Here is a 144179-nt window from a genome sequence, read left to right as displayed (position 1 = left end):
TCTGTGTATCATGATGTCTCTGGTGCTCCCTCTCGTGTTTACTCAGTCCTAGTGTATCTACATTAACCCCTTTTGTATCTACAGCGATGCATATCACCACAACACCTAGGATATTTTATGTTTTAATAACTTCACTCGTAACCTATCCTGCCAGCCACCTTCAATGGCTGATCCACAAATACACCCAGGTCCCTCTACTTCTGCACCCCCTCTGGAATTGTACCCTTTATTCTACATTGTTGCTCCATGGTCTTCCTACCAAAATGAATCACATTTCGTGGCAGTGAACTTCATCTGCCATCTGTCCATCCTTTCCACCAACTTATCTATCCTTTAGTAGTTTGACTCCATTTTCACAGTTCACAATGCTTCCAAGTCTTGTATCATCCACAAATTTTGAAAGGCAAACAGAATTTTGAGTTTTACAAATTGTAGGATAAATGACAAGAATAAGGAAGTAACAATAAATTTGTGCAAAATATTGGTTAAGCCAAGTGGCTGTCAATGGACCTCCCCCATGGTGGAGCTGAAAAAATCTGGTCAGTTTATATTTCGTTTTGAGTATCCTGTTAAAGAAGATTAAAGCCATGGAGAGAGTACAGTGTTGATGATGCTAGGGATGGAAAACAAAAGTTACGAGAAGAGACTTGAGATATTGCATTAGAGTATAGAAAACTGAGAGAAGATTTAATATAGGTTTTGAAATTATAAAGAGTTCTGACAGAGTGAATGGGGCAAAGTTAATTCCTCTGGTTGGAGGATCATTGATGAATAGTCATTAATTTTAAAGTGTTACGAAGAGGAAGAGATGTGTTAGTAGAAATGATTTGCAAAGTCCAATCATCCTTTAAGAAAAAATTGGATAGAAAGTTAAATCAAAGAGACCTTTGGTGAGAGAGGAGGGTAGGTGGATTGGTTTTGGATTCCAACAGCAAGGGCTTGCACAGATACAATGGGCTGAATTCCCTTTCTCTGTAATGTAAACGTATATTCTTCTTTGTTGGACCCTCTGCTATTCCTCTAAAGATAATGGTCCTTTAAAACATTTTGTTGTACAGAGTCTTACAGCGTTACTTATTTAAAATGACTTTGTCTATGTTTTTTCATAAATGTTGCAAGAACATGTTTAAAATACATGAAATTTTATTAATATGGAAAGAAAAATATATGAATGTATTCTCCAGGAATTTTATGCCAGGCACATAACATTTTTCATTCCTGTAGATGTCTGTAATATTTAAGAGCTTCTGTTCCCACAAACACTGGTGTGAATACCAAGTAAATTTAATTCAATTCATTTTGAATGTAGTGATTAAAAGCTTGCATTGTGGAAAGGGTGATGGGATTTAGTTGATTCCATTCCTCAATTCAAACTCATTCAGCTAATTTTATTTACTTTCATTATCAGACATTAATGACTTGCAAATAAAAAAAAGCCTGTTTCACATAAAAAGAAAAGAATGCAATTTCTGGAAATCTGAAATAAAAACAAAATTGTTGGAACTGCACAGCATTTGTAAGGAGAATAAAATTAGTAAGCAAATCAGGTTAGACCCTTTGTCAGACTCCTGTGGTGAATGGTTCACTTTGAGCTGGTTCTCTTCGATGATGTACTGTAGTTTTGATTGTCACAATTTTACACTCCACAGGGAAATTCAAGATCAGCCTGGAAACGGCCAAAGATTCAATGCAACCTGAAGGTATTAAGACAACACTTGTGGCCTATGGTTCGAAGGGGAAAAGTGATGAAATAGTTCTGTCTTCAGACAAGCCAGAAGTTCCCCATTTCCTTCCAGGAGCCATTGATGATTTTTTTGTAAGATATGAAATACGTTTTGAATTTTTAAAATTTGAGTACGACGTAGAAGTGTATATATGACACGCAAATAGCTGATTGAATGTAACAATCTGGTATACTCATAAATGGAATATTTGCAATTAACCTTTTGCAACTATGATTGAAGGATTTAATATTTAATCTGTCTTCAGTTATTGTGCTCAAAATCACACTAAGTAATTGACATCAACTTTACGCTCGATATTCTCCGAGGATCTTTCCATGATCCCCACCTTGCCTGGATGAGTGCAGCTTCAACAACACTCAAGAAGCTTGAAACCAAAGGACAAAGCAGACTGCTTGATTGGCACCCCACCCACAACCATTCACTCCCTCCACCACCACCAACACACAGGACAGCCGTGTGTACCATCTTCCTGTACAATCCCTGCAGGAACTCAGCAAGGCTGCTTCGGCAGCATCTTCCAAACCCACGGTCACTACCATCTAGGACAGCAAATATATGGCAACTTGACCATCTGGAAGTTCCTGTCCAAGCCACTCACCATCCTGACTTGGAAATATATCACTGTTCTTTCTCTGTCACTGAGTCAAAATCCTGGAACTCCATTCCTAACAGCACAGTGGGTGTACCTGCACCACATGGACTGCAGTGACTCAAAAAGGCAGCTCGCCACCACCTTCTCAAAGACAATTAGGTGTGGGAAATAAATGCTGGCCTAGCCTGCGAAGGCCACATGCTTGAATGAATGAATCAATCAATAAATAAAAACATGTGCAGAACTGCAAATGTGTGCTTACAAATACATTTTGGGAAGGAAATGTTTTTGTGCCACTTCTAATGGCATTACACAGACATGCATTGATTACCCAGGGTAGGAAAGTGCCACACGTTTTTCCATTTATCTAATTGGAGAATGCCGCACAATGCACAGCATTGCCTGCTCCAGGGAATTGACCGAGATAAGCCTTGCACAGTGATACTGCATAAACTAATTTCTTCACTTTGTCTGGACTAACATGTTTTTTTGTTTAGATTTTTATTGAAGATGTGGGAGATATCTATAAGATTCGAGTCAACGGTGAAGAGCTGAGACAGTACATGGGCTGGCATTTAGGGTCAATCATTTTGGAAGATTTGCAAACAAAACGGGTCTACGTTTTTAATTGCAACACCTGGTTGTCTGCTACCAAAGAAGACAAGGAGCTAGTGAAAGAATTTTCTGTAACAAAAGAAGGAATAAACATGTTACCTGGTAGGAATAATAATCTCTATTAAAATTAAATAGAACAACTTTAAAAGTCGTAAAATATTAAGAAATATTGAAAAAAAACTGAATCAATATTTTATTTCATTTAACTGCATTATTTTGAAACAGTTGTAGGACCACAGCCATTTGAAGTACAAATGTGATGAGTCAGATACAAATTTTATAGCTCTATGCCAAATATCTGTTCTAATGTTTAGGAACATCAAAACAAAAATAGACCATTTGACCGTTCCAGCTGGCTCCACCACTCAATTCGATCATGGCGGATCTTCTAGCTCAGCATCACTTTCCCGCAATATCTTCATTTCCTTTAATGGAATTAATACACAGAAGTTTAACAATTTCTGTCTTGACACGCTCATGACTGTATTTCTAAATCCCAAAGATTCACCACCCTCTGAGTGAAGAAAATAACCTTCATCTCAAACTTAAATAGCCTAGCCCTTATTCTGAGACAGTGTCCCCTGGTTCTTGACTTACCAACCAGGTGAAACATCCTTCCTGCATCAACTCTGTCACACCCTGTGAGAATTTTGTATGTTCATATAAGATCACCTCTCATTCTTTGAAACTCTAGAGAGCCCAGGCCCAGTTTCCTCAATCGTTCCTCGTAAGACAATCCCACCGTCCCAGAGTTAGAGTTAAAAGAGTCATAGGGTGAAATTCTGAGCCCACATTAGCTATCAATCAGCGAGAACAGCAACTCGAGTGGAAAATACGGCGAGAAATGGGAACACTCAGGTCGCCACAACACTCCAGGATGGCAGTCGCAGAGGGGGCAGAGGCAAGGTTGTGGGGGACCCAGATAAATTCAAGCTGGGATGAGGGGGTTGGGTAGGGTTCGGTATTGGCATAGCAGGGATGGGGTCACTCACAGGCCTTAGCGGCCCTTCATGGCTGGAAGTCTCTAGGTTTAAAGGGGTCTGGCAGTTGGTATGCAGGCAGTCCATCCAGTGTCCGTCTTGCTGAGCTTGTGGCAATATCACTGGTGAAGGGTTTCCATTCTGGAGTGGCAGCTGGAAAGTGGGTGTGAGCAGATGAATCGATAGGGTCAGCACTGGAGTGTGACTGTGCGGTTCACAGGTGGGGTTCCATGAGATGCTAGGCTGCAGAGTGGGGGACTCAGACAAGGGTGTTTTCCAGCCTTATAAGGCCTGAAGAACCTCAAACATGGGGGAGGATGACTGTAGGGAGAGTGAACCCTCACACTCAGGCAGCACTGTGAAGATAGGAGTATGAGATGTCTGGAAGTTCAAGGCTCCAGGTTATGGTGGCCTGACAGTCAGGGATTAGTGCCTGGATGGCTAGCAGTTCAAGTTTGAAGGCTGATTTGATCTGCCGCTCTTGAGAGCTGTGGGAATGAGGGTGCCCTCTAAGGATGAAGTTGACATACTAATTTCAGTCTGCACATGCATCAGGTGTACCTCGCTTGCCACAAGGGGATGTCTGTTGCCTATTGAGGTTCCTGCCCCTTCCTTGATGACTCAATTGCATGCCAATGTTGTCAGAATGGCAATACTTGAGTGTGCCAATGATTGGTGCCTAATGTTTACCTCTTTGAAAGCATAGCCTCCAAGCAGTGAACTCCAAAGTTCATACTCATGCCCGAGTAACAGAGAGGTGCCACAGCTGTGGCCTCCAATACAAGGCATTATGTTGAAGTCGCTCATCAGTCAGCCCATTCAGGGGGTGGGAGGCAGCGTCTTGTTCCCTCATTTGGTTAGAGCTCAGGCCCATTGAATACACTTAACTGCCCCCACTCTTCACCCGTGGGGGTGTGGGGTCACATGGACCACTGAGGCTCTTAAGGGCTGAAGCACATCATTCAGGTGGAGTTGAGGGGGTCGACAGTGGGGAAGTGGCTATTATGTGACAGGGAAAGGAGTGAGGCTCAATGGAAAGACGCTCACATAGGGTGATGCGCATTGGTGGATGTCGCAGATCCTGAGAGGGCTGAGGGTCAGGGCTGTGTCAAGACTCTTCATCGCTCACTTTGATGTTCACTTCCTTTCAGTTTTTGATTCTGAGAATCATAGAGCAGCTGGCAATTCTTTTAATTGCAATTGACCAGCGGCAGTGACATCGACGTGCCGCTGCACACGGTCAGGAATGGCGTCCTGAAGAGGAGAGGGAGGCAGGGCCTATTAATCTTCTGGGATTAGGGAAACAGATAACGGACCCTCAGAGGAGACAATACCAGCCACGGGTGTTCCAACGTAGAACTTCCTAACTCCAAATGTCAGAGGTCCAGTGTCAGAGAAGAATGCGTCTATCCTGGGGGACTGTTGACCACTTGTGCCAGGTGATGCAAGAGTTGGCATCACATGGACTTGGAGGTCACCCATTGCCTGTGGCCCTGAAAGTTACGACCGGCCTAAACCTGTATGTCAATGGCTCATTTAAAGGCAGCATGGGTGACCTGTGCAGCATTTCCCAGTCAGCAGCGCACGTGCAGAAGGGAGGTCACAGATGTGCTATTTGTACATCAACTTGGAGCATGTCCAGATGAGCCGCAACGCCAGGGTCATAGGCTTCTCCTGCATAGCAAGCATGCCCCAGGTGCCTTCCCCTGCACCCACATGCCTCTGCATTCCCCATAGCAGCATAGCGTGCCATTTTTGAAACGTAAGGTATACCACTCCCTCAATATCCAGCTCATCTGTGACCATGCGATGCACATCATGCAGGTGTGTACCAATTTTCCCGAGACTGTCCATGGTAGTTACATCTTTGGGTGTTCGCAGATCTCAGCTGTTTCTGTGGGAGAGCAGTGGCTGGAGGGATGGTTCCTTGGGGACAAGGGGTCTGACACGGGAGGTAACTGCTGACATAAGTGCAGTTACAATGTGGCTCATGGGTCAACACAAGATGCATTTCCGATGCCTAGGTTGGTAGGGGGAGTCCTCCAATACAGGCCCAAGAAGGTGTCCAGCATCATCGTGGCCTGCTGCATTCTGCACAACCTCGCACTGCAGCGCGGAGAGCAGATGGACCAGGAGGAGCACCACATCTTCTCAGATGAGGAGAAAGTCAAAGAGGGTGGTGATGGGCAACAGGTGTGGGAGCAGCAGGAGGAAGAACCTCATGTGCTAGCTAGGGCTCGCATGACACACAATGCTAGGGACACCTTCATAGCCTCTTGGGCAAACAGATTAGGATGTGCAGACCTCTTCCAGCATGGGGTCTTGTTTCTTCTCATTACTGTGGGCCTGCGGGAGGTAATCAACATGGTAGCTCCATTCATGGGCAGGGCACTAACGCAACAGTCTGGATGCTCCAGGAGAATGATGATGACTTGCAGTATTGACAGAGCTATGCTCCTCTTATCCTCAGACTTGAGCCTGGAGCAACACGGCATTACTGCATCGTCAGTGTGGGAGGTGGGAGAGACAATGGTCTACCATTCTCACACAGCACAGGGTGAAAGCACTGAGTTTATCTGGGGGGGGGGGGGTGGTTTACGGAGTGTGACACAATGATATAACAGCATGGAGGCTCTTCATGGGTGATTAAAGTAATTTTTACTGCTAGATAATTATTACAATGGTGTCTTTTCTCTAATAGCGCCTAGGTTTATCTGTGCCTATTGTTTCTTAGTCTTCCTCACCCTCCCGCCACATTTCGGTGTATTTCCAGGATTCACACCTGAGGTTGAGGTGGTCTGCCTTTGACTGTCATAGAGGGCTCTGGCCAAGTCTAATGGAAAGGGACTGGTTGCAGTGAATTAAACTAAATTGGCTGGAAATCTTCAAAGTCGCAAACAGCAATTTACATCCTATGGAGATACGAGGAAGTGTTCCCTAATGCGTTAGGTCAGACCAAGGGTGTGAAGGCCAAAATTATATAAATCCAGACTATGCTATGAAACAGCAATCAGACCAGTCATTACACCATTGGCTGGCCAATTTCTTATTGTCCTACAACACAGCTCCTACACTACCACAGAGGTCATGCCGGAACAATTGCTCACAGGCCATCGCCTTAGAATTCATCTGGACCTGATATTTCCTAATTTGGCGGGGAGAATAGAGGCATGTCAGGCTTCCCAGAAAAGTCAACATACTCCACAAAGAGGTGACAAATCATTCCAGGTGGGACCTGGTTCTAGTTCAGAATTTCACCTTGAGCCCACTCAGTTTAGCTGATCGAATCATGTCCCAATCGGAACCTGTGGTTAATATCAATGGCAGGATGGTTTGAAAGCACATTGACCATGTGAGGGGCCAGGGGCAGTAACCCCCATTCCAGATCAGATGGGTCCAACTATTACCGCCAGCGATCCTGTGTCCGTTTGAGAGCAGAGGGAGCTAGGAATTTCCGAGTCAGCTCGCCAGCAGTCCAGGTGGGAGCTGGCAAGGCGAGCGGCCCTACAGAAGAGAAGGAGTCACCTGAACCATTGCAGACAACGAGAGTACCTCAGAGACGGTGGAGCCGACTGGGGAACTAAGATGGTCCCGGACAGACTGACTCTTTTCCCTCATGTCTATTAGCATTGAATATAGCACTTGTATATAACTTGCTCTGTAAAATGTTATGAGAGACTTGAGGAGGAGGGATGCATCTTAAATGTTGTGAGGGTTCCCGCCTCTACCACTCTTTAAGGAAGAGAGTTCCAGATTCCCACCACCCTCTGGATGAAAACGTTTTCCCTCAAATCCCCTCTAAATCCTCTGCTCCCTGGTTATTGCTCTTTCTATTAAGGGTAAAAACTTCTTTCGCATCATAATTTTTTACACCTCAATTAGATTCCCCCCTCAACCTTTTCCGCTGTAAGAAAAAGAAACCTCCAGCCCAGGCAACATCCTGGAGAATCTAGTCTGCATCCTTTCTGATGCACTCATATCCTTCCTATAGTGTGTCGACCAGAACTGCATTCTTGCTGTGGCCTAACCAGCATTTTATACAGTCCCCACCATAACCTCCCTGCTATTATGTACTATGCCTCGGCTAATAAAGGCAAGTATCCCATATGCCCTTTCATGTCACCTGCAAACTTACTGATCGTATCTCCTACTTTCACATCCAGATCATTAATGTACACTACAAACAGTAAGGGACCCACCACCGATCCCTGCAGTACACCACTGGACACAGTCTTCCAGTCACAAAAATAACTTTCGACCATAACCCTTTACCTCCTGCCATGAAGCCGATTTTGGATCCAATTCGCCAAATTGCCCTCAATCCCATGGGCTTATATGGACTCTTGAACATTCTCCCATGCAGGAGCTTGTTAAAAGCCTTACTGAAGTCCATGTAGATTAATTTGGTGAACAGCCGCTGCACTCCCGCTATGGCAAGTATATCCCTCCTTAGATAAGGAAACCAAATCTGTACCAATGCTCCAAGTGTTATCTCACCAGGGCTCTATACAAATGCAGAAATACTTCTTTATTCCAGTTCTCAAATTCCCTTGTGATGAAGGCAACACACCACTTGCCTTCCTAATTGCTTGCTGCACCTGCCGGCTAGCTTTTAGTGACTCCTGAACAAAAATACCCAGGTCCCTTTGGACAAAAACACTTCTGGATCTCTCACCATTTAAGAAGCACTCTGAATTTTTGTTTTTCTATCAAATTGGACAGCTTCACACTGATTCACATTATATTCCATCTGCCATGTTCTCGCCCATAAACGTAGCCTGTCCAAATCCCCACGAAACCTTCTTGCATCTGCCTCACAACTTACATTCCAACCTACTTTTGTGTCATCAATGAATTTGGAAATATTGCATTGAGTCCCCACATCCAAATCATTTATCTAGATTGTGAACACCGGTGGTCCTAGCCCAAATTCTTGCAGTACCCCACAAGCAGCAGCCTTCCATCTTGTGAATTAACCATTTATTCCTATTCTGTTTTCTGTCTGCTAGCCAATTATCAGTCCATACCAATATATTACCCCCAATCCCATGGACTCTAATTTTGTTTACTAATTTCCAGCATGGGACCTAATCAAAGACTGTCTGAAAATCCAAGCACACTGCATTCACTGGTTCTCCTTTATCTATGCTACAAGAAACATCTTCAAAAATCCTCAGCAGGTTTATCAAACATGATTTTCCTTTCATGAATCCATGTTGACTCTGCCCAAACATGTCATTATTTTCTAATGTTAGGAAATCGGACCAGACCACAACTTTTGTTCGGACACCAGACAAGAATCCCAAACAACTTTTGTAATTTGTAAAATTCTGAGGAAAGGATACTTCACCCGAGGAGTGTTGATTCTGACAAATAGATATTTTTTATGTTAAAACAAACTTAAATTTAAAGACAGAATTAACCACATCAGCACCAAAGGAAATGGCTTTACAATTATGAGTCAAACAGCTCTAAAACACAAGTTATACATGCTACTAATTCCAGTTGCAATCCAATACAGTTAAAATTCCATTTATAAATAAAGTTAACAAAACAAGTTTACTTGCTCAGCTGTAGAGACCTTTGGAGAGAATTATTTTCAGGCGCAGAATCAGTACACCTCTGTTCAACCTTGCAGCAATTGGCAAAACTGCTGTTCAACTGAAAATCCTTCTGTCTCGTCAGACTCAAATTACATGGCAAACTCCAAAACTACAGTCAGACCTGGCTTCTCCCATTAATTATTTATGTATTCACTAAGACGTCACATGGCCTGCTAGGACTAAATATTTACTCTCCAGGGTATCTCCAACAATCATAACAATATCCAATAATCTTTTTGTCTGCAACAAAGTAAGTGATTGGAATCAATCACGACCTCACCTTTTAAAACTACTTAATTACAGCTTAAGCAGGCACTTAGTCTGGGTACCTTAACCTAGGTTCTTTAATAATATCACTGCAACAAAAGATACCTTAACCCAGGTTTTAAAAACATTTCTACAACAGATATAAAATAGATATTTTTTTTAAATTTAGAGTACCCAATTATTTTTTTCTCCAATTAACGGACAATTTAGCATGACCAATCCACCTAACCTGCACATCTTTGGATTATGGGGGTGAAACCCACGCAGACATAGGGAGAATGTGCAAACTCCACACGGACAGTGACCCAGGGCCGTGATTCAAACCCAGGTCATCAGTGCCGCAGTCCCAGTGCTAACCACTGCGCCACATGCCACCCTGGTATAAAATATTATATATAATAATTTTTACATTCATCACACTAAGTGTCCAGTTCTCACATCCTTCATAATAGATTCAAACATTTTCCCTACTACTGATGCCAAAGTAATAGGGCTGTACTTTAGCTATGAGGAGAGGTTGAATAAACTTGGTTAGTTCTCACTGGAACGAAGAAGGTTGAGGGGTGACCTGATGGAGGTCTACAAAATTATGAGGGGCATAGACAGAGTGGATAGTCAGAGACTTTTTCCCAGGGTAGAGGGGTCAATTACTAGGGGGTATAGGTTTAAGGTGCGAGGGGCAAGATTTAGAGGAGATGGGCGGGACAAGTTTTTTACACAGAGGGTAGTGGGTGCCTGGAACTCGCTGCCGGAGGAGGTGGTGGAAGCAGGGACGATAGTGATGTTTAAGGGGCATCTTGACAAATACATGAATAGGATGGGAATAGAGGGATATGGACCCCAGAAGTGTAGAAGATTTTAGTTTAGACGGGCAGCATGGTCGGCGCAGGCTTGGAGGGCCGAAGGGCCTGTTCCTATGCTGTACTTTTCTTTGTTCTTTGTACTTCTCAGTTTTCTCACTCCCTTCCTTATTAAATAGTTGCATTACATTTGCTACTTTCCAGGCTGCAGTAACCTTTCCAGAATCTATAGAAGGTTGATAGATAATTAGCAATGCATCCACTATCTCTGCAGCCATTTCCTTCAACACTCTGGGATGTAGTTCATCTGGTCCGGGGATTTATCAACCTTCAATCCAATTAATACTTCAAGTAATACCTTTGTATAAATACTAATTTAGTTCAGTTCCTCATTTTCACAAGTTGTCTAGCATCCCTGGGAGATTTTCTCTTACCTTCCTCGATGAAGACATATGCAAAGTATTTGTTTAGTCTCTCTGTCATTTTCCTATTCCCAATTTAAATTCTCCTGTCACTGCCTGCAATGGACCCACATTTTTCTTGCTAATCTTTTCCCTTTTACGTAGCTAAAGGAGCCTTTATGTTTCTCGCTCGCTTTCATTCATATTATCTTTTCCTTTCCTTTATCAGCTTCTTGGTCCTCCTTTTACTGTATGCTAAATTTCTCCCATACTCCGGCTTACCACTTTTTCTGGCAAACTTATTCTTCCTTTGATCAAAAGTTATCTTCATCTTCTTTTGTTAGCCACGGTTGACTCACCTTTCCTGTTGGATTTTTGTATCTTTGAGAAATATATATATTTCATAGAACCCCGACAGTGCAGAAGAAGGCTATTCGGCCCATCAAGCCTGCACCGACCCTGCGAAAGACCACCTAAGCCCAATCTACCGTAACCCCACCTAACCTTTTGGACACTTTGGGGTAATTTATCACGGCCAATCCACCTAACCTGCACATCTTTGGATCGTGGGAGGAAACCAGAGCACCTAGAGGAAACCCATGCAGATACGGTGAGAATGTGCAAACTCCCCACAGACAGTTACCCGAGGTCGGAATCAAACCTGGGTTCCTGGCGCTGTGAGACAGCAGTGCTAACTACTGTGCCACCGTGTCATGTTGTACACCATGTAATAGTTCTTTAAATTCTAGCCTTTGCCTCTCTACCATCAATAATTTTAATGTATTTTCCCAACCCAGAATATCCAACCTTCCCCCAATACGCTCATAATTTCCTTTGTTTGGATTTAAGACCCTGGTTTCTGAATGAACTAAATCACTTGCAAATTTAATATAAAATTCCAACATTCTGTTTGCTATTACCAAAATGCTCCTTTACAGCCAGGATATTAATTAACCCTTTCTTGCGCGATAATACTAAATCTAAAATGGCTCATTCCTAGTTGGTTCTTCAACGTACTGCTCCAGAAGCCCACCTCGTACTCATCCTGGGAATTCATCCTCCATGGCATTATTACTATTTAGGTTTACCCCGTCTACATGCAAATTGATGTCACCCCTTATGACTATATTCCCCATGTTGCATGTAGCTCTAACTTCCTCATTTATATCATGCCTGACATTACCATTAACGTTTGGTGGTCAATAAACAACTCCCACTAATATTTGCTGATCCTTGCTCTTTCTTAGCTTTACCCAATCTGATTCTCCATCTTGATCCTTTGATTTAAGATCCCCCTCACTAATACACTTGTCCCTTATTAACAGTGCTCTCCCACCTCTTTTCCTTTTTGTCTATCCTTCCTAAATTATGAATATTCTTAAATGTCCATTTCCCAGTCTCGGTCACTCTGGATTCTCCGCTCCCCAATGCCGAAATCGTGTTCAGCGACAAGTATCCACCGCCTCAGGCCATTGCCTGAGGCCCGGCTGCGGACTCAGTCCAGGGCCGCCACAGTCGGGGAGGACCGATCGGCGGACGGGGGGGGGCTTCATTCGGGGTTGGGGGCAATGTGTGCGGGCGGTCCGGGGCGCATGACCGACCGATGTGAGGCACTATTTCACCAGTCCAGATCACAGGCTGAGTCCGCCATGGCGCACAGCGTGGCCATTGCAGGCCGCCGCCTTGCGCATGCACGGCCTCCGACCCGGACGTGCTGGGGCCCGTATCGGCAGCTAGAGGTGCGAGCTGTATGATGGCTCCCTGCTAGCCCCCAGCAAAACGGGGAATCTGTGGCCTTTTGACACCATTTTTCCTGGCCTAAAAGACCACAGTTTTCGCGACCGTGTGGGGTCTTAGTCCCAGAAACGGAGAATCCAGCCCCATGTCTCCACAATGCCGATTAAATCATACATTGTATTTGAAACTTCAAATCGTCTACATTGTTGCGAATGCTGAATGCATTTAGATAGTGGGCCTTAACTTTGTCTTTTTAACACATTCTGTATTCTGATCCTATTTGCTGCTTGCCTTTGCTTCTTTGCCTTCTAATTTCTAATTTATTACTTCCTGATACCAGCTTTGCTTTCTTCCAATCTGAGCTGCCTCTTCAACTTCCATCTCCGTGTCAATCTAGTTTTAAACCTCGCAATAGCACTGGTGAATCTCACTGCAAAGATAAAGAGAAAATGCTGGAAAATCTCAGCATGTCTGGCAGCATCTGTAGGGAGAGAAATTAGCTGGCATTTTGAGTCCAGATGACCCTTTGTCAAAGCTTGCTGCAAAGATATTAGCCTCAGTCTGGCTGAGGGGCAACCTGTCCATCTTGTACAGGTTAAACCTGCCCCGGTGCCTGTGCCAATGCATTAGAAATATGAATCATCCATCCTACACTAATTCTCCAGCCGCGTGTTCAGTCACTCAATCCTCCTCATGCAATGCTCACTAGCTCGTGGCACTGGAAGGAATCCTGAAAGTACTGCTTTTGAAAGCCTGATTTTTAATTTCTTCCTTGACTTCTTAAAATCTGCTTTTAGGACCTCGGGCAAAATTCTCCCCCAACGGCGTGATGTCCGCCGACTGGCGCCAAAAACGGCGCCAATCAGACGGGCATCGCGCCGGCCCAAAGGTGCGGAATGCTCCGCATCTTTGGGGGCCGAGCCCCAACATTGAGGGGCTAGGCCGACGCCGGAGGGATTTCCGCCCGGCCAGCTGGCGGAAATGGCGTTTGTTGCCCCGCCAGCTGGCGCGGAAATGCGGCGCATGCGCGGGAGCGTCAGCGGCCGCCGACAGTTTCCCGCGCATGCGCAGTGGGGAGAGTCACTTCCTCCTCCACCATGGTGGAGACCGTGGCGGAGGCGGAAGGGAAAGAGTGCCCCCACGGCACAGGCCCGCCAGCGGATCGGTGGGCCCCGATCGCGGGCCAGGCCACCGTGGGGGCACCCCCCCGGGGTCAGATCGCCCCGAGCCCCCCCCCCCAGGACCCTGGAGCCCGCCCACGACGCCTGGTCCCGCCGGTAAATACCAGCTTTGATTTACGCCGGCGGGACAGGCAATTTCTGGGCGGGACTTCGGCCCATCCGGGCCGGAGAATTGAGCGGGGGGTCCCGCCAACCGGCGCGGCCCGATTCTCGCCCCCGCCCAATCTCCGGTACCAGAGACTTCGGCGGGGCGGGGCGGGATTCACGGCGGCCAATGGCCATTCTCCGACCCGGCGGGAGGTCAGAGAATGACGCCCCTCATCCCAATTCCTACCTATACCATTGATACCAGTGTGGACTATGACCTTTAGTTGTTCACCCTGCCCCCGATGAATCTCATGAAGCTGCTTTGTGACATCCGTGAAACTGGCACCAGGGAATCAACACATTATCCGGGAGCCATGTCTATGGCCACATGAACTCTTGTCTTTTTCCCTAACTAATTAATACCTGGGGCGAAATTCTCCGGAAACGGCGCGATGTCCGCCGACTGGCGCCCAAAACGGCGCAAATCAGTCGGGCATCGCGCCGTCCCAAAGGTGCGGAATGCTCCGCATCTTTGGGGGCCGAGCCCCAACCTTAAGGGGCTAGGTCGGCGCCGGACGAATTTCCGCCCCGCCAGCTGGCGGAAAAGGCCTTTGGTGCCCCACCAGCTGGCGCGGAAATGACATCTCCAGGCGGCGCATGCGCGGGAGCGTTAGCGGCCGCTGACGGCATTCCCGCGCGTGCGCATTGGAGGGAGTCTCTTCTGCCTCCGCCATGGTGGAGACCGTGGCGGAGGCGGAAGGGAAAGAGTGCCCCCACGGCACAGGCCCGCCCGCGGATCGGTGGGCCCCGATCGCGGGCCAGGCCACCGTGGGGGCACCCCCCGGGGCCAGATCGGCCCGCGCCCCCCCCCAGGACCCCGGAGCCCGCCCACGCCACCTTGTCCCGTCGGTAAGGTAGGTGGTTTAATCTACGCCGGCAGGACAGGCATTTTAGCGGCGGGACTTCGGCCCATCCGGGCCGGAGAATCGCGCGGGGGGGCCCGCCAACCGGCGCGGCGCGATTCCCGCCCCCGCCGAATATCCGGTGCCAGAGACTTCGGCAACCGGTGGGGGCGGGATTCACGCCAGCCCCCGGCGATTCTCCGACCCGGCGGCGGGTCGGAGAATCTCGTTCCTGATCACTATTGCTTTTCCACTCTCTTTACTGTCTTCCTGTGCAGCTAAGCCACCTGTGTTGCCACTCCTTTGATGGACCATCACCTTCACCAGTATTCAAATGGAAAACCAGTTAGCGTGCAAACTCGACTCATGGAACACTTGCACTGGTTCGCTTAGCTTGCCTGGTGGTCACCCAATTCATAATATGCACCCATGCAAATCATGAGGTAAAAACAGGCAGTGACAGACACCCAGGTTAGCCAATCAACATACAGGAAAGAACACACCAACCACCAGACAGAACACCAGAGGGGGATTTCCCACTATAAAACATACTCCGCATCAGCCTCTTTCCACTGGTGACAATTGTAGTGATAGGGTGTATATATCAGTCAGCACCTTCTACACGTGGATCAGAGCTAGCCTGGTCTAGTAAGTTAGAGTTAGTACATTTAGAGTAGTAGAGTGTCAACCCACAGCCAGCTGTGTGCATTGTTACAGAAGTTCAATAAATCGTATTGAACCAACGCCTATGTTTGGTGTATGCTTTACCGTTCATCTGCATCCTTTGCAGTCCGTGTTACCCCAGGATGAATAACACAACATGATACCAGGAGTCTACTTCATCTAAATAATTTACCTTGAATAATTCAGTGACAACCAGCAAGTGCCTTCCAGCGGCATGGAGAAGATCCAGGCCCCTCCACAGCTCCTGATCTCCGGAAATCTCGGTGCCAACTGGCGGGTCTTCAAGCAGAAATTCAGTCTATACATTGAGGCCTCGGGTCTCGAGGATGCGTCAGATGCCAGAAAAATTGCGCTGCTCCTATCGACTGCGGGGGACCAGGCCATCCAAATCTTCAATTCGCTCACTTTTGCCGATGGCGAGGACAAGACCAAGTTCCAGACCATGTTAGCCAAATTCGACAGTCACTATGAAGTTGAAACAAACGAGAGCTTTGAGCACTATGTCATCCAGCAACGCCTTCAGGGCAAGGATAAGCCTTTCCAATCCTTTCTAACTCATCTCTGCATAGTAGCGCAATCCTGCAACTACGGTGACACTGCTGATTCCCTCATCAGGGATCAGATCGTGTTTGGGGTCCACTCCAACGCCTTGCGGGAGCAGCTCCTAAAAATAAAATACATGACCCTGCCATTGAAATGTGTAAAGTGCATGAACAGGTGAAAAGTCACTACTCCCGCCTTAAATCGGCAGAACAGGACCAACTTGCTGAAAGCGGCAATGCCCTGCAAGAGGCAGGCGATGTTTAAATTGTTGGAAGCCTGCCCATTATGCAGCCTTGTGCAGGTCTGCACCTCCGATCGTGGGCCAGCGATCCCAGTTCCAAAGCAAACGAGTTTGAAGTGTGCAGCAAGAGCTGCTGGATTCGGAACTTGGTAATACCACGGATCCAGAGGACGACTGCCTGGAGTCCCAATATCGTGTGGGCATCATTACCATGTATGACAAGGCCTCCTCAAATTCAGCAACACGTCTACCCATTCTCAACGTGGATTCTGCGGACGAATGGCGTGCTGTCGTACAAGTCAACCAATGCAGCATCCAGTTCAAGCTGGACAGTGGTGCTTCAGCCAATCTCATATCTCAAGCAGATCTTGCTCGCATCCAAAGGCAGCCAAAAATTCTTCCGCCGGCCTGCCAGCTGCTTGATTATAATGGCAATGCCATTACTGCGTTAGCGTCTTGTCACCTGCATGTCTCCAACAAGGCCATCAAAGCCACACTGCGATTCGAAATCGTCAAGCCTGACAAGGCTTTCCTGCTTGGTGCCCATGCATGCAAGCTACTCAATCTCGTCCAGCGCGTACATGCCATGTCCTCTGCCAATATGAATCTTCAGGTTGATATTAAAAAAACCCTGTCACAATACCTGGAAGTGTTCAGTGGGATGGGCATGCTGCCGTACCGCTACAAAATATTACTCGGGCCTGATGCCACGACTGTGATGCATGCACCACGCCGGATGCCGCCTCCTCTTAAGGACCGTTTAAAGGCGCAGCTGCAGGAGCTCTAAGACCATGGTATAATCTCTAAAGTGACAGAACCGACTGACCGGGTCAGCTCGATGGTCTGTGTGAAGAAGCCCCCTGGAGAACTGCGCATATGTATAGATCCCAAGGATCTTAACCGAAACATAATGCGGGATCACTACCTGATCCCGAAGCGGGAGGAGCTAACCAGTGAGATGGCACATGTCAAATTCTTCACGAAGCTAGATGCATCGCGTGGCTTCTGGCAGCTACAACTGGACGAGTCCAGCAGGAAGCTCTGCACGTTTCATACCCCTTTCAGAAGGTACTGTTACAACCACATGTATTGTTTCTGAAATCTTTCACAGGGTCATGGAACAGATGCTGGAGGGCATTGAGCGTGTGCGAGTTTATGTTGATGACGTCATTATATGGTCCACGACCCCAGAGGAACACATATCTCGTCTTTAGACGCATACATGCCAACGGCCTCAAGTTGAACAAGGCCAAATGCTCCTTTGGCATGTCATCAATCAAGTATTTGGGTTATCAAATATCCCAGCAGGGTGTGCAACTGGACTCGGACAAAGTCAAGGCCATCAACACCCCTGAAGACCCCGGAAGACAAAAAGGCTGTACTCCGCTTCCTGGGTATGGTTAACTTATTGGGAAAGTTCATTCCCAACCTCGCATCACACACCACGGCTCTCAGGCAACTGGTGAAGTAGTACACTGCCTTTCAGTGGCTACCCACACATCAAGCAGAGTGGCTCGAGTTAAAGGCAAAGCTCATCACTGCACCAGTACTAGCGTTTTTTGACCCAGAGCGGGAGACAAAAATCTCCACAGACGCCAGCCAGGACGGCATTGGTGCCGTGCTCCTCCAGAAGGATGACTCCTCGTCCTGGGCTCCTGTGGCCTATGCATCCATGGCCTAGACTCCCACTGAGCAGAGGTATGCTCAGATAAAGAAAGAGTGCCTGGGCCTCCTCACCGGTATTGTAAAGTTCCATGATTACGTCTACGGACTACCACCTTTCACAGTAGAGACTGACCACAGACCCCTAGTCCATATCATTCACAAGGACTTGAATGACATGACGTCCAGGCTCCAGCGCATTCTCCTTCAACTCCGCAGGTATGATTTCGAATTGGTTTACACAACGGGCAAGGAGCTAATCATTGCGGATGCCCTGTCTCGCGCCATCACCTCGCCCTGTGAACAGGTCGACTTCATCCGCCAAATTGAGGCACAAGTGCAACTGTGTGCCAACAACCTCCCGGCCTCAGACGAATGAGTCATCAACATTCGAGACGAGACTGCCAAGGACCCTCTTACACAGCGGGTCATACATCACCTTGCAAATGGTTGGCAGAAAGGACAATGCCCCCAGTTCTTTAATGTCAAGGGTAACCTAACAGTTGTCGAGGGGATCCTCCTCAAGCTGGATCGTATCGTTATTCCTCGCAGCCTCCAGAGCTTAGTGCTCAAACAGATCCACGAGGGACACCTCGGTATCGAGAAATGCAGGCGCAGGGCCCGGCAGGCTGTCTATTGGCCTGGCATCAACGAGGACATATCCAACATGGTCCTCAATTGTGCGACTTGCCAGCGTTTCCAGCCTGCTCAGCCCAAAGAAACATTCCAGCAACACAAGATCATGACCTCTCCGTGGTCTAAGGTAGGAATCAACATTTTTCACGCCAATGGGCGTGACTACGTGCTTATAATTGACTGTTTCTCGAGTTACCCCGAAGTGGTGAAACTATCCAACCTCACATCAAGGACTGTCATCAAGGCCTGCAAGGAGACATTTGCCAGGCATGGTATTCTGCTCACGGTCATGAGCGACAACGGTCCCTGCTTCTACAGCCAAGAGTGGTCCAACTTCGCGAAGCTATACCAGTTCAAGCACATTACCTTGAGCCCACATTACCAGCAATCTAACGGGAAGGTCTAAAATGGGGTCCATATCATGAAGCAACTACTCTGCAAGGCTGCGGACTCAGCTTCTGACTTTAACCTTGCGCTCCTGGTGTACAGGGCAACCCCTCTGAGCAGCGGTATGTCTCCGGCACAACTCTTTTTGATCGTGACCTGTGGACGACTGTTCCAGCCATTCATTTACCTGACCTGGATCACCTCCCAGTGCTGCAAAATGTGCAGCAACTCAGAAACCGGCAAAAGCTGACATACGATGTTCATGCTACTGATTTGCCTGTGCTCTCTCCGGAAGATGCTGTTTGCATCAAGTTGGAGGCTGGTCAGCTCCAGCTGTTGTTGTTCGACAGGCTTCTCCCAGGTCGCTCGTGGTTCGCATGGCTGATGGATCCATTGTCAGGCGCAACAGAAAGGCACTACGCAAACTTGCCTGCCCACCACCGGATCTCACATTCCCAGCTGTCATTATGCCTTTTCCGGACACCTCGCTCCACGAGGCCACCAATCTAGCTGCAATCCCGCCTGTCAAGGCACCGTCGTCCCCACCTCCACCTCTCAGGCGGTCGACAAGGATCCGATGCCAGCCACAGAGCTTGGAGTTATAAATATTTCCTTTGTACATATTGTTCTGTATCTGCACGCTAGACACCTTACATTTACATATGCCTTCATTCGCCATTTGGTGTAAATTATATCTGTAAATATGTCGTATATGCTCTTAGCAACCGACACATTTTTTTTAAAAAGGGGGGATGTCATAATATGCACCCATGCACATTATGAGGTAAAATCTGCATTTGGTGTATGCTTTACCGTTCATCTGCATCCTGTTGCAGTCCGTGTTACCCCAGAGTGAATAACATGACAACCCATTCTCTCTCTGCCTGCAAGTTCCTAACCTGTGGTGTGACCACCATCCTAAACATGCTATACATAGCTCTCTACCTCACACCATAGTGACTCCAGCCATCATTAGAGTTCCAAAACCCAGAGCTGAATCCTTTGCAGCCAATGACACTTCCTACAAATGTGTTTGTTTAGGACACATGGGGCTGGATTCTCCGTTTCAGCGGCTAAGCAGCAGCTCAAAGGGAGAACTCACGGGCGTTTTACGACCCGAAAATCGGCGCCGAACCTTCATCGATTCTGGGACCGGTGAGGGGCTAGCAGTGGCGCCGGGTGAAACTCCCAGCTCCCACGCTGAAAATGGCCGGAAAATGGCTGGTTCCGTGGCCACGCATGTGAGCGGCGACTCCTGCAGCAGTCGAGCCGTACAACATGGCGCCGGCCGCACGTGAACCCGACCCACCTTGGGGAGGAAGGTGGCGGCGCAGGAAAGAACGATCCTGGTCCTGGAAAAGGCATAATCGGATCAGAGCGCCAGGATTGTGGCTCTGGAGGCAGAATTGAAGAGGTTGGTGGCGGCCCAGGTGAACTTGAAGGGGAAGGTCGAGGACCAAGAAAACAGATCCCGATGGCAAAATGTCCATATCGTGGGCTTGCCAGAGGGCATCGAGGGAAGGGACCCAACGGACTACATCGCCCAAATGCTGGGCAACCTAATCGGGAGGGACAGCTTCCCCAGCCCCCCAGAACTTGACAGGGCACACAGGTCGCTCCAACCAAAACCCAAAACAGGGGAGCAGCCGAGAGCGATCATCACGAAGTACCAGGACTGGGAAAAGATCCTGAGGTCGATCCGACAAACAAAGTTGTGCTCATGGGAAGGACACAGAATCAGGGTCTACCAAGATATTGGGGTGGACCTTGCAAAAAAGAGGGCCGAGTTCAATTGGGCAAAATTGGCGCTTTATAAGAACGTGGTGAGGTTCGGCATGCTGACCCTGCCCAGACTCTGGGTTACGTACCAGGGGAGGAATACTACTTTGGCATCCCCGCGGAGGCTGACAAGTTTCCCAGAGCGAACAATCTGGAGAGGGAAAGTGAGGTCACGTCGGAAAAAAGGATTGCAATGGGAAGACAGAATGGGACCAGAAACAACTGTGTGGACTCTGTGTTTGCGCGGGACTGTGCTGCCTCATTCTCAGTTTAAAGGTGGAAGACAGAGAGGAGGGATCGATGACAGGGGAAGAAGGTGAGGGGACGAGGAAGGGAATGGAGGCAGGCAGACAGAACAGATACTGGGCTGAACCAGACCGGGGAGGGGAGCCACTGTACTAGCAGGGAGGGCTAGCACGGGAAGACAGGCAGTAAGGGGAGCCGCGGCGCGCTTCTCAGGGGAGAGGGAGCGTCTGGCCAGGGGAGGAGAGGCGCAAGGCAGAAGAGAGGGAGAATACAGGGGGGAGACAAGGGAGGTACGGGGACGGGGGGAACTCACAAAAAGACAGGGCACAGAACGATAGGGAAGGGTGGCACAGAACGATAGGGAAGGGTTAGCAGCAAGATAGACACAGGCTTCGAAGGGCATGGAGCAGGCTGAGAAATCAAGATGGTGCCGCAAGTAGCCACTTTGGAGGGTCCCTAAACAAAGGGAGACCCCGGAGTGCAGGGGCACACCCGGGTGGCGTACACACAGTTGGCGGCCATGTTGGGTGCCCCCTAGAAAAAGGGAAACCCCGGAGCGCAGGGGCCCGGCCTCCTTGTAAGAACGGTAACCGTGGCCATTTTGGACGGCCCCCTAACAAAGGGAAACCCCAGAGTGCAGGGGCGCGTCCATCGGGTAAGTATGGTTGATCCTGCAGGAAAGGGGGAACTAAAACCTCCCACCAGGATAGTCACCTGGAATGTAAGGGGACTTAATGGCCCAATAAAAATATCCAGAGTCTTTGCCCACCTGAGAAGCCCGAAGGGTAACATCTACCTGCAGGAGACACACCTGAGGGAGAAGGATATCAGCATCACTATAAATGATCAGTAAAACACTCAAGCAAACTGTCGAATGGTTTAACTAGTGTGGTAAAACCCACTGGACAGGGACCCAATATTGCTAGAAGAGATTGTCAGCCATTGTGAGTTCCCTTTCACCAGAGTGCTTTGCGAAGGGGTTATTACAAAGCTGTAGAAATGGGGAAGTGTTGTCAACCCTGTTGAGATCATTGAACTGTTTGTGAGGCTGCTCTTCAGTTGAGAATTGGCACTTAGTGTCGGTGCCACTTCCCACCACCATATGGCATGAGTGATACTTCTGGCAGGTTTCCTGCCATGGACACCCAACAGTCTGTGTCGCTTGGCTGATCCTAATTTCTTTGGAAGGTGGAATTGTGGCTGCTTTCTCTTCGCCTGTATTTCAATGCAGGCCCTGTCACCTTATATGGCTGTTTGTGCCAACTGCTCTTGTAGTATAGGTTAGAATATTCATGAGACATGAAGTGCAGTTCACTGACAGTCAGATGAGTGTTCTTTATTACTATTGCAATATTCAGCCAGAATTATTTTTTTCAGGCATGAACTCTAATTTTGATCACTTTAGGAGATTATACCCATTTTACATTTGATTTAAGACAATGACTACTCTTCTCGCTGTACAAACAAGATGACATAGCAACTCTCGTGCAAGCTATCCGCAGAATGGTGAGGGACAGGGAGGAAATTCTATGGAGGCACAGGGGGTTGTGCCTACCGGATAAAGAGCCAGTGAGAGTCCTATAGAATTATAGAATTTACAGTGCAGAAGGAGACCATTCGGCCCATCGGGTATGCACCGGCCCTTGGAAAGAGCACCCTACCTAAGCCCATGCCTCCACTCTATCCCCGTAACCCAGCGAACCCCACATAACCTTTTTGGACACGAAGGGCACTTTATCACGGCCAATCCACCTAACCTGCACATCTTTGGACTGTGGGAGGAAATCAGAGAACCCGGAGGAATCCCACGCAGACACGGGGAGAACGTGCAGATTCCACACGGCCAGTGACCCAAGCCAGGGATCAAACCTGAGACCCTGGAGCTGTGAAGCAACTGTGCTAACCACTGTGCTACCGTGCCGCCCCAAGTATTGCCTCCTCCTGGAAGGCCTGCCATCAGGTGCTTCTCAGGACTTAATTGGCCACCAACATGCCTTCCCTTGGACCAAGGGCTCCTAGGCCAGAAATCCATCCCTCTGAGAGCTGCTGTCCAATCAGATGTTGACAGATCTTTTCTCATTAGCATCACCAGGGTGGCGGTGGCTGCTGCCCAAACAACAGCCACTGGAGGTCCAAGATCGAGGGACAACCGAGGACAGAGTTAAGTCATGTCAGGAGGGGTTTCATGGGGTGGGGTGCATTGTGGGAGGGCAATATGCAGTAAGGACATGTGTATGGGGCGGGCTTCTCCCTTTTGGGGACTAAGTCCCCACGCCCGCTGGAAAACAGGCGAGAATCACTCCGGACTTTTTCCTCGAAAGTCCGGGGTGATTCTCCGTTTTCCAGGGGACTAGCAGGGCCCTGGCGTGCGTCCTGCAGCTCTGGCTGCCAGCGGGGCCTTGCTGTCCAAACTGCACGGCCGCGAATGTGCATGGCGGCCGCAAACGGGTACGCTCTTGCGCGCGGCGGCCCACTTCGGCGCAGATGCCACCGACATGGCGGAGCCACGCAGCGGGCCCGCATGGAGTAAGGTAGGGCCCCACAGATCGCGATGGCCCGCCGATTGGTGGTACCAGATGTAAACCACGCCGGTGGGAATTCAGCCGGTCGACCACGGAGAATCGCCACAGGGGCCTGTTCCAACGGCCCCCGACCAGCGCTGCGACAACCACGCGCATGCGACTGGCAGGTCCACGGAAAATCGCGGAAGCGCCGTCGTGCAATATTTCCGGCCTGAACGGCTATTCTCTGCCCCCGTGCCGGGCGTGATTCCGGCGCAGAGGGTCGGAGAATCCCGCCCATGGTTGTTAGCCAGCCATTCCCCCTTACTGATGCTGGATCCCTGGACCAGGCACTGAGTGCCTTTGAATGAGGGACCCTCCCAGGAGACCAAAAATAGCTTGCATCATTATATTTCTCATGCACATTGCATGGTGACAGGACTGCCTCCATCTGGGTTAATACCAGCAACTTTGGGATGAAGCTCTTACGTGGTCATTAAGGTCCTCTGTTAGCAGCTGGGAGGGATGCCTTGGTCCTTCCCGCCACAGACCATAACTTTGCCAGCAGTAGGAAGGCAGTGGGGTACGCCACATAGTACCCTCCCATCTGATTAAATGCCTCCATCCAAAAAGCCACAAGAGAAGGGACAAAAATTCTCCCCATACCTTTTCTCCAGTGGTAAGAAAAAGTGAAAATTAACTTTCAATGTTGTCACATTGGCAACATTAATCATAGTTTTAACAATCTTTGGTTGGTAGCCTTCCGGGGTTGGTAGCCTCCTGGAAATAATCACCTGCCCTTTATGAAACCCATTGAATTTTTGTTCCATTGAGTTCAAATTTTCATCCAGACGTTAAAGCTGGAAATTATCCTCATTGTGTCAGAAATGTTGCTAAATGTTGCTTTTCAAACAGCAATTATGAAGGGAGAGATTGGTAAGATAGTTTTATGGTTTTTTTTAGTTTTACGTTTTTCCTAAATGATTAGAAAGACTGATTGTATAAAATCTGATGCCTATATCAGACTACCAAGCAGGATTTTATGATCTTTGAAACTGGCTGCAATTTATTTAACAGTACAAGTGGTCTTTTGTTGCTTAAGCACCCATTCTTAAAATGTTATACTTATTTTATGACATCTTAACTTGTATTTGGAATTCTCGTTGTATTTGATCATTTCCTTAAGAAGCATAAATTCACTTTGAATCGTTTAGAAACCTTTGAATACTGAAGATAATATAATAGAAGTAGTTTTCAAAGTATTTCTGTAACATTTTTACATTTAGTAATTTTTTTACAAATGGGAGATTTTAATGAAGAGGGTCATGTGACCTGTTCTGAATTCTGCTGACAGCACGTTTGTACAGCTTAGAATTCCTACCATTCAGGAAGGAGACCATTCAACCCAGCGAGTCTGCACCAACGCTTCAAAAGAGCGCTCCATGCATGTCCACTCGCCTGTTCACCCTGCCTTATCCCTGTAATCTCAGAACCTAACTTACACCTCCTTTGGCACCAAGGGGAAAGTTAGCATAGCCAATCCACCTAACTCTCACATCTTTGGACTGTGGGAGGAAACCGGGACACCTTCAGGAAACCCAGGCAGGCACGGGGAGAAGGTAAAATCGGCAAACAGTGATCGGAATTGAACCTAGGTCTATGGTGTTGCGAGGCAGCAGTGCTAACCACTGTGCCACCATGCCGACGTGCTGCCATGTGCTGCCAGCTTGGGTGCTAAAGATTAACACTGGGAAGTTGTTTTACTGGGAAGGAGGTGGATGCTGTTCATGCATGTAAAAAATTACCAAAGCACGTTTGCTGACAGTGGACAGATTGTTAGTCTCCAAACTGAAGATGTTTGGAATGTCAGGTTTTGTAAATAGTTATAATTTAAACTAAACAGCAAAATACAGTGGATTCTGGACAATTGAAATGAAAACAGAAAGTTCGAAATATTCAGCAGGTTTGGCAGCATTTGTGCAGAGACAAACAAATGGTGAGATGTTATGCCCCCCTCCCAATCCCTACAGCGGCGTGTTTTCCGGCGGCGGAGGCAGCCGGCAGATCTTCCAGTCCCACCGACATCTATGGTGTTTTGCATTTCTCGCTTGTCCTGCTGCTGGGGAACCCATCATGGAGGGTCACCTTTGGCAGAGCCAGAAGATCCCACCAGTAGGAAGGGCCAGAAAATCCTGCCCAGAATATTTTGAGTTGAATATGACTTCTTCAGAAATTAGTTCTGAAAGTTCTGAAGAAGAGTCATATTCGACTTAAAACATTAACTTTGTTTCTCTCTTCATAGGTGCTTCTAGATCTGTTGAGTATTTTTAATGCTTTCTGTTTTTGTATAATTTGGACTGTCTATCTATTTTCAAGGTGGAATAACAATGGGAGTTTATAGGATAGCTAATTATCATTTCTACCTGTTTACAAGGCCAATGTGGTTCATGTTGCCATGGTGATGGGCTTCAAGAGGGGTAAGGTCCATTGGAAGCCATTGTAGAAATGGCTTACAGGATTTTTCTTAAAATATCACTGAACCTCACAGAGAGTGTTAATTTGCTGGAATCTGAGAAAGTGAACTTATGAATTAGGAGCAGAAGTAGGCCACACAACCCCTTGGGCCTACTCTGCCGTTGAACAAGATCATGGTTGATCTGATTACAACCTCCTGCCTATTACCAAGAGGCTATCGGCCCCTTGTTTGTCAAGAATCTGTCAACTTCTGTCTTAAAAATATCGAAAAATTCTGCATCCACCCCCTTTTAAGGAATCACTGCCTTTATCTCTTTCTTAAATGGGTGACACGTGGGGTGAAATTTTCCTACCCGCCCCGCCACATTTCTGCCCCGACCAGCTGGCGGGAGTCTCTGTAATACCGGCCGGTCAATGGGGTTTCCCATTGTGGGGCAGCCCCACGCCGTCGGGAAACCCCCGGGCGCCGGCAAAACGGAAACTCCCGCCGGCGGAGAATGACGCCCCTTATTTTTAAACGCTGACTAGAATTTCCCACAAGAGGAAACATCCTCTCCAAGTCTACCTTCTCATAGAATCATAGAATCCTACAGTGCAGAAGGAGGCACTTTGAAAGAGCACCCACCTAGGCCCACGCCCCCACCATAACCCCTTAACCCTACCTAAATGTTTGGATACTATGAGGCAATTTAGCATGGCCTATCCACCTCTACTTCACATCTTTGGGCTGTGGGAGGAAACCGGATCCCCAGGAAGAAATCCATGCCGACATGGGGAGAACGTGCTAACTCCATACCTTCACCACCAAAGGTTCGAATCAAACCCGGGTCCCTGGCTCTGTGAAGCAGTAGTGCAAACCACTGTGCCAACATGCAGCCTATTGTCAAGACTAGTCAGGATCTTATATGCTCAAATCAAGTCGCCTTTTAACCTTCTAAACTCCAGCAGGTACAAGCCTACCATGTGGAACCCTCGGGAGATAAAAAAATCATTTTGGATTGGTTCGGGAACAATTGAATGCCTCCTCAAGGGGCAGAGTAAAGTATAACCATGGAGGGAGACTTTTGATCATGCTGAAATATTAACTGTAGTTTAGAGCATAAATTGCCTATGACACCTCAGTCAGGCTCCCTTCCACCCATCTCTGGGCTAATACACCATCTTGTACCATATACTTACCTCCAGTATTCCATCAAATCTGGAATGAGGCAGAGAATCAGGAATTCCAGGTGGAGCTATTGCTTGCTGACAATATCTGCCACATAAGTGGTTGTGTTATGCCAAGGCACAATGGGAAATTGCAGGAACGGCAGGAACTTGTTTCAACTGGTTCCCTGACGTTTTCCAGTGTATTCTGCTCATCTCATGCCAGAGTTACAGCAGGACACAGGCAGAACTCATGCATTTTCTACAATGATGCCCTTATGCAACCTTCTTATTATTTTATAGTGAACCACTATCTTGTTTATGTGCATATTGGTGATTGTTGGGGAGCAGAGACGTATGCGAATGTATTTGTAACACTACACGGGGAAAGAGGAGACACTGGCATCAGGAAGCTGGACAAGTCGTTAGTACATGGAGAAATGTTTCAACAAAATAAGGTACTACACATTGATTGAGGAATTAAATCTATTTTATGAAATGTAAATCAGTTGATAGAAATGGAAACAAAACGTGAATTGTAAAATGCTGAGCAGCTGATCATATAATTAAACTTGTACTGACGCCATTTTCAATACAATTTACAGATTGACTCATTTTTGGTGAAAGCTGTATCTTTAGGCCAACTGACCAGGGTGATCATACGTCATGACGGAGAAGGATATGGTGCTGGAATGTATCTGAAGATGATAATAGTACGTGAATCAAAGGATTCAGATAGAGAATGGGTGTTCCCATGCTGGAGCTGGCTGGATGATCACATTGGAACTAAACAAACTGTTCGCGAGTTAGCTTTGTTAGGTGAGCTTTGTATCTATAGTGATGCTTCAAACAGTGAATTCAATGACTCCATAACATTAATCTTCAAGTGCATGCTTAAATTTTGTGTGGGCTACTTCACTTAACAGTAAGATCAATCGTTTACATTCATTTATATAGTGTTACATTTTAAATGCCCCTATGCTTCTATGCATGTTTCTATCAAGGGATGAGGGGGGAAGGCAGGATCAGGGTATTGAACTTGCTAATCAGCCATGATCATAATGAATAGAGGAACAGGCTCGAAGGGCTGAATGGCCTCCTCCTGCTTCTATTTACTATGTATATTTTTTTTCTAAAAACAACCCATTAACTTTTCAACAAGTAATCTACTTCTTCTCATTCAAAATTACTTAATTTGATGTTTTTCCAAACAAAGATGCCTGTGTCCTTCTATTTAAATTGCTTAACTCTGGCTAATTTGAATTTCTTTCAAGCACAGAGCAACTTTGAATAAGTTTGCATTTTTGGGACCATAATTCTACTCATATCCATCAGATGCACAGGTGCACACAGGGTACAGGGGAAGGGTTCGGGGGTGGTGTTGGTGGGTGGTGGTGAATGGGATGGTGGGGAGGAGCAGGGTGGGGAACTTTGTGTGAAACCAGGACACCGAGTATGCAACTAATTAATGTTTACGCCGATCTTCTACACTGCACTCTTGCGACAGTCCATTTAGGGGCACCAATTCTACACAGTCGGGCATACTGTATTCTTACTGCCTCTGATGTTTCAGCATGTGATACTATATTCCTGTGTCTGCACAAATTACAATTTCATAGCCACCAAAGACATCTTAAGACAGCCTTGCCTCACCATGTGCAGTCATTTAAAAGGGAGCTTTCCCAGATATTCTGCTACTCTCTTGCAGTATTTTCGATATCAGTTCAATATCACCCCTGGGCCACATTAAAATAGTGCAAGGCATTGCACTTTCAGGCTTTCCATTTGAGGAACATAGGAACAGGAGTAGACCATTCAGCCCCTTGGTCTGCTCCACTGCTCAATTAGATCATGGCTGATCCTGTCTCTCAATACCACTGTCCTGCACTATTGTTGCACTAAGAGCGGCACGGTTGTATAGTGGTTAGGACTGCTGCCTCACAGCTCCAGAGACCCAGGTTCAATTCCCGCCTCGCGTGACTGTGTGGAGTTTGCACTTTCTCCCAGTGTCTACATAGGTTTCCTCCAGGTGCTCCAGTTTCCTCCTACAGTCCAAAGATGTACAGGTTAGGTGGATTGGCCATGATCAATTGCCCTTTAATGTCCAAGGGGTTAGAGGCTAGGTTAGGTGGGGTTACTGGGTTAAGAGGATAGGATGGGGCCGGTCAGAGGTTCAGTGCAGACTTGATGGACAAATGGCCTCCTTCTGCACTGTAGTGATTCCACTCCCATCTCCTTGGATGTTTTTAATATTAGTTTTGAACATGCTCAATGACTGAACCTTCACATCCCGATGGAGTAGAGAATTCAAATGATTTGCTACCTTTGAAAGTGAAGAAATTCCTCCTCATCCCAGTCCTAAACAGCCTATTTTTGATTCTCAGACTGTGTTCACTGGTTCTAGACCTCAGCCTGGTGAACCTTCATTGCACCCCCTCTATACTGTACGGAATACTCAATGTGTGGTCTCACTAAAGCTCTCTACAATTGCAGCAGTACTTCTTTATTCCTGTACTTGAATCCTTTTGCAATAAAAGCCAACATACCATTTGCCATCATAAGCCCTAATCTTGACTCTGTTTTGCCTGTACCTACACCCTTCCAAAAAACCTGATCCCTTCCAGGACTACCTAGAGTAGCTGCCAACCTCCAAAGGGTCAATGTTTCTCTGGCACAAAATCAGTGACTATGCGGTGTCTGCAGTTCAGTAGATATAAATGAGCCACGGGCTTCAAAATCACGGTGACCTCTTCAGAGACTATTCTAGCTATTCCTTTTATACTTTTCCTGCCTCTTGACCAAGAATGGGAGGAGTTACAGCTCCTTCCAACACAGCCCAATCCCTGAGAATAGCTATGTACAGAGGTTAATTTGAAGAGGATTGTGAGAAAATTGTTTGCAATAATTACAGACCATTTCTCAGCTATTTTTATTGTTTTTATCCTGTCGTAATGATTAAGCGTCTTTGTGGTAATTGTTGTGTAGGTGTAACCTCTTTACCCACAATAACTGCAATAAAACTGTTATTATGCAAGCCCATGGAATATTATTTTCACCAATATTGTTTGGAGGAACAAGAAGAGACAGATACAGTGTTGCTAACCAGGTGAGGTTGTATACTGCTGAGGCACTTTGCATCCATTCACCAGTATGCTGGACCATAATCTATGGTCATAGTTGAATATTCATCCACCTTTAAAAGGAATAATGCCCGTAAAATGTAACGGCATTGCAAGTGGCTGCCAAAGTCACAGCTTTATTGGGATCATTCTAGGTTGTGACTGTTGATATTACCAATCTGAACCAAAACATCTAGCCATATATGTAAAAGCATATGACAATAGCTTGGGCGTGATTGTCGGGCCTCGTTGCGCTCCCACTCAAGCTAAACAAGGCCGGTGAATAGCAGGAGAGGCCACAAATGAGAACCACGCCAGGCGCCAAACAGTTTGCGATGCAACCGGCCCACTCCTGAAGGCTAAATTGGAATCCCGCTGTAACGTGGCGAGAAACAAATTGATGCACGATCAATTGCACAAAGACTTGAGTTGGATACAACTGAGGCTTTATTGCTCATAGATGTGTGGCCTCCCACAGCAGCTGGTGAAATAGCTGCAGCATGGAGGACACACATATTTATACTCCACCTACTGGGCGGAGCCACCAGGCAGGGACTACTAATGAACCTGTAGTACAGGTCCTACCACACATCACCTAATAGAGGTGAACAGTGGTTTACCACATTCATCCCCTGTTAAAATTGAGTCCGACAGGGGTGGTGGAGAATTATGTACAACAAATGGTTTTCTTTTTACATTTACATTTACAATCCTTGACAGAGGGGGAAAAAAAATGTCTTTTGGAGTCCAGTGGACCAGTTAGAGGTTTAACTGGTCCGGGGCATTGATGTGCCGCTGGGAGCGACGTAGTGGTGGTTGCGATGCCGATGCTGGTCTGATGTCCGGTGCCTCCGGGAGCGTGCCGAAATCCTCTTCATCCTCGGGCGTGGGCAGGGGAAGGACGGATGGTCCCGGGGGGTTTGCTGCTGGGAGCGCCGGGGGAGGGTAGATTGGCGCCGGGCCAGGGGGTGTGTGTGTGTGGAACCTGCTGATGCCAGGTCCCTGAGGGAGACAGTATCCTGGCGGCCATCGGGGTATGCCACGTGGGCATACTGCGGGTTTGCATGGAGCAATTACACCCTTTCCACCAACGGGTCTGCCTTGTGGAGTCGGACGTGCCTACGAAGCAGGACGGGTCCTGGGGCTGCGAGCCAAGTCGGGAGCAACACTACAGATGTGGACTTCCTGGGAAAGGCAAAAAGACGTTCATGGGGTGTGTTGTTAGTGACGGTGCATAGTAGTGACCGAATGGAGTGTAGTGCGTCAGGGAGGACCTCCTGCCAGAGGGAGGCCGGGAGGTTCCTGGACCGTAGGGCCAGTTGGATGGCCCTCCATACCGCCCTGTTCTCCCGCTCTACCTGTCCGTTACCCCGGGGGTTGTAGTTTGTCGTTCTGCTGGAGGCCATACCCCTGCTGAGCAGGAACTGACGCAGCTCATCACTCATAAAGGAGGATCCCCTGTCACTGTGGATGTAGGCGGGGAAACCGAACAGAGCGAAGATTGTGTTGAGGGCTTTGATGACGGTGGCAGACATCATATCGGGGCATGGGATGGCGAAGGGGAATCTGGAGTACTCATCGACCACACTGAGAAAATACGTGTTACGGTCAGTGGAGGGGAGGGGCCTATTGAAATCCACACTGAAGCGTTCAAAGGGGCGGGAGGCCTTCACCAGGTGCGCACGGTCTGGCTGGTAGAAGTGCAGCTTACACTCCGCACAGACCTGGCAGTCCCTGGTGATTGTCCGTACTTCCTCGACGGAGTAGGGCAGATTGCGGGCCTTTATGAAATGGTACAACCGTGTGACTCCCGGGTGACAAAGGCTGTCGTGCAGGGTCCGGAGTCGGTCTACTTGTGCACTGGCACATGTACCTCGGGATAGGGCATCTGGGGGCTCGTTGGGCTTACCGGGGCGATACAAAAGCTCATAATTGTAGATGGAGAGCTCGATCCTCCACCTCAAGATTTTATCATTCTTGATCTTGCCCCGCTGTGTGTTATTGAACATGAAGGCTACCGACCGTTGGTCAGTGAGGAGAGTGAATTTTCTGTCGGCCAGGCAATGCCTCCAATGCCGCACAGCTTCAACGATAGCATGGGCCTCTTTCTCGACGGATGAGTGCCGAATTTCTGAGGCATGAAGGGTGCGGGATAAGATTGCCACAGGTCTGCCTGCCTGATTGAGGGTGGCAGCTAGGGCGACGTCTGATGTGTCGCTCTCTACTTGAAAGGGCAGCATCTCGTCTACTGCGTGCATCCCGGCCTTGGCGATATCGGCTCTGATACGGGCGAAGGCCTGTTGTGCCTTGGCCCTCAGGGGAAAATGGGTTGACTGTATGAGTGGGGAGCTGGTGATAGGTGAATTTGAGGTCTACAGTTGAGAAGACCCGGTACTGTGCAATCTGATTGACCAAATCAGATATGCGTGGGAGGGGATACGCGGCGAGCTGCGTGTACCGGTTGATGGTTTGGCTGTAGTCCACGACCATTCTGTGTTTCTCCCCAGTTTTAACTAGTACCACTTGGTCTCTCCAGGGGCTGTTGCTGGCCTCGATGATGCCTTCACGAAGCAGCCGCTGGACCTCGGACCTGATGAAGGTCCTGTCCTGGACGCTGTACCGTCTGCTCCTGGTGGCGATGGGTTTGCAATCCGAGGTTAGATTTGCGAAGAGGGAAGGCGGATCGACCTTTAGGTTCGCGTGGCTGCACACAGTGAGGGATAGTAGGGTCCCGCTGAATTTCAGGGTTAGGCTCTGGAGGTTGCACTGGAAGTCCAGGCCTAGCAGTAGGGCAGCGCAGAGGTTAGGGAGGACGTAGAGGCGGAAGCCACTGAATTCTACGGCGGCGCCTGAAGATCTTGAGGAGAACAAAATGGCGGCTGAAGATCTAGAGGAGTACAAAATGGCGGCACCCATGGACCACACATGGCGGGGGTTGAACAAGATGGCGGCGCACATGGGCCGCACGTGTTGCTCGGGGGGGGGGAGATGGCGGCGCCCACTGGCCGCGCTTGGTCTGAGGGAGAAAAGATGGCGGTGCCCATTGTCCGTAAATGAGGGGGTTGGGGGCAATAGCGGCAATTGCACGGGCCTGGCACACCGCAGCAAAGTGCACCTTCTTGCCGCAAGCCTTACAAAGGGCAGCGCGGGCCAGGCAGCGTTGGCAGGGGTGTTTCTGCTGGCCGCAGAAATAACGTCGGGGACCCCTGGGGTTTGCTGGCTGGCGCGTGGTGCAGGCATATTGGCTGGGTAAGGCCCCCGCTGGGGCGGCCGTCTGTGGGGTCCACAATGCGTAGGAGGGGTGGGCCGCGCGGCTGGGGGTGTAGGTCTGAACGTTGCGCGAGGCGACCGTCATGGAGAGCGCTAGTTTCTTTGTCTCCGCTAGGTCGAGCGTGGCCCCCTCTAACAGTCGCTGGCATATGAGGTCCGACCCAATCCCCGTAACAAACGCGTCCCGCATAAGGAGGTTTGAATGTTCTGTGGCCGTAACGGCCTGACAGTCACAGTCCCGGACGAGTGGGATTAGGGCCTGCCAGAAGTCTTCTACGGACTCACCAGGGACTTGAGAGTGAGTGGCGAGTATGTGCCTGGCGAAGAGCGTGTTCGTCTTCTGATAGTAATTCTCTTTGAGAAGCGTCATGGCTTCGGCGTAGTTCGGCGCGTCCTGGAATAGTGGAAATACGCTGGAGCTCAACCTCGAGTACAGGATCTGTATCTCTGAGCCTCCGAGCTAGGGGTGGACAGCGAGTTGATGTACGCCTTGACGCAAGCTAGCCAGTGTTGAAAGTCCTTTTTGGCGTCGCTTGAATGCGGATCCAGCTGCAGGCGATCCGGTTTGATACAGAGGTCCATCTTTTGAAAATCTTAGAGCAATAAATTGATGCACGATCCATTGCACAAAGACTTGAGGTGGATACAACTGAGGCTTTATTGCTCTAAGATGTGTGGCCTCCCACAGCAGCTGACAAAATGACTGCAGCATGGGGGACACACATATTTATACTCCGCCTACTGGACGGAGCCAGCAGGCAGGGACTACTAACGAACCTGTAGTACAGGTTCTACCATACATCACCTAATAGAGGTGCAACAGTGGTTTACATCACCAATTATCACCAATTAAGCCCTATTTCAGTACAATTAACGGGAGCGACCTCATATCCAACTGCCTCCCATGATTCATCGGCTTCCGCAGCAAGTGGTCACACTGGCGTTGATTGGTACTCCTTTTAAAGAAGTGAACGTGGTTGAAGGGCTTCTGGGGGAGCCGAGGAGCTGAGTAGCCATATTTTCTCAAAGACAAAGAGCCCGGAGGCGCTGGGCGTGCCGACAAAGTACTCGGCGAGGGTGGGGAATCCTCGGCTGGGGGTGGCTCTCTCCACAGGTGGGTGGGGAGGCGCTGGGGAGGCAACAATGCACGGCTCCAACATACCAGTCTTTGAAACCTGCGCACTCGTTCCGGGGGCAGCTCAAGCCTCTGACTGTCTGCCCCACCGACAACCCATAACCTCCACTGACTGCTGAGACGTCTGGCCATGCGGCTGAAGGCTATTGCTAATAGGGAATTGGCAATCGTGGTAAAGTGAGCACTTCACACAACCCAAGTGGATTCCTGTGGGTGGCGGGCCATGTAGCATGTGGGAGTCATTGCCTATCAGTCTTATCTGACCATAATGCCTGGACACTGTGCCTGAACACTGCGGGAGGCAACACCACACACGCAGCAGCCAACATCCAAACAAGCAGGGGATGGGACACTGCTCCGAGGACATGTCCACGGCTGGATGGAGGGTAATGCAATGGGGAGTGGACCAGTGCGCAGACCAGGTGACATTGGGCGCGATCGTCTGCCGACGCTGCGCAGGAAAATCATCTTGCAGCGGCGCATCATGGCCGGTGAAAGCTGGGAGACCCCGCTTCTGGGATCTACCCGGCTTGCAACGCCTCACGAGATTCAACGCAATCTCGCGAGGCGTTGCAAGGGGAATCCCACCCACAATGAGTTGGATCGGTTTTTGGCAAATCTGCATATCAGAGCGAGGCAGTAAGCTTTACTCTAATGTGCAGATTCCCAAGGTACCTGAGGCTTTGGGATTCAATCACTTTGCCTTAGGGACCTCGGGCGAGCGCCGCTTGGTACTGGTCCCCAAAAACAGGGACCAGATGGAATGGCCCCCAGCTGCATGCCGTTTGGGCAGGGTGGTGCCCTGGTACTGGTGCCACCTGGTTACCCTGGAAGTGCCACCTGTCCGCCAAGGTGGCATTTTCTGCGCGTGAGTGATCGGGCCATGATATCCCACCGTAGGTGTTGGTTGGTGGGGGTGTGTGGATTCTCCCATGTTGTGTTCGGGCTGGGCGGGAGGTTGGGGAATTTTCGTGGGTCTCGGAGATCGGGATGCCATTTTTGAAAATGGCGTCCCGTTCTCTCGCTACAACGGGAGTTCCGGTGAGCAGAGCTCCCCATTATTAAAAACAGGGCTATGTGTGGCTTGCCGTTCCCCATTTAGGCCCCTTATTCAAAGCAAGTCGCGTTGAATAGCCATGTGTTTCTCGGCATTGCGTGGCTAAACGTGCTCGCTCGAGCACTTTGTCCCCTTTTGAGAAGATTGCGCCTGTTATGTGCAGGTGTCTGGAGTACAGTGCCTGGGATCCATTAAGCTTTGCCTTCTGCACCAGGAATGCATGGGCACGGTGTTCCAGACATGGGAGAGGGGGGATCAATGGAGAAACGGAGGGTCCTGGGGTGGGAGCCACTGCTGTTTGTCAGTCCAACGGGCTCTTCCAATTCCTTATTGAATGGTATGGATGGTATTTTGGACCTCGCAGAACAGGCCCGAGTGGTGCTGCTGGTGGGACCCACCCCACACCCTGAGGATCAGGCCGGCCGTCACACCAGTAAGGAACCTAGAGGTGGAGGCCCAGGGTGTACAAGGAGACGGTGCAACGGACTTGGCACCATGTGAAATAGGAGGACACCCGCTCCCACGGAGGCAAGAGACCGAAGTGGAGACCCGATACAACGGGGCCCATGTGGCATCTGTCATTGAGTGGTCCATCGAACTGCTCAAAATGTGGCTCCGATGCCTCGACCGCTCCGATGGTGCCCTGCAGGAGCGAGTCGTCAAGGTCACCGCAGATCTGAACTTTTACGCCTCAGGATCCTTCCGGGTCTCGAGCAGGTACCTGAGTGGCATTCTGAAGGCTACAGCTTACAGGTGCATTGCCCAGGCAAAAAACTATATCAGCTTTGACATGGACTAAGCCCAACAGAATGCCCAGGCAGCAGGATTATCCGCCATCGCTAGGATGCCCCAGGTCCAGGGGTGACAGATTGCATGCTTGTCACCTTGCGCTCACCGGGCTATCTGGGAGTGTGCTAGGTTAACAGAAAGGGGCTTCAGTCCCTGAATATTCAGCTTGTGTATGACCACCACATGCAGATCATGCATGCTTCCCAGGAAGTGTGCACAACAGCTACATCCTGGGGCAGTCAGACATTCCCGGCTTCTTCGAGGACAACCCCCAGGATGGGTGGCTGGCTCTGGGGGGATAAGGGGTACCCACTGAGGACCTGGCTAATGACGGCAATACGGAGGCTGGAGACCTCAGTGGAGACCCGATACAACGAGGCCCATGTGGCCACCTGGGCTGTCATTGAACGGTGCATCAGACTGCTCAAAATGCGGTTTCGCTGCCTTAACCGCTCTGGTGGTGCCCTGCAGTACACTGCCCGGATGGCCGGCCACTTTGTGGTGTTCTGCTGTGTCCTCCACAACCTGTCACAGCAGCGGGGCGATGTGCTGGAGGTTCTGGATGAGGAACATGTACCCACTTCCAAGGAGGAGGACGAGGATAATGAGGAATGGTAAGACTAGCAGGGGCTGGAGGACGAACCCAGGGAAGAACTGAAGGACCAGCCAGAGGCTACGGGACAGGCGGCAGGGGCGAGGGTCCGACAAATCCGGAGGTCCAAGGAGGCCCACATACTTGCCTCCTTCACATAGGGCATGGCCTGGTCTGTCATCGCTACCTTATCCATCCCCACCCCCATTTCCCTACCTCCCAGGGTATGTGTCACATCACTCCAGTGTGCTATGACTGTGTCGGCACCGTCAGCAGGTCACTATTGAGGGCAGGGGGTTGTTGATAACCCGCAGAGAGCTGAGCGTCTGTGCTCGTAAATCTATGCCAGTCTGACCCCTGCCTATCTGCTGAGTGCTCACTCACACACATCAACTGCATGCAATGTGCCTGGGGAGGGGGAATGCCTGGAGAGATGGGCCAATGGTTCGGAGGTAGGCCCGCATTGCGGACGAAAGTGACAGAGGTGTCCTGCTGCTTGTGGTGAAGGGTTTTTAATGTGTCACAGGTGTACAACAATGCCCCACCGACTTCCCCAATGGTGCCGCTCCGCTCTCCCCACCACCACCTCTCCCCCCTCACACCTACCTATCCCCCTGTCCTCACCCCCCTCCTTCAGTGCCCTCAATGATCCTCAATGTGCTTAGCCTTTCCTGCTCTACCGTTATGTCTAGGTGTGTCCCCAGGATTCATATCTGTGGTGGAGGCAGCCAGCTGCTTACCACATCACGTGGTCTTGGATTCCCCTGGCGGGCATCCTCTGGGGCGCCACGGTGCAGTTGTCGACGGCACATGCACAGCCGTGCCACCCTTTCCCATGTTCTGACTTCGAGACGTGGCCTCATCAGAGGGTTGCAACCCGGGGGAGCTAGGGGGAGCTGGGGGCCACCGTGACCACTCCATTGGATGAGTCCGGATTGGCACACAGCACCCTCTGCTCCTACTCGGTGCCCATAGGGCCCTGGGGTTCACCTCGGGACAGAGGAGCAGCTGGTTCGAGCTCCGGCTGCCCCTGCATTGTCTGGCTCTGCCAGCCCTGGCAGTTCCCCGATGTCTGCACCATCGTGTTGATGCCCTCAGCGATGCTCCTCTGTGATTAGGCCATGCTCTGCTGTGCCTTGGCAATGCTAACCTGCGACAGGGAGAAGTTCGGCAGCGCCTCGGCCATTCCCATCTGAGAGCGGGACATGTTCCGCAGCACCTCATCAAGGTTGTCCTGGTACCGGGCCATGCCCCCCAGTTGATCGGACATTCTGCCAAGGCACTCAGCCATGGCCATCACCATCTGCGCCATGCCTTGGATACCTCCACTAATGCTGCCGATGTCGTGCACTAGGCTCTCTACCTCAGTCTCCACCCTAGCAGTGTTGACCTCGGTGCCACACATTGCCAGCAACATCCCCTGCGCCCGTAGCCTCTGAGACTCCTCCAATCGGCAATGGACCTGCTGGAGTGTCGCTGACATCTCCCTCTGAATGTTCCGGCCACTCCCTAATGTCTCCATCGGCTACAGGTATACCTGTTCTATAGATTCAGAATCTGGCTGGGACCCAGCTGTGTCCTGGGATCCAGCAGACCTCCGACTGCTGTCTCACCTGGGCGTTACTGCCTCCATCTAATGTACGACAGCAATTGTGTGGTGCTCACCAGATTTTGACCAGGGGCGAAATTCTCCGGAAACGGCGCGATGTCCGCCGACTGGCGCCCAAAACGGTGCAAATCAGACGGGCATCGCGCCGCCCCAAAGATGCGGAATGCTCCGCATCTTTGGGGGCCGAGCCCCAACCTTGAGGGGCTAGGTCGGCGCCGGACGAATTTCCGCCCCGCCAGCTGGCGGAAAAGGCCTTTGGTGCCCCGCCAGCTGGCGCGGAAATGACATCTCCGGGCGGCGCATGCGCGGGAGCGTCAGTGGCTGCTGACAGCTTCCCACGCATGCGCAGTGGAGGGAGTCTCTTCTGCCTCCGCCATGGTGGAGGCCGTGGCGGAGGCAGAAGGGAAAGAGTGCCCCCACGGCACAGGCCCGCCCGCGGATCGGTGGGCCCCGATCGCGGGCCAGGCCACCGTGGGGGCAACCCCCGGGGCCAGATCGCCCTGCGCCCCTCCCAGGACCCCGGAGCCCGCCCGCGCCGCCTTGTCCCGCCGGTAAGGTAGGTGATTTAATTTATGCCGGCTGGACAGGCATTTTAGCGGCGGGACTTCGGCCCATCCGGGCCGGAGAATCGCGCGGGGGTCCCGCCAACCGGAGCGGCGCGATTCCCGCCCCCGCCGAATCTCGGGTGCTGGAGACTTCGGCAACCGACGGGGGCGGGATTCACGCCCCAGAAGTCTGTCCACTAACATTTCTGTGCTGGTGGAGGGTGGGGATGACAGCTGTGATGCCTCGAGCGTGGTATCTTCAAAGCTCTCCTCCAAGGTGGTCTCTTGGGAGGTAGGAGAGGGGGACACCCCAGATGAGCCGGCGCCATCGGCTGGAGGACCTGCGGGAGAGTGGACATGTGGTCAGTGGAAGGGATGGGTCAGTCAGCAAGGCAATAACAACTCACATCTAGGAGCCTCGCCAGGTCCACATCTTGGGGCCGGTCTTCTTGGCGCCATGGCCACAAGCTGAGCAGGGTTGGCTGTTTAAATGCTGCCCAACCTTGTTAGTGGGGGGGCTGGCGAGCGTGGTTCTGATGAATCGGCTTCATTTGCAAAGAGAAACCCGTGATGCCTCGTTAAGTGGACCAAATAACGTTGATTAGCGTTCCCAGGCGAGCCCCAGGAAGCTCATGGCAATTTCCGCTCACTACCACACTTAGAAATCTTTCCAGAGAATCGCGCCATTGTTTGTTCAAGTAAAAAATTTCACCTCCATTTTGTTGACAACTGACAGCAACTTGAGAGAGCTGTGCATGTTTGCAAAGTTGCTGATTTGCTGAAGATCCTGGGAGCTGTGGATTACATGTTATTCTAATGAGCCTCACAATGTTATTATCAATAAGAAGATAGAATTCTACTCTTGGAATGTATAGCTCATCTGCAGTTATCAGCATATAACCCGCATGAGACCCACAGAGACACATCAATTGATATCCCTCCAAGTCTTGTGGAATGTGAGATCCCCCACAAATGAATGGAGGCCACCTAGCTGGGACTCATAAATTCTCCCTCTAAAATCCAAACTGGTCTGGGACTGGCACTTCCGGTAGTCCTGACTGGAACCTTTGAGCTGTAAGCTGTGTTGCGACCCTTACTTTATGTTGACTTTTTGAATGCTATTTAATTTACCTTCTTGGACCTCCTGGGTTTTTATCCTGGCAACGAGGCAAACAGCAGCTGTGATTTTGATGCCCTGACTGTACTGGAATACCCCAGCATGGAAGCGAGGTCAGTGGGATTGTGTAAATGTCGTTTTTCGGAAAGCTAGAGGCCTTTCACATAGGCATTGAAGACTGGGCCCAGTATACCTAACAGATACGGTGATTCTTCCAGGCAAAAGGTATTATGGGAGACGACTGACAGAAGGTAATACTCCTGACAGCCTGTGCAGCCTCGACATTCAGTGTAATTAAGGGCTTCACCTACCCTGCGGCACCAGCCTCGAGATTCGTCAACAAGCTCGTGGAATTTGTTGCAAATCATTACAACCCCAAGGTGTCGGTAATACTGCAGAGGTACCGTTCAATACAGCCGGACGAACACCTTGGGAATCGGTTATGGAATTTCTGACGTGCCTTCAGAGTTCAACTGAACATTGTGATTCGGCCCATCCCTCTATTAATTTTCACATGTACATTGACGACATCTAGCTCTACCTCACCACCACCTCTCTGAACTCCTCCTCTGTTGCTAAATTATCACACTGCTCATCCAATATGCAATACCAAATGAGCATAACTATTCTCCAATTAAATATTGGAAAGACTGAAGCCATTGGGTGGGATTCCCCAGACGCCAATGCAGAAATCGTGGGGGGATTCCCCCCCCGCCGGGTCGGAGAATCATCTGGGGGCGGCGTGAATCCCGCCCCTGACGGCCGCCAAATTCTCTGGCACCGGAGATTTGGCTGGGGCGGGAATCGCGCCGCACCGGTCGGCGGGCCCCCCCCCTCCCGACGATTCTCCGGCCCGCGATGGGCCGAAGACCCGCTGCTGTAATGCCGGTCCCGCTGGTGTGAATTGAACCAGGTCCCTTACCGGCGGGACCTGGCGGCACGAGCGGGCTCCGGAGTCCTAGGGCGGGGCGATCTGGCCCCAGAGGGTGCCCCCACGGTGGCCTGGCCCACGATTGGGGCCCACCGATCCGCGGGCGGGCCTGTGCCGTGGGGTCACTCTTTTACTACGCGTCAGCCATGTAGGTCTCCGCGATGGCCGATGTTAAGTAATGGGTTAAGAGACATTGCAATTAGTTGTCTCATTTATGTTAAGTATCCATTAATTGACACTGATATGTAAAGGGGCTTCAGGTGGCCTCGGTCAGGTGATGTATAGTTAGAGTTTTGTGCAAAGGCTGTTGGAATGAAATAAATGTGTGTTTGTGAAAAAGGAGCAGAACTTTAGACTCTTCATATCACAGCAGCTAAAACGTCTAGCAATTGGTAGCAGAAGATGGTTGCTGTGTAAATGTGAAGGGTTGAAAGATACAACTTTTCCAGATCAAACCAAGGAGTGAGTGAGAAAAGAAGAAAAAAAAGGGATATATGGCTGAACCAAGGATAAAGGTGGCTGAATATGACTATCCTCCCTTATTTTCTGAAAGGGAATCATACGACCAATGGAGAAGTGCAGTAGTTATGTGGACGAAAGTAACTGCTTTGGGAAAGAGAAAACAAGGTATGGCATTGGATCTTTCTCTACTATATGGCAGTAAAATCCGAAACAAAGTGCTTCTGAGCTGGAATTGGAAGAGTTAGACTCAGAAGAAGGTCTGGAGACTTTATTACATGATATGGATAAGATTTATAAGAAAGTTGACTTGTTAAGTGCGTATGAAGCATGGTCGGATTTTGATAAGTTCCGGAAAATGGAGGATATCTCCATGGAAGACTATTTAATGGAATTTGGCAGGCTATATAAAAGGCTGCAGAAACACAACCTGGAATTTCCACAGTCTGTGTTGGCCTTAAATTACTTGGCTGTGCTAGAGTGAGCAACATGGATAGGCTCCTGGTTTTGACAGGAGTTCAGTTTACTGATAAGGATACCTTATTCGAACAGATGACAAAAGCTTTACAAAAGTTTCTGGGGAGACATTCGATTCCGATGGCTCTGATGACCCAAATAGGTCAGCGTGCAATAAGACAGCATATGGAAGATACACTACTAACAGGATGGCAAAATCGTATGGCTACGAACAAGGCTCAAGACTACAGAAGGAGGCCGAGACAAGGAAATTATGAAGACAGTTAGAACCTACAATAGAAAGATGAACCCCAGAAATGCACGGGGCATGATAAATCGATGTTTTCGATATGACTCTCAATACCATTATGATTTCAACTGTCCAACTCGCTATGATAGAGTGTTTGAAGTGACACATGACACGGAAGAGTCAGAAGAGGAAAAAGATAGTAACCAGAAAGAAGGCATTGTCCTATTGACAAGCAGTTTTACGCCAGTAATGAGGGTGTTGGTTGCAGAATCCCTCAACTGTGCTGTATTGGACAGTGGCTGCACATCTACTGTGTGTGGAATTGACTGGTTAAAATGGTACCTGCACTCTTTGAATGCTGAAAATCGTAACAAGGTTAAGGAATTTGAAAGTTCCACAAGTTTCAGGTTTGGGGATGATAATACTCTGAAGTCGCTGAAAAGAGTGGTGATCCCTTGCAATATTGCCGGAGTGAATCATTTCATTAGCACGGATGTTGTATCAAGTGAGATACCTTTGCTTGTGAGCAGACCATCGATGAAGAAAGCACACATGAAACTGGGTATGGAACAGGATAAGGCAACAGTTTTTGGAAGACGGTGGACTTACAATTTACACAGTCGGGACACTATTGTATTCCATTACTGACAAATAATATTTCAAGTAGAATGGTTGACGATGTGTTAATGCAGTTGAAAATGGGACTTTAGCTGATAAAAAGCTTGTGGTATTAAAGCTGCATAGGCAATTTGCATATCCGGCTCCTCGGAGGCTGAAAAATGTATTAAAGGATGCAGGGGTAAGGGATGACGACTATACTAAACTGATAGAACAGGTTAGTGACCGCTGTGAAGTTTGTAGGAAGTACAGAAGGACACCAGCACGACCGATAGTAACCCTACCTTTGGCCAGGGATTTTAACAACATTGTGGCCATGGACCTTAAGATCTGGGATAAAGCAAATAATATATTTATTTTGCATTTTGTAGATTTAGCAACCAGAATCAGTCAATCAACGATTGTACGAAGTAAAGAATATACAGTAATTCTGGATCAAATCGTGGAAAAATGGATAGGGACAGGAATGGGTCCACCGGCAAAATTCCTTACGGACAATGGGGGAGAATTTGCTAATGATGAGTTTAGGGATATGTGTGAAAACATGAATATCAGAGTTATGAATACGGCTGCAGAAAGCCCATTTAGTAATGGTGTCTGTGAAAGAAATCATGCTGTCATCGATGACATGCTTCAGGAAATTTTGGCAGATCGACCAAATTGCAGGCTAAATTCAGCTTTAGCATGGGCAGTACATGCAAAGAATTCATTGCAGATTTTGGATGACCAGCCTCCAGCTTGGGAGGGGACTACAATTAGCTCTGGTTTTGCTGAACATTTAAATGCATTACATAGCAGGAGAAAAGCTTTTTTGGAAGCAGAAGTCTCTGAAAGAATTCGCAGAGCTTTAAGACATAACTTACGGCTATCAGATGCCGTTTTTCAGCAAGGAGGCATGGTATACTATAAGAGAGACAATTCTAATGAATGGAAAGGCCCAGGGAAGATCATAGGCATAGATGGCAAAACAATTATTTTGCAACATGGTAATCAAACTGTTAGGCTACATTCATCAAGGATAATGGGTACAGATTACAAATTTTCAAATTTAGACAGAGCAGACAGACATGACGAGGAACTAGAGTCATCTGGTACGCATATGTTACAGAACTATGAGGACCAATTAACTGATATAGACAGGGTTTCTGTGAAGGAACACAACACTTCTGATGAATTAGAACAGGCCATTTTTCCGAAAGGGCAACTGCCAAAAGTTGGTACAAAAGTGACATACTTGCCTGAAGGGGCTAGTCAATGGAAGGATGCAACTGTTATTAGTAGAGCAGGGAAGGCCACTGGAAAGTATAAACATTGGTTGAATGTACAGCATTCAGGGGAAGGAGTCAAGACAATGGATTGGGAAAACGAAGTTCAAAAAATGGAGAGCACAGAAACGCAGTGCCAGTTCAGATAGTACATCAGATAGTGAACAGGTCTGCAGGAAAAGGTCAAGAACTATTGAAAGGACATCCCACAGCAGAAGGGAAAGATCAAGCAGTAGCAGTACAGAACAAGATACCAGGCGGGAGAGGGGACGTAGTTTATCAAGATCTCGGAACATGAGTAGGACTACGAATACTAATAGGAGTAGAAGCCCACATGCACGTGAGATTTTGGTGGCTTCAAATAAATTAGTTATCAAAGAAGCTAAACAGCAAGAATTGCATAGTTGGAGTGAATTTGGGGTATACACGGAAGTACCGGATAGGGGAAAAAGAGCTCTATCCCACAGATGGATTTGCACGGAAAAGGTTCTTCCGGATGGAACTTATAAGGCAAAGGCCAGGCTTGTGGCAAGGGGATTTGAAGAAAACTTAGAAGATCAGGATTTAAGGGTAGATTCACCTACAGCAGGGAAGGTTAATTTTAAAGATCTTCTTGGCTCTATTAGCCACAAAGGCATGGGAGTGCAAATCTATAGATATAAAAGCTGCCTTTTTGCAGGGGCATCAGCTCCAGAGACATTTTTCTCCGTCCCCCTAAAGAAGCAGCTAACACAGAAGGGGTACTCTGGAAGTGGAACAAATGTGCATATAGATTAAATGATGCATCTAGAGTCTGGTATTTTTCGGTAAAGTCAGTTTTGTTAAAGTTAGGCTGTTGCCAGTTGAAAGCAGATCCTGTAATGTTTTACTGGCACTATAAAGGAAATCTTTCTGGCATTTTTATGATGCATGTCGATGATTTTTTGTGGGGTGGGACTAGTGATTTTGAAGCTATTGTAATAAGAACATAAGAACTAGGAGCAGGAGTAGGCCATCTGGCCCCTCGAGCCTGCTCCACCATTCAATGAGATCATGGCTGATCTTTTGTGGACTCAGCTTCACTTTCCGGTCCGAACACCATAACCCTTAATCCCTTTATTCTTCAGAAAACTATCTATCTTTTTCTTAAAAACATTTAATGAATGAGCCTCGACTGCTTCACTGGGCAAGGAATTCCATAGATTCACAACCCTTTGGGTGAAGAAGTTCCTCCTAAACACAGTCCTAAATCTACTTCACCTTATTTTGAGGCTATGCCCCCTAGTTCTGCTTTCACCCGCCAGTGGAAACAGTAATCTCTGGTTTGAGGAAAGAATTCAGGGTTGGAAGTCAAGCTTCCGGTGCATTTAAATATATTGGACTGGAAATTGGACAGACTATGTTAGGGGCAACTTTACGTCAGCAATCTTATTTGGAAAGCCTCAGCCCAATAGCAATTAGTCGTGTCCGAGTTTCACAAAGAGACGCAATGGTTTCAAAGATAGAAAAAGAGCAACTGCGAAGTTTAATTGGGCAACTGAACTGGCTTGGTAGACAGACTAGACTGGACGTGAGTTTTGATGTGTTCGAGTTGAGTACAAAAATGAATGATCCCAAAGTGGAAGACATAATAAGAGCAAATAAAGCGTTGGCCAAACTAAAAATGCAGGAGTGTGTTTTGAAGTTCCTGGTTTCAGGTGACCTTAGGCACTTGAAACTCATAGTTTATAGTGATGTGTCCTACGCAAATTTATGTGATGGGGTTTCAAGCGCAGGAGGTTTTATAATTTTCCTTTTGGGGAACAATGGTAAATGTTGCCCGCTTGGGTGGGAAACAAAGGAAATAAGGAGAGTGGTAAAAAGCACTTTGGCTGCTGAGGCATTCAGCCTTGTCGAGGCGGTGGATATGGCCTTTTATATAAGTATGATATTGACAGAAATTTTGGGATTAGGGGATTTGGGTAATACACCTATTGACTGTTACATTGACAATAAATCCCTGTGGGAAAATGTGCACTCTACAAAAAGTGTCAATGAAAAGAGGTTACGGATAGACATCGCATGTTTGAAGCAAATGTTGGGCAGAGGGGAAATAACAAAAATTAAATGGGTCGACAGGAGCTATCAACTGTCAGACTGTTTTACGAAAAGAGAGGCGAATTCACAGAAACTTTTGGATATTGTTAATGAAGGGCGCTTGTTTCTGTGACTGTTTTTTTTTTCTTTCCCGTCCAAACAAAAAAAAAGGGGGGGAAATCATGTGTGTGTTTGTGAGTTTCTTGAAATTTTGTTTTCACCTAATTATTATTTTTTCTCCAAGGAAGGGGAGACTGTTAAGTAATGGGTTAAGAGACATTGCAATTAGTTGTCTCATTTATGTTAAGTATCCATTAATTGACACTGATATGTAAAGGGGCTTCAGGTGGCCTCTGTGAGGTGATGTACAGTTCGGGTTTTGTGCAAAGGCTGTTAAAATGAAATAAATGTGTGATCGTGAAAAAGGAGCTGAACTTTAGACTCTTCATATCACAGCAACTAAAACGTCTAGCAGCCGTCACGTAGGTGACCCCCCCGCGCATGCGCGGGGATGACGTCAGCAGCCGCTGACGCTCCCGAGCATGCGCGGTCTCCCACCGGCCGGCAAAGTCCTTTCAGCCCGGTTGGCGTGGTGCCAAAGGCCTTCCACGCCAGCCGGCGGGGCGCCAACCACTCTGGGGTGGGCCTAGCCCCTAAAGGTGTGGGCTTGGCCCCTAAAGATGCAGAGGAATCCGCATCTTTGGGGCAGCCCGACGCCGGGGTGGTTCACGCCACTCCATCCCGCCGGGACCTCCCGCCCCGCTGGGTAGGGGAGAATCCCGCCCCATGTTCGATGATCGGCCGGAGAATATCCGACTCCGGCCAAATCAGGGAACCCACTTTCCAACCCATTTTTGCGATGCTTTTCCCCCTCCAAAGCAGCGTACTCGGAGAGTACGGCGCGCCACGTATTGACGACCTCAGGCCATTGCCCCCCGTGCTCCACCCCCGACCGGCTGCGTTCCCGATGGCGTAGGTCTCTCATTGTCTCACCTGTCGGGAACCCGGCGTGGCGGCTGCGGACTCAGTTGGGGGAGTGCCGGTCCGCAGGCAGGGGGGACATTGGCAATGGCTGGGGGCACTGTTGGGGGGTGGGCCGGAGCACCTGAGCCGGCCAAAGGGGAGGCACTATTTTGCAGGCCCGGTCCAGGCGTGGCCGGCACCATGTTGCACAGAGCAGCCGCTGCAGGCCGCCGCCGTGTGCATGCGCAGCCACGGAACCGGCAATTTGCCGTGCTGTATCGGCAGCTAGAGCTGGGCCCTCTACGCTGCTTGGCTGCTAGCCCCCAGCCAAACGGAGGACCGGTGGCAGTTTTACGCCTAATCTTTGGTCGTTAAACGCCACCGTTCCCATGCCGGCGTGGGGACATAGCCTCAGAATCGAATAATCCAGACCATTGTTTTCAGTTCTCGCTCCAAACTCCATTTCCCAGCTACCAAGTACATACCACATCTGGGAAAAAGAGCCAATTTGTTCACATCTTTGGGTCTAGATTTTCATGCCTCTTTCTGTATGGCAGCCTAAACTCAATTCCTGCCGTTATTCCCAGTGTGTGGTCTTTTCATGGGCCTGGATAATGGTGCAGGTAGTGAACCTGCAGTTAGCAATCTTACCCTTGCCTACTTCATTGTGAGGGTGGACATTTTATACCCCTGCTCTTTTCATGGAATCAGGTCTGCTTTGGGAAGAGAAGTGGTTCACGGCAATTATAGGAGCAGTGAACCATAGTCTGGTTCTGGGACGCATTTGACAGGTCGGTTTGGAAGCTCTTACCCATGCTCCTTCATATCTCCTGTGCAGTTTTATATATTGCATGTTCCTCAATGTCCCCTCCATGCCTCTTCATATCTTCCATGCCTGCCATTACCCTCACCTCCCCATGCTCAATCATCCACTGTGCACTATGTACAGAATCAATAAGCGATAATCATAACAGATGGCCAGGCATCTGTTTCTCCAAGATGCACTAATGCAATCAGCTCAACAGGAGTGTGTTTTCATCGGTTGAAGGGAAATGTTAACTTTGTTGATTGGCATCTTTATGAGGCTATAATAGGGTATGTTTTCTTAATGCATTTTTTTTGTGTCTATGGTTATCTGGACAGGATTAATAGGTGAGTAGTGGGGTTAAAACTTCTGCTTTTGATACTAAAGGCATAGAGCTTTACAGGACAGAAATAGAACCTATCTGTAAGTCATTATCTGTAGTCAACAAAGGACCATAGGCATCTCTCTCCATTAGAGAGAGAGGCAATTGGTTATCTCTAGCTTGAAGGGCTCCATTCTACATGCATGGGGTAAGGAGAGGAGGCAGACCTTCTTGAGCAACGACACTCCATACAGGAACTGAACCTACATCATTGGCATCATTCTGCATCATACTCTAGACATCCAGCCAGCTGGGCTACACTGTTATAACGTATAAGAACTGCAAGTTTCTCAAAGGACATTTTCAAATTTGATTTCCCATGAGTATTTCAAAAGATTATCACTGCTATTATATCGCTCATCAGTCCTGTAAATTGTGCACACTGGGTGAGTGGGTATGGAAGATGTAGGGGTTATAAAGGGGGAATTGGAGTATGGAGGGGACATAGGGGACATGAAGGGGCATGGAGGGTGAGGGCGTGTGAGGGGTGAGGATTGGAGGAACAAATAGCCTTTAATACTCCTTAACAATAATAATAAGCTTTATTGTCACAAGTAGGCTTACATTAACACTGCAATGAAGTTACTGTGAGAAGCCCCTAGTCGCCACATTCCGGCGCCTGCTCGGGTACACAGAGGAAGAATTTGGAACGTCCAATTCACCCAACAGCACATCTTTCGGGACTTGTGGGAGGAAACCAGAGAACCTGGAGGAAATCCACGCAGACACAGGGAGAACGTGCAAACTTCACACAGACAGTCACCCAAGTTGGAAATCGAACCATTGAATTGTACTCAATGGGCGGGATTCTCCCAAAAGTCCGCTAGCGAACTTGTTTAGCCACGTGTTTCCCGGCACTCGCAATGGCAAGAAACACATGGCTATTTATCACGACTCGCGTTGTATAAAGGGCCTGAACGGGGAAAGCGTGGCCAATGTCGCACATAGTCCAGTTTTGTACACTGGGGAGTTCTGCTCGCTGGAATTCTCCAGTGTAGCGAGAGGTCCAAAATAAATGGCGTCCCAATCTCTGAGGCTCCCCGAAGTGACCCATGTCCTCCTCCACCCAGCCCAAAAAGCTCTATGGGAGGGTCCTTCCCCCGCCCCCCCCCCTCTCTCCGCCCCGCACCTCCCCCAAAATCCACGGAGGGCACCTCCAGCCCATTGCATTCGCGCAAAAATGCCAGCCCGGCAACTTGACACTGCCACGTGGTCGCCCTGGTGGTACTGCTCATAATGACCATTCAGTTCAACTTTTTTATTCCCTATCACGTTATTGAACCATGGTGTTGTTCACTAAAGCTATTTTCCTTCTACATTCGCACATTAATAAACTCACTTACTTCAGCAAGCATCCTGATTAAGCAAAATTAAATGAAAAGCCTAGCACTGTTTTCATTAACTATAGTTATTGATTTCAAGTATCTAACAGTTTCTCTCCCCCACTATTGTGAAGACTTGTCTGTCTATGGCCCTTTTATGGGCTAGCTATCTTTACCTAAGACTAATTATCCCATCAGCCTTGTCTCCATGGAAATGAAACCTTAAGCAGTTCCCGGTAAAACTAATTTACAGCACGAACAAATCCTTTACCTATTTCAAGCTGATTATTTATACAAATAGGCTAGGCATGTAGCTAATTTCTAACAGGCTGCTCAACCTCCACTGCTTTGACACATGGGATGTATGTGACAGATATCCTCTGGCTTTTGGAGCTTGTGAAGGCTCATGAAAGAAAGACTGTCCAGCCTGTAGCCTTGGTTAAGAGGGCAGTGTGGTGTTGGGTGCTCTGGTGCACAGATGAGCCAACACAGTTGTATGTGGTACAACTCTATTTTATTATAACTTTTATAATACAGTTCGTTCTGGATACTCTGCACGTGCTGTCTCCCTGAGTGTCTTTGGCAATAGCTGTGTCCTGGTTCTCCTCTGCAGCTCTTACTGACCACCAGGGGTTGTGTCTGTGCTTTTATATCTTTCTGTCATTGGTTGTGGTGTTGTGTGTTCTGATTTGTCTGTTGGTGTGTCTATCATGATGTGTGTGTTTGAATATCATGACAGGCAGGATGCAGAGAATGCAGTTCTGTCAGTGGGACTGAAGGCATGGGTCAGGACCTATGGGAGCATTGAGAAGAATCCCCACTGCCATTGTCCCTGAATATTGGGCCCACCACTTTCCTGTTAACCAAGAATGGGAGAGCATTTGGCTGCTATTACATGTTGTGGTCTGACATCAAAGCAATTCTTTATAAATATTTTACAGCCATCATGTGAAGGCTATTGTTTTTGGCCATTGGAAACTCGTTGGTCTGCTCTATACGATGCTCCATGAGATTGGTTACTCTTTCAATTGGGTGGGCATGATGCAAATGCCTGAGATATCATAGCACTCATATTTGAGATACACACCGTCATCTTCCACACAAGAATGCCCACCACCTCTGAAAATTCTGACATATGCCCTCATATTTCCCATTGCTGCTCCACCAAACTCATTTTGTATATAAATCCTGAGGGTCATCATCTGTATCCAGCTGTGCAAAACTTAATATGTCCTCAGTTCTCTGATGGGAACTCTCCATGCTGGCACTAGCCCCTAGTATCAGCCCTTGCTGATATGTAATGTATTCCTCACCATTTGCCACCCGATCTATCTGTGGCGCTGATCCCACTGAAGTGTGTGTATCAGTGCAGGTGGAGTGTGTGCAAAAGTCCTGGGGCTGGATTCTCCGATTTTGGGGCTTTGTCTGGAGGATCCGTGGCGTTTTACGTGGGAAAAATCGGCAAGGCCGCAGCACCGATCCTCCGACCGGTGAGGGACTGGCAGCCACGCCACGTTAAACGCACAGTTTTCCTGATATAAATGGCTGAAGAATTGTTGGGTCCATGGCCGCGCATGCGCACAGTAATGACCTGCAGCGGTTGTGCCGTACAACATGGTGTCGGACGTGCGCGGACCCAACCTGCCAGATAGTGCTCCCCTGGATACCCCCTTGCCACCCTCGGGCCACCCCCACCAGCCCCTCCAGCCCTCGCCAAAGTCCCCCCCCCCCGGCCAGCAGCAAGGCTCCCACCCGATTATTGGTGGCGATAGGCATAGACTGCAGCTGCCACGCCGGGTGCCCGACCATTGAGACCACAAGTCAACTGCGTGGTCGGGAACACGGCCCATCGGGGACGGAGCATTGAGGGAAGGTCTTCAGGTAACGTCCTGAGGCCGTCCCAATGACGTGTGGTGTGCTGCTCGATGACGTTTTGGAGGGGGCAGAGCCCCCAATTCCATCGTAAAAAAGGATTCTCCACCCGATCGGCAATTACAAAATCGGCGTCGGGGAATTGAGAATCCCGCCCATGGTGTTTCCCCAGAGTGATGCTGTTCCTCTGAGGTCATCAATGCCTCCTTCCTCATCTCCTCCTAATGTGGTCCCATCAATGCATCTACATGAGATGAAAAACAGGCATTGGTGCTGCATGAAAGGGAAATAAGGTTTTAACTTAGCATTGTGTCAATCATGATGGTTTTATGTACTTGCAATATCAATTCATCATGAGTGACAGGTGTATTCGAAGTGGCAGTGCATATCTAATGCTTTCACCAGGTCTCTGTGCCACACAGATCGCTCAATTCATAACCACCTGCCACCCTGTTGATCTCCAGACCATCCTCCTTCATTGCCATCAGGATGGCCATGAATACAGCTCCGCGTCCACTTTTCTGCCTCTCCATGACCCTTTTCTCCTGTAATGAAAAAAGACAGAAGTTAGGACAATGGGGAAATGAGTGATTGATCGGAATGTTGATAAGACATCTGAGGGGAACTACTGAGGTGGGGAGTGAGAGGGCATCAAGTTGAGGGTGAGCTTTAGTGCTGGCTATTGAAATGGAGACTTGAGGAGTCTGGGGAGACGTGGTTATGTGTGGCAGAGATGATACTGGTGCGGATGACTGATAATGAAATGAGAGAGCAATGGCTGCTAGCCGGGAGTTGTAGGGCGCACACTATGTCAGACCTTAGGAAGTTGGACAGCACTCCACCCACATCTTCTGCACAACACTTCAGTTGATTGATCTCCTCTGCAACCTCAAACCAAGCCTGTTGGCTGGCCTACTCATGTGCCCTCTGCAAAGCAGATTTCTCTGCATGTCCTGACTGCTTCCAGCACTACCTTCAGGAATGCATCCATGAACCTTGTGCAGCCATCGCACACATTCCATCTATTTCTCACTGAGTGGATCACACCACACAGTGCTGCTACCATATGTTCTGCTGGGATTCCTTTAAGTAGGGATCCTTCATTGTTGTTTCAGCATCATCCTGTCTGCTCCTTCTAATTGAATGGTAAACCCAGAGGCGAGTTCTTAATTGGTTGGCTCCAGCAGAGATCGACTGGAAGGCTCACTACACAGGTCAGGTTTGCAACCCAGAAATGGACCATTGCTCCAGAGAGTAAGGCAGTCAGATTCTGCCCACAATATCTTTGCCAAGTAATGCGCATTTTAGCCGTTCTCAACTACGAAAGATGGCGAATTAACAAATGGGAATATTAAATTTACGCGAGGGATGCCAAAAGCTCCAGTTTTAATTATCATACCCAACATGAACAGGGTGGGGGGTTGTATTTGGATGCTCACTTTACACCTTTTTGGACTCCATTTAAGTCAATGGATTGTGGAATCAAGCAGCATGGAAATTAGGCATCTGGCCAGAATATTCCCCATTCTTTACCCATTAAGTTAAAATCTGAGCTGTAGTAATGGGAGTAAGTCAGCAGTGTGATGGACTACCCTCCACTTGCCTGGATGGGTGCAATCCAACAATACTCAAGAAGTCTGTTCCAATCCAGGACAAAGGAACCCATTTGATTGGTACCCCTTCCACAAACATTCGAAGCGAACAGTGGAAGCCATGTGTACCATCTACAAGATGCACTTTAGGAACTCACCAAGGCCCCCAAGACAGCATTTTCCAAACCCATGCCCACTACCATCTAGAAGGACAAGGCAGCAGACACCTAGGAACACCACCACCTGGAAGTTCCTCTCCAATTCATTCACCATCCTGACTTGGAAATATATCGCTTCCTTCACTGTCACTGGATAAAAAGCCTGGAACTCCCTCCCTGATAGCACTGTGGTTGTATGTACACTTTAGGGCCTGCAGCATTTCAGGAAGGCAGCTCACCACCACCTTCTGAAGGGCAACAAGGAATGGGCAGTAAATGCAGGCCCAGCCAGTGAGGCCCACATCCCGTAAATTAGTAAAAGAAAAGATTCCTGGGGATTTTTATTCCTCCATTTGATAACATTAACAATGACAAGTCGATGTGAGCAAGCACTCACAAAAATCAGTCAACAGAGGAAATTTTGACTGAAATTGAAAGAAACAATGGCAAGCCTGAAAATCTGAAATTAAAAATAAAATGACGTGAATTCACAGCTGAAAGCAATTAACGTTTTGGGACAAACTCTTATTTGATTCTGGTTAAATCCGATGAAGTTAAATTAATTTAAGCCCTTATGAAATTGTCAATGGAAAACTGATAATTAAATTTGAATTTGCCTGCAGGTGAAAGACTTGCTGTCAGCCCCAAGGGTGGATTGCAGCATTCATCGAATATCTGGATGATAAACATCGCAAGTTCAGATGTGAAAAGTAATTCTGGCGTGCTGCAGATACTAATTACTGTCTATGGGAAAGATGGTCAGAGGAAGTTCACAGTTGGAATTGCAGATGAAACAACACACGTTAAGGTGAAATATACATTTTTCTCTCTTATATTTTCTTCCCATGTTTCTCTCCTGAAGCTGTTGACTACTAACTGGGATACAGTTCCCAGATTAGCCATTCACCAACAGCTGGCACAAGTTACTGTTATCCATGTGTGAACCTCAGCAATGAGTGTGGGCAGGCAATTCAGCCAAAAGAGCTATAACATATCCGTGCTCAATTGGTGCGGATTCACAAGCAGGGAGCACTCTATAACAACCAAGACCAAGAACATTGATTCTTCCCCTCCCTCATCCAGAGGCCGCCAATGACAAACTTAAAACCCTTACCACTACCCAAACTGAGATCAGCTAATTCAACGTGGGCCAGGTACTGTGACTCAACTACTGATGAAAAACCTGCTGAGCCAAAAGGAAAAGCTATTCTCTCTATTTCTAAATATTTACGTGTTCCTCTTGCTAATTCATGTTAATTTTCTTTCAAGGTTTGAATCAATTCCGCTTTTACCTTGCAGGCTGAATTGGCAGGTGTGGGGTTAGTTTACAAGCTCCGTGTCACTCCCAAACCTGATGGCTTGCAGCAGCCATGGAAATTAGATTCCATCAATATGAAACGTGCTGCCACTAAGGAGGAGCTGTGGTTCACATTTAATTGGTGGGTTAAGCCGACTGACATTCAAAGCAAGGAGCTCCCTGCGCTTAATCCTTTGGAAGATCCTCTTCCTGGTAAGAAAATGCCTATCTAACTTTCTGTGCTATTATATTATTTGCAGTTGATAGTCTTATTGCGTTTTATTTTGTTAATCCTTTGTTATCCATTAGCAGCAGTTTATCATATATGTGCATATCATCTTCCACATTCACTTTTTCTGCATATTTTGTTAAACCACTTACTGTCATTAACAAGCTGCGAACTGTACTTTTTTGGCTGGCAGTTGAACTAATTGTCTGTGACAAGTGCTGCCTGTCAGATTTTAGACCCAAATGTTAACTTTTATTTAAGTTGCATATATGCAATGTAGCAGTCAAAATTATGTCACTTTTCCCAAGTGTAACCTGTTCCCATCAATTAGATGCACAGAAAGTAAGCTTCTATATTTTGGAGTCCAATAAACATGTTATACATTGTTCCTTGTTTGCGCAGCCTGCATGTATAGTGCAAGGTATGAACACCATCTTTCTTACTAGTACACATTTTGCTATTTTGGGTACCCCAATACCTGCCTTGGATGCACCCCTCTGGTCATTTCACCTTTGGCATTCAGTCAATCACACAGCCCCTTTTGAGATAAAAGCTGAAAATACTGGAAATTATCAGCACGTCAGCCTGTGTCAGTAGAGAGATTAGCACAATTAACATTTCCGATCAATGCTCCTTTGTCATAACTGAAAGATGTTAGAGGTGTAACCGGTCTTACTCTCAGAGTAAGGGAACAGGGGAAAGGGAGATAGATGGAAGAAAAGGGGAAGATATGTGATGGGGTAGAGACAAATGGAGACAAATGAAGGTTGTTATGGGACAAGTAAAGAAGCAAACCCTTTTTTCAGCGTGAATCTTTAATGTCACCAAATATTCCCAGGGAAGTTCCAAATTCAGCAAGGATGACACATTGGGTGTGATTCTCCGGCCTCGTGCTCTCGCTCGAGCAAAGCGAGGGCAGTGAATAGCAGGAGAGGCCGAAAACGTGAAGCACGCCAGGCGCCAAAGAGTTTGCGACGCAACCGGCCAATTCCTGTAGACAAAATCGGGATCCCACCATGACGGTGAAGGAGACAAAGGATCAGTCAGCCACAAGTGACAGATCACCCTGTGGGGAGGAAGGGGATGGGGGAAAAACATTGATTCAACAAAAGGGGTCGCAATGGAAGAGAAAATTCATGGCCTGAATTCAATGTTATGTCCAGAAGGCTGTCACACTTGGAAAATGAGGTGCTGTTCCTCCAGTTTGCGTTGGCCTTCACTGAAACATTGTAGCATGCCAAGGGTATGTGCGCATGAGAGCAAGATGGTGAGTTGAAATAGCAAGTAACAGGGAGGTTAGTGTCATGCTTACAGGGTGAGCAAAGTTATTCTGCAAAGTGGTCACCTAGCCTGTGTTTAACCACAGCACATGTCCTCAGTTTGTAATGGTGTGGTTTCACAGCTTGAAATATTGAAAATTTGGTAAAATGTGCACTAAACCAGCCATTGCAATCAGAAAGATTTTTGACATTGGTGATATGGGGATAGTGTGGGGGAAAAGGCATTGAAGTGGATGACCAACCATGATCGTATTAAATGGTGGAGCTGAATGATGTTATCCCGCTCCTCTGTTCCTATGATAGGCTTGCAAAGAATGATGGATAAATTGCACTCATAGCAAAGAATATTGCTTTGTGATTCATATTTGAAAGAAAAATGGATAGCTTTACACAGCATTTGGTTATAGTTTATCTATTATTCAGTTAGCAATGCTTCGATTGGCAGTACAGTATTATGTCTGAATTTCTGCACTAAATGCACTCCAGCTCAATAAATATAACAGAATAACGGCCACTCGATTGCCTTGTGAAAATCATGAAAACAAGACATCAATAAATATTGTCATTGGAGAGTTGGGATTCAGGGAATGAAATGCTGCCTCTTGAGTAGTTATGTATGCCACAATAGGTTCTAAGTGGCCCTTCACTCTGACAATGAATCAAAAGGTTCAAATTTAGAAGAAAGCCTGTGATAAATTGTAGAACAATTTTGAATCTGCATTATTTCCATACTCTTTCATGAAAATAAATTAATTCAGGTTTGCCCTCACTTTAGGTTCACTAATCAAACACTAATCAAAAGAAAAGGAGCCTTTAATTTAGTGCTGGCAACAAAGAGAATCACAGTTTTATAATGCTGTCCCGGGTGAAGTGACTTATTTATATACAGTAAGACATATTGGCCTAGATCTTGACCACACTACTCCCATTTTTCATTGGCTACACACCCTCATGAGATTTCATAATGATGACAGAGAGCACAAATATTTCACCATCTGTCCACAATATTACTTCAAGCAATTCCATTGGTTTCAAGGACATCAAGTGGAATTATGAGAGGAACTAAAATGATGGGCGCGATTTAACTGGAAAAAAATCTATGTCCGGTTTTTCAGTGCGTTAGCGGGGTGTTTCTCGTCAGTTGTAGCACCATGAAACATCCCACTGTTCAATTCTACTTTGCCGTTTTTTGGCATCGGGGAGTTTCTCTCCGCTGAAGCTGCGTTTGCATAATTTCCTGCCGACGAGCCCAGCAGGAAAGGTTCCTCGCTGATCAGGGCGACATTTTGTCCGGCTGCCCCGATCTCCCCCCACCCATTTTTAATCTCCCTTCCTCTCCCCAACCTCCCCCTGGGAAACCCCCTCAACACCCCCCCCTCCACCTGATAAGGTCTCCTGGCACAATTCTTGGCAGTGCCAACCTGGCACCCGAGCACCCTGGCAATGCCCTGTCAACCTGCTGCTGCCAGCGGGGGCCCTAGAAGTATGAGACTCCATTAAATCTCGCAAGGCATTTCGAGCGTCGAGATTGAACAGCTTCACCCCAACACCAAGTTGGACGTGACAAGGCCGTTAAATTGTGCCCGATATCTCTATTGGGGTCCTGCGCTTCGTACATGTATTTCTTGACATTCAATGACATTACAATCACTGAATCCCACTATCATTGAGCAGAAACTGAACTGGACTAGCCATATAAATACTGTAGCTACCAGGGCAGATCAAAGGTTAGGAATCCTACAGCAAGTAACTCATCTCCTGGCTCCCCAAAGCCTGTGCGCCATCTATGAGGCACACATCAGGAGTGTAGTGGAATATCCTCCACTGGCCTGGATGAGTGCAGCTCCCACAACACTCAAGAAGCTCAATACCATCCAGAACAAAGTAGCCCGCTTGATTTATACCCTTTCCACAAACCCTCCACCACCGAGGAACAATGTCAGCCATGTGTACCACCTATAAGGTGCACTGCAGGAGCTCACCTAGGTAGCTTAGACAGCACCTTCCAAACCCACGGCCATTACTATCTAGAAGAACAAGAGCAGCAGATACCTGGGAACACCACCACCTGGAGGTTACCCTCCAAGTCACTAGCCACCCTGACTTAAAATAGAAATATAGAAAATAAGAGCGGGAGAAGGCTTTATGGAAATTTCTCACTATTATATCGCTGTTCCTTCACTGTCGCTGGGTCAATATCCTGGAATTCCTTCCCTTCACAGCACTGTGGGTATACCTAACCTCAGGGACTGCAGCGGTTCAAGAAGGCTGCTCACCACCATCTGAAGGGCATTTAGGGATGGGCAATAAATGCTGGGCAGTGACACCTATATCCCGTAATTTTTAAAAATTCATTGTGTGTCTGGAGTCACATGTCCAGGTAAGAATGGCAGATCTTGGACATCTGGTGGCGGCTATGAAGGAATAAGTCGCACATTTGGTGGCTCCCGCTCTGGTCGGACTTTTGGACCTTTCCCCCGGACTTTTTTTTGGTTTTAAACGGTAAATCCGAAGGCTGAGGCAATTGGGCACCGTTTCCATGTATCGGTGTGTGGAGAAAAGAACCAGTAGTGCATGAAAAGGCAGAAATAGGAAGATAAGCAAGAGCTGTGCTGAAGCTGCAGCTGGAGATACATTGCCGAGGACCGGACCCCTGGGGTGTCGGCCCAGCGATCAACGGAGCAGTTGTTGCAGGTCATCCAGGACGGCTTTGTCAAGCAGAAATGGGACTGTCTGCACCCAATTAAAGAGTCAATTGATCGGCTGGAGCACAGATTGGACGCCCAGGATCAGGCGATCCAGAAGGTTGTGAAGGCACTGGCTGAGCAGGAGGAGCATCAAACAGCGGTGGAGCTGAAGGTGGGGATGCTGCGGGACCAGCAGAAAAGGCTTCTGGAGAAGGTGGAGGACCTAGAGAATCGGTTCCGCCGGCAGAATTGAAAGAATTGTCGGGCTCCCGGAGGGGTCTGAGGGAGCGGATGCTGGGGCATACGTAGCGGCTATGTTCGAAAAACTGCTGGGGGAGGGGACATTCTTTCGACCCTTGGAGGTGGACAGGGCGCATAGAGCGCTTGCGAGGAAGCCATGAATGGGGGACCCTCCGAGGGCAATGGTGCTGAGATTCCACAGGTTCCTGGACAAGGAATGTATTCTTCAGTGGGCCAAGCAAACGCGGAGCTGAAAATGGGACAACAGTATCCTGCGGGTGCACCAGGACCTGAGTGTGGAGGTGGCTAGGAAAAGGGCAGCCTTCAACCAAGTTAAGTCAATCTTCTTCAAGAAACAGGTGAAGTTTGGACTGCTGTATCCGGCTTGTCTCTGGGTCGCATATGCGGACCAGCATCATTATTTTGAGTCGCCCGAAGATGCGCTGGACTTCGCGAAAAGAAAAGGACTGGTGGGGGGCTGAGAACTCTTGAACTTTGATGCAACTTGTTGGCTTATATTGGGTCCCCCTTTTTTTGTTTATTTTTCTTCTCCTCTTATTTTTTCTCTCCTTTTTTTGAGTTCTGTTTAAGAAGGGGGCGAAAAAGGTATTTCGTTTTCGGGTTTTCTTTCTGGTGAATGTTGGCAATGCTTTTTGCTTTGATGTGCACTTGTGTGGGATGGAGACGTGCTTGTTTGGGTTTCGGTGGGTTTTTTTTCAGCTGGGTGATTGTGTAGGGATTGTTAGATGAAGGAATTTGTTTGTATGAGCGGGGGGGTGGGGAGTGAGGGAACAATAGGTGGGAGTTGTTTTGGCGCTGGGGCGGGGGCCACCAAGCTGGCTGGGTGAGCTAGCTGACGGAACTTCAGTGGGGGGTGCGCATATGTTTAGTTTACTATATGGGTTAGATTTCAGTGCAGTGTTGCTAGCGGGCGAGGGGGGTAGTTGTTCTGCTGACAAGTGAGGGACTCTGGTGGAGGGACAGAGATGAGGTCGGTGGTGGGGGCCGCCGGGGGGCGGGCCGAAGGAGGAATGGCACATGGGCTGGAGGCGGGCCCAAGAAAGGGGATGGCTGATGGACAGATGGGGGGTGGGGCACTTTGCCCCCTAACTAGGCTGATCACCTGGAATGTACAAGGGTTAAATGGGCCGGTTAAGAGGGCACGTGTGTTCGTGCACCTGAGGGGATTGAAGGCGGACGTGGTAATGCTGCAGGAGACGCACCTTTAGAGTAGTGGACTAGGTTAGATTGAGAAAAGGTTGAGTCAGTCAGGCCTTCCACTCGGAGCTGGATACAAAGACTAGAGGGGTTGCGATCTTGATTAATAAGCGGGTGATATTTGAGGTGGGTAGAATAGTTTCGAATGTGGGGGGCCGATATATTATGGTTAGTGGTAAGCTGGAGGGGATGAAGGTAGTGCTGGTTAATGTATATCCACCAAATTGGGATGATGTGGAATTTATAAAAAGGATGTTGGGGAAGATACCGGACCTAGACTCGCACAAGCTGATCATGGGAGGGGATTTTAATACAGTTATTGATCCCGGCCTGGATCGATCATGTTCAAAAACGGGCAGGGTGCCAGCAATGGCAAAGGAGCTGAAAGGGTTCATGGAGCAGATGGGGGGGGTGGATCCATGGAGATTTAGGCAGCCGAGGGTGAAGGAGTTCTTCTTCCACTCCCACGTACATAAGGTATACTCTTGGATCGATTTATTTGTCTTGGGTGGGGCCTTGCTTGCTGGGCACGGGGTACTCGGTGATCACGATCTCGGACTATGCTCTACACTGGGTTGACCTGCAGATTAGTACAGATAGCAATCAGCACCCGCAATGAAAGTTAGATGTACGGCTATTGGCGGACAAAGCAGTGTGCGAGAGGCTGAGGAAATGCATACAAAATTACCTGCAGGTAAATGATACAGGGGAGGTCTCAGCAGCGGTGGTCTGGGAAGCGCTGAAGGCAGTGATGAGAGGAGAGCTGATCAAGATCCGGGCTCACAGGGACAGGACGGACAGGGCAGAGACGGACCGACTGGTGAAAGAGATTCTACAAGTTGACAGGAGGTACGCGGAGACTACAGAGATAGGGCTTTTAAGGGAACGGCGGAGGTTACAGACGGAGTTCGGCTTATTCACCACAGGGAGGGCAGTGGAACAGCTCAGAAAGGCGAAGGGGGTGATATACGAGCATGGATGCTTGCACAGTAGCTCAGAAAGAGGGAGGCAGCTAGAGAAATAGGGAAAGTTATTGACGGGGATGGGACCTTAGTTGGGTACTCGGCAGGGGTGAGCAAGGCGTTTCGGGATTTTTACAGCAGGTTGTATAGGTCGGAACCCCCTGCGGGGCCGGAGGGGATGAGGCACTTCCTGGAAGGGCTGACCTTCCCGAAGGTGGACGGGGAGCTGGTAGAAAGGCTTGGGGCCCTGATCGGGTTGGAAGAGATAGTGGAGGGCTTAAAGGCCATGCTGTCGGGTAAGGCCCACGGACCGGACGGGTACCCAGCGGAATTCTATAAAAAGTTTTCCGAGATATTGGGACCGGTGCCGATGAAGGTGTTTAATGAGGCATGGGAAAGGGGGGTTCTGCCCCAGATGATGTCACAGGCCACGATTTCGCTTATCCTGAAACTGGACAAGAACCCGGAGCTATGTGGGTCTTCTAGGCCGATTTTCCTGTTGAACGTAGACACCAAACTGCTGGCCAAAATTCTGTCCTCCAGGATTGAGGATTGTGTACCGAACGTCATTGCGGAGGATCAGATGGGGTTTGTTAAGGGAAGGCAGCTGGTGGCCGATGTAAGAAGGCTATTAAAAGTGATCATGATGCCTCTGGAAAGTAGAGAGGTAGAAGTCGTGGTCGCGATGGATGCGGAAAAAGCTTTTGACCGGGTTGAGTAGGATTATTTATGGGAGGTTCTGGGGCGGTTCGGATTTGGGGGGGGCTTTATTGACTGGGTCAGGTTGTTGTACCAGGCTCCTGTGGCAAGTGTACGGATGAACAGGATGGCTTCGGACTATTTTAGACTGCACCAGGGGACGAGACAAGGATGCCCCTTCTCCCCACTGCTGTTTGCGCTGGCTATAGAGCCGCTGGCAATTGCTCTGAGGGCCTCAAAGGGCTGGAAGGGGCTGGTCCGGTAGGGGGAGGGGGGGGGGAGAGGAGAGGGGGGTGGAGCACAGAGTCTCGCTGTATGTGGACAACCTGCTTCTGTATGTTTCAGGTCCAATTGAGGGGATGGAAGAAATCATGGGAAGTTTAGGGGAATTCGGCCGGTTTTCGGGGTATAATCTTAATATGGGGCAGAGCGAGATGTTTGCGGTCCAGGCGAGGGGTCAGGAGAGGCGACTGGGGGAACTGCCGTTTAGACTGGCAGGGGACAATTTCAGGTACCTAGGTATCCAAGTGGCGCGGGATTGGGACCGGCTACATAAATTAAACTTGGCCCAGTTGGTGGATCAGATGAAAGATGATTTCCGGAGATGGGATGCGCTCCCGTTGTCTCTAGCTGGTAGAGTCCAAACGGTGAAAATGACGGTCGTCCCGAGATTCCTGTTTGTATTTCAATGTCTCCTCATCTTCATTCCACGGTCCTTTTTAAGCAGGTCAATAAAGTTATAGCGGGCTTAGTGTGGGGGGGCAAGTCCCTGCGAGTGAGGAGGGTAATGCTGGAGCGGAGTCGGGGAGAGGGAGGGCTGGCGCTGCCGAACTTTAGCAATTATTACTGGGCGGCTAACATAGCCATGATTAGGAAGTGGCTGGTGGGGGGGGGTCGGCATGGGTGCGGATGGAGGCGGCTTCTTGCATGGGCACAAGCTTGGGGGCGCTGGTAACTGCGCCTCTGCAGTTCCCGCGGGCGCGGTACTCCACCAGCCCCGTAGTGGTGGCGGCCTTGAGACTCTGGGGGCAGTGGAGGAGACATGTGGGAGCAGGGGGAGCATCGGTCTGGTCCCCAATCTGCAATAATCACCGGTTTGCAGCAGGGAGGATGGACGGGGGGTTCTGAACATGGCGGAGAGCGGGGATTGAGAGGATGGGGGACTTGTTTATAGAGGGGAGCTTTCCGAGTATGAGGGCGCTGGAGGAGAAGTTTGCATTGGCGGGGGGAAACAAATTTCGATATCTGCAGGTGCGTGGCTTTCTGCGCAGACAGGTACCAACCTTCCCACTCCTGCCGCTAAGGGGGATTCAGGACAGGGTAGTTTCCAGAGGATGGAGAGGAGAGGGGAGCATTTCTGACATTTCGCAGGAGCTTATGGGATCAGAGGAGACGCAGACCGAGGAGCTGAAGCGAAAGTGGTAGGAGGAGCTGGGGGGAGAGATGGAGGAGGGCCTTTGGGTGGACGCATTGAGTAGAATCAACGCGACCACAACTTGTGCCTGACTCAGCCTGATTCAATTCAAGGTCGTTCACAGGGCTCACATGACAGTGGCCCGGATGAGCAGATTCTTTGGGGTGGAGGATAGGTGCAAAAAATGTGCGGGAGGACTAGCGAACCATGCCCACATGTTCTGGGCATGTCCAAAGTGGAGGGGATTGTGGCAGGGGTTTGCTGAGGTCATGTCCAAGGTGCTAAATACAAGGGTGGCATTGAGTCCAGAGGCGGCGATTTTCGGGGTGTCGCAGGATCCGGGAATTCAGGAGGAGAAAGAGGCAGACGTTCTGGCCTTTGCTTCCCTGGTAGCCCGGAGGTGGATATTACTAGCATGGAGGGACTCAAGGCCCCCGAAGTTGGAGGCCTGGCTATCGGACATGGCTGGCTTTTTCTGCCTCGAGAAAATTTAGTTCGCCATGAGAGGGTCACTGTTAGGGTTCGCCCGGAGGTGGCAACCATTCATCGACTTCTTTGCAGAGAATTAATCGTCAGCAGAAGTGGGGCGGGGTGGGGCAGGTTGGCGTAAATTAGGGGGTTAATTAATGGTGGGACCTGTGGGGGAGGGAGGTGGTATTTGCACTATGTTTATATTTTTATGTACATTGTTTATATTGCTGCTGTTACAATGCCAAGAAAAATACCTCAATAAAATGTTTATTTAAAAAAAAAGAATGCCTGATCTCCTTCCCTAAAGGACAATGTCTCCGATCATGTTTTCGAGATCCTTAACGGGGAGGGGGAGCAGCCCCAAGTCGTGGTCCACATAGGCACCAACGACATAGGTAGGAACAGAGATGGGGATGTAACGCAGGTATTCAGGGAGCTAGGGTGGAACCTTAGAGCTAGAACAATATCTCTGGGTTGTTACCCGTGCCACGTGCTAGCGAGATGAGGAATAGGGAGAGAGAGAAGTTGAACACGTGGCTACAGGGATGGTGTAGCGGGGAGGGATTCAGATACCTGGACAATTGGGGCTCATTCTGGGGTAGGCAGGACCACTACAAACGGGATGGTCTACACCTGAACCAGAGGGGTACCAATATCCTTGGGGGGGGGGGGGGGGGATTTGCTAATGCTCTTCGGGAGGGTTTAAACTAATTCAGCAGGGGGATGGGAACCTGAATTGCATATCCACTGTACAGGAGGTTGAGAGTAGTGAGGCCATGAGTAGGGTTTCAAGGTCGCAGGAGTGTACCGGCAGGCAGGAAGGTAGTTTGAAGTGTGTATACTTCAATACCAGGAGCATCCGGAATAAGGTGGGTGAACTTACAGCATGGGTTGGTACCTGGGACTTCGATGTTGTGACCACAATTCGGTTACGTTTATTTTAGCGATGGAAAGGGATAGGTATATACCGCAGGGCAAGAGTTATAGCTGGAGGAAAGGCAATTATGATGCGATTAGGCAAGACTTAGGATGCATAGGATAGGGAAGGAAACTGCAGGGGATGGGCACAAAAGAAATGTGGAGCTTGTTCAAGGAACAGCTACTGCGTGTCCTTGATAGGCATGTCCCTGTCAGGCAGGGAGGAAGTGGTCGAGCGAGGGAACCGTGGTTTACTAAAGTAGTTGAATCACTTGTCAAGAGGAAGAAGGAGGCTTATGTAAAGATGAGACGTGAAGGTTCAGTTAGGGCGCTTGAGAGTTACAAGTTAGCCAGGAAGGACATAAAGAGAGAGCTAAGAAGAGCCAGGAGAGGACATGAAAGGTCTTTGGCAGGTAGGATCAAGGAAAACCCTAAAGCTTTCTATTGGTATGTCAGGAATAAAAGAATGACTAGGGTAAGAGTAGGGCCAGTCAAGGACAGTAGTGGGAAGTTGTGCGTGGAGTCCGAGGAGATAGGAAAGGCGCTAAATGAATATTTTTCGTCAGTATTCACACAGGAAAAAGAGGAGAATACTGAGATACAGGCTACTAGACTAGACGGGATTGAGGTTCATAAGGAGGAGGTGTTAGCAATTCTGGAAAGTGTGAAATTAGCTAAGTCCCCTGGGCCGGATGGGATTTAACCTAGGATTCTCTGTGAAGCTAGGGAGGAGATTGCAGAGCCTTTGGTTTTAATCTTTATGTCGTCACTGTCTACAGGAATAGTGCCAGAAGACTGGAGGATAGCAAATGTTGTCCCCTCATTCAAGAAGGGGAGTAGAGACAACCCCGGTAACTATAGACCAGTGAGCCTTACTTCTGTTGTGGGCAAAGTCTTGGAAAGGATTTTTAGAGATAGGATTTATAATCATCTAGAAAGGAATAATTTGATTAGGGATAGTCAACATGGTTTTGTGAAGGGTAGGTCATGGCTCACAAACCTTATTGAGTTCTTTGAGAAGGTGACTAAAGTCGGTGGAGTTGTGGACAGTGCGGAAGGATGTTGCAGGTTACAGAGGGACATAGATAAGCTGCAGAGCCAGGCTGAGAGGTGGCAAATGGAGTTTAATGCAGAAAAGTGTGAGGTGATTCATTTTGGAAGGAGTAACAGGAATACAGAGTACTGGGCTAATGGTAAGATTCTTGGTAGTGTGGATGAGCAGAGAGATCTCGGTGTCCATGTACATAGATCCATGAAAGTTGCCACCCAGGTTGATAGGGTTGTTAAGAAGGCATACGGTGTGTTAGCTTTTATTGGTAGAGGGATTGAGTTTCGGAACCATGAGGTCATGTTGCAGCTGTACAAAACTCTGGTGCGGCCGCATTTGGAGTACTGCGTGCAGTTCTGGTCGCCGCATTATAGGAAGGATATGGAAGCATTGGAAAGGGTGCAGAGGAGATTTACCAGGATGTTGCCTGGTATGGAGGGAAGATCTTATGAGGAAAGGCTGAGGGACTTGAGGCTGTTTTCGTTTGAGAGAAGAAGGTTACGAGGTGACTTAATAGAGGCATACAAGATGATCAGAGGATTAGATAGGGTGGACAGTGAAAACCTTTTTCCACGGATGGTGATGGCTAGCACGAGGGGACATAGCTTTAAATTGAGGGGAGATAGATATAAGACAGATGTCAGAGGTAGGTTCTTTACTCAGAGAGTAGTAAGGGCGTGGAATGCCCTGCCTGCAACAGTAGTGGACTCGCCAACAATAAGGGCATTAAATGGTCATTGGATAAACATATGGATGATAATGGCATAGTGTAGATGGGCTTTAGAGTGGTTTCACAGGCCGGCACACATCGAGGGCTGAAGGGCCTGTACTGCGCTGTAATGTTCTATGTTCTCTGTTCTAATAGTGTATCAGATGGGATTTTACAAACATCAACAATGGTTTTGTGGTCGTCATTAGATTTCTAATTCCAGATTTTTATTGAATTCAAATTTCACCATCTGCCTTGGTGGGAATTTGAACCCAGGCTCCCAGAGTATTACCCTGGGTCTCTGGATTACTAGTCTAGTGACAATACCACTACGCCATCTCCCATAAATTCATTTTTTTTAAATTCCCAAGTGCAGGGAAGTCCCCTGGTCCCAGGGGTAACTATATTACTGACGAGGCTCATTTAACACTGTTGCTTCAAGTTGTCTCTTGGTAAGCCAATAATAATGCAATCGCCATCCACACTTCTACACCCTAAAACATGCTGCTAGATATGAGGCATCCAAATAATTTTTAATTTTTTTCACCACAACAAACAAATATAACCCTGTTTGCAGCCTCATGCCAGTCTAAAGAATTGACTGAAAATTGAATGAAGCAAAGAAAAAATGGGTGTCCAGGGCACCCATTGGATTTTTCTCTGCTCATGGCCTGTTTTCAGAGGCAAAGAAATGGGCAGTTGACAATTGAAAATTTCCTTAAAAATGACAACCATCCCATATACATTTCAAATTTCCCCCAGAGTAAATAGAAAAGTGTCATAAATTTGAAATATCTTGATGCTTTAAGTTGAGGAAAATGTCAATAAGGTGCAACAGATCATGGAAGTTCTTTTCTCATATAAATGTATGTGTTCCAGAGAATTATCAAAAGGAAGAATGTTAGAGATATCCAGAATGGAGGGGGAAACAGAGTAAGGAATAAATAAAAAGGAAAGACTATTTATCGTTTCTCAATTTTTCTGCATTAACAAGCTGCCAAACTTTTTATTTCCGCGATAATTTACTTTTTGTCATCAACCGATAGCAAGCACGTACCAACAAATTGTTTAAAATATTGTTTTATTTACTTGAGTATAACAATCAAGATGACAAACTGAAATAAGAATGAATAGGATTCATTCATTTGAATCATGCACTGAAAATTAAAATTTTTCCTTGCACATCTGTAAAGTAGAAATATCGAATATCAGCCAGATGTTGGTCAGTTTGCCTTTGAAGGATGTACTTAGTTGTTTTTTATTGAGTGGGATTTCCCTTTCAGTCTTATCAGCCTTCTCCTCTGCTCCATTTTATACTGGTTAATTGATGTGCCTTTATACTGAATTTTTTTTCATAGTAGTAGAAATTAAATAATTTCCATTGGTTTCTTAAAGCTGTGAAATATCTCTTGTGATGCACTGTTGATTGCAGATTATATAACAGAGCCAATATTTTTGAGTTCATACTGCTTGTGGTGACCGAAGAATTTAGGAATACACGAGCTCTCTGTATTGTGTTCGGCGAAATGTATGGATGGGTAATTATGGGGGAGTGTATCTTCACGGCCTCAATAGGAATGGGTCAGTGAACAAAGCTTTCTGTTGATTCTAAATACTGAGAAAATTTTACCCAAATTTGTTTCACTGCAACTATGTTTTCACATGCATTCTATAGTTCCAACTGGTCGATTCTTAGGAAAAGAAACAACAGTTGGTGCATATGTGGTTCCCTTGCATGTATGTTCATTAGCAGTTTTATAAATTCAATAGAGAAATATTCAGATGTATTCAGGAGCAGAAATTGCAAGAAAGTTGGGAAAGTGTGAGGGACAATAAGCAATAAAGTTGAAGAAATAATTTTTGAAGGTCTTCGGAAGGTGGCGGGACTCAGGAACAGAATTTTAGCTTGGAAATGTGTAATAGCAGTAGGTCCGCCATCAATAGAGGGAGGGGAGATCAGACCTGGAGGGTATAATCTGAAATGTAGGACAGGAGGAAGTTGCAGATAAAGGGGAAACAAAGCATGGAAAGATTGTAAACGAAGATGATGATTTTGGAATAATTTTCGTCGGGACAATATGATAGATTAGCAGAACCCTGGGAGAGGATAGAGGAGCGGTGCTCAGAATTATGTTGATTGCATTAGAAAAAGCTTGTGAAGCCAGTGAAGAAGGCTTTGAAGAAGCTGAGGTTAATGGAGATGGAAGCAAGAATGAGAGCTTCAGCAGTGGTGGGAACAGAGGTAGTTGAGAAGGTTATAGTGGGCCTTTGCAAACAACTACAGTGGTACAACTATAATGCTGTTAAGGAAGGAATTTTAGAAAGTTGGCTCAGTGACAATGAAGGAACGGTGGTATATGTTGAGGTCAAATGGTGTGTGTGACTTGGAGGGGACCATTGAGGTTATATTCCGATGCACATACTGTGTCTGTCTTTCGAGGTAGTAGAAGAAACAGGTTTGAGAGATGCTGCCGAAGAAGCTTTTGCAAGTTCTTGCAATGCACCTTCTCGATAATACACAATGGCAGGCACACTGATGTTTTTTTCATTCATGGGTGAATTTATTTGGGTGAAGTTCTATCAGATCTCTTGCAGGTGATAGAAGATTTAACTTTAGTCAAGGCAGTATAAATTGCAAGACAAACTGTGATCAGAAAACAAAATAGAGCTTTTGTTCACGGAGAAGGCAAGGTCCCAAAGAATAAAATAAGTGAAGCCATTCAGTATGTAGGCTATAAGAAGAAAAACACACCATAGAAGAGGTCCATGACAATGGGGAAAAGTGTGCCAACTTCCATCTTGAAATGCTCTTGGTGTGGTGGGAAAACCCGCATGAGCAGGAGGAAAGACAGCCAGGGTAGCAGAGTGCCATCGCAAAAAGTCTGCCAATCTAAATTGCTGGCAATCTGAAAAAATAGTTTAAAATATTAAGGCCATGGACTTCCGGGTGCGGCGATGACCAGCTGAGTCGCACGTTTCGGCACCTCCTGTTGGAACGGACTTTTGGGCTCTTATTAGGAGCCCCAACGGCAATTTTTGACGGCGAAAACCATTGTGCGGTGAAATAGAAGGGAATCCCCCCGGATATATATGGAGAAAGGAGAGAGTAGTGGCTGGATTGCAGAGGATCCTCAGGAGCAGCGGCAAGGAAGGGAAGCACGAAGCAAGATGGCGGCGGAAGGAGGCCGTTCGGTGTGGGGCCCGGAACAGCAAGAGTTCCTGCGGCGCTGTGTGGAGGAGCTGAAGAAGGAGGTGTTGGCCCCGATGCTACAGGCGATTGAAGGGCTAAAGGAGGCACAGAAGACCAAGGAGTTGGAGCTTCGTGATGTGAAGGCAAAGGCTGCCGAGAATGAGGATGAAATACAGGGCCTGGTGGTGAAGACAGAGACGCACGAGGCACTGCATAAAAGGTGTGTAGAGAGGCTGGAAGCCCTGGAGAATAACTCGAGGAGGAAGAATTTAAGAGTTTTGGGTCTTCCCGAAGGTGCAGAGGGGGCGAACGTCGGGGCATATGTGAGCACATTGCTTCACTCGTTAATGGGACTGGAGGCCCTGACGGGCCCCTTGGAAGTGGAGGGAGCATATCGAGTCCTTGCGCGAAGACCAAAGGCAGGAGAAATACCTCGAGCCATAGTGGTGAGGTTTCACCGCTATAAGGACAGGGAGATGGTCCTGAGATGGGCGAAAAAGACACGGAGCTGCAGGTGGGAGAATGCGGTGATCCGCGTGTACCAGGATTGGAGTGCGGAGGTGGCGAGAAGGAGGGCGAGTTTCAATCGGGCCAAGGCGGTGCTACATAGAAAGAAAGTTAAATTTGGAATGCTGCAGCCAGCGAGACTGTAGGTTACACACCAAGGGAAACATCACTACTTCGAGACGGCAGAAGAGGCGTGGACATTTATTGTAGAGGAGAAGTTGGACTAGACTGGAGAGAGAAAAAGTTTCTGCAATAAAATAGTGGGGGGATTGTATGGGATGGGGAAGGGGGAAGGGGGGGGGGAAATTTTCTCTATTCCCCTCGTTGGGGGGGGGGGATGGTGAACTGTGGGCGCCGGTGGGGAAGGAGAGGGGGAAGGAGAGAGGGAGCTGCGCCATTAGGGGCGGGGCCGAGTGGGAAACGCAAGCTTTGTTCCCACGCTATGGTAATTGCGGCGGGAAAGGGAGTGAAGGAAGGAGGGGGCCTTACACAATGGGGGGCCAAGGATAAACGGGGGAAGCCAAGGTCAGCCAGAGTTTTCTGACTTCTGGGAGGAACATGGGGGGAGCAATTACGCTAGAAAGGGATCTAGCGGAGGGGGGGGGGGGTTAACTGGGTTGCTGCTGCTAAGGGAAAGGGGGAGCTTTTATGGGGCGGAGTGGTCGGGACGGGAGGACAATGTCGGGGGGACAAACGGGAGCGTGGGAACCGGGTGAGGAGCTGGTCTAAAAAAGGGGATGGCTAGTCGACATGGGAGGGGGGGGGGGGTAAAGAGCCCCCCGACCCGGTTGATCACGTGGAATGTGAGAGGGCTGAATGGGCCGATTAATAGGGCAAGGGTACTCGCGCACCTAAAGAAATTAAAGGCAGATGTGGTCATGCTACAGGAGACGCATCTGAAACTGGCGGATCAGGTCAGATTACGTAAAGGATGGGTGGGACAGGTATTTCATTCGGGCTTGGATGCGAAAAATAGAGGGGTGGCTATATTAGTGCGGAAACGGGTAGTGTTTGAGGCGAGGACCATAGTAGCGGACAGTGGGGGTAGATACGTGATGGTGAGTGGCAGATTACAAGGGGAAGCGGTGGTTCTGGTGAACGTATATGCCCCGAACTGGGATAATGCAAACATCATGAAGCGTATGCTGGGGGTTATCCCGGACCTGGAGGCTGGAAAGTTGGTAATGGGGGGAGATTTCAACATGGTGCAGGATCCAGGGCTGGACCGGTCCAGGTCTAGGACCGGGAGGAGGCCGGCAGCGGCCAAGGTGCTTAAGGACTTCATGGAGCAGATGGGAGGAGTAGACCCCTGGAGATTCACTAGGCCCAGGAGTGGGGAGTTTTCCTTCTTCTCTCATGTCCACAAGGTGTATTCTCGGATAGACTTCTTTGTCCTGGGAAGGGCACTGATCCCGAAGGTGACAGTGACGGGGTATTCGGCCATAGCCATCTCGGACCATGCCCCACATTGGGTAGATCTGGTAGTAGGAGAGGAAAAGGAACGGCACCCACTCTGGAGTTTAGATATGGGACTGTTGGCGGATGAGGGTGTGTGTGTAAGGGTGAGGGGATGTATCGAAAGGTACCTGGAGATTAACAATGATGGAGGGGTTCAGGTGGGAGTGGTCTGGGAGGCACTGAAGGCGGTGGTCAGAGGGGAACTGATTTCCATAAAGGCCCATAAGGGGAAAAAAGAGGGTAAAGAGAGGGAGCGATTGTTGAGAGAAATGTTGAGGGTGGATAGGCAGTATGCAGAGGCTCCAGATGAGGGACTGTACAGGGAAAGACGAAGGTTGCATACGGAATTTGACTTGCTGACCACGGGCAGGGCAGAGGCACAATGGAGGAAGGCACAGGGAGTACAGTATGAGTACGGAGAGAAGGCGAGCCGGTTACTGGCCCAACAATTGAGGGAGAGAGGGGCGGCGAGGGAGATAGGTGGGGTGAGGGACGAGGAGGGTGAAATGGAACGGGGAGTAGAGAGGGTGAATGGGGTGTTTAAGGCATTTTATGAGAGGCTGTATAAGGCTCAACCCCCGGAAGGGAAGGAGGGAATGATGCACTTCCTGGATCAGCTGGAATTCCCGAAGGTGGAGGAGCAGGAGAGCACAGGATTGGGAGCACAGATTGAGGTGGAGGAGGTGGTAAAAGGGATTGGGAGCATGCAGGCAGGGAAGGCCCTGGGACCAGATGGGTTCCTGGTGGAATTTTATAGGAAATACATGGACCTACTAGCCCCGCTTCTGACGAGAACCTTTAACGAGGCCAGGGAAAGGGGGACGTTGCCCCCGATGATGTCGGAGGCGACAATATCGTTGCTCCTGAAGAGGGACAAAGACCCGCTGCAGTGCGGGTCTTACAGGCCTATCTCCCTTCTGAATGTAGATGCCAAGCTCTTGGCCAAGGTGATGGCGACGAGGATAGAGGATTATGTCCCAGGGGTGGTTCACGAGGATCAAACTGGGTTTGTTAAGGGGAGACAGTTGAACACTAATATACAGAGGCTGCTAGGTGTGATGATGATGTCCCCACCGGAGGGAGAGGCGGAGATAGTGGTGGTGATGGACGCTGAGAAAGCATTCGATAGAGTGGAGTGGGATTACCTGTGGGAAGTGTTGAGGAGATTTGGATTTGGAGAGGGGTTTATTGGGTGGGTTCAGCTTTTATATAGGATCCCGGTGGCAAGTGTGATCACAAACAGGCAGAGATCTGACTACTTCCGTCTATATAGAGGGACAAGACAGGGGTGTCCCCTGTCCCCGATACTGTTTGCGTTGGCAATTGAGCCACTGGCCATAGCGCTGAGGGGCTCTAGGTATTGGAGGGGAGTACTTAAGGGAGGAGAAGAGCACCGGGTGTCATTATACGCGGATGATTTGTTGTTGTATGTCGCGGACCCAGTGGAGGGGATGCCCGAGATAATGCAGACACTCAGGGAGTTTCGGGAATTTTCGGGATATAAACTGAATATGGGGAAGAGTGAGCTGTTTGTGATGCATCCTGGGGAACAGAGCAGGGGAATAGATGATTTGCCGCTGAGGAGATTAACAAGGGATTTTCGGTACCTAGGGATCCAGATAGCCCGGTACTGGGGAACCTTGCATAAGCTTAATTTAGGAAGATTGGTGGAGCAGATGGAAGAGGATTTTAGGAGATGGGACATGGTGCCCCTGTCACTGGCGGGTAGTGTGCAGGCGGTCAAAATGGTGGTCCTTCCGCGATTTCTTTTTGTGTTCCAGTGCCTCCCTGTGATGATTACCAAGGCTTTTTTCAAAAAAGTGGATAAGAGCGTTATGAGCGTTGTGTGGGCTGGGAAGACCCCAAGAGTGAAGAGGGGGTTTCTGCAGCGTAGCAGGGATAGGGGGGGGACTGGCACTGCCGAGCTTAAGTGACTATTATTGGGCCGCCAATATATCAATGGTATGCAAGTGGATGGGGGAAGGGGAGGGAGCAGCGTGGAAAAGACTAGAGATGGCGTCCTGTATGGGGAACCTGCCTGGAAGCATTAGCGACGGCGCCTTTACCGTTCTCCCCGAAAAAGTACACCACAAGTCCAGTGGTGGTGGCAACACTGAAAATTTGGGGGCAGTGGAGACGGCATAAGGGAGTGACGGGTGCCTCGGGGAGGTCCACGATAAGGAACAACCATAGGTTTGTCCCGGGGAAGATAGATGGGGAATTTAAAGTCTGGCAGAGAGCAGGGATTGTGCAATTGAGGGATTTGTTCCTAGACGGGACGTTTGCGAGTCTGGAAGCACTGACGGAAAAATATGGGTTGCCACCGGGGAATGCATTTCAGTATATGCAACTTAGGGCTTTTGCGAGGCAACAGGTGAGGGAATTTCCGCAGCTCCCGGCGCAAGAGATTCAGGACAGGGTGATTTTGGGGGCATGGGTGGGGGATGGTAGGGTGTCAGATGTATACAGGGAAATGAGAGACGAGGGGGAGATCATGGTGGATGAGCTGAAGGGAAAATGGGAAGAGGAGCTGGGGGAAGAGATCGAGGAGGGGCTGTGGGCAGATGCCCTAAGTAAGGTAAACTCTTCGTCCTCATGCGCCAGGCTCAGCCTGATACAATTCAAGGTTCTACATAGGGCGCATATGACTGGAGAAAGGTTAAGTAGATTTTTTGGAGTGGAGGACAGGTGCGGGAGATGCGCGGGAAGCCCAGCGAACCACACCCACATGTTTTGGTCATGCCCAGCACTACAGGGGTTCTGGGTGGGGGTGGCAAATGTGCTTTCGAATGTGGTGGGGGTCCGGGTCGAGCCAGGCTGGGGGTTGGCTATATTCGGGGTTGCAGAAGAGCCGGGAGTGCAGGAGGCAAGAGAGGCTGATGTTTTGGCCTTTGCGTCCCTAGTAGTCCGGCGAAGGATATTGCTTATGTGGAAGGAAGCTAAGCCCCCGGGCGTGGAGGCCTGGATAAACAACATGGCAGGGTTTATAAAATTGGAGCGGATAAAGTACGCACTAAGAGGTTCGGCTCAAGGGTTCACCAGGCGGTGGCAAACGTTCCTTGACTACCTCGCAGAACGATAAGGGAAATGGGGAAGGTAGCAGCAGCAACCCGGCGAGGGGGGAGGGAGGGGGGAGGGGGGAGGGGGAGGGAGGGGGAGGGAGGGGGGAGGGAGGGGGAGGGGGAGGGAGGGAGGGGGAGGGAGGGGGAGGGAGGGGGGAGGGGGAGGGAAGGGGGGAGGGGGGAGGGAGGGGGGAGGGAGGGAGGGGGGAGGGAGGGGGTAGGGGGAGGGAGGGGGGTAGGGGGGAGGGAGGGGGAGGGAGGGGGGAAGGGGGGAGGGAGGGGGGAAGTATAGGGAGGGATGGAGGGGGAGGGAGGGGGAGGGAGGTGGTAGGGAGGGGGGAAGGGGGAAGGGGAAGGGAGGGGGAGGGGGGGAGGGGGAGGGAGGGGGAGGTGGAGGGAGGGGGAGGGAGGGGGAGGGAGGGAGGGGAGGGGAGGGGGGAGTGGAGGGGAGGGGAGGGGGGAGGGGGAGGGGAGAGTGGGGAGATGGGAGGGGAGGGGGGAGGAGGGGGAAGGGGAGGGGGAGGGGGGAGGGGAGGGCCCACGCGGGCCCTCAGGGGTTTCCTATAGTTGTTTGTATATTAGCTAGTTATACTGGCGTGTGGGACTCCATTGTTTTGGAGAGTTATTATTTTGTTGTTGGCAGTTGCCGTTTAGTTAATATATTATTTATTTGTTAAAAAACATTCATTATTATTTATATTGTTTTAAAGTTGTAAAAAGGGGAAAATCCTGTACTGTTGTTGTTTGACCGAAAAAATTTGAATAAAATAAGGCCAAAACACATTCAAGAAGTGGAACAACAATAAAGAGGTGAAATAACTTTCCATGGGAAGTAAATAAAATTAAAATAAATGCTGGAGTAATAAAATCAACGTGAAGTGGATAAATGTCACGCAGGGTGCGATACTCCGGCCTTGTTGCGCTCTCACTCAAGCGTAACGAGGCCGGTGAATAGCGGAAGAGGCCAAAAAGGCGATCCGCGCTGGGCGGCAAACAGGTTGTGATGCTCCCATAGGCGAAACCCGGATCTCGCCATAGCGTGGCGAGAAACCAATTCTCACCACTTAAGCCCCATTTCCATACAATCAACGAGAGCCACCCCATATCCAATGGCCTCCCGTCATTCAGTGGCCTCCCCAGCAAGTGGTCATGCTGACACCGATCAGTACTCCTTTTGAAAAAGGTGAACCTGGTGGAAGAGCTTCTGTGGGGAGCCGAGGAGGTGAGTAGCCACCTTTGCTCACAGCCAAATAACCCGGGGGTGCTGGGATTGCCACCCCAGCGTTCGGCGGGAGGTGGGGGTCCCTCCGCAAGGGTGGGCCACCATGGGGGGTGGGAGTCGGAGTGGAGATGCTGGGGGGCAACCGGGGGGGGGCAATTGCTCGCAGCACCGCCATACCAACCATTGGATCCCAACCCCATCCCAAGGGCAACCCTTGTCCCCACCGATTACCCATAATCCCCATCGACTGCCGAGGCCTCTGGCCGTGCGGCTGAAGGCTAACGCTAATGGGGAATTGCCAATCGTGGTTAAATGAGCACTTGACACATGCCCGTGGGTGGGCGGGCCATGTAGTATATGGAAGTCGTTGCCCCGCATCTCAATCGCACCTTAATGCCTGAACACTGTGCTTGAACAATGTTGGAGGCAACACCACACACGCAGAAGCCAACATCTGAATATCCAGAGGATGGAACATAGCTCCGGGGACATGTCCACAGCCGGAGGCTGGGTGAGAGCCACGTGGAGGGGGGGATGTCTGGAGAGATGGGCAAAGGTCCGGGGGTCAGTCCGCATTGTGAAACAAAGTGATAGAGGCATCGTAATGGTTGTGCAAAATGGTGTTTGATGTGCTGTACAATACCCCATCCCTGATGGTGTCACCCCCCCACCCTCTACCTACCTTCCCCCCACTACCAGGTGTCCTCAGTGACCCTTACCGTTCCTGGCCCTCCTAGCTCTAGCTCTTAGACATCTTAGTGTTTCCCCAGGATGCACATCAGAGGTAGAGGCAGCCAGCTGCTTACCTCCTCCCATGGCCTTTGATGCTCCTGGCGGGCAGCCTCTGGGGGCTCTGGGGCCAGCGGGCCCCGGCGCACTTGTCAGTGGCACATGCACAGCCATACCACACTGCCCTGTCTGCTGACTGTGAGACGCAGCCTCATCAGAGGGCTGGAACTTGGGGAGCTGGTGGCCAATGTCGCCACTCCACGGGACGGGTGGAGCCTGGCAGCCAGCGCCCCTCTTCCAAATCGTAGCTCATAGGGTCCTGGGGCTCACCTTAGTTAGGAGGGGCAGCTGGTTCGAGCCCCGGCTGCCCCTGCATCGTCTGGCTCTGTCAGCCCTGGCGGTTCCCCATGCTCCATGCCATAGTTTTGATGACTTAGCGGTGCTCCTCAGTGACTGGGCCATGCTCTGCAGCACCTCAGCCATGCCCACCTGCGACTGGGACAAGCCCAGCAGCACCTCAACCATTCCCATCTGAGAGCAGGACATGTCCAGCAGAACCTCATCAATGTTGGCCTGGTGCTGGGTGATATCACCCAGCGAGTCGGACATTCTGCCGAGATCCTCAGCTATGGCCGACTATGCGATACCTTGGACTCCTTCACTCATGGTGCCGACGTCGTGCACCAGGCTCCCACTGTGGTCACTGCCCCAGCAGTGTTGGCCTCACTGCCGGCACCATCTCCTGCGCCCATAGCTTCTGGGACTCCTCCAAGCGGCTATGGATCTGCTGGAGTGATGCAGACATCTCCCTCTGAACGTCCCAGCCATTCCCTATCATCCCCATGAGCTGGTAACCCACTTCCCGAGGTCAGCATCAGGCTGGGACCCAGCTGGATCCTGGGATCCAGTGGACCTCGGGCTGCTGTCTCGCTTGGGGCCTCCACCTGATTACATCAACATCAGAAGCCTGACCACAAACATTTCCCACAAAGGTGTGTGTATATGCGTTGGTGGAGGGTGGGGATGACAGCTGTGCCGCGATCAGATGACATTCTCGGAGCTCTCCTCCGAGGTGTTCGCCTCGGAGTCAGGAGAGGATGCCACCCGGGATGGGCCGGCTCCGTTGGTTGGAGCACCTACAGGAGAATGGACATGTGGTCGGTGAGAAATATGGGTCAGTCAGTAAGGCAATCACTACTCATGTTTGACAGGTCCCCCAGGTGGAGCCTGATGGTTCCTCAACTCTGCGGCGTCCGCCAGCCTCTGCGTGGGTGCCCAATCTGTCCTCGGCCACCCCAGTCACCTCCAGTGCCTACTCCTCAAAGGAGGGGAGGATTCTTATGACCGGCACCCCTCCGCCAGTCTGGGCCCTCTCCCACCGATTGTGGGAGAGCTTTTGCTGAGGAGACACAGTGAGGGCATCATTAGCCACACGCGTGGTTCAGTGGTGGGGTTGGAGGTATGAAGGCGGGATTGTGGGGGAAGGGGGAAGGAGGATTGGGGGTCACTTGGAGAGTTGGGGGGTGGATCCTCCCTTTGGGTGACTTTGGTGTCTATTCACTCGAGCTGCCCGATGTAGGTCGTTGACCTTCTTCCTGCACTGCTGGCCAGTCCCCTTGGCCAGCGTCATACTGTTGGAACCAACTGCTGCCGTCATCCCAGGCAGCACGGGCTGCCTTGTGGCTCTCCCTCTGAGACTCCGGTGGAACAGGACATCCCTCTTGGTCTCCACTACGTCCAGGAGCCTCCCCAGGTCAGCGTCCCCGAATCTTGGGGCTGGTCTCCTCGGCGCCATTGTTGCGAACTGGCTGGGGTTGACTGAGCAAGTGCAGTTTAAGTGCTGCTGAACCTTGTTAGCGGCGGGCTGGCGAGCGCCAAACCGGCGAATCAACGTTATTTGCAGCGAGAAGCCCGTGAGGCCTCGTTCAGTGGACCAATTAAAGTTGAATTGCAATGCCGGTTTCGCTGGGCCAAGCGCAGGGAAGCGCGCGGTAATTTCCGCTCACTACCACACTTGGAAACTTTTCCGAAGAATCACACCCATAGAGTTTAAATTAGACACAGGCAGGAATTTCTGACTGATCTGACAAAGTGTAGTGGTTTAAGTACATCACACTATAACCATCGTCTCGCAAGTTACAGGGCCCAAATGAGACTACACTATAAGCCATTGGTCAACACTCGGCAAAATTGAAGTACAAAAATAGTGAAATCATGTCACCCAGAATCATGAATCCTCTTTGCTAAGAAGATATGCATACTTAAAATTCAAGCTAATCTTTAAACTTGATGAAGTTGCTGATGAGTATTCCGGTGTCTGTTCAGAAATGAATTTCCAAGGTAATTTACAAGCACTTCTTCAAATTTGAATGAGATTATGAAGATGCTGCCCAGAATCCAATGGTTCAGTTGATGATTAATGAGACAATATTCCATAACAGGGTACATTCAATGGAAGTACTGGACAATAGGAGGATACTAGTTGAAGGAGCAAATCTACAGGATTTACATTTTGTTGAGGAGGTGAAAGCGTCCACATCGATCATTATTCAACACCTATTGGCTACTGCAAATAAGCTGCAAGATATAAAACAAGCACGACAACAAGATGACGAACGCGTCCAATTAACAAAATACTGTGTGGGATTTTCCAGCCTTTTCTGTTGACAGAATCCTCCGGTCCCACCGATGGCAACGCCCTACTGTTGGCTCCCCCGGAAACCCTGTTGTCAGCGGTGGGATTGGCAGATCCTACCGTGAGCGAATAGCGGACCACCTCCACTCTTGCAGAAAACGTTACAAGGGTGGGTGGAAAATTTAGTCCACTGTCCCGATGGATGGATGGTGAGGCTATATGCCTAACAATTCATTACCACAGCAGTACTTCTAATAAAGAAAGCAGCTCACAATCATTGATGATTTCCAATTTTTAATGACAGATTAGTCATTCCGAAAACACTTCGGTTTGATATTATTCAAAGGCTTCATCAAGGTCACTTAGGGAAAGCAAAATATCGAGCATGAGCCAAGCAGTCTGGTGGCCAGGCATTACTTACTCTCTGGAAGAAATAATTTCTTACTGTCATGTGTGTGTCCAGTGAACATCCAAGAGCAAAAAGAACCACTATCGCCTTCTACTGTTCCATCAAAGCTGTGGGGGCACCCGGGAATAGATTTGTTTGATACTGAATGAAAGGCGCAGAATTCTCCGTTGGCTGACTCCGAAATTGGCAAAGGCGATTGGGCGGAGAATCTGTCGTGAAGCCAAAATCATGGTAGATGCAAGGCGCCAACCAGAATGCCATGCTCCGGTGCCTCAACAACGGCGTCCGTATTCTCCGGGGCCTCCGCGATATTCTGCCGGGGGGAATTACGGACGCCGAGTATTACCTGGCGTTCAAAAATCGGGAAACAGGCACCGTGGCCCATGAGGGAGAGAGATGAGGTAGGACATGCAGAAGCACAACCGTGGGCTGTTGGACCTGCCGCTGGCAGAGCTGGTTGGGGGGTATGCACCATGTTAACACTTTCACCCCCTACAGACAATGGACTTTGGAATCCAATCAGAAATGGTGGCCTTCTTCCTAGTCACCGCAGCCCTGGCGATGCACTGAAGGTGTACGAGCTGGAGCTTTCGCATCCTGAAGGTGCGGTTCAGGTCCTGGACCGCTCTGGAGGGGCCCTTCACTATTGCGTGAAGAGGGTCTCCCACATTGTGGTGACCTGCTGCGTCCTCCACGACATCGCGCAACAGAGGAGCAACATGCTGGAGGAGGAGGATGAACACCAGGCCTCGTCCAATGTGGATGAAACGGGGGAGGGCGAAGATGGGCAGAACATGGGGCCTGGGGGCAGCACGGTGGCACAGTGGGTTAGCCCTGCAGCCTTACGGCGCCGAGGTCCCAGGTTCGATCCTGGCTCTGGGTCACTGTCTGTGTGGAGTTTGTGCATTCTCCCCGTGTTTGCGTGGGTTTCTCCCCCACAACCCAAAGTTGTGCAGGGTAGGTGGATTGGCCATGCTAAATTGCCCCTTAATTGGAAAAAATGAATTGGGTACTCTAAATGTATTGCATCCCACACCCACATCACCCCCTCCCCAGAACACCCTCCCTGCACAACCAGCCCCCCCGACCCCCCACCCTTGCAGCCCCCTCAGAGATTTCATGGGATGGAGGATGATGATGGGATGAGCTCTGGTGGTGCTCCACACCATTTGACAATATCTGACTCCTGCCCATGGTAGCACTTTCCACCGTCCACCTGGGTGATCCCTGCATGCGAGCTGCCCATTCCATCACATGGTCCCACCGAACACTCAAGGTGGCAGAGATGGGTGCAAGTGGGGTGAGGGGGCGGGTGGAGGTGGGGGGAAGTGGGGATGGGGTGGGGAGGGATGTGGATGAGGCATTAGAGCAGTGAGCGCTGGTTGAACTAGGGTCTCTAGTCCGTGCCCACCCCCAATGTCTGCCCATCTCTCCCAGCGCCCCCTCTACAACCAACCCAGCCCAACTCTCACACCTTTCTGACAGAGCAGCGAGGTAGGTTGAAACATGATGAACATTTGTTTATTGTGCAACTGTGAACATATGTATATATATAGAGGTTTGTGCCTTCGCCCCTATCGCTATCCCATGTATCAACTTAACTGGTGTCCACCGTTTTGGCTTTATGGACTCTCACGCTACAGCTAGGTGGATCCCCAGGTGGTACATCAGGGGCAAAATTCTCCGGTATCAGCGCGATGTCCGCCGACTGGCGCCCAAAACGGCGCAAATCAGTCGGGCATCGCGCCGCCCCAAAGGTGCAGAATGCTCTGCATCTTTGCTGGCCGAGCCCCAACCTTAAGGGGCTAGGCCTGCGCCGGACGAATTTCCGCCCAGCCAGCTGGCGGAAAAGGCCTTTGGTGCCCCGCCAGCTGGCGTGGAAATGACATCTCCGGGCGGCGCATGCGCGGGAGCGTTAGCGGCCGTTGACGGCATTCCCGCGCATGCGCAGTGGAGGGAGTCTCTTCCGCCTCCGCCATGGTGGAGATCGTGGCGAAGGCGGAAGGAAAAGAGTGCCCCCGTGGCACTGGCCCGCCCGCGGATCGGTGGGCCCTGATCGGGGGCCAGGCCACCGTGGGGACACCCCCCGGGGCCAGATCGCCCCACGCCCTCCCCCAGGACCCCGGAGCCCGCCCCGCCGCCTTGTCCCGCCGGTAAGGTAGGTGGTTTAATCTACACTGGCGGGACAGGCATTTTAGCGGCGGGACTTCGGCCCATTTGGGCTGGAGAATCGCGGGGGGGGGGGGGGGGGGGCCCGCCAACTGGCGCGGCGCGATTCCCGCCCCCGCCGAATATCCGGTGCCGGAGAATTCGGCACCCGACGGGGGCGGGATTCACGCCAGCGCTCGGCGATTCTCCGACCCGGCGGGGGGTCGGAGAATCTCGCCCCAGGAGCGGAGAGGCCTGTTGCGATTCCCGCCCTGTGACCTGGACCCCCTTTGGCGGCCGTCCTGAGGCGAATGGGCCTGGATGGATCCGGCTGCTGCTTGGGTCAGCCAGGTGACGTGGTGCTGCACCTTCCCTGCAGGAGTCAACAGGACATGTCCCATCAACTCCTCCCTCTGCGTGCCCGATGGCCCCTCGGCTACTCCATGGGATAGGGTGCAAGCAGAGCTCCGCCTGAGGCTCCCCCGCCATCTGACGCTGCCAGTCCTGGAGGCCTGCTCCCGTCTCGGCCAGGGTCTCATAGCGCGCAGCCATGGAGCACAGGGAGTGCATCATCTCCGTCTGGGACTGTAACACATCATACTGTGACCTGTGCCACCACCTTCTGGGTCTCTGCCACATCAACCAGTGACTGCACCACCTCGACTTGGGTCTGTGCCTCGTCAGCCAATGCTCGGACAATGCCGCCGACACCCTCAGCTACGTCCTGCTGTGATTGGGTCACACCAGGTGGCCTTGGTACATGGCTGCCTGTGACAGAGCCCTGTCCTGGGCCTCGCCCACCACCTGCCCAGGCCTTGAATATCTAGGCCTTGGCCAAAACTTTGTGGTCAGGGCGGGTGCGGGGTACACCAGGGGGGCCTGCCTCATTGGCAGGAGATCCTGTAAGGCACAAGCTATACAGCATGATTCAATCACGGGTTGGTGGGGTGGGGGGTGTTGGGGTGGTGGTGGGGGTGAAGGGGGTGTTGGGATGGGGGTGGTGACACACGTGCCATGGGGCACCACAACTCAGCAAGGTCTCACTTGCTCGCCTGATGCTGATCCCATGCCTACTGCTCTGCTGCGGTGAGGGGTCTGGCAGTCCCCCTCCGGTTTATCCCCTCTTCCCGTGGTTGTGGGGCGCCTTCTCTGGGGGGGTGGTGAAGGGGGGGGGGAGACAGAAATCACAGTGTTAGGCAGTTGTAGGCTGTTAGGCAGTATACGAATGTAGCACAGGGGTGGGTAGCTGGTGGCCATCGTGGCCAGGCACCCAGCCATGGCAGCCAGTATTGGTGCTGTCAGGTGGTGTAGGGTTGAGGTTCGATCGCCCTCCGGGTGTGGGGGGGATATGGGTTTACGGGTGTGTGAGACGGGGGTTGGTGCCCGGCACATGGTGCCACCTACTCAACCTGGCCGCCCTGAGGGGGTCATGCAGTTTCTTCCTGATCTGGCAGTGTTGCCCACGGCGCTCACAGCCTCTGTCACCTGCGCCTGGGTCTGTTGCACGGTGGCGAATGGCAACCTCCTTCCCACCTCGGGGTACAGGGTGGCCCACCTCCCCTCCACAGCGTCCAGCAGGTCTCGAGTTCAGCGCCAGTGAACCGGGGAGCCGCTCTTCTTGCTGTCATTTTGTTAGCTGGGTTGAGTGGGTGTGGGGAGTGGAATGCTTGTATGCGGCTGCAGCTTGTCAGCCTTTCGAGTGTCAATCCCGACCACTGTGAATTGGACACCGTTTTTCATTGGAATCGATCGTGTTCCATGTGATGCCAGTGCTAGCCCATTAATGGTTCTTGAAAATTGCTCTGGAAATGACACCAATTTTTCTGTCATAGAAGTCCACCGATTTAGTCCCGGCGTCAACACTTAGTCGCTGAAACAGAGAAACGCGCCCAAGGTACTCCTTATTTTAGCTGATTACTATTCAAGGTAGATTGAATTGAACAGACTGCACAGCATCACTGCGGAAGCAGTCATTCAATCATTGGAGAAAATTTATGCAACACACGGCATTCCAGACATTGTGGTGTCAGACAATGTTCTTCGATTTGCTAATGAATTATTCCAAAATTTTGCAAAAGAGTGTGGATTAATTCACACAAGCTCAACTCGCTATCCTCAGGCTAACAGAGAAGCTAAGGTGTACAAACCATCAAAGACTTGATGAATAAGAATGAAGATCTTAGTTTAGTTCTTCTGAGTTACAAATTGTTTTACTATTACAAAATTGTTCCTCACCATCAAAGTTGTTAATGAAAAGGAGAGTGAGAACGCAACTTCCAGTTCTGCACCAGGAACTAAAACCTAATATTACCGTGAATGACCACGAGTGGGTTAAACAGCACGAGAAAGAACTGAAAAACAAATAGCTTTGTAATTTTAACTTCAGGCACTGAACTCAAGACTTATCAGTGCTGAAGGCCGGGGACAGAGTATGAATACGAGACTGAAAGAAAGTACGCATAATAATCGAAAGAGCTCCACAATCAAGATCATATCAAATTAAGATGGGCCAGGGAACTGTAAAGACAAACCGCAGTGGCTTAATATACTTTGAAAGAAAGCCAGTAGAAATTTGGCTTCCTACTCTGATCCTGATGAAGATAAAGAAGAAGTAACAAGACAGAGTTCTATAGCCACCCAGAAGGACATTCCTACCAACACAAAGTTAGAATACGGAATGTCCTCAATCTCAGAAAGAGATCAGATCAAGACCAGGAAGATTTGTCAAGGCACGTCAGAGACTAACCCTATGAAGTCTGAGACTTTAGGGGGCGATGTTGGAGGATCTATATAATTGAGATAAGGACTTGGGAAGAGATGTATCAGAAGCACATGATGCTGATGTAATGGTGATGTGATGTCACATGATTGAGAAACAGAGATCAGATCAGAAGGGAGAAGATCAGATCAGTCATGAACTCATTGAATGGCAGAGCAGATTCGATGGCCGAATAGTCTACTTCTACTCCTATCTGAGTAGGAAGCCAAATCTCTACCTGCTTTCTTTCAAAGTATATTAAGCCACTGTGGTTTGTCTTATCGGGAGGAAGCAGGAGTTCCAATATGATTGGTCTCAATACATATATTGTAGCTGTGAATTAAGACGAATGATTTTAACAAACTACAATCTCAAGCAGCATATAATGGGAAAATGTTATAGTAGAGGGTCTGTGTAGATTCGATGGGCCAAATGGCCTCCTTCTGTACTGCAGGGATTCTATTTAAAAAAATCAAGCCCCAAAGTACCCCATTAGATCCCAAACACACTCCGATGAAACACCACCCTGCATACGTAATGATTAGCAAACCAGCAGAATGGATACAAAAGTAAAATTCAGATGAAATCTGAACACATCTTATGGTTCTCGAAAAATCTGTATTTTAAATCCACATTATGAATGCTTTATAACTTAATCATTAGCACTGTTTCATGTTCAATATTCTTACCCTATACATTTTAGGAGCTATCTAACTGCATTCTTCCTTATAATTTAGAAATGGAATACAGTGTTCACATATATACTGGAGATGAAGATAATGCAAGTGCTGTTGGAACAGTTTTCATTAACGTCCATGGAGACAAAGGGGACTCTGGAAAACAATTGCTGACAGAAGCAAATTCAAAACTTCTTACTTTTATTGGTGGGAAGGTAAGTTTGGGTAGATAAAGGACTCAGCGTTCTAGTTACGATGGTTATGATTACCACATTTTTATTATTTTCCAAGTTGTACGATTTCTGCTAATCCATCCAGTTTCATCAACAGGCCAACAACAATGCAGTTTTATTTCACTTCCGATTGTACTGTAAAAATTGCACGAGCATAAAGAGATGCAATAGATTGAATTTAGTTAATAAGTAGATTTTATATGTGCAGAACCACAGAAGGGTCATGCATGGACCACATATTTAGACTCCCACTTTATAATTCTTACTGCAGTCTGAGCTTACTCTTCGTTCTGGCATGGTTTCTGTCACATTAATAAACATGATAACATATTGAAATGTTCAATGTTTTTATCCATATCCCTTTGATGGAACCTCTCTGCATGTATTATTGAACAACTTCAACTATTCTAATAAGCACACCACAACCATTAAAGGATTAAAGAGTTGCTCAAGTAGATATGTAAAGTAAACTTCTCATTCCCATAATTATAAGAAAGAATATTTAACAGGATGTGGTAAACCACTGTGTTCCTATATTAAGGGTTGTACAGTAGAACCTGCACTACAGGTTCACCTGTTCCCCTGCATGCTAACTCCGCCCAGGAGCCGGGTTATAAATATGCATGGCCTTCAGCTAGCAGCCATTTCGTCAGCTGCTGTAGGAGGCCACACTTCAGATACTAATAAAGCCTCAGTCTGAATTCAACTTCGTCTCCAGCCAAATTGATCGTGCCTCAATTTATTAGTCTCTGATTCAGAAGATGGACCACCAGATTAAACCAGATCGACTGCAGCTGGATCCACACGCAAGCGACTCCAGAAAGGACTTTCAGCCCTGGCTAGCGTGTTTTGAAGCTTATATCACGCGCCACCGACCCCTGTTCCAGAGGCTCAGAAGATTCAAATCTTGTGCTCCAGACTCAACTCTAAAATCTTCCCGCTGATCCAGGATGCGCCCAATTACGCTGACGCTATGACTCGACTCAAAGAGAGTTATGAGCAGAAGACGAGCACGCTCTTCGCCAGACACGTGCTCGCAACGCGTACTCAACTACCTGGTGAGTCAATCGAGGACTTCTGGAGGGCCCTGATCCCACTAGTTCGGGACTGTGACTGCCAGGACATTACAGCTAAGGGGCACTCAGGTCTCCTTATGAGGGACGCTTTTGTAACTGGGATTGGGTCCGATGTTATCAGGCAGCGGCTCCTAAAAGGGGCCACGCGCGACCTCGCAGAGACTAAAACACTAGCGTTTTCCATGACGGTCGCCCTGCGCAATGTATAGTCCTATGCCCCCAACCGCGTGGCCCACTCCTCCTATGCTTCATGGGCCCCACAGGCAGCCGCCACAGTGGTGGCGCTACCCACACAGTACGCCTGCGCTACGCGCCAGCCGGTGATCTCCGGGGGGCCCCAATGCTATTTTTGCGGCCAACAAAGACACCCCCACCAACGCTGCCTGACCCGCGCTGCCCTTAGTAAGGCCTGCGGGAAGAAGGGCCACTACGCAGCGGTGTGCCAGGCCCGCTCAGCGGCAGCGGTCGCCCTCAACCCCCCCCCCGGTCACGGACAATGGGCGCTGCTATCCTCCCCTCCTCCCCAGGCCATGTGCAAGCAATGGGCGCCGCCATCTTCTCCCCCGCACCAGACCCGCTCAGCGGCAGCGGTCGCCCCCTCCCCCCCAGTCACGGACAATGGGCGGCGCTATCCTCCCCTCCTCCCCAGGCCAGGTGCGAGCAATTGGCGGTGCCATCTTCTTCCCCACACCAGGCCCGCTCAGCGGCAGCGGTCGCCCCCACCCCCCCCGGTCACGGATAATGGGCGCCGTTATCCCTCCCTCCTCCCCAGGCCATGTTCAAGCAATGGGCGCCGCCATCCGCCATCTTCTCCCCCGCACAACACGTACGTTTCATGGGCGCCACCATCTTGCTCTACCCCCGCAACGTGCGTTCCATGGGCGCCGCCATTTTGTGACCACCAGGACCTCCGGGCGCCGCCATCTTGTCCACCCCGCAGCACACGGAGACAAACGGTGTTTCAGGACACAGCGGCCGCCTCACTACCCGACTATCAACCACGACTCGCATCCATGGTATTCGACCAGTCCAGACCACACACTCTGACCAACGCATCCACCAGCGTAAAAGTCAACGGCCATGTGACCTCCTGCCTACTGAACTCTGGGAGCACCGAGAGCTTTGTACATCCAAATACGGTAAGGCTCTGGTCCCTTAAGGTACACCCTACCAATCAAAGTATCTCCCTGGCCTCCGTATCCCATCGCGTAGCGATCCGGGGGTACTGCACTGTCACGCTCACAGTCTAAGGCGTAGAGTTCCACGGTTTCCGCCTCTACGTCCTCCCTAACCTCTACGCTGCACTTATCCTTGGCCTGGATTTTCAGTGCAACCTCCAGAGCCTGACCCTTAAATTCGGCGGACCCATATCACCCCTCACTGTGTGCGGCCTCGCGACCCTAAAGGTCGATCCTCCTTGCACAGTACCGGGTCTTCTCAACGGTGGACCTGAAATCTGCTTACCACCAGCTCCCCATCCGTAAATCGGATTGGCCATACACCGCCTTCGAGGCAGACAGCTGGCTGCTGGAGGGATCGAAGGAGGTGAGTAACCATCTTTGAAAATGGGCAATCAGCCCAGGAGCACTGGGGTGGCTGCTGCCCCAGTACCTGGAGCAGATGTGGGAACGGCGGGGGGGGGGGGGGCCATCAGCGGGAGTGGGGGCCATCAGTGGGAGTGGGGGGGGGGTGGCGCCATCAGTGGGGGGTCGCCCCTGGCCGGGAGGGGGTGATGGGCTCAAAGCCCGCGGGTCCAACATGCCACCACCCGCAGATCGTGTATACCAATACCAGGGGCGACTGCAGCTTCTGCCTATCCATTCCACTGAACACCCCAGGGCAGAGCCCTGTCTGTGGTAATATGGTGCAGGTGACTTAACTCCCTCTGACTGTGGCAGTCTCTGGCTGGACAGCAGAAAGCTATTGCTAATAGGGAATTGGCATTGTTAGTTTTGTGAGCACTGTACAGCCCCCACTTGGATGTACCTGCCTGACAGGTCCATACTTATCAAGGACATGCAGTAGCTGTTCCTTGAACAAGCTCCACATTTCCATTGTGCACATCCCCTGCAGTTTTCCTCTCCATCCGATGTATCCTAAGTCTTGCCTCATCGCATCATAATTGCCTTTCCCCCAGATATAACTCTTGCCCTGCGGTATATACCTATCCCTTTCCATCACTAAAGTAAACGTAATCGCATTGTGGTCACTATCACCAAAGTGCTCACCTACCTCCAAATCTAACACCTGTCCTGGTTCATTACCCAGTACCAAATCCAATATGGCCTCACCTTTCGTTGGCCTATCTACATACTGTGTCAGGAAACCCTCCTGCACACATTGGACAAAAACGGACCCATCTAATGTACTCGAACTATAGCGTTTCCAGTCAATATTTGGAAAGTTAAAGTCCCCCATAACAACTACCCTGTTGCTTTCGCTCCTATCCAGAATCATCTTTGCAATCCTCTCCTCTACATCCCTGGAACTTTCCGGAGGTCTATAGAAAACCCCTAACAGGTTGACCTCTCCTTTCCTCTTTCTAACCTCAGCCCATACTACCTTAATAGACGAGTCCTTATCAAACGTCCTTTCTGCCACCGTAATACTGTCCTTGACTAACAATACCACCCCTCCCCCTGTTTTACCACCTTCCCTGAGCTTACTGAAATATCTAAATCCCGGCACCTGCAACAACCATTCCTGTCCCTGCTCTATCCATGTCTCCAAAATGGCCACAACATCGAAGTCCCAGGTACCAACCCATGCCGCAAGTTCACCCACCTTATTCCGGATGCTCCTGGCATTGAAGAAGACACACTTTAAACCACCTTCGTGCCTGCCAGTACACTCCTGCAACTTTGAAACCCTACTCATGACCTCACTACTCTCAACCTCCTGTATACTGGAGCTACAATTCAGGTTCCCAAGCCCCTGCTGAACTAGTTAAACCCTCCCGAAGAGCATTAGCAAATTTCCCCCCCCAGAATATTGGTACCCCTCTGGTCCAGGTGCAGACCATCCCGTTTGTAGAGGTCCCACTGACCCCAGAATGAGCCCCAATTATCCAGAAATCTGAAACCCTCCCTCTTGCACCATCCCTGTAGCCACATGTTCAACTCCTCTCTCTCCCTATTCCTCGTCTCGCAATCACGTGGCACGGGTAACGACTCAGAGATAATAACTCTGTTTGTCCTAGATCTAAGTTTCCACCCTAGCTCCCTGAATTCCTGCCTTACATCCCCATCCCTTTTCCTACCTATGTCGTTGGTACCTATGTGGACCACGACTTGGGGCTGCTCCCCCTCCCCCTTAAGGATCCCGAAAACACGATCCGAGACATCACGCACCCTGGCACCTGGGAGGCAACACACCAACCATGAGTCTCTCTCGTTCCCACAGAATCTCCTATCTATCCCCCTAACTATGGAGTCTCCAATGACTAATGCTCTACTCCTCTCCCCCATTCCCTTCTGAGCAACAGGGACAGACTCTGTGCCAGAGACCTGTACCCCATGGCTTAACCCTGGTAAGTCCCCCCCCCAACAGTATGCAAAGCGGTATACTTGTTACTAAGGGGAACGGCCACAGGGGATCCCTGTACTGACTGCTTCCTCCCAGCCCCTCTCACCGTCACCCATCTATCTTTATTCTTCGGAGTAACTACATCCCTGAAGCTTCTATCTATGACCAAGTCTGCCTCCCGAATGATCCGAAGTTCATCCAACTCCAGCTCCAGTTCCCTAACGCGGTTTCTGAGGAGCTGGAGATGGGTGCACTTCCCACAGATGAAATCAGCAGGGACACTGACGGCATCCCTCACCTCAAACATTCTGCAGGAGGAACATTGCACTCCCTTCCCTGTCATCCCCTCTAGATAAAAGAAAGAAAGAAAGAGCTTACCTGTTATTCACTCCCCTTCTCAGCAAGCACTTACTCAGCAACCTCTGCGCCCCGCACGATAACACCTGAGGGAAAATAAATAAAAACTACTTACCAGTCACCAGCCAATCCCTTACCTGCAGGCTGTGACGTCACGGTTCAACTTTCCACTTCTACCTGCCCTCGAGCCTTCCTCTTGATCCTTACAGCGGTTGTTTTTTTTGGTTAGAGGAGGGGGTGGGAGGGAGGGAGGGAGGGAGGTGGCCCCTCCCCTCTTCCTAGTTGGGTTCTGAGATCCTGCAGACCTCCATCTGCTGTGCACCATGGATGTTCCTGCCTCCACCACATGTGCATCAGTAATTGTTTGGTGCTCACCGGAATCTGTCCATTACTTTCAGCCAGCGAGGTGCGTGCCTCTGCGCTGATGGAGGGTGGGGATGACAGCTGTGATGACGCCTCAATGGTGCATTCTCAGAGCGCTCCTCCGAGGTGTTCTCTTGGAAGACTATGGAGGGGCCACCTCGAATGTGGCAGTACCATCAGATGGAGGCCCTGCGGGAGAATGGACATGTGGTCAGAAGAGGGAAGGATCATTATGTCTGGCATGAGCACACGTGTGACAGGTCATCTGGGTGGGGGCCGGTGGATATTCACCTCTACGGTGCAGGCCAATCTCAATGTCGGTGACTGATCTGTCCTTGGTCACCCCTCCTCCCCCTCCCAACCTCCAGGGCCATTCCTCATAGGGGATAATGACTCTGCTGTCCGACACCCCACCACCTGTCTTCGCCTTTTCCCATCTGTTATGAGCCAATTTCGCCTGCGGGGACAGTGAGAGGCATTGTGAGCTGCAAGCTTCATGCATTGCAGAGTTGGGGGTGGGGCTATTGCTGGGGACATGCATTGGCACCCGGCCCACCAGATGTTGATACTCCTCACTTCTGTGGGATCTTGCAAACAACCGCACGCAGGTGCACCCACGCTGTCATGGAATCCCTATATGCCCGGGCATCGGACTACATTGCCTTCAACCTGGACCAGACCCAACAAGATGTCCAGGCAGCAGGATCTACCATGTTTGTGGGCATGCCCCATGTCCAGGGGGTGATTGATGGCATCCATGTCAACCTCCGAACACCAGTTAAACATGGGGTTCCCTTCATCAATAGGAAGGGCTTCCACTCCCTGAACGTGTGTGAGCACCAGCTGCACATCATGCATGACCACACCCTATATTGAGGCAGTATGCATGACACTTACATATTATAATAATAATAATAATCACTTATTGTCACAAGTAGGCTTCAATGAAATTACTGTAACAAGCCCCTAGTCGCCACATTCCGGCACCTGTTCGGGCAGGCCAGTACGGGAATTGAACCCGTGCTGCTGGCATTGTTCTGTATTACGAGCCAGCTGTTTAGCCCACTGTGCTAAATCTGCCCCTTTCATGGCACACTCGTCGGTTCCCAGCACTGTCGTGGCGCTTCCACAGGTGCGTGGTTGGCTTGTGGGTGACAAGCGTCATCCACTGAGGTCATGGCTAATGTGCAGAGGCCCTAGACCGAGGCGGAGAACTGTTATACCAATGCTCAAATAGCAACCAGGAGCATCATCAAGCGGTGTATCGACATGCTCAATATGCATTTCTGATGCCTGGACCGCTCTGGTGGGGCTGTCCAATGTAGCCCTTGGATGGTCTTGAACAAAGTGCTAGCCTGCTGCATCTTTCATAACATCGTGCTGCAGTGGGGCGAGGAGGAGGAAGAATGGCAGACTTCAGCTGACGCGGAGGATAATGATCGTGTCCAGGAGGATCTGGGCATGGAGCATGAGCTGGCATGGCAGGCCGGTCAATGTGCGATCCAGGGCCGCCACACATGGGACAATCTCATCACCTCTTGATTTACTCACTAGGAGGCTTTACCACTGGCAGCTCCCCCCCCCACCTATCCCACCTCCTTTAACCCCCCACTTCGAGAACCGTCCCCCTATCCCCACACAGATTCCACCTTCCCCTTCCCACTTCCTTAGTCCTTCCACCTCTTCCCTCCCACTTAGTCCTTCACTCCACCTTCCCCTAGCCTTCCTTCTCACTACCTCAGCTCCCCCTCCCCCTTCCGAGGGTCATACCAGCATCACCACAGGGTGTTAGCCCCGGGGAAGCAGTATCAGTGGTCTTTTCCATGGGACAGAGGATGATGATGATGACTCACTGTGAGATGAGCTCATTGTCTGACAAAGTCTGACTCCTGTGTTTAAGATAACATTCCACTGTCCACACGGATGATCTCTGCATTTGTGATGCCGATATTTTCTCATGGGTCCAAATATGTTGGTGGGGTTTTGTGGGAGGGGGAGGGGCGGATACGGGAGTTGGTGAATTGTTAGGACTCACTCACTGGGGATACTGTCATGCAAGGCGGGCTCACACTGCTGCCCCCATGCACTACCACGTCTCGGTGAGGGTGTAAGCATGTGGGATATTCATGTGTCATGGACAACCTGCCGCATGCCTCTGCCCTCGCCCTTCACATCTGTGAGTCAGAGGCTAGAGGCAGATCGGACGAGTGGTGCAAAAGTGTTCAATGGTGAGTATTTACAACATGTGTGCCCTTTCCCCTCACTGTCAACTACATCTGTGCCAATTGAAGTGTCATCTATCTTTCTCATCTTTTGTGGCCTCCACTTCTTCTAGGTGTTACCCCAGACAGAACATCAGAAGAAGAGGCATGCTGCTTGTCTTGTCCTCGACCTGTGATGCCCCGGAGGGCCTGGCCGAATTTCGGGTGTCACAGGCCACGATGTGTTAGCCTGTTCCACCCACTGCCTCTGAGATACGGCAGTGTCAGGTGTGGGGGATTCTGAAGGGCAGATGTTCCAGTACCTCTTGAGGGCATGGACCCCATCACTTCCTCCTCCCCCAGGGTTCTCAGTGGCCCCCGGGCTACTCCAGGGGATGGAGGGTGATGTGTTCGGTACTCTGGATCTGTGGAGACTGCGTTTACCTTAGCAGTAACATAGACAGGCTACCAACACTTGTAATATTACAACTCTATTTTATTTAACCAAGGGCTGTTAAACATACTTGCACTGTGGGTCGACACTATGTTAGATTGACTGAAAACCTATGCCTAACCTGACCAGCCTATACTGCTAGAACATGGTGGATGTTTGTGCTACTGACTGCGGGCTCTGTCTGTCTCAGAGCCTGCATCCCGAATAAGCGGGAAAACTAGTGCCCTCTGTCTTTATAGTGACCGTGCCCTAACTGGTGATTGGCTGCCGTTTTGTGTGTGTTGATTCGTCTTGCAGTGTGTCAGTCAGTGTGTGTCTCTGCACCATCTGATGTGTATATTATGACATCCCTCCCTTTTCTAAAAAAAATGTGTTTGTGGCAACAAATAATCTAGTATGCGAATGTTCCTAACTATGTGTGGCACATGCGAGCACATTTACAGGACTATGTACAGAAACTCTAAGATATTTACATTGGAAGGTGTCCAGTGCAGATGGGCAGTATGTAACACAAAATATAACTAGAACAACAGTATGTACAAACCAGTGAGTTAATCAAACAGGGTAATGAAACAACCAGTTCATGGGCGTCATTCTCCGACCCCCCAGAGGGTCGGAGAATGGCCGTTGGCCGCCGTGAATCCCGCCCCCGCCGGTTGCTGAAGTCTCCGAAGGGAGAAAAGTCGGCGGGGCGTTAATGTCGCCGCTGCCGCGGAGAATGTCACGGGTCTGCGCAAGGCAGCCGATTTTCGGCCTGCCGATATTCTCCCTTCCGGATGGGCCGAAGTCCCGTCGACGTGATGACCGTTCACGTCGACGAAAATTAAACCTCCTTTTCATCGATCTGACCCGGTGCTCCAGGCTCACGCCGACCAGCGTGGAGGTGAGTGAAGGCCTGGGGGGTTGGCTCTGGGCAGGCAATGGTGTATCCGCAGTCTGAATGCGTGAGGAGAGGTGTGTCTCGGGTTGTGTGTGTGTGTGTGCGGCGGGGGGGGGGGGGGGGTGGGGGTGGGGGGGCGTGGTTAGAGTAGGCTGGGCTCCGGGGGAGTGCCGGGAGGGGGTCCGTGCCGGGGAGGTGGATGGGGGGTCCGTGCCGGGGTGGAGGTTGGGGGGGGTCCGTGCCGAGGAGGGGGATGGGAGGGCAAGTGAGTTGGTCCACCTGGCCAGGTGCCAGCCTCCAACAGTTGGACCCATGCGGTCCATGCCACCTGGCTGGGGGGAGGAGGGGATATGGGCAATGATGACATGTCGTCGTTCCCCTCCCCCCCACCAGGCCGTCATGTTTTCAGATCATCCAGCGATGTTGGCCGCCGTGGTGGCAGCCGCTCATGTCTATGTTGCCCTGGATGAGGAGGAGGAGGAGGAGGAGGAGGAGCGTGCCAGAGAGGCGGCGCAGGCTGCCGCAGAGGGGCAGGCGGCAGCCGCCCAGGCTGGAGGGACACCTGACCGACAGGACGAGGAGGGGGAGGAGGACATCGCGGCCCCACGGCAACGGAGGCACCCGAGGGCGCCCCGTGTGTACCGGCACCGGCAGTCATACCAGGACCTCACGGACCGGGAATGCAGGAGGAGACTCCGGATGAGCCGGGAAACCGTGGCACACATCTGCCACCTGCTAGCACACCTGTCACCGCGTGGCACTGGCGGGGGACACCCTCTCAACGTGTCCGTCAAGGTTACGGTGGCCCTGAACTTTTAAGCAATGGGGTCATTCCAGGCATCGAGTGGGGACCTGTCCGGCATATCGCAGACATCGGTGCACCGGTGCATCCGGGCAGTGACAGATGCCCTATATGCCATGGCGCACCGCTACATCCGCTTCCCCGTGGACCGGACCAGCCAAGATGCCCGGGCCGTGGGCTTCTCTGCCGTGGCCGGGTTCCCCATGGTCCAGGGCGCGATCGATGGAATGCACGTCGCCGTGCGGCCACCTGCAGATAACAGGGCCGTGTTCACTAATAGGAAGGGGACCTATTCGATGAACGTACAGGTGGTCTGCGACCACCGCATGATGATCCTGCACGTCTGCACCCGTCACCCAGGCAGTGTACACGACTCATTCGTGTTGTCGCGGTCATCCATCCCCGGCATGTACGAGGGACGCCATCCCTGGCTGAGGGGCTGGTTGCTGGGCGACAGGGGCTACCCATTGCGATAGTGGCTGATGACGCCTATACGGAGGCCACGCAATGAGGCGGGGAACCGCTACAATGATGCCCATGTAGCGACAAGGGGAGTGATCGAGAGGTGCTTTGGCGTGCTGAAGATGCGTTTCAGGTGCCTGGACCTCTCTGGGGGCGCCCTCCAGTATCGGTCAGATAGGGTCGGCCGCATCATTGTGGTGTGCTGCGTCCTGCACAACATAGCCCAGCAGAGGGGCGATGTGCCGCAGGCAGAGGAGGGCGGAGTGGAGGAGCAGCAGGAAGAGGCCCAGTCCTCCCCAGATGAGGGGGATGGGGGCAATGGTCAGGGCAGACGGGGTAGACACAGGCGGGTGGCTGTCCACCGTTACCGGCTGGCCCAGCGTGCACGGGACAGACTGATAGACGCCCGCTTCACTGACTAGATGGGCGTGGGAATCGGGTAGTATGGCCACAGACCGCACACCATGGCAACAGCCGACCACCCACACCCCCCACCCACCCAGCACCCTCACCCCCCTCCCCAACCCCACCCACCCCACCCGCATGCACACCACCCCCCCCCATTGCCCATCCACCTGCGGCACAACGGGCCGGGCTCACACAGTTGCGTGTGGACGCGTGTCTATCGCAGGCCATGGAGGATGATGACAACCCGCCCTGCAATGAGCTCCTGGCTCTACATCGTTAGACTATGTCTGACCCATGGCCACAGTACCACCATCCACCCGGACCATCCCTGCATGCGGCTGTGACACTGCAGCGCACGGTCCCGTCCTCTGCCCGGGGGATGTTGATGGTGGCCCAGGGGGAAGGGGGCAGACTCACCTGGGGCTGAGGTAAGACCACCCCTCACACACACACTTGCGCTCAACGTACATGACACCCCCGCACACTTTGGACAGAGCACAAAGGCAGCTTCGGTAGGTATAACATTGACTTTAATAACCAAAGGAGTTCATGCACGTGCCCTAGCCCCTAAAACTCGTCTTTGCCCTGCACCCGTGCCAACTTACTCAGTGTCTAATTGTTTGGCCTTACGGGCCCCTTGATTACGTCTACGTGGTTCCCCAGACGGTACAGCAGAACTGGAGGTGGACTCCTGTGATTCCTGCCCTCTGACACTGGATCCCTTTGGCGGCCGTTTCCTGGGGCGTCCTGGCCTAGATGGGCCAGGCTGCGGCCCGGGCGACTGGGATGGCGAGCTGCCAGCCTGTCCTGCCCATTGCCCACCCGATGCACCTGGGACGGAAGGGGGGGAGTCCGAGGTGTCGCGGTGTACCGGGACCTCCCCTACAGAGGGAGCCGGGACGGACCACACCACCTCCTCCTCCCGATGGCCCCCAGGCCTCTACATGGGTGGGGGATGCGAACGGACTGGCCATCCGACGCCCCCCCCCGACATCTGGCGCTGCCAGTCCTGGAGGCCCGTGCTGGTATCGACAGGGGTCTGCAGGTTTGCAGCCATGGAGCCCAGGGGGTTGGCAAACCCTGTCTGTGACATGGCCACTGGCGCCGATGCCCTCAGCGATGGCCTGCAGAGACTGGGCCATGGCCTGCTGAGACTGGGCCATGGCCTGCAGAGACTGGGCCATGGCGTTGAGGGCCTCTGCCATCTGGCGCTGGCACTGGCTCATGGCCTCCTGTGAGAGGGCAGCCATTTCCTGAGCCACAGACGCCACCTGCACGGAAGGCCCAGGCCTCGCAAACCGTTCCCCATGTCTGACACCGTCGCACCCATTGCCTCCACCGCGGACGCCACCCGTGAGGTGTCGGCCTGGGTGGCACGCATGACCGGCACCACTCCCAGCTCCTGGACGCGGGTGGATTCACTTGGGGATATGGGGGAAATGGGGGAGGGGGGGATATGGGGGATATGGGGGAGGGGGGATATGGGGGAGGGGGGATATGGGGGAGGGGGGGATATGGGGAGGGGGGGATATTGGGAGGGGGGATATGGGGGAGGGGGGATATGGGGGAGGGGGGATATGGGGGAGGGGGGGCATATGGGGGAGGGGGATATTGGGGAGGGGGGATATGGGGGAGGGGAGATATGGGGGATATGGGGGAGGGGGGATATGGATATTGGGCAGGGGGAGGCTCACCCTGCCTGCTCTGACGAGGTCGTTCACCTTCTTGTGGCACTGCGTGCCTGTCCGTGGTGTCAGGGCCACAGCGGTGACGGCCTCTGCCACTTCCCTCCACAGACGCCGGCTGTGGCGTGGGGTAACTCTGCGGCCGTGCCCGGGATACAGGGCGTCCCTCCTCTGCTCCACCGCGTCCAGGAGCGCCTCCACATCGCGTGACTCGAACCTCGGGGCTGAGCGACGGCCAGCCATCCAGTCGGGTGTTGCGGTCGGGTGTTGCGGTCGGGTGGGGGGAAGCAGCGCGGCCTTATGACCCGTCACGCCGTGCAGCGCGTATGACGCTGCACGCGTGAACCACTGCGCAAGCGCGGATCCCGTTACGTCGCTGCTAGCTCATTTCGGGCCGGAGACTATCGACCCATTTTTCCGACGTGACGCAAGTCGGATTTGCGCCGTTTTTTGCGCCGATCGGCGGACTTTCCGCCGATAACGGAGAATTTCGCCCCATGAGTTCAAAGAGTCCATGAATTCAGGCAGTTCATAAATTCAGCCTCTGAGGTGGGTGACGAATTCTGGTTGACCACCTCAAGGGTGGGTCAGGGGCCACCTGTTCTGGAATGGGCGGGACTGCGTCAGACTCCGAGGGTGGCAGAGCGAAATCTGCAAAGTCTGACGGGTTCGTCGTGACGGCGCGGCAGGACATGATGTTTTGGTGGTGAGTGAGGAAGGAGTCGAAGTGCCCGCGTATTTCGGCGAAGAAGAGAGTCGTCTTGTAGACGAGCCAAAAATGACCTGGGGGCCACTTGTCTGAGCACCACAGCGGTGGCGGACCAACCACCATCGGGAAGTTGGACAGAGACCTCGTCATCAGGAGCCAGAGCAGGGAGATCCGTGGCGCAGGCATCGTACGCCGATTTGTGTTGAACCCGAGACAACTGCATTCGATGAAGGACCAGAAGGTTGTAAAGTCCAGGACATGAATGGCCGGCACCGTCGTCCGCAGCGTGTGATTCACAACAATAGAGCCGGTGACAGGCCGGTGGACAATGGAGCTGATCTGTAAGCAATCAGGGCGAGGTAAAAATCGGATCCTGCATCGGCCGCCTTGCAAAGGAGTCGTTTGACAATGTGCACCTCCTTTTCAGCTTTGCCATTGGATTGGGGGTAATGGGGACTGGACGTGACATGTGTGAAGTTGTATCGTTTGGCAAAATTGGACCACTCCTGACTGGCAAAACACGGGCCATTGTCGGACATGATCGTGAGCGGGATGCCATGGCAAGCGATGGTTTACTTGCACGCACGGATCACCGCTGTTGAGGTGAGGTCGTGTAGCCTAACTACCTCTGGGTAGTTTGAGAAATAGTCCATTATGAGGACGTAGTCCTGGCCAAGTGCATGGAACAGGTCGATGCCCACTTTGGTCCAGGGGGACGTGACCAACTCATGGGGTTTACAAGGTCTCCCTTGGCTGAGCAGGCTGGAAACGCTGGCATGTTGGGCAGTTAAGAATGGTGTTGGCAATGCCCTCGTTGATTCCAGGCCAGTACACTGTCTCACAGGCCCATCGGCGGCATTTCTCCACTCCCAGGTGGCCCTCATGGAGCTGCATGCTGTGCGGAATGACGATCCTGTCCAGCTTTAGTAGAATTCCATCTACCACCGCCAGGTCATCTTTAATGTTATAGAATTGAGGGCATTGGCCCTTGAGCCACCCGTCTGTCAGGTGGCGCATGACACGTTGGAGCAGGGGATCGTTGGCCATCTCACGATGAATCTGGATGGGTCGTTCATCCGTGGCGGGCAGATTGGATGAGGCGAATGCCACCTGAGCATCAATTTGGCACACGAAGCCCGCTGGGTCGCAAGGTGTGGTGACAGATCGGGAGAGTGCATCGGCGACGATGAACTCCATACCCAGGGTGTAGACGAGTTCAAAGTCGTGCCGCCTGAGTTTAAGGAGAATGCGCTGCAGGCTACAGCGTCATGTCGTTAAGGTCTTTTTGAATGATATTGATCAGTGGCCTGTGGTCTGTCTCGACTGTGAACTTTGGGAGTCCATAGACATAGTCATGGAATTTGCCGACTCCGGTAAGAAGGCCCAGGCACTCTTTTGCGCATAGCACTGTTCGGTGGGCGTCATTGCACTTGACGCGTATGCGACAGGAGCCCATGAGGAGGCGTTGTCACGTTGAAGGAGCACTGCTCCAATGGCGGACTGACTGGCATCCGTGGAGATCTTTGGTTCTTTGGACGGATCGAAAAATGCCAACACCGGGGCCTTGGTCAGCTTCACCCTGAGTTCCCGCCATTCTTGTTCGTGGGCGGGGAGCCATTGGAACTCGGTCGTCTTCTTAACCAGGTTCCTGAGAGCCATGGTGTGGGAGGCGAGGTTAGGGATGAAATTCCCCAGGAAATTGGCCATGCCCAGGACGCGGAGGACAGCCTTCTTGTCCTCTGGTGTCTTCATGGCCTTAATGGCAGATACCTTGTCACCATCCGGCTGCACGCCAAACTGTGAAATGTGGTCTCCGAGGAATTTAAGTTCTGGGCTTTTCCCCAGGATAGAGGGGTCAATTACTAGGGGGCATAGGTTTAAGGTGAGAGGGGCAAGGTTTAGAGTAGATGTACGAGGCAAGTTTTTTACGCAGAGGGTAGTGGGTGCCTGGAACTCGCTACCGGAGGAGGTGGTGGAAGCAGGGACGATAGTGACCTTCAAGGGGCATCTTGACAAATACATGAATAGGATGGGAATAGAGGGATACGGACCCAGGAAGTGTAGAAGATTGTAGTTTAGTCGGGCAGCATGGTCGGCACGGGCTTGGAGGGCCGAAGGGCCTGTTCCTGTGCTGTACATTTCTTTGTTCTTTGACCAAAGGAGCATTTGGCTCTGTTGAGACGGAGGCCATACTCATGGATTCGTCGGAAGACGCGTTGGAGGCGATCAATGTGCTCCTGCGAGGTGGTAGACCAGACGATGATGTTGTCCACATATACGTGAACCACTTCGATACCTTCCATCATCTGCTCCATTATTCTGTGGAACACTTCCGATGCAGAGATGATGCCAAACGGCATCCGGTTGTAGCAATACCGGCCAAATGGGGTGTTAAAGGTGCAAAGCTTCCGACTGGATGTTAGATTGACTGAAGACCTATGCCTAACCTGACCAGCCTATGCTGCTAGCACATGGTGGATGTTTGTGCTACTAACAAAGACAAAGAAATGTACAGCACAGGAACAGGCCCTTCGGCCCTCCAAGCCCGTGCCGACCATACTGCCCGACTAAACTATAATCTTCTACACTTCCTGGGTCCGTATCCTTCTATTCCCATCCTATTCATATATTTGTCAAGATGCCCCTTAAATGTCCCTATCGTCCCTGCTTCCACTACCTCCTCCGGTAGTGAGTTCCAGGCACCCACTACCCTCTGCGTAAAAAACTTGCCTCGTACATCTACTCTAAACCTTGCCCCTCTCACCTTAAACCTATGCCCCCTAGTAATTGACCCCTCTACCCTGGGGAAAAGCCTCTGACTATCCACTCTGTCTATGCCCCTCATAATTTTGTATACCTCTATCAGGTCGCCCCTCAACCTCCTTCGTTCCAGTGAGAACAAACCAAGTTTATTCAATCGCTCCTCATAGCTTATGCCCTCCATACCAGGCAACATTCTGGTAAATCTCTTCTGCACCCTCTCTAAAGCCTCCACATCCTTCTGGTAGTGTGGCGACCAGAATTGAACACTATACTCCAAGTGTGGCCTAACTAAGGTTCTATACAGCTGCAACATGACTTGCCAATTCTTATACTCAATGCCCCGGCCAATGAAGGCAAGCATGCCGTATGCCTTCTTGACTACCTTCTCCACCTGTGTTGCCCCTTTCAATGACCTGTGGACCTGTACTCCTAGATCTCTTTGACTTTCAATACTCTTGAGGGTTCTACCACTGACTGCGGGCTCTGTCTGTCTCAGAGGCTACATCCCGAATGAGCGGGAAAACTAGTGCCCTCTGTCTTTATAGTGACCGTGCCCTAACTGGTGATTGGCTGCTGTGTTGTGTGTGTTGATTGGTCTTGCAGTGTCAGTCAGTGTGTGTCTCTGCACCATCATATACTGATGTGTATATTATGACAGGGGGGAGGCCAGAGAGACTCCAGAGATGCCACCATCATCTGGTGCTGCCAGTCCTTGAGACCCCCCCTTGTCTGAACCATGGTCCTGATGCCTCAGCCATGGTGCACTGAGACTGGGTCATGTCCCTCAGCGAGTGAGCCATGTCTCTCACTGCCTCCTTCATGGCCCTCTGGGACTATGTCATGTCCCTCTGTGCCTGTGACGTGTCCCTCTGTGACTGACCAAGGTTAGTCAGTGCCGGCCAATGCTCTTGATACCCTCAGCCATAACCCTTTGTGATAGGGCAGCACGGTAGCACAGTGGCTGGCACGCGCTTGACAGCGCCAGGGTCACATGTTCGATACCTGGCTTGGGTCACTGTCTGTGCGGAGTCTGCACGTTCTCCCCATGTCTGCATGGACTTCCCCCGGGCGCTCCGGTTCCCTCCCACAAGTCCTGAATGACGTGTGGATTGTCCCATGTCCAAACAGGCACTGGAGTGGGGTGACGAGGGGATTTTCACAGTAACTTCATTGCAGTGTTAATGTAAGTCTACTTGTGACACTAATAAAGATTATTATTATTATGAGCCAAGCTCTGGAGCATCGCAGCAATGTTGATATGCGCCAGGGTCATGTCCACCTGTGACTGGACTCTCCTGTCCTGCGCCTCAGCAATGGACAGCACAGTGTGTTTCTTTGGACACCTTGATTCGTGGCTCTAACATTTTTCCCCAGGCCTTATAACACGGCCGGCACCTTTACAATGTTGGCCTGGTTGCTGCACTTTGTTCCCTGGGATTGGGCACCCCTCGATTGTCTTCCCCGGAATGGTGTTCAGTGATATTCTGAGGGTCTGGATGGGGGGGGGGGCAGCAATCCTGGGCGGCCCACCCTCGTCTGAAAGGGATCCTGCGAGACAAAAGTCATGTGGTGAGATCTTGGAAAGGCCTGTTCTGTGGGAGAGAGGGTGACCCACTTGCTATGGAGACATCTGCATTGCATTGGACTCTCACCTGTTTGGCGCATGCTGAATCCATTTCCACCACTGCCCTCTCCTCAGTCTCCCCCACGAGTTGCAGGGCCCTTTCCTCTGACGGGTTGTGGACCCGAATATCAAGGATGCCCCCTTCCATCTTCTGATGTTCCTGGTGATTAAGGGTTGCTTTATTTTGGGGGACACAGAAAGGGCAAGGCGAGTTTTAGGGGGTGTCTGTAGCTGGTGGTATGTGTGTGACAAGGCTCATGGCCAAAGAGAACAATATATGTGTTGGGTTTTCATGGAGGGTGGGTTGTAAGGGAGATGCAGACATATGGGATGTTGTTGGCCTCTAAGGGATTGGGAGCTGATGCGAGGAGTGAGGGATGTGAGTGATGTAGGGGCACAGAGGCCCCTCACAGAGGCCACACAACTCACTCGAGCTGCCCTGAGTTCATTCACGGCATTGCGCGCTGGTCCTCCTGGAGAGGCTGCCAGTGCTGACAGCCTCTGACACCCCTTCTCAGATGTTGTTGAGTATTGAGGGCTTGGGTCCCACTCCACCCTGGGAAAGAGGGTGCCCCTCCTCTCCTTAATGGTGTCCAGCGTTCTGGAAATCTGCAACTCCCAGAACCTTGGAGCAGGTCTTTGTGCAAGCATCTTCATGGCTTGAGTGACACTCTGTGGGGGTGGTGCACTTAAAAGCTGCTTCAGCTTGTCAGGTTCTGAGCACGAATCCCACCCCAGTGAATCAGATGCCAGCGGGGCCGGGAATCAATTGGGCTGCATATGGGCAGTGTGCTGGCCCATTTGGATGACCTGACATTCTCTTAGCCAGTGTTTAGAGCATGAGCGCGTAGTTCCTGTGATTCTACTCCAGTGGCAGCATTTAATCTTCAGAATGGAGAATCCAGCCCCGAATCTTTCTTGCTGAAGAATTCCACCATAGAGGCAGGATGTAGCTTTGAGTTCATTGTTAACATTTTCTTTGAGGAAAATGCTCTTAATATGCACATTTAAACAGTTATCAAACTGTATTGTCGCCCATAAGAAATTATGGAAAGCAGCAACTGTTACATTCTAGTGCATGCAAAGATAGAGTCAGTGCACCAAAGAACATCTAGTTCGTGACTAGTTTAGATTTATTAAATTATAATAACGTGGGTAGAATGTCTAGTTTGTGACTAGTTTAGATTTATTAAATTATAATAACGTGGGTAGAAAACAATACTAATACTATTAATAAACTGTTAACACCTAGAATACAAGAGCTAATACAAAACACAACTATCCACAATGACTCCTCACCCAGACTCTCCAAGTCTGCAGTGTCCCATGGTGCAGTTCTACTGCCACCTGCTGGTTGGAGGTCTAACATATTAACATACAGAATTGCTTCTGCATATCATTACATCCCCATTCCTTTAGATTTTAACAAAAATATAATATAAATCATTTCACTCAACTATCATACATACGATATGCATAGCATAACAATTCATGTTATTTAAAATTACACTGTAGTCTACAGATTCAGTCTGTCAGGCTTCTTTCGAGGTCTCGTTGACCTTCCAAGTTCTTGTTAATCTGTCGATTCTGCTTGACAGTTCTAGTGGCTCTGAAGATAGCCCTGTTGAAACTGCATTACTCTGAGCATTTTCAGTTTGTACGCTTGATTCTTGGTCAGGTTGCATTGGTTTGGATGGACAGAAGTTTTCACACACATCATCTGCTGACAGTGAAGTAACAAGTTGCTGAATTTTCAACAAAGTTCTTCTGTTTCCCCTGAGTACCTGTCCTTGCTCTGTGATGATGTGCAGGATCTCGGATCTATCTTCTGAATCACTTTTGTACACTTTGACCAGCCATCAGGATCCTCCATCCTTACTATATCATTGTGTTCTAAAGGTTGTAGCGCCCTGGTTGACCTGAAATAGTACCACTTCTGCTTCTTTGAGACTGCAGTTGATGTTTTATTCTGTGACTTGTTTGTTGATTTGAATAGCATGGTAATGTTTTTCTGATTTTCCTGTGCATCAATAGTTGTGATGGTGACAAACCATTACTCAAAAGTGATGCTCGATAAGTGAGCAATGCCAGATATAGATCCTGGCTGTCCATCAATTTTTTAAGTAATTGTTTTACTATCTGCACACCTTTTTGATTACCATCTGCAGGACTTCATCCTTTATGGTTTCTGCCACTATTAGTTTTGATTTTTCATCAGACACTGGCATTGTCTCTGTTATCAGATTGACAGGCACTTGTACATCTACAATATGATTTTTTTTAAATTATTTAATTCATTTACAGGACACATTGCTCAGTTATCGAGCATCACCGATCGAGCATCACCATGTCCATTCAAAAGTATTAATCTTCTTGTAATGGGTACGGATTTACAGAACCCCAAAGTGTTTCATGGAGTTCAACTGACCCACAACATTTAATAGATTGTGGTGTGGGAAGCACACGGCGTACTCTCCAGGTGCGATACAGCAATTATGGACAAATGGTTTTTAAAACAAAACAATGTTTATTCTATGAACTCAATTTAACCTTTAAAAAACAAACATTGAATATCTTACCGCCCATTACTTCAAAGATAACCCCAAAAGACTACAACACTAAATAATCCTTCAAACTGTTCCTTTAAACATCCAAAAGACTTCAACCTTCAAAAACAGACATGAGGTTACATTCAATATATTTATAGTCTTTGGATTTGCAGACATCAACAGACCTGCTCTGTTTCTTCCTGCAGCTGTCAGCAAAACACACAGACACTCCCAGCTTTCTCCTCAAACTGAAACCAAAAGCAGAAGTGAGCTCAGCTCAGCTCCCCCGCCCTCTGACATGAATTCAGTAATATGATCAGCTCCATTTCTTAAAGGTACATTGCTTAAACATCCATTTCTTAAAGGTACTCTCACATGACACCACCCCCCAAGAAAAAAATAAGTAAACCATCAACTTCAAGATGGTTTCATTTTTCACCTTTGCACCATCAATTAAGAAATGCACACAGTAAAAACACTTTACCCTTTCAAAAAAAAACAACACACGCAAACAGGTACAATAATATAGTCCATTTTTTTTCCCGTTCAACCTCCTCCAACCGAAAACCTTCTCGATTGACAGTCTCTTTGAACAAAAAAGTCTCTGCATGATGCACCCATTTCCTGTACTCCTCAGCATTTCTCTTTAGAATCAGATACTGTAGTTCAACCTGACCACAAAGCACCTTGCAATTCTCCAATACAGGGACATTGGTGATCACAGCTTTCAGGCAGTCAAATGCCTGTTGAAACGCCCCTGTCCATTGAAATATTTTACGTTTCTTCAACAATTCCATCAGTGGAGCAACCACGCTACACATCTTTTGCACAAAGTTTCGATCAAATTCATTCATGCTAAGAGATCGCATTATTTCTCTTCGTCTTGAGGGTATCGGAAACTCCTCAAGGAAAATGATTCGGGCTTCTCCAAATTCACTTTTGGTTAGGTTCATCACCAAACCCACCCCTGAAGTCGATCGAAGAACTCCATACGATGTTTTAAGTGTTCTTTCCATGTCTGGAAGTCGGAAATAAAAGCTGATTGTCCCACTTTCTCAATGTAATCCTTGAAATGTGGGATAGGGTAAGAGTCCGTTCTTGTAACTGCATTCACCTTTCTATAATCCACACACAACCGTTGGGTACCGTCTGGTTTAGGTACCATCACTATGGGTGAGCTCCATTGGCTGCAACGCACTTCAATTATGCCATTTTTAAGCACACTCTAAATCTCTTTGTTAACCTGTGCCAATTTTAAAGGGTTAAGTCTATATGGATGTTGTTTGATTGGAACAGCATTTCCCACATTTACATCATGTATAGCCATTTTAGTACTTCCCAATTTATCTCCACAAACTTGCCCATGTGATATCAATAACTCTTTCAGCTCAGTTCATTTTTCCTCTGGAAGATAACTCAACAATTTATCCCAATTTTTAAGAACATCCTCATTTTCCAATTTAATTTGAGGTATGTCAAATTCACAGTCATCTGGATTTGGTTCGTCACTTTGAGTCAGAATCATTAAAATCTCCTCCTTTTTTTCTCCTCCACTTTCAAAGTACCTTTTAAGCATATTCGCATGACACACTCGGCAAGTCTTCCTTCTATCTGGTGTTTTTACCACATAATTTACCTCATTTAATTTCGTTTCAATCTGATAAGGTCCACAATACCTAGCTTTTAAAGGTTCACCTAACACTGGTAATAACACTAATACTTTATCTGAACTGGCAAAACTACAAACATTGGATTTCTTGTCCGCGACCCGTCTCATCACGTTTTGTGCAACTTTCAAATGTTGTCTAGCCAATTCACCTGCTCTATTTAATCGTTCCCTAAAATTTGACACGTAATCGAATAGTGTAACTTCCGATTTCTCACCCATCAATTTTTCTTTAATCAACTTAAGAGGTCCTCTTACCTCATGACCAAAAATTAGTTCAAAAGGACTAAATTTGGTTGACTCATTAGGTGCATCCCTAATTGCAAAAAGTACAAATGGAATTCCTTTATCCCAATCCTCTGGATAATTGTGACAATAAGCCCTCAACATTGTCTTTAATGTCTGATGCCACCTTTCTAATGCTCCCGGCGATTCTGGATGGTACGCACTTGATTTAAATTGTTTTATTCCTAAGCTGTCCATAACTTCTTTGAACAACTTTGAGGTAAAATTTGATCCTTGATCCAATTGAATTTCTGTGCATAGTCCATATCTAGTAAAGAATTTAAGAAATTCCTCCACAATCTTTTTTGCTGTAATATTACGTACTGGAATGGCCTCTGGAAATCTAGTAGACACATCCATTACAGTCAAAAGATATTGATTCCCACTTTTTGTTTTCGGAAGCGGTCCTACGCAAACAATTAGGACCCTTGTAAAAGGTTCCTGAAATGCTGGAATGGGTATTAAGGGCGCTGGGTTTATCCCTACTTGAGGTTTCCCTATCACTTGACATGTGTGACATGATTGACAAAATTTAACTACATCTTCATGTAGTCCAGGCCTATAAAAATGTTTCTGGATTTCAGCTTGAGTTTTCCTTAATCCCCAAATGACCTCCCACTGGTACCTCATGTGCCACTCGCAACCCCTCCTTTCTATACCCTACCGGCAATACTACTTGATGAACTTCTGCCCACTTTTCATCCGCCTGCATATTGTTATAGGTGAGGCGTTTTCAGAACCCCAAAATGTATAATGGAGTTCAACCAACCTCCCCATTTAATGTATTTGTTGCTTTTCCTAGCACACGGCTTGTTCCCGAGGTGTGGTATTACAATTATGGACATGTGGGTTTTCAAACACAAAACACTGTTTATTCCATGAACTCAACTTAACATCTTAAATAAACATTGGATCTTTTAACACACCTTACTTCAAAGATAACTCAGAAAATATTGCAACAGTATATAATTCCTCAAAATGTTCCTTCAAACTTCCAAGAGACTTAACATAAGAACATAAGAACTAGGAGCAGGAGTAGGCCATCTGGCCCCTCGTGCCTGCTCCACCATTCAATGAGATCATGGCTGATCTTTTGTGGACTCAGCTCCACTTTCCGGCCCGAACACCATAACCCTTAATCCCTTTATTCTTCAAAAAATTATCTATCTTTATCTTAAAAACATTTAATGAAGGAGCCTCTACTGCTTCACTGGGCAAGGAATTCCATAGATTCACAACCCTTTGGGTGAAGAAGTTCCTCCTAAACTCAGTCCTAAATCTACTTCCCCTTATTTTGAGGCTATGCCCCCTAGTTCTGCTTTCACCCGCCAGTGGAAACAACCTGCCCGCATCTATCCTATCTATTCCCTTCATAATCTTATATGTTTCTATAAGATCCCCCCTCATCCTTCTAAATTCCAACGAGTACAGTCCCAGTCTACTCAACCTCTCCTCGTAATCCAACCCCTTCAGCTCTGGGATTAACCTAGTGAATCTCCTCTGCACACCCTCCAGTGCCAGTACGTCCTTTCTCAAGTAAGGAGACCAAAACTGAACACAATACTCCAGGTGTGGCCTCACTAACACCTTACACAATTGCAGCAGGACCTCCCTAGTCTTAAACTCCATCCCTCTAGCAATGAAGGACAGAATTCCATTTGCCTTCTTAATCACCTGTTGCACCTGAAAACCAACATTTTGTGACTCATGCACTAGCACACCCAGGTCTCTCTGCACAGCACCATGTTTTAATATTTTATCATTTGAATAATAATCCCTTTTGCTGTTATTCCTCGCAAAATGGATCACCTCACATTTGTCAACATTGTATTCCATCTGCCAGACCCTAGCCCATTCACTTAGCCTATCCAAATCCCTCTGCAGACTTCCAGTATTCTCTGCACTTTTTGCTTTACCACTTATCTTAGTGTCGTCTGCAAACTTGGACACATTGTCCTTGGTCCCCAACTCCAAATCATCTCTTAACACCTTTAAACAAAATCACATAAGGTTAAAGGCTTTTCCATTATGAGTTTAAATCAACCAAATGATCCAGAGATAGTCTTTCATGGCAGAGATCCAGCTCACTGCAAACACAGACACCCCCAAGCTCTTTTTCTCCAAACTGCAGCTCTCTGGAAACATACAGACACACACAAGCTCCTTTTTAAAACTGCAGCTCTCTGGAAACACCCAGACACACACAAGCTCTTTTTCAAACTGCAAAACTAAACTGCAAAATGGCTGACCTGACCTCAGCTCCACCCACTCTCTGACATCACTGTTTTCTTAAAGGTACATTGCTTAAACATCCATGTCTTAAAGGTACTCTCACATGACAATATGTACAGGTCTCCATTTTCTCATCAAGACATCTCTTTTACTGTAATAACACTCTGGTATACTCTCAGATTCCTCTTCCGTATATGCTCTCTGATACATCCGGGTTTTTTAATGTCATTTTGGTGTAATTCCGCCAATTTTCCTGAACTAAAAATATCCGCCCCATCCTCCACCTGTTCTTGTTCATTTTCAACCATCTGATCACAAATCGTTTCTGATAATTGCACTTCAACTTCATCTTCACTCTTTGATTTCTCCTCTTGTCTTAACCTGTGACTTTGCGACCTTGTTCGTACACAATCCTGAAAAATGCCAGGATATTCGTCCTTCAACACTTCAGTTGTCTGATTTTCCACTGGCTTATCAACCACAGTAGGCAGCAGTCCCACCTGCGATCCAGCTATATCATTACCCAAAATAAACTGTATTCCTGGACAAGATAGTTTCTCTATTACTCCTACTACCACTTCACCACTCTTCACTGGACTTTCCAACATTACCTTATATAATGGAACGCTACTCCTCTCACCCTAAATTCCACATATTACCACCTTTTCTGGCAACATTCTTCCCAAACTACATAATTCCTCATCTCTTACCATTAAAGATTGACTAGCTCCCGTATCTCTTAAAATTGTGACTTCTTTACCTGCTCCTCCTGATACACATGAGTAAACTTTACCCACACAAGTAAATTCTTTCAAGACATCTGGCACCTTCTTATCAATCACCTCTTGATCAGGCTGTACAATCTTTTGCACCTCCTTCGCTTCACTTGGGCTTTCCTTTACCACTTTAACAAACTCCACTGTCTTATCCTGTTTTACCACATCAGCCTTCCCAGTGCTTTTCTTCAACCACCAACACTGTGACTTTACATGGCCTAGTTTATTACAGTGAAAACATCTGAAACTTTTCATTTCTTTTCCACCCTCCTGGATTTCTTTTTTAATCTGAGGTACACTCTCTTTATTATCTCCCATGCGATCACCTTTACCTTTACCACTTGAGTATTCCTCATGCCCCCAGTTTCTATCCCTCACCGGCTGAAACTGATGTCGGAAACCAAGCTTTGATTTATGAACTAATTCATAATCATCTGCCATTTCTGCTGCTAACCGCGCAGTTTTAACCCTCTGTTCTTCCACAAGAGTTCTCACTACATCAGGAATTGAATTTTTAAACTCCTCCAAAAGTATATTTTCTCTGAGAGCTTCATATGTTTGATCTATTTTCAAAGCCCTTATCCACCTATCAAAATTACTCTGTTTGAGCCTTTCAAACTCCATGTATGTTTGACCAAATTCTTTCCTGAAATTTCTAAACCGTTGTCTGTAGGCTTCAGGCACTAGTTCATATGCACCGAAGATGGATTTTTTCACCTCCTCATACGTCCCAGATACCTCCTCCGTTAGTGATGCAAAGACTTCACTCGCTCTACCTACCAGCTTTGTTTGAATCAGTAATAACCACATGTCCTGTGGCCATTTCATTTGTTTAGCTATGTTCTCAAATGCAATGAAAAAGGCTTCTACCTCCTTCTCGTCAAACCTTGGCAATGCTTAGACATATTTAAATAGATTCCCACCCAGCCTTCGACTATGACGCTCTTTCTTACGATCCTCATCACTATCATCCAATTGTACGTTTCCCTTTCCATCTGCCAATTTTAACTGACTGTCATGTTTCATGGTCATTTTCTGAAGTTCAAACTCTCTCTCTTTATCTTTATCCCTGATCTGTATCTCCCTTTCTTTTTCTTTTTGTTCTGCTAGGGCTATTCTTTCTTTTCTCCTTTCTTCTCTCTCCTTTTCGTTTTCCTCTCTCTCTCTTTCTTTTTCCTCTCTTTCTTTTTCAGCTCTCTCTCTTTCGTATTCAGGCTGCTTTAGTTCTTTCTCATGTTCAAGTTGCTTAATCTGCAACTGGATCTTTGCCATTTCTAATGAATCAGACTGTATCTCAGGCAACTTTAACTACTTAGCCACTGCCATAATTACCTCATCTTTCCGCATTTTGTCAGGTAATGTTAACTGCAATGTTTTTGCCAAATCTAACAGTCTGCTTTTAGTCTCTGTCCGTAAGGTACTGCGTATGACCGTCTCCACCCCCAAAAACTTCAGAGCCTCTGAAAGAGCCATTGTCCACAACACACTCTCCACTTAAACTAAAATACCACACCTGAAAAGCAACCACAATATGCTCATCCCTCACTGTCTTTAAGTTCACGAAGCCAATCCAATAGATAGACTTTTATCCCAGACGAGCCCCCAATTGTTATGGGTACGGGTTTACAGAACTCCAAAGTGTTTCATGGAGTTCAACCAATCCACAACTTTTAATAGATTGTGGTGTGGGAAGCACACGGTGTACTCTCCAGGTGTGATACAGCAATTATGAACAAATGGATTTTAAAACAAAACAATGTTTATTCTATGAACTCAATTTAACCTTTAAAAAACAAACATTGAATATCTTAACACCCATTACTTCAAAGATCACTCCCAAAAGACTACAACACTAAATAATCCTTCAAACTGTTCCTTTACCACCCAAAAGACTTCAACCTTCAAAAACAGACATGAGGTCACACTCAATATATTTATAGTCTTTGGATTTGCAGACATCAGCAGACCAGCTCTGTTTCTTCCTGCAGCTCTCAGCAGGCTCTGTGTTTTCTTCCTGCAGCTCTCAGCAAAACACACATACACCCCCAGCTTTCTCTTCTTAATTTGCTGCGCAGCGAACTCGCTGGCATGGCAAACGGTTATTGCATCTTCAAGCTGGAGCTCATTCTCGTCAAACGACATTCACGCACTTTATCATTTTTTATGTCAAATGCAATTTTATCCCTGATCATTGAGGATCTTAATATGGCAAAATTACAAGTCTAAGCCTTTAATTTTAGATACGTGAGAAAACTGTTGAATAACTCGCCTGTCTGTTGCGTGGGCATTCTGAAAATGTACCTTTCAAAAGTTTTGTTCTTCTTCGGGATACAATGCTTGTCAAACTTTTTAATGATGGCATAAATGTTCTCACTATTTGCCTCACTCAAACACAAACATGTTAAAGATTTTGATCGCTTTTAGAGTGTGTTCTCCCAGTGAGCCAGAGAAGACACAGCCAGAGTGAGACAGCAAATAGTGAGTTTGGGAATTTGAATCTAGGTGGGAATTCGAAGCTGGGTGGGGAGGAAGTGCTTTTTATCCTTGGTAATTGACTGGTAAGTAGTTTTTCTGTTTTTGTTTTCTTTTCATTGGTATATTTATTTATTTTTTCTTCGTTGTTTTTTTTTTAAAATTGTAGTTGTTGAAGTTAACTGAAGGTTTAAGACATGGCAGGAGATCTCAGACCCATGTCATGCTCCTCGTGTGCGATGTGGGAGCTCAGGGACACATCCACTGTCCCTGGCTCCTTCACGTGCAAGAACGGTGTCCAGTTGCAGCTCCTATTAGACCGCTTGACGTCTCTGGAGCTGCGGATGGACTCACTTTGGAGCGTCTGCGATGCTGAGGACGTCGTGGATAGCATGTTTAGCGAGTTGGTCACACCGCAGGTGAAAGGTACTGATGGAGATAGAAAATGGGTAACCAAAAGACAGAGCAAGAGTGGGAAGGCAGTGCAAGTGTCCCCTGCGGTCATCTCCCTGCAAAGCAGATATACCGCTTTGGGTACCGTTGAGGGAGATGGCACACCAGGGAAAGGCAGCAGCAGCCAGGTTCATGGCACGATGGCTGGCTCTGCTGCGCAGCTGGGCAGGAAGAAGAATGGAAGGGCTATAGTGATAGGGGACTCAATCGTAAGGGGAATGGACAGGCGGTTCTGCAGACGCAATCGAGACTCCAGAATGGTATGTTGCCTCCCTGGTGCAAGGGTCAAGGATGTCTCGGAGCGGCTGCAGGACATTCTGGGGGGAGGGGGGGGGAGGGTGAAGAACCAGCTGTCGTGGTGCACATAGGCACCAACGATATAGGTAAAAAAAACACGACAAGGTCCTACTAGCTGAATTCAGGGAGTTAGGAGTTAAACTAAAAAGTAGGACCTCAAAGGTAGTAATCTCAGGATTGCTACCAGTGCCACGAGCTAGTCAGAGTAGGAATGTCAGGATAGATAGGATGAATGCGTGGCTCGAGAGATGGTGCAAGACGGAGGGATTCAAATTCTGGGGCATTGGAACCGGTTCTGGGGGAGGTGGGACCAGTACAAACCGGATGGTCTGCACCTGGGCAGGACTGGAACTGATGTCCTAGGGTTTGCTAGAGCAGTTGGGGAGAGTTTAGCTAATGTGGGAGGGGGATGGGAACTGATGCAAGAGGTTGGAAGGTAGTAAAACAGGGACAGAAACAAAAGGCAGTAAGGGGAAAAGTGTAAGGCAGAGAAGCCATCGTCAAAAATCAAAAAGGGCGACAGTACAAGGTACAGTGACTGAGGGGAGCTCAGTGAATAGGACCAGGAATACTAAAAGGAATAAAATGGGAAGTAAAATCATTAATGTTAAGCGACGTGGCAGGTTGTTACATGAAGATATGGGTTCAACGACAAGGAAAATTAGGAGAAAAGCTAAGAGGAAATATAACTTAGGAGAGGTTACTGATCGAGGTGATAAGATTCAGAACAAAGGTAAAAAAAACAACATAAGTGTACTTTACCTGAATGCTCGTAGTATTCGGAATAAGGTAAATGAGTTGTTGGCACAAATCATTGTGAATGAGTATGATTTAGTGGCCATTATTGAAACATGGTTAAAGTATGGTCACGACTGGGAGTTAAATAGCCGAGGGTATCAAACTATTCGGAAGGACAGAGTGGATGGTAAGGAAGGTGGTGTAGCTCTGTTAATTAAGGGTGACATCTGGGCAATAGTAAGGGATGACATTGGTGCTATGGAGGATAAGGTTGAATCCATTTGGGTGGAAATCAGGAATAGTAAGGCAAAAAAGTCACTGATAGGAGTCGTCTATAGGCCACCAAATAGTAACATTATGGTGGGGCAGGCAATACACAAAGAAATAACTGATGCTTGTAGAAATGGTACAGCAGTTATCATGGGGGATTTTAATCTACATGTCGATTGGTTTAACCAGGTCGGTCAAGGCAGCCTTGAGGAGGAGTTTATAGAATGTATCCGAGATAGTTTCCTAGAACAGTATGTAACGGAACCTACGAGGGAACAAGCGGTCCTAGATCTGGTCCTGTGTAATGAGACAGGATTGATTCAGGATCTCATAGTTAAGGATCCTCTCGGAAGCAGCGATCACAATATGGTGGAATTTAAAATACAGATGGAGGGTGAGAAGGTAAAATCAAACACTCATGTTTTGTGCTTAAACAAAGGAGATTGCAATGGGATGAGAGAAGAACTAGCTAAGGTAGACTGGGAGCAAAGACTTTATGGTGAAACAGTTGAGGAACAGTGGAGAACCTTCCAAGCGATTTTTCACAGTGCTCAGCAAAGGTTTATACCAACAAAAAGGAAGGACGGTAGAAGGAGGGAAAATCGACCGTGGGTATCTAAGGAAACAAGGGAGAGTATCAAATTGAAGGAAAAAGCATACAAAGTAGCAAAGATTAGTGGGAGACTAGAGGACTGGGAAATCTTAGGGGGCAACAGAAAGCTACTAAAAAAGCTATAAAGAAGAGTAAGATAGATTATGAGAGTAAACTTGCTCAGAATATAAAAACAGATAGTAAAAGTTTCTGCAAATATATAAAACAAAAAAGAATGGCTAAGGTAAATATTAGTCCTTTAGAGGATGAGAAGGGAGATTTAATAATGGGAATTGAGGAAATGACTGAGGAACTGAGCAGGTTTTTTGGGTCGGTCTTCACAGTGGAAGACACAAATAACATGCCAGTGACTGATGGAAATGAGGCTATGAGAGGTGAGGACCTTGAGAGGATTGTTATCACTAAGAAGGTAGTGATGGGCAAGCTAATGGGGCTAAAGGTAGACAAGTCTCCTGGCCCTGATGGAATGCATTCCAGAGTGCTAAAAGAGATGGGTAAGGAAATTGCAAATGCACTAGTGATAATTTTTCAAAATTCACTAGAGTCTGGGGTGGTCCCGGCGGATTGGAAATTAGCAAACATGACACCACTGTTTAAAAAAGGAGGTAGGCAGAAAGCGGGTAATTATAGGCAAGTGAGCTTAACTTCGGTAGTAGGGAAGATGCTGGAATCTATCATCAAGAAAGAAATAGCGCGGCATCTGGATGGAAATTGTCCCATTGGGCAGACGCAGCATGGGTTCATAAAGGGCAGGTCGTGCCTAACTAATTTAGTGGAATTTTGTGAGGACATTAACAGTGCGGTAGATAACGGGGAGCCAATGGATGTGGTATATCTGGATTTCCAGAAAGCCTTTAACAAGGTGCCACACGAGCTGCATAAGATAAAGATGCATGGCATTAAGGGGACAGTAGTAGCATGGATAGAGGATTGGTTAATTAATAGAAAGCAAAGAGTGGTGATTAATGGGTGTTTCTGTGGTTGGCAATCAGTAGCTAGTGGTGTTCCTCAGGGATCAGTGTTGGGCCCACAATTGTTCACAATTTACATAGATGATTTGGAGTTGGGGACCAAGGGCAATGTGTCCAAGTTTGCAGAGGACACTAAGATGAGTGGTAAAGCAAAAAGTGCAGAGGATATTGGAAGTCAGCAGAGGGATTTGGATAGGCTAAGTGAATGGGCTAGGGTCTGGCAGATGGAATACAATGTTGACAAATGTGAGGTGATCCATTTTGGTAGGAATAACAGCAAAAGTGATTATTCAAATGATAAAATATTAAAATATGCTGCTGTGCAGAGAGACCTGGGTGTGCTAGTGCATGAGTCGCGAAAAGTTGGTTTACCGGTGCAACAGGTGATTAAGAAGGCAAATGGAATTTTGTCCTTCATTGCTAGAGGGATGGAGTTTAAGACTAGGGAAGTTATGCTGCAATTGTATAAGGTGTTAGTGAGGCCACACCTGGAGTATTGTGTTCAGTTTTGGTCTCCTTACTTGAGAAAGGACGTACTGGCACTGGAGGGTGTGCAGAGGAGATTCACTAGGTTTATCCCAGAGCTGAAGGGGTTGGATTAACAGGAGAGGTTGAGTAGACTGGGACTGTACTCGTTGGAATTTAGAAGGATAAGGGGGGATCATATAGAAACACTTGTCTTTGCAGGGGCAGGCCAGTCGATTTCAGCGGGAGCGGAGCTGGTCAGTCAATTTTAGCGGGAGCAGTGCGGAAGTGATTTCTGGGAGGTAAGTCTCTCCTTTAAAAACACCTGTCTCTGCAGGGGCAGGCCAGTCGATTTCAGCGGGAGCGGAGCTGGTTAGTCAATTTCAGTGGGAGCAGTGCGGATGTGATTTCTGGGAGGTAAGTCTCTCCTTTAAAAACACTTACCTGGTCCCGTTTTTGGTCCCTCTTTGCTGTTTTTTAAAAAATGTTAGTGTTTAAGGCGGGAACAGGAAGTTCGACCCGCGGACTTCTGGGAAGACCCTCACCAATAAATTCTGGTGGAGAGGAAACCCGAGACACTGCACATGAGTGTCTCCCACCCGCCCTCCTCCTCTAACCTAATAATAAAACCCATTGGTGTGAGGTAAGTACCATATTTTATTATTATTATTATTATTTTTTTTAATTTAATTTAGTTGTTAGCCAGATCTTGGTAGAAAGTTAGAGGGATGGCAGGGAAGGGAGTGCAATGTTCCTCCTGCAAGATGTTTGAGGTGAGGGATGCCGTTAGTGTCCCTGCTGATTTTACCTGCAGGAAGTGCTGCCATCTCCAGCTCCTCCAAGACCGAGTTAGGGAACTGGAGCTGGAGTTGGAAGAACTTCGGATCATTCGGGAGGCAGAGGGGGTCATAGATAGCAGCTTCAGGGAATTAGTTACACCAAAGATTGGAGATAGATGGGTAACTGTAAGAGGGACTGGGAAAAAGCAGTCAGTGCAGGGATCCCCTGCGGTCGTTCCCCTGAGAAACAAGTATACCGCTTTGGATACTTGTGGGGGGGGGACTTACCAGGGGTAAGCCATGGGGTACGGGCCTCTGGCACGGAGTCTGTCCCTGTTGCTCAGAAGGGAAGGGGGGAGAGGAGCAGAGCATTAGTAATTGGGGACTCGATAGTCAGGGGCACAGATAGGAGATTTTGTGGGAGCGTGAGAGACTCACGTTTGGTATGTTGCCTCCCAGGTGCAAGGGTACATGATGTCTCGGATCGTGTTTTCAGGGTCCTTAGGGGGAGGGGGAGCAGCCCCAAGTCGTGGTCCACATTGGCACTAACGACATAGGTAGGAAAGGGGACAAGGATGTCAGGCAGGCTTTCAGGGAGCTAGGATGGAAGCTCAGAACTAGAACAAACAGAGTTGTTATCTCTGGGTTGTTGCCCGTGCCACGTGATAGTGAGATGAGGAATAGGGAGAGAGAGCAATTAAACACGTGGCTACAGGGATGGTGCAGGCGGGAGGGATTCAGATTTCTAGATAACTGGGGATCTTTCTGGGGAAGGTTGGACCTCTACAGACAGGATGGTCTACATCTGAACCTGAGGGGCACAAATATCCTGGGGGGGAGATTTGTTAGTGCTCTTTGGGGGGGTTTAAACTAATGCAGCAGGGGCATGGGAACCTGGATTGTAGTTTTAGGGTAAGGGAGAATGAGAGTATAGAGGTCAGGAGCACAGATTTGACGTCGATGGAGGGGGCCAGTGTTCAGGTAGGTGGTTTGAAGTGTGTCTACTTCAATGCCAGGAGTATACGAAATAAGGTAGGGGAACTGGCAGCATGGGTTGGTACCTGGGACTTCGATGTGTGGCCATTTCGGAGACATGGATAGAGCAGGGACAGGAATGGATGTTGCAGGTTCTGGGGTTTAGGTGTTTTAGTAAGCTCAGAGAATGAGGCAAAAGAGGGGGAGGTGTGGCGCTGCTAGTCAAGAGCAGTATTACGGTGGCGGAGAGGATGCTAGATGGGGACTCATCTTCCGAGGTAGTATGGGCTGAGGTTAGAAACATGAAAGGAGAGGTCACACTGTTGGGAGTCTTCTATAGGCCTCCAAATAGTTCTAGGGATGTAGAGGAAAGGATGGCGAGGATGATCCTGGATAAGAGCGAAAGTAACAGGGTAGTTATTATGGGAGACTTTAACTTTCCAAATATTGACTGGAAAAGATATAGTTCGAGTACATTAGATGGGTCGTTTTTTGTACAGTGTGTGCAGGAGGGTTTCCTGACACAATATGTTGACAGGCCAACAAGAGGGGAGGCCACGTTGGATTTGGTTTTGGGTAATGAACCAGGCCAGGTGTTGGATTTGGAGGTAGGAGAGCACTTTGGGGACAGTGACCACAATTCGGTGACGTTTACGTTAATGATGGAAAGGGATAAGTATACACCGCAGGGCAAGAGTTATAGCTGGGGGAAGGGCAATTATGATGCCCTTAGACGTGACTTGGGGGGGATAAGGTGGAGAAGTAGGCTGCAAGTGTTGGGCACACTGGATAAGTGGAGCTTGTTCAAGGATCAGCTACTGCGTGTTCTTGGTAAGTATGTACCGGTCAGGCAGGGAGGAAGGCGTCGAGCAAGGGAACCGTGGTTTACCAAAGAAGTGGAATCTCTTGTTAAGAGGAAGAAGGAGGCCTATGTGAAGATGAGGTGTGAAGTTTCAGTTGGGGCGATGGATAGTTACAAGGTAGCGAGGAAGGATTTAAAGAGAGAGCTAAGACGAGCAAGGAGGGGACATGAGAAGTATTTGGCAGGTGGGATCAAGGAAAACCCAAAAGCTTTCTATAGGTATGTCAGGAATAAGCGAATGACTAGGGAAAGAGTAGGACTCGTCAAGGACAGGGATGGGAAGTTGTGTGTGGAGTCTGAAGAGATAGGCGAGATACTAAATGAATATTTTTCGTCAGTATTCACTCAGGAAAAAGATAATGTTGTGGAGGAGAATGCTGAGCCCCAGGCTAATAGAATAGATGGCATTCAGGTACGTAGGGGAGAAGTGTTGGCAATTCTGGACAGGCTGAAAATAGATAAGTCCCCGGGACCTGATGGGATTTATCCTAGGATTCTCTGGGAGGCCAGGGAAGAGATTGCTGGACCTTTGGCGTTGATTTTTATGTCATCATTGGCTACAGGAATAGTGCCAGAGGACTGGAGGATAGCAAATGTGGTCCCTTTGTTCAAAAAGGGGAGCAGAGACAACCCCGGCAACTATAGACCGGTGAGTCTCACGTCTGTAGTGGGTAAAGTCTTGGAGGGGATTATAAGAGACAAGATTTATAATCATCTAGATAGGAATAATATGATCAGGGATAGTCAGCATGGCTTTGTGAAGGGTAGGTCATGCGTCACAAACCTTATCGAGTTCTTTGAGAAGGTGACTGAACAGGTGGACGAGGGTAGAGCAGTTGATGTGGTGTATATGGATTTCAGCAAAGCGTTTGATAAGGTTCCCCACGGTAGGCTATTGCAGAAAATACGGAGGCTGGGGATTGAGGGTGATTTAGAGATGTGGATCAGAAATTGGCTAGCTGAAAGAAGACAGAGGGTGGTCGTTGATGGGAAATGTTCAGAATGAAGTTCAGTTTCAAGTGGAGTACCACAAGGATCTGTTCTGGGTCCGTTGCTGTTTGTCATTTTTATCAATGACCTAGAGGAAGGCGCAGAAGGGTGGGTGAGTAAATTTGCAGACGATACTAAAGTCGGTGGTGTTGTCGATAGTGTGGAAGGATGTAGCAGGTTACAGAGGGATATAGATAAGCTGCAGAGCTGGGCTGAGAGGTGGCAAATGGTGTTTAATGTAGAGAAGTGTGAGGTGATTCACTTTGGAAGGAATAACAGGCGGAATATTTGGCTAATGGAAAAGTTCTTGAAAGTGTGGATGAGCAGAGGGATGTACATAGATCCCTGAAAGTTGCCACCCAGGTTGATAGGGTTGTGAAGAAGGCCTATGGAGTGTTGGCCTTTATTGGTAGAGGGATTGAATTCCGGAGTCAGGAGGTCATGTTGCAGCTGTACAGAACTCTGGTACGGCCGCATTTGGAGTATTGCGTACAGTTCTGGTCACCGCATTATAGGAAGGACGTGGAGGCTTTGGAGCGGGTGCAGAGGAGATTTACCAGGATGTTGCCTGGTATGGAGGGAAAATCTTATGAGGAAAGGCTGATGGACTTGAGGTTGTTTTTGTTGGAGAGAAGAAGGTTAAGAGGAGACTTAATAGAGGCATACAAAATGATCAGGGGGTTGGATAGGGTGGACAGTGAGAGCCTTCTCCCGCGGATGGAAATGGCTGGCATGAGGGGACATAGCTTTAAACTGAGGCGTAATAGATATAGGCCAGAGGTCAGAGGTAGGTTCTTTACGCAAAGAGTAGTGAGGTCGTGGAATGCCCTACCTGCTACAGTAGTGAACTCTCCAACATTGAGGGCATTTAAAAGTTTATTGGATAAACATATGGATGATAATGGCATAGTGTAGGTTAGATGGCTTTTGTTTCGGTGCAACATCGTGGGCTGAAGGGCCTGTTCTGCGCTGTATTGTTCTATGTTCTATGTTCTATATAAAATTATGAAGGGAATAGATAGGATAGATGTGGGCAGGTTATTTCCACTGGCGGTTGGAAGCAGAACTAGGGGGCATAGCCTCAAAATAAGGGGAAATAGATTTAGGACTGAGTTTAGGAGGAACTTCTTCACCCAAAGGGTTGTGAATTTATGGAATTCCTTGCCCAGTGAAGCAGTAGAGGCTCCTGCATTAAATGTTTTTAAGATAAAGATAGATAGCTTTTTGAAGAATAAAGGGATTAAGGGTTATGGTGTTCAGGCCGGAAAGTTGAGCTGAGTCCACAAAAGATCAGCCATGATCTCATTGAATGGTAGAGCAGGCTCGAGGGGCCAGATGGCCTACTCCTGCTCCTAGTTCTTATGTTCTTCGACCTGCTACAGTGAGCAGCAATGTTATTCAGGCTGTGCCTGGAAACCTGGAGCCGCTATGTACAAGTTAAACTGCTGCTTAAAAGCGCTCCAATTTGCATGTACATTACCAGTTACACAAAGACTTGGTGGTGTTTACATGCAATCCATCTTTTTCCTCGGTGACCAGTTGAGCGTCGCGATGTGTTCTTTTGATGCTCTTCGTCGATTTTTTATTTAGCAGTACCATTTCCTAAGTTCTTTACTTCATATCTTCAATTCGTGGACTGTTATCTCTGGTACCATGTTACATTCTAGTGCATTGCGATGATTGAGTCAGTGCACCAAAGAACGTCTCGTTCATGACTAGTTTTATTAAATTACAATAACATGGGTAGAAAACAATACGAATACTACTAACAAACTGTACATTGTCAACAACTAGAATACGAGCGCTAATACAAAACACGCCTAGCCATGACGACTCCTCACCCAAGGGAGATTTTAGTGAGCCATGGTTTACCTATGGCCACTTAAATGCCTTGAAAATTTCAAGGGATATGGCTCTCAGTCTTTTTATGTGGTATCGAGTGACTTAAAAAGGGGGAGAAACCATTGAAAACATTTTGTTTTAAATGAGAGAATTTCTCAAAATGAATATAAAGCATCTTAAAAGATTGGGCGCATTCTCTGGCCTCCCTCTCTCTTGAGTGTTTCTCGGTGTTGGGAGGTGGCCCGCCATAGGGCCGTGACGGGATCTCCTATCCTGCAGCTGTCAATGGAATATTCCATTGAATCCATCCCATACCATCGGGAAACCCAGGCCGGGGGTGCACTATCAGTGGGACCAGAAGATCAGCTGATGATCTTGCCCCTTGTATTTTTCAGTATGCTAGCACTGTATAATTTCAAACATCACACAATATTTTAGTATTAGTGTTTTTATTTTAAAGATCACCTTGGGTTAATTTTCCAAAAGTACTATCCGTAAAAAACATTTAGCAATGTAAGTGACACTTCAATTCTTGTTCTGAAAAAGAAAATGTATGTGATGTTGACACTGATAAATGACATTTGTGATAAATTTGTTTCCTGAAGAAATTGATAACTTAAATTCTATTCACTTCAAGAATAATGGGGTTAATATAGATTTTATAGAAACATAGATTATGGCACAAAGAGGCCATTTTGCCCATTGTGTCCATGCCCACCGAGAAGGTGCCCTTGGCCCATCGCCCTGTAGAATACGGTACCTCAATTATTGATCCAAATTTTTTTTTAAATTGGGTTATGTTAAGTGGCCTATGAGTACGTAAGTTGTCCCTTCCTCTACTTTTAAGCAGCAGCCCTCTGGCATCATTTCTGCAGCTTAAGTGGATTGGAAAATAATGGTCAGAGCCCCTGCTATTTCTTCTCTTGCTTCCTTAGCAACCTAGAATGCATTTCTTCCAGGCAATTCCAAAGATGGTAAACAGACTAACAATTCCTCGCTCTCTATGTTTATCCCATCCACATATTTCACATTCCACAATTACAATGTTGTTTGTGAAAACAAATACAAAATATTTATTAAGAAACGTACCCATATCTTGCATGTAAGTTATCTCTTTGCCTCTAACTAACCCTACTCTTTCTTCAATTACCCTCCAAAACATCCTAAGATTTTCCTTGATTTTACGTGCCATTTTTTTTTCAAATTCTCTCTTTGTTTCCCTCATGTTCTTTTCAATTTTACCCCTGGAACTTTTTAAACTCCTCTTGGCTTTCTGGTTTCTAAAATTCTTATCATTGGTAGAATCTTTCTTTCTTAGCCCTTTTATACTTTGATCACCACTGGTGTGAAGCCATCCCCACGGTCATTTCATAGAACATAGAACATACAGTGCAGAAGGAGGCCATTTGGCACATCGAGTCTGCACCGGCCCACTTAAGCCCTCACTTCCACCCTATCCCCGTAACCCAATAACCCCACCTAATCTTTTTGGTCACTAAGGCCAATTTATCATGGCCAATCCACCTAACCTGCATGTCTTTGGACTGTGGGAGGAAACCGGATCACCCGGAGGAAGCCCACGCAGACACGGGGAGAATGTGCAGACTCCGCACAGACAGTGACCCAGCGGGGAATCAAACCTGGGACCCTGGTGCTGTGAAGCCACAGTGCTAACCACTGTGCTACCATGCTGCGCAATTTCGGCCAATCCCAGAGATGAAGAGGTGCAACTGGTGGGAGCTCCTGCAGTCCCTGGCACACACTACATTGTTGGGCAAGGCACTCTATCTCTGCGCCTAGACCCAGCTACCAGATATAGCTGCGGGCTAACATTTTCATTTTGGACATGCCTAGGTGTCCATTATGAAGATCCCTCATTGTGGGTTCCTAACCCTCGCACAGGACTATAACGCAAGTTCCCCCGAGGAGGATTCAGTCTTCCACATTGAATTCTGCTATTTTGGTGGTAAAAGCCTTTAACTCACTGGGCAGTTCCCGATGCTCGCCTCCGTACAGTACTAAGTGGCGAACTTTGAACTATATGGGGTCTGATTGTATCTCTCACGTATTTGGGCCACCGTGACTAGCAATGTATCAATAAACTGCAACGTGATTATTGTATTATCGGCTCTGGGGGGCGGCTCAGCAGTGGGAGTCTGCTCAATGCATCCGTAATCGTGATCTGCGTGTCCGGCCGATGCTCCAACTTATACTCATACGCCGCCAGTAAAAATGTCCATCCCTGGACTCTAGCGAACGCTAGATGGAATGGTTTTATCTTCCTTGAAGACTTCCAACAGTGGTTTGTGGTCCGTCAACACCATGAAACGATGCCCACACAAGTCAAGATGGAACTTCTTCACTGTATAATCTTCTTTCCCAAATTGCACATAACTGCGCTCAGCTGTGGCCAGTGTTCTGAAGGCAAATGCAACCGGCCGGTCCCTACTGTTGTCCACCTGATGTGACAAATGTAAATGATCTTTATTGTCACAAGTAGGCTTACATTAACACTGCAACAAAGTTTCTGTGAATTGCCACTAGTTGCCACATTCTGGTGCTTGTTCAGATACAGAGAGGGAGAATTCATAATTTTCAGCTTGTACGGGAATTGAACCCGTGCTGCTGGCCTTGTTCTGCATGACAAACCAGCTGTCTAACCCACTGAGCTAAACCAGCTAAAACGGTGCTGATGCCATATGGTGATGTATTGAACTTGACTAGGAGTGGGTTGACGTGATGGTAGTGCATCAGCAGGCCGGATTACGTTAGCTGCCATTTCACTTTAGTATACACCTCTTCCTGCAGTGCTCTCCATGCCAACTCCTGGGGCGAGATTCTCCGACCCCCCGCCGGGTTGGAGAATCGCCGGGGGCTGGCGTGAATCCCGCCCCGCCGGTTGCCGAATTCTCCGGCACCGGAGATTCGGAGGGGCGGGAATCACGCCGCGCCGGTTGGCGGCCCCCACCCCCGCGATTCTCCGGCCCGGATGGGCCAAAGTCCCGCAGCTAGAATGCCTGTCCCGCCGGCGTGGATTAAACCACCTCTCTTACAGGTGGGACAAGGCGGCGCGGGCGGGCTCCGGGGTCCTGGGGGGGGGCGCGGGGTGATCTAACCCCGGGGGGTGCCCCCACGGTGGCCTGGCCCGCGATCGGGGCCTACTGATCCGCGGGCGGGCCGGTGCCGTGGGGGCACTCTTTTCATTCCGCCTTAGCTACGGTCTCCACCATTGCGGAGGCGGAAGACACTCCCTCCACAGCGCATGCGCGGGGATGCCGTGAGCGGCCGCTAACGCTCCCGCACATGCGCCGCCCAACAATGTCATTTCCGCGCCAGCTGGCGGGGCACCAAAGGCCTTTTCCGCCAGGGGGCTCGGCCCCCCAAGATGCGGAGGATTCCGCACCTTTGGAGCGGCGCGATGCCGGACTGATTTGCGCCGTTTTTGGCGCCGGTCGGCGGACATCGCGTCGATACCGGAGAATTTCGCCCCTGATTTTTCCTCAGCAGGACATTTAGGGGAGCTAGTATTGTTGTGAGGTCCAGAATAAAATGCATACTCTTGTCCTCTGGCTGTTCTAAAAGAAAGGTATGGGATCTGGGCTGATCTGACTGGCCTGTGGTTTTCACTCCCTGCGTTTTCTGTAGCCACATTGTCGAGGGTCTTCTTCTACTTTTTTGGGGAACGGGTCCTGCCTGGTTGACCCGGTCCCAGACCATAGGCCCCTACCTCGGCGGTATTCCATCCATGGTGGGATTCTGAGAGTTCCCAATTTAGGAGGTATCACGCACCGAGCGGGCACGCGTCACACACTATTGACTTCCATTCCCTGCACTCCTGCATTCCCTTCTCTGCAATCCCTCTCAACAGAGAGATCTCCATGGCCTTCTTCAAGTCAAGCATTGGCTCAGTGAGTAACTTTTGCTGAGCCGCCATATTATCTCCACCGCAGACTAATCTGCCCCACAGCATTTGGAAAGAGAAGGGCCATACTCACAAAATTTAGCCAGTTTTCTCAAACACATCAAAAACACGGTTAGAACTCAGCTAAAACGGTACCGTTGCACAATGACCGATAGCTTGGGGTTGTAATGGTTCACCACTAGCATTACCAACTCCTCAATCAACTTTGTCTGGAGATACGGAATATTTAAGCTTTTGATTACGCTGTAGGTAGGCGCTACACATGCAGTTACCAATATCACTGTCTGGCACTCGTCACCAACTGTAGCATTCACCCTGAAGAAGTAGTGCGTACATTCTGTGTATTGCATCCAATCTTCTACGCTCGCCTCAAATACGTCCATTCTCCCAAAGAGTGGCATTTTGGAAGTAGTGAAAAGCTTTTCCCAGTGGTATAAGTAGAGATGGCCTAGCTTCCTACAATTAGCGGTGACATTTGCAGCTCCACTTTATCCTTGACACCAATATTCTGACCATAGAGGAGTTCATACAAGAGGCGTAAAGAAACTGGTTATTTATTCTTGAATTAACCATTTACATGACTTACACAGATCCCAGTCGGGACTATTCTCTGCTCGGCTCCCATTCAGGCTGCGCGCTGTAGCCAGTTAAAATGTCTAACTCCCGATTTAGAATGGCTAACCCCGATTTAAAATGGCGAACGGAAAAGGCTGATGGGAAAATCAGCCAACAGGACTAAAACAAGCAGCTGCAGGTAAACTGTGTATTCACCTCTGGGAAGGCCAGACAAGATCGATACCTGCAGCCATCAGCACAACAAAACACCAGCCATCTGAATACTAATGAGCAATCCCTGGGAACAATGTGCAACATTTTAGACACAAAGCCAACCCAGACTTTTCAGCGCCAACAGGAGCCTACACAAAGGGAGGTGAACGATCACCCCAAGACCGCCCATCGATCAAGGAATCGCTCCAGCATTGGAGAATATCGAACCAAGCGAATGGGACAAAGTCCAATCACTTGGAACCAGGTACAGGGTCTGCCCCGAAAGGCGGGAAACGCCTGGGGACTATAAGAATAGAGTCCAAGTTCAAATCGACCCTTCTGCTACCCCTTCTGCACCCTCCTGCGACCCTTCTGCTAGCCTTCTGCAACAGCCGCTCAAATCGTAAGTCTTACTTCAACGCTCACTACGAGATAGGCGCTCCTAGCTATCGATCTGTACCAGCTTCAAATCCCGCAGACTCAGAACCCAAACGAAAGGCCATTCGTTTCCCTGACCTGGTGGGCCATTTCCAAGTTATGTATTGGCCTGTTAGTTGTAGGAAGTAGCTTAGACGTAGATTTTATGCATGAGTATTGATTACTGTCTATAATAAATGTGCGTTGATTTAATTCTTACTAACCGGTGTATTGGATCATTACTCGGACTTGAACCACGTGGCGGTATCAGAAAGATACCTGGCAACTCAAGAGCAAAGGTGATAGAACAGAGCAATTAAACTAAGGCTAAAATTAGCAGCAACAGCGCCTTTATACATAGTGTCCATTGCTCCACTGATGGGGTCCCCGCTCCTCAGCAGGGAAGCTCACACTCGACAAGACTCATGGGGAGACTAATTGGTCTGACCCCGTGCGGGTTACAACAGGAACATATTGTTCTGAACCTTCTTCAGATCTTGCTTGAATGTCTCCCACTGTTCGGACACTGTTTTGCCTTCAGCTAATGTGTCCAGCCCAATTTTAACCAATCACATCTCAGCTTCGTAAAATTGGCTTCTCCCCAATTTAAAACTTTTACTCTTGACTTACTTTTATCCTTTTGCACAACTTCTCTAAATCTAACTAAATTCTGATCACTACCAATAAAATGCTCTCTCACTGATGCCCATTCTTCGCTTATCCAGATTCATTCCCTATAACTGTCATCGACTGTCCCTTCTCTTGTTGGGTTTGTTACATCGGGCGGGATTCTCCGATCCCCCAGCCCCCTGTTTCTTAGCTGCGCGCCATTCGATGGCAGCGGGATTCGATCTCTTTGCCGCTTGTCAATGGGATTTCCCACTGAAACCACCTGATGAGATCTACCATGCGGAATTAGTGAGGTCTTGCAACACTAAAGCTCAGTAGAAATTGGAGTTAACCTTCTTGGTTGCATACAAGAATCTTTATTGCCTCTATTTGATTGCAATTGAGCGAAACTTAAATCTATTCTCAGTAAAGTCCAGCTAGCAAAAGGGCTTAAAGAGAAGTAACGTGTACACAATTTAACTTTCAAAATAATACAGAAATGGTTTCTTGCTTACGGCAAAACAGCTTGCATTTACTTTAAGAGTTAGAGTGGAAAAGTGAAAATATGAAAAATAGAGATAGCGAATAGTTTAGATCAAAGTATAGAATGATCCTGGATAAAGATGGCCGTACGGACCATCACGTTTATAGCAAATCTTATCTGTCTTGAGCCATCTATCTACACCTCTATGTCGTCCTAATTGGTTTGGGTTCGAATCAAATGTATTTGATTCGACGGTTAGCTGTCAATCCTCAATGTGCAACATAAGTTCTGAATGTTTCATGTTTGAATATTTGTGTATGTTATGGAATGCGATTCTGTGCTATTATCAAGACTAGTTTCTACTGGATTTCTGCTGACTTAGCTTTATCCACAATTATGAACAATAGTGCCTTCATGTTGCTATAGTGCCTGCTTCGTCCTTAATCTGATTAGTGGTACAGCTCATGTTTTAATGTCAAACTGTCTTTGAAAATATGTTTGTTAGAACAATGGCTTTTTCATCTTTGCTTAGTAAAAATGTTGTTTTAATCTCCAATGAGTTTATGCATGTGTCAGGCTTTTTGTGTCTCTGTTAAAGCCATGTATTTTATCATGACCTGAGGTTATGAGTACTGAAATCTTCAATTTAAAATGGGTATTAAAACTGGGGCTTAATATTTACACTAAATAGCCTTCTTTTACCTATCAGATCTATCAGGAAATAGTTGATTCCTATCACCACCCCATACCGTCATGAAGCCTGCCAACAGGAAAAGTGAACCCCCATGATCAGGGAATTCCGGCCATCCTTTCTAAACAAAAAATTCTCCTGAGTGGCATTTTAAAATCCTGCACCCGCTGTATCTTTACAGCTGAATTTATCCATTAATTATATTAAGGTTGGCAAAACCCTGCCTCTTACTGCCAATTTAGTTCTGTATTTCTCAGCAATTTGCCTACATATTTGCTATGTATTATACGGAAACAATAATTCTTCGATTATCATTTACAAATAGAACATAAATAATATAATATGGACAAAAGTAGTCAGCAGAAATATGTTCTTCTATTGGCCAACAGTTCAGAATAATCTTCTCGAGATAATGCTGGTTAATAATATCACTGGACAATGAAGAAGAAATATTCTTTTTGTGTATCTAAATTAGGACTGATGGAGGATGGATTAAGCAGCCAACAGATAATCCAATTAACCAGTTTCAACTTGTACTTTGTGTAATGCAGAAGTTAAGAGTATTTACACAATTACTAATTGTCTTTACTTTCAGGTGAACATATGCAAGTTTAATGCAGTTTGCCTCGGGAAACTATACCATATTATTATCGGATACAGTAGCCAAAAAGAAGGTATTTCCGATCACAATCTTTAACATCACATAAGCAGCATTAATATGGCACGGACATTCAGGAGTTTTTTTGTTGAATGTATTGTTTATTACAGTATAGGAGGAGGCCATTTGGCCCGTCGTGTCTGTGCTGGGTCTTTGAAGGATCAATTAACCTATTTCAACTCCCTTGCCTTTTCCATGTCCCTATACCTTCTTCCAATCACCTTAAAATTATGTCCCCTCATGACAGCCTGGGGAAAAGTCTCTGGCTATCCACTCTATCCATGCCTCTCATCACCTTGCTTTCATTAACAGGGGGATTGAGTTTAAGAGCCGTGAGGTTTTGCTGCAGCTTTATAAAACCCTAGTTGGACAACACTTGGAATATTGTGTTATCATTATAGGAAGGATGTGCATGCTTTGGAGAGGGTTCAGAAGAGATTTACCAGGATTTTGCCTGGACTGGGTGGCAACTTTGAGGGATCTATGTACGTGCACCCCAAAGTCCCTCTGTTCCTCCACACTTCCAAGAATTCTGCCTTTAACCCTGTATTCAGCATTCAAATTCGACCTTCCAAAATGAATCACTTCAGATTTATCAAAGTTCAACTCCATCTGCCACTTCTCAGCCCAGCTCTGCATCCTGTCAATGTCCTGATGTAACCTGCAATAACCCTCAACACTATCTACAACTCCCCCAACCTTTGTGTCATCGGCAAACTTACTAACCCACCCTTCCACTTCCTCATCCAAGTCATTTATAAAAACCACAAAGAGCAGAGGTCCCAGAACAGATCCTTGCGAGGTGTCCCTTCACCCCTGCACAACCTCCACCATGTCCATTCACACCTACACACCCCCACATGCCAGTCTAATGACTCGTCTGAAATACAGCACCTCCGACAGCGCAGCACTCCTTGGGTACTCAACTCAGGAACCACTTCATGGTTACCCTCCATCAGTACTGGTTATGTGATTTAATGGAGTGGTGAAGTCCCAAGTTTCAACCTTCCATGGTAAATCTGAATAACCCTCAACTGCTTGAAGATGGGCCAGGGAAGATGTGGACCCTTGCTCCGCAATTAGCACATGAGGAACAGCTCAAATTATGATGGTCGCCATCCAAGTCACTGAATGTCTGCTCTGAGAGGTCCATTCCTGGTATATGTTAATGACCTAGACCTTGGCATATAGGACACAATTTCAAAATCTGCAGATAGTACAAAATTTGGAAGTATTGTGAACCACAAGGAGAATTGTGTTGAATTTCAAAGACAGGTAAGCGGAATGGTCAAGTGGCAGATGAAATTTAATGCAGCGAAATGTGAAGTTATTCATTTTATTAAGAAGAGTGCAGAAAGAAATTATAAAATAAAAGGTACAATTCCATAACAATTGCAGGAGCAGAGGGGCCTGGGCTGTATGTGTGCGTGAATCATTGAAGGTGGCAGGGCAGGTTCGGAGAGTGGTTAATAAAGCGTACAGCAGCTCGGGCTTTATCAATAGGTGCAGAGTTCAAAATCAAGGAACTGATGATAAAACCCACGTAACACATTGTTTCAGCCTGAACTGGAGTATTGTGTCCAATTCTGAGCACCACATTTTAGGAAGGATGTGAAGGCAATCGAGAGGGTGCAGAAAATATTCACAAGTTTGGTTCCAGGGATGAGAAACTTCATTACGTAAAATCGGGACTGTTCTCCTTGAAGAAGAGAAGGTTGCGAGGAAATTTGAGAGAGGTATTCAGAATCATGAAGGATCTGGATAAAGTGGAGAGGAAGAAACTTACTATTGGTGTAAGAACCAAAGGGTAGCGATTTAAGTTAATTGGCAAAAGAAGTAATGGTGGCATGAGGAAACATTTTTTCACACAGCGAGTGTTTACGATCAGGAATAATGTTTAAGGGTGTGGTAGAAGCAGGGTCAATTTAGGTTTTCTAAAGGGAATTGGATCATTATCTAAAAATAACTCGATGCATTACTCTTTAAAGGACCAGCAAAGACAAACGGGCCATATGATCTCCTTGTGTGCTGCAACCATTCTTATGATTTTCTGTGTTATGTCAGCTCTTGCCAAGCTCATTCACCCATTTGTCATGGTATACATTCAAGGAGTTATTTTCTATTGTGGCCTAGCTCCACAAGCATCTCCATGACTGTTCCTAAAGATCTCAGGAGCCTGGTGGGATGAAACTTGTCCATAGAGATCTTACTGCAGATCTACGGTGTTGTTGCTTGCTATGGCCATTAAAAAAAAACTTATTCGCGAATGTTAATCTCCTGTCTACTGTGTGCTTAAGGTACTGAATGCCTTTAAGAATCTGCAGTTATATTTGATTTCCAGACTTCTGATTCTCAAGCATTTTGTGAGCATATTTGCTGCAACCTTGTGATAAGGGAATATGTCAACCAGCGACTCCTCCAAGTGACTGTTTGCTCTTGTCTAGCCCACCTGTTTTCCACTGAAAATGAAAATCACCCCTTATCCAGCTGGTGTGGACTGGTTATACTTCGGCTTTAACTACTTTAATTTATATTTCATAATCAGATGCATGGTTCCTGGAGAAAGTTGTGATAACAGAGGGGGAAATGCCTGTTTCTAGATCTATATTTATGCACAATGACTGGATTGGAAAACATCAGAAAGCCAATGAATTCTCTGAAGTAATCATCCATCTTGAAGGTATGCAAATTGCCAATACATCCTACCCAAATAATTATAATCAGTAACTTTGTGAACAAAATGGAAAAGGCTTGTTGCAAATAGGGGCTAGTGAAGAAAGGGAAAGGAGCTTAAAATGCTGTCGAAACCATTTCCAAATCCTCAGGTTCACCTGAGGAAGGAGCTGCGCTCCAAAAGCTAGTGATTCGAAACAAACCTGTTGGACTTTAACCTTGTGTTGTAAGACTTCTTACTGTGCCCACCCAGTCCAATACCGGCATATCCACATCATCCAAATCCTAAGACAGGAAACCACGAAAGGGTTTGGGGAGGGCTATCTGTCCCTTTGGAGTAGAACACTGCAGATTCTAGGATTCTTACCCCGCCCCCCCCCCCCAATTAAAAGAGGATATCAATGTATTGACCTTAATAAAAAAGGACTTGGAGAGAAAAATGGGAAGACACTGAAAGAAACATAAAAACCTCGCGAGCACATTTGTTTTAATAGCCTGATTCCTATCTGCCAAGGATAGAGGAAGGCTACTCCACAGACTCATGTAATTCAACTTGTAAAGTGCGGCCCAGTCGTGGGCCAGCTGGACCCCCAGATGGTGAACACCTGTCTTAGAAAAGCCTCCCAGGGGGATTAACTGTGAATCATTCATTCTCATCTAAGTTCAATTTATACCCCGAGAAGGAGCCGAAGCTGTTAAACAACTTCATTGTGCTGCCTATGGAGGTGGCTGGATCCGTAATATAAAGAAGTAGGTCATCCGCATAGAGAGACACCCGATGCTCCACCCAATCACAACAAATACTCTTCCACTGATTCGAGGACCTCGGCGTGATAAAGAGTGACGCTATTGCCAGAACGAATATGAGTGGAGAAAATGGCAGCCCTGCCTAGTGCCTCTATTCAAGTGAAAATTGTCAGAGTTCAGAGCGTTCGTACGAACACTGGTAGTAGGGGCATTATATAACAAGTGAATTCAGGAAGCAAATTTATGACTAAATCCAAACCTTTCAAGAATCTCAAATAAATATTCCAGTTCACTCTGTCAAATGCTTTTTCAGCATCCAAAGAAACTATCACCTCTGGCTTGGGTACTGCGGAAGGGGAAAGGATCACGTTTAACAGGTGACGTATATTGGCCAACAATTGTCGGCCTTTCACGAAGCCTGTTTTATCCCTCAAAATTATAATATGGGAAGCAAGGCTCCAATCTCAGCACCAACACCTCAGCGAGTAGCCTGATATCCGTGTTCAAAAGCTGTACTTGATGAAGGAGCTGTGCTCCGAAAACTAGTGATTCGAAACAAACCTGTTGGACTTTAACCTGGTGTTGTAAGACTTCTTACTAAAAGCAATATGGGCAGTAAGAACCACACTCTGTTGGGTCCTTGTCTTTCTTAAGAAGCAGGGAAATAGAGGCTTGTGTGAGGATTGGAGGCAGTGACCCCTGGGACAGGGAATTATTAAACATGTCCAATAATAATGGCACAAGCTGTTCCGAGAACTTCTTGTAAAATTCAATCAGAAAGCCATCTGGGCCAGGGGCCTTGCCAAACTGCAGCAGCCAATACAAATGAAAATTTTGTCTGGGTGTAACGGGGAGTCTAACTCACTGCTCATATCCACCTCAACCATTAGAATGTATAGGCCATCCAGAAAGTCAGACAAGACCGATGTATCTGCGGGGGGCTTGATCTATAAAGATCATCGTAGAAGGATTTAAAACCACATTGACCTGGAAAGGTGCGGAAACGAGGTTACTGCCCTAATTAAGTATCTGAGTAATCTCCTGGGAGGCCACCTGCTGTTGAGTTGGTGATCCAGAAGATGACTTGTCTTCTCCCCGTACTCGCAGAACATACCCCTGGAATGTTGTAACTGATGTATCGCCCTGCTAGTGTGCAATAGCCCAAACTGGATCTGTAATATTTTCCTATTTGCCAGTAGCTCCGCAGTAGGATCAAGCGTGTACTGATGATCCACCTCAAGAATGGAATCCACCAGCCTCTGCTGCTCCAACCGAGCTGTCTTCAATAGATAAGCCCTGTAAGAGATAACTTCTCCGCTGGGGATTGTCTTAAGAGCCTCCCACAACGTGGAACGTGAATTGAATCAGACCTATTAGATTTTATATAGTTGCCTATGGAAGTGGTCGTACGGTCACAAATTTTTAAATCAGCTGAGACTGTGGTAACTAACCTCCAGGGTGGACGCTGGGTGGGTCCAGGCTCCAGCAAAAAAATCAATAAAGTGCAGGGTCTGAAATAACAATTGCTGAGTACTCAGTCAACACCACTTAAAGGAGGAGAACCCTATCCAAAACAAAAAATCAATCCGACAATATGCGTTGTGGACATGTGGAAAAAAAGAAGAATTTTCTATTGTTCAGGTGCAAAAAGCACGAAGGATCCACAACCCCAGTCTGTGTCATAAAAGAAACCAGAGCCCTGGCCAAGGGATGGAACAAGGGATTTAAACTTGGAACAATCTAAAACACAATTCAGGTCCCCACCTAAAATGGGTTGGTGTGAGTTAAATTTAGGGAGGGAGCAAGTTAATAAAATTTGTTGCGGCGTAAATATTGCGCATAACAATCGGGAACCACAGACAATAACATACCGACCATTGGGGTAGGCTATAATCTTAGAAGAGGAAAACTGAACTATTTTGAATGAAAAACCTGCCCACCCATCCCTTGCACACCCAGGTCTGGCATGAACAACCCATAGCGCCAAGAAAATGGGCAAAATGTTTAGCTCTCCAGTGGGAGCCATCTCGTGCACGTCTTTCCCCAACATTACACCACTGGAGGTCCCACATGGAAACTATACTGGTTCACGACTCTCAGTTTTCAAGGCATGGAAGATTGGCAAGTATTATTTTTAGAATGGGTCTGTTTCTTTGTTTTTATTCAGAATCTGCCGATATTTTCACAAACCCTTTGAAGCATGTTACAATTGACCGCAAAGAACAGTGGCACATCTGGATACTTAGGTTGGCTGACAGTGGAGAAATAATACGAAAACCTGAGATTTCCATGATTGTGTTTGGAGCAAAAGGAAAATCTCCAATGCTGGCAATTGCAAATATGGAAAATCTCCCATTTGAAGTAAGTTGATTTGGAAAATGAAATACGATCTTTTCCTCTGTTGACATGTTCTGATAATAGTACTATTCCCCTTTTTATCCTTCAACTTCATTACTCCAAACAGTTGAGATTAAATTCTTTCCTATGCAAAAAATTGTCACACATTGACCCCAGATTTGTTGGCAGAATAACGGTGGTTGGAATTTACCAATTTTGAGGCACTGTGGTGGTGGGCTATTTCAGCAGCACTGAGCCCGCTGTTCTGAATGGCATGAACTAGTGCCCAATTCCACACTTAGAACTGACGAGGAGCAATGGTCATCTGGAATTCCGGGGGAAGACTCAGTTGCCGGTTTAGCACATGGCTAAATCGCTGGCTTTGAAAGCAGACCAAGGCAGGCCAGCAGCACGGTTCAATTGGTGTACTGGCCTCCCCGAACAGGCGCCGGAATGTGGCGACCAGGGGCTTTTCACAGTAACTTCATTTGAAGCCTACTTGTGACAATAAGCGATTTTCATTCATTTCAATTAATTATGCACAGGTGAATGTCTCTCCAAATCAGCGACACCTCCCCCACTACCCACTTCCTAATCATGGCTATATTTGCCGCCCAGTAATAGTTCCTAAAGTTCGGCAGTGCCAGCAAACCTCTCGCTCGATTCCACTCTAACAGCACTTTCTTTACTCGTGGGGTTTTACCCGCCCATACAAAACCAGAGATTACCCCATTCACCCGCTTAAAAAAAGCCTTTGGTATAAAAATAGGGAGGCACTGGAAAACAAACAGAAATCTTGGGAGAACCGTCATTTTTACGGTCAGTGACAACGGGACCATGTCCCACCTCCGAAAGTCCTCCTTCATTTGTTCGACTAACCGGGTCAGTTTAATTTATAGAACTGCTCCCATCCCCGTGCCACCTGAATTCCCAAATAGCGAAAACTCCCTCCCACCACTTTAAACGACAACTCCCCCAGTCTCCTCTCCTGCCACCTCGCCTGGATCACAAAAACCTCACTTTTACCCAAATTCAATTTATACCCCGAGAACCGGCCAAATTCCCCTAAGATCCGCATAATCTCCCCCATCCCCCCTAACGGGTCAGAGATATATAGGAGCAGGTCGTCTGCATATAACGAGACCCTGTGTCCCTCCGTCCGTCCGTCCCGTCCCCCCCCCCCCCCCGTACTAGCCCCTTACAATCCTTTGAAGCTCTCAGCGCCATCGCCAATGGCTCTGTAACCAATGAAAACAAGAATTTGAAGAGAGGACATCCTTGCCTTGTCCCCTGGTGCAGTCTAAAGTAGTCTGAACTCACCCGGTTCATCCGCACACTCGCCACTGGTGCCTGGTACAGCAACCGAACACAGTCAATAAAGCCCTGCCCAAACCCAAACCATCCCAGGACCTCCCACAAATAATTTCATTCCACCCGGTCGAAGGCCTTTTCCGCGTCCATAGCCACCACTGCCTCCGCCTCCCTCCCCTCGGAGGGCATCATGATCACATTTAGGAGCCTTCTAACATTGGCCGTTACCTGCCTGCCTTTAACAAACCAGTCTGGTCTTCCCCTATCACCCCAGAACACAGTCTTCTATCCTTGAGGCCCTTTTTTTGGCCAGCTCCACACGAAAATTCTGATAAATGCGCAGCTCGTTGTTTTCCCATTTGCAGCTCCTTGTCTTCCTGGCCCACCTCAAGATCTGTTCCTTATCCAGGAACCGGTGCATTTGTACCACCATTGCTCTCGCCGGCTCATTCATCCGCGGCTTCCTCGCAAGCGCTCTATGCGCCTTGTCCACTTCCAAGGGTCGAGAAAATGCATCTTTGCCCAGCAACTTCTCAAACATACACGCCACGTATGCCCCTATGTCCAATCCCTCGATGCCCTCCGGGAGGCCAACAATTCTCAGATTCTGTCTGCGCAACCTGTTCTCCAGATCCTCCGCCTTCTCCTGCAGCCTTTTCTGGTGGTCCCTCATCAGATCCATCTCCACTGCCATCGCGGTTAGCTGGTCCTTGTGCTCAGCCACCTTCTCTTCCACCTTCTGGATTGCCAGTCCCTGGGCTTCCAATCTTTGCTCCACCCGATCAATCCCCATCTTAATCGGGTCCAGGTGCTCCTATCTTTGCTTGGCGAAGCTCTCCTGAAGGAATTTCACCAGCTGCTCCATTGACCACTGGGCCAGCATTCCCAGTTCCTGAGCCTCCGCCATGTTTTCCCGTGCTGCAGACTCCACTCTCTTCTTTGCCCAACAATCTCTTCTTTGCAGACCACTTCTGGTCCATGACTTCATAAACTGGTGGGGGATTCCTCCTCTCTCCCTCACTATGTCCAATTTTTCAGATCAAATCCCCTATAAGTCAGTGGAAAAGGTCCCAAAGGTCCACCACGAGTGGGAGCTACCAAAGAAGCAACCTCTCACTCCATGGCCGCCCGGAAGCCAGGAGGTGGGGGCCTTAATAGGCCCTTTGATAGCCTCACTCCAGTCTGGTCTCTTTAAAAATGGCCTCAAAGCAGGACCATGTTGGAAAAAACCCCAGTCGGCCGCGAGACATCTGGTTTTATCTGGCTATGTTCCAACTCTGCTGGCTTTCCTTACTGCAGTCCCTTCGGTCTTTTTCTCTCACCACAGATTCTGCCTTACTTGCTGATTATTTCCAGTTTTGAAAGAATGGACAACTATTATTTCTGTGGCACCTTACCACACATCAAAGCACGTCAAAAACTTGATTGGCAAAAGTGTAGTGACTATTGTAGTTATGCAGATGAATAGGGTAGCCATTTTGAGGATCTTAATCAGTTTTGGCAGTAAATGTTGCAGAAGAATTTGTGAAGAAAATGAATGTCTGGCTTATATAATGCTAATAAGTTCGAAGAATGTAGTTTTGGAAATGAAATCTCAAAATAGCATCTGCTTCATAAATGGGACTGAATTTTGATTTGTATGTTTGAGCTACATATTCTTTGAATGTTATCAGTTTACAACATTCCATTGCAGATTCATACCCACAAAATTCTGCTTATGCTGCTCCCTGAAAGAGCTGTCCAATTAGTCCCACTTATCTGCTTTATCCCAAAACTTCATAAACTTCTCTTTTTTCTTTTCCGAAGTAGAAGAAAATATCATGCAACATAGAAGTTGGTCCTTTGGCCCATTTTTGCCTGTGCTGGCTCCTTGAAATAACTTCCATATTAGTGACACTCACCTACCCATTCATTCCCATGGAAATGCCTTTATTTTTCAAGTGTACACCCAGTCTCTTTTGGAAGTCACGAGTGAATAGATTATTGTCATAAACAATTATTTTATCGTTCTTTGCTATTGAGTTTTGTTCAGGCTTCCTAATGTTATTTAATGAGAGACTGGGAAGTCGCCATGTGAGGGCCAATTTCACACTACAGCACCCCATGTAGGAACTGGAACATGTATTGGGAAGTTATGGGTGCGCAGCCTATTACATTGCCGGAAGCACCCACCCCAGAAGACCCATGGGAACGTAGAACCAGCCCTGTATTAACTTCAAATGATGTAGATTCCAAGTAGTGAGAAATATGTTGAATCATAATAAAATTACAGTGATGTAGCCTCCGCGACTCATTATGACTATGGAATAAGCTCTTTGAATTGGCATTTTTGTTTCACAAGTATTTAGTTTCCTTTCAAGAGTTGTTACTGAATCTACTGCCACCACTCTTTCACACAGTGCATTCCAAATCATCACAACGCAGTACCTTAAAAATTCTTTCCGGACAACTTCCGGGTGCGGCGATGACCAGCTGAGTCGCACGTTTCGGCACCTCCCGTTGGAACGGACTTTTGGGCTCTTATTAGAAGCCCCAACGGCAATTTTTGACGGCTAAAACCATTGTGCGGTGAAATAGAAGGGAATCCCCCCCGGATATATATGGAGAAAGAAGAGAGTAGTGGCTGGATTGCAGAGGATCCTCAGGAGCAGCGGCAAGGAAGGGAAGCACGAAGCAAGATGGCGGCGGAAGGAGGCCGTTCGGTGTGGGGCCCGGAACAGCAAGAGTTTCTGCGGCGCTGTGTGGAGGAGCTGAAGAAGGAGGTGTTGGCCCTGATGCTACAGGCGATTGAAGGGCTAAAGGAGGCACAGAAGACCCAGGAGTTGGAGCTTCGTGATGTGAAGGCAAAGGCTGCTGAGAATGACGATGAAATACAGGGCCTGGTGGTGAAGACAGAGACGCATGAGGCACTGCATAAAAGGTGTGTGGAGAGGCTGGAAGCCCTGGAGAATAACTCGAGGAGGAAGAACTTAAGAGTTTTGGGTCTTCCCGAAGGTGCAGAGGGGGCAGACGTCGGCGCATATGTGAGCATATTGCTTCACTCGTTAATGGGACCGGAGGCCCCGACGGGCCCCTTGGAAGTGGAGGGAGCATATCGAGTCCTTGCGCGAAGACCAAAGGCAGGAGAAATACCTCGAGCCATAGTGGTGAGGTTTCACCGCTGTAAGGACAAGGAGATGGTCCTGAGATGGGCGAAAAAGACACGGAGCTGCAGGTGGGAGAATGCGGTGATCCGCGTGTACCAGGATTGGAGTGCGGAGGTGGCGAGAAGGAGGGCGAGTTTCAATCGGGCCAAGGCGGTGCTACATAGAAAGAAAGTTAAATTTGGAATGCTGCAGCCAGTGAGACTGTGGGTTACATACCAAGGGAAACGTCACTACTTCGAGACGGCAGAAGAGGCGTGGACATTTATTGTAGAGGAGAAGTTGGACTAGACTGGAGAGAGAAAGAGTTTTCTGTAATAAAGTAGTGGGGGGATTGTATGGGACGGGGAAGGGGGGAAGGGGGGGGGAAATTTTCTCTATTCCCCTCGTTGGGGGGGGGGGGGGGGTATGGTGAACTGTGGGCGCCGGTGGGGAAGGAGAGGGGGAAGGAGAGAGGGAGCTGCGCCATTAGGGGCGGGGCCGAGTGGGAAACGCGGGCTTTGTTCCCGCGCTATGGTAATTGCGGCGGGAAAGGGAGCGCAGGAAGGAGGGGGCCTTACACAATGGGGGGCCAAGGATAAACGGGGGAAGCCGAGGTCAGCCAGAGTTTGCTGACTTCTGGGAGCAACATGGGGGGAGCAATTACGTTAGAAAGGGATCTAGCGGAGGGGGGGGGAAGTTAACTGGATTGCTGCTGCTAAGGGAAAGGGGGAGCTGTTATGGGGCGGCGTGGTCGGGACGGGAGGACACCGTCTGGGGGACAAACGGGAGCGTGGGATCCGGGTGAGGAGCTGGTCTAAAAAAGGGGATGGCTAGTCGACATGGGGGGGGGGGGGGGGGTGGGTAAAGAGCCCCCCGACACGGTTGATCACGTGGAATGTGAGAGGGCTGAATGGGCTGATTAAGAGGGCAAGGGTACTCGCGCACTTAAAGAAATTAAAGGCAGATGTGGTCAAGCTACAGGAGACGCATCTGAAACTGGCGGATCGGGTCAGATTACGTAAAGGATGGGTGGGACAGATATTTCATTCGGGCTTGGATGCAAAAAATAGAGGGGTGGCTATATTAGTGGGGAAACGGGTAGTGTTTGAGGCGAGGACCATAGTAGCGGACAGTGGGGGTAGATATGTGATGGTGAGTGGCAGATTACAAGGGGAAGCGGTGGTTCTGATGAACGTATATGCCCCGAACTGGGATGATGCAAACTTCATGAAGCGTATGCTGGGGCGTATCCCGGACCTGGAGGCGGGAAAGTTGGTAATGGGGGGAGATTTCAACACGGTGCAGGATCCAGGGCTGGACCGGTCCAGGTCTAGGACCGGGAGGAGGCCGGCAGCGGCCAATGTGCTTAAGGACTTCATGGAGCAGATGGGAGGAGTAGACCCCTGGAGATTCACGAGGCCCAGGAGTAGGGAGTTTTCCTTCTTCTCCCATATCCACAAGGTGTATTCTCGGATAGACTTCTTTGTCCTGGGAAGGGCACTGAACCCGAAGGTGACAGGGACGGAGTATTCGGCCATAGCCATCTCGGACCATGCCCCACATTGGGTAGATCTGGTAGTAGGAGAGGAAAAGGAACGGCACCCACTCTGGAGATTAGATATGGGACTGTTGGCGGATGAGGGGGTGTGTGTAAGGGTGAGGGGATGTATCGAAAGGTACCTGGAGATTAACAATGATGGAGAGGTTCAGATGGGAGTGGTCTGGGAGGCACTGAAGGCGGTGGTCAGAGGGGAACTGATTTCCATAAAGACCCATAAGGGGAAACAAGAGAGTAAAGAGAGGGAGCGATTGTTGCGAGAAATGTTGAGGGTGGATAGGCAGTATGCAGAGGCTCCGGATGAGGGACTGTACAGGGAAAGACGAAGGTTGCATACGGAATTTGACTTGCTGACCACGGGCAGGGCAGAGGCACAATGGAGGAAGGCACAGGGAGTACAGTATGAGTGCGGAGAGAAGGCAAGCCAGTTACTGGCCCAACAATTGAGGAAGAGAGGGGCGGCAAGGGAGATAGGTGGGGTGAGGGACGAGGAGGGAGAGATGGAACGGGGAGCAGAGTGGGTGAACGGGGTGTTTAAGGCATTTTATGAGAGACTGTATAAGGCTCAACCTCCGGAAGGGAAGGAGGGAATGATGCACTTCCTGGATCAGCTGGAATTCCCGAAGGTGGAGGAGCAGGAGAGGACAGGATTGGGAGCACGGATTGAGGTGGAGGAGGTGGTAAAAGGGATTGGGAGCATGCAGGCAGGGAAGGCCCCGGGACCAGATGGGTACCCGGTGGAATTTTATAGGAAATACATGGACCTACTAGCCCCGCTTCTGACGAGAACCTTTAACGAGGCCAGGGAAGGGGGGACGTTGCCCCCGACGATGTCGGAGGCGACGATATCGTTGCTCCTGAAGAGGGACAAAGACCCGCTGCAGTGCGGGTCTTACAGGCCTATCTCCCTTCTGAATGTAGATGCCAAGCTCTTGGCCAAGGTGATGGCGACGAGGATCGAGGATTATGTTCCAGGGTTGGTTCACGAGGATCAAACTGGGTTTGTTAAGGTGAGACAGTTGAACACTAATATATGGAGGCTGCTAGGTATGATGATGATGTCCCCGCCGGAGGGAGAGACGGAGATAGTGGTGGCGATGGACGCTGAGAAAGCATTTGATAGAGTGGAGTGGGATTACCTGTGGGAAGTGTTGAGGAGATTTGGATTTGGAGAGGGGTTTATTGGGTGGGTTCAGCTTTTATATAGGGTCCCAGTGGCAAGTGTGATCACAAACAGGCAGAGATCTGACGACTTCCGTCTATATAGAGGGACAAGACAGGGGTGTCCCCTGTCCCCGATACTGTTTGCGTTGGCAATTGAGCCACTGGCCATAGCGCTGAGGGGCTCTAGGAAGTGGAGGGGGGTACTTAGGGGAGGAGAAGAGCACCGGGTGTCATTATACGCGGATGATTTGTTGTTGTATGTCGCGGACCCAGTGGAGGGGATGCCCGAGATAATGCAGACACTCAGGGAGTTTGGGGAATTTTCGGGATATAAACTGAATATGGGGAAGAGTGAGCTGTTTGTGATGCATCCTGGGGAACAGAGCAGGGGAATAGATGATTTGCCACTGAGGAGAGTAACAAGGGATTTTCGGTACCTAGGGATCCAGATAGCCAGGAACTGGGAACCTTGCATAAGCTTAATTTAGGAAGATTGGTGGAGCAGATGGAAGAGGATTTTAGGAGATGGGACATGGTGCCCCTGTCACTGGCGGGTAGGGTGCAGGCGGTCAAAATGGTGGTCCTTCCGCGATTTCTTTTTGTGTTCCAGTGCCTCCCTGTGATGATTACCAAGGCTTTTTTCAAAAAAGTGGATAAGAGAGTTATGAGCTTTGTGTGGGCTGGGAAGACCCCAAGAGTGAAGAGGGGGTTTCTGCAGCATAGCAGGGATAAGGGGGGGACTGGCACTGCCGAGCTTAAGTGACTATTATTGGGCCGCCAATATATCAATGGTATGCAAGTGGATGGGGGAAGGGGAGGGAGCAGCGTGGAAAAGACTAGAGATGGCGTCCTGTATGGGGAACCTGCCTGCAAGCATTAGCGACGGCACCTTTACCGTTCTCCCCGAAAAAGTACACCACAAGTCCAGTGGTGGTGGCAACACTGAAAATTTGGGGGCAGTGGAGACGACATAAGGGAGTGACGGGTGCCTCAGTGTGGTCCCCGATAAAGAACAACCATAGGTTCGTCCCGGGAAGGATAGATGGGGGATTTAAATCTTGGCAGCGAGCAGGAATTGCGAAATTGAAGGACTTGTTCTTAGACGGGATGTTCGCGAGTCTGGGAGCACTGACAGAAAAATATGGGTTGCCACCTGGGAATGCATTTCGCTATATGCAAGTGAGGGCATTTGTGAAGCAACAGGTGAGGGAATTTCCGCAGCTCCCGGCGCAAGAGATCCAGGACAGAGTGATTTCGGGGGCATGGGTGGGTGATGGTAGGGTGTCAGATATATATAGGGAAATGAGAGATGAGGGGGAGACGATGGTAGAGGAGCTGAAGGGAAAATGGGAGGAGGAGCTGGGGGAAGAGATTGAGGAGGGGCTGTGGGCAGATGCCCT

Source organism: Scyliorhinus torazame, chromosome 11 (genome assembly GCF_047496885.1).
Source record: "Scyliorhinus torazame isolate Kashiwa2021f chromosome 11, sScyTor2.1, whole genome shotgun sequence".
Lineage (NCBI taxonomy): Eukaryota > Metazoa > Chordata > Chondrichthyes > Carcharhiniformes > Scyliorhinidae > Scyliorhinus > Scyliorhinus torazame.
Note: the sequence above shows the minus strand (reverse complement) of the source record.